General features: G+C 42.7%; 2 protein-coding genes across 5 annotated transcripts; one reads left to right on the top strand and one right to left on the bottom strand.

Annotated features, from left to right (window-relative positions):
- The first annotated feature begins 21,136 nt into the window (after positions 1 to 21,136).
- gdap1l1 (ganglioside induced differentiation associated protein 1-like 1) lies at positions 21,137 to 86,722 on the top strand. 4 transcript variants are annotated; one of them, XM_078236512.1, is made up of 7 exons: positions 21,137 to 21,334; positions 33,325 to 33,333; positions 37,090 to 37,282; positions 72,266 to 72,439; positions 78,860 to 78,954; positions 82,922 to 83,036; positions 86,379 to 86,722. In XM_078236512.1, the coding sequence occupies exons 1-7, from the start codon at positions 21,137 to 21,139 to the stop codon at positions 86,720 to 86,722; spliced, it is 1,128 nt and encodes a 375-aa protein (XP_078092638.1). The 4 variants fall into 4 exon arrangements, with proteins under 4 accessions (XP_078092638.1, XP_078092637.1, XP_078092639.1 ...); XM_078236511.1 differs by lacking the exon at positions 33,325 to 33,333; XM_078236513.1 differs by lacking the exons at positions 33,325 to 33,333; positions 72,266 to 72,439.
- Positions 86,723 to 100,042: 13,320 nt separating this feature from the next.
- On the bottom strand, positions 100,043 to 109,841 carry fitm2 (fat storage inducing transmembrane protein 2). The gene is made up of 2 exons (XM_078236510.1): positions 109,664 to 109,841; positions 100,043 to 102,892 (listed from the first exon to the last, which is right to left on the bottom strand). The coding sequence occupies exons 1-2, from the start codon at positions 109,834 to 109,836 to the stop codon at positions 102,283 to 102,285; spliced, it is 783 nt and encodes a 260-aa protein (XP_078092636.1). The 5' UTR covers positions 109,837 to 109,841; the 3' UTR covers positions 100,043 to 102,282.
- Positions 109,842 to 142,693: the final 32,852 nt, after the last annotated feature.

Below are 142,693 nucleotides of genomic sequence, written 5' to 3'. Positions count from 1 at the left end.
CTGTCAAACTGTGAACTAAGAGCCCCCACTGCTAAAACTCATCCAAGCATTTGACACAATAAAGTAATAACCCTTGGGGAAATGTCAACAAACATCTCTATTGAAAAAGCACAATCAGATGTTAATGATTTTTGTAACCTGCACCAGGTGACCTGTCAATCAAAGCAGTCCAGAAGAGACTTTTCTTAATGCTCATTGACAGCTGCAGCCTTTTTTTTAGAGTGGAGCATTCAAAAAACTTCAGACTATGACAGTCATACAGACATCACCCACCCTTCAAGAACATTTGTGTCTATTCCATTAATTCACCCCACTCTGTGGGTTAAGGTCCTTGCAACAGCCTAGATGGAGTCTGTTTGAACTCACCCCTTTTCCCTTCTGGCAAAAATTGGATCTGTCAGAAATAGGAGCGAAACTTCCACACCCAGGTCCCAACTGACATTTTTAATGGTCTCTGGAGACTTCTTGACTTTTATGCATCTCTCCTCCAGTTAACTGTCCCTAATGCACTGGGGACTGCTGCACTAGGAAAATTAGTCCCATTCATGTTTGAACATGTGTGCTATATTCATCATGAGTGATGAGTTTCCTATCCCTGAGTGATAGGAAACTCATGTGAGAGGGCCAAGTCTTGACAGTATTAGCAGATGAATGAGTTCTCAATGAAGATTTGAAATATTACAGTGCATTTATACTATTAAGCTGTCTTCTGTAAAGTTGATTTAAAAGGGCAGACTCACATGAGCCATTGAAAGCTAAGGTGATGCAGGGTGAATGCAGTGTCTTTATTAAATTGGAAACATAATGCAATGACTCAAAAAGATAACTTTAGAGATTTTGAACAGCAAAATAAACAAGAAATACTGCACCCACTGGTCTTGTGGCACGATGGATAGTGTCCCTGCCTCTGAGTCTGAAGCTCCAGGTTTAGGTCCCACGCCAGAACTTGATGGCCAAGGAAGGTGTGTTCATAATGTGGCCAAACAGGTTGGGTGTCAACCTGCAATCCTTCCAAATACGACAATGGCTAGACGTAAGAGTGAGAGTGACTCTTGGTCAGTCATACTTAATGTAGAGTGGCACCCCTCAGGCTATATGCCTCTGACAAAAGACTAGCACCCTGTCCCAGGATTAACTAGCTATGGAACAGACAAAAGTCTGCCTTAGTGTACCACAATGTGTAGGAAGAGAATTGGAATTGAAAGTTCACCTGTTGGGGTAAATTTTCATCTTTAACCTATCTGACCAATGTCAAAATGCATATTATGAATTCAAACACTTCGAATTAAAGAATGGTTACAGAAAGGAAACATGCCATTTTATCCATCCTGCCCATGGTGGCTGTCTGCAAGAGCTACTCAGCTAACCCCAGTCAAGCCCTTTCCTTGTAGCAACTTTCCTTTACTCTTCAGTTGCTTATCAAATCCTTTTGTGAAATCCTCAATTGCCTCAACCGCACTGTCAAGCAGTACATTCCATACCTAACCACTCACCGCATAAAAATATTTTTCCTCATGTCGCCATTGGTTCTTTTACCAACCACCTTGACTTGGTGTCCTCTGGTTTTCAACCATTCCAGCATTAGTCATAGTTTCACTCTGTCCACCCTGTCAAGACCTTTCATGATTTTGGACAGTTCTATTGAATATTTTCTGAACATTCTCTTCTTGTAAGAGAACAACCCTAGCTTCTCCAACCCATCCTCATAACTGAATTCCCTCGTCCCTGAAATCATTCTCATAAATCTTCTCTGCATCACCATAAAGACGTTACAATTTTCCAAAAGTGTGGTCCCAGAATTAGATACAGTATTCCAGCTGAGGCCAAACCAGGGTTTTATAAATTTGATTCACTTCTTTTCTTTGTACTCTCCACTTCTATTTATAAATTCCAGGATGCCATATGAAGTTTTAACGTGGCATGACCTTTCAACGATTTATGTACTAATGTGCCTAGGTTTCTCTGTCCCCTTTAAAATTGTACCCTTTATTTTCTATTGTCTCTCCTCATTCTTTCTACCAAATGCACCACTTCATACTTCTCTGCAATGAATTTAATCTACCATTAGTCCATCCATTTCACCAACCTATCTGTTATCTTGAAGCCTCACAGTTCACAATACTTCAAATCTGCAGGTTTTTAAATTGTACCCTGTACAACCAAGTCTATGATGTGGAGATGCTGGCATTGGATTGGGGTAAACACAGTAAGGAGTCTCACAACACCAGGTTAAAGTCCAACAGGTTTATTTGGTAGCACAAGCCACTAGCTTTCGGAGCACTGCCCCTTCATCAGGTGAGTGGGAGCTCTGTTCACAAACAGGGCATATAAAGACACAAACTCAATTTACAAAATAATGGTTGGAATGCGAGTCTTTACAGGTAATCAAGTCTTAAAGGTACAGACAATGTGAGTGGAGAGAGGGTTAAGCACAGGTTAAAGAGATGTGTATTGTCTCCAGCCAGGACAGTTAGTGGGATTTTGCAAGCCCAGGCAAGTCGTGGGGGTTACAGATAGTGTGACATGAACCCAAGATCCCGGTTGAGGCCGTCCTCATGTGTGCAGAACTTGGCTATCAGTCTCTGCTCAGCGACTCTGCTGAGATGATGGCATCCATGTTGATGACCTGGCATGTCTTGCAGAGGTTGCTGTGGCAGAGTTGTGTGGTGTCGTGGTCACTGTTCTCCTGAAGGCTGGGTAGTTTGCTGCGGACAATGGTCTGTTTGAGGTTGTGCAGTTATTTGAAGGCAAGAAGTGGGGGTGTGGGGATGGCCTTGGCGAGATGTTCGTCTTCATCAATGACATGTTGAAGGCTCCGGAGAAGATGTCGTAGCTTCTCCTCTCCGGGGAAGTACTGGACGACGAAGGGTACTCTGTCCGCCATGTCCCGTGTTTGTCTTCTGAGGAGGTCGGTGGGGTTCAACCAAGTCTAGGCAGTTTATATATGTAAAGGCAAGCAGTGATTCTGCACTGATTACATCTGCAAAGACAACAACTGTGTACCCGTGAAGCAGGAGGATATCACTAACAACAAGAGGGAGGCAGTGGCGCTGTGGTATTGTTGCTGAACTAGTAATCCAGAGACCCTGGGTAATGCTCTGGGGACCCAGAATCAAATCCCACAATGGCAGATGGTGAAATTTGAATTCAATACAAATCTGGAATTAAAATTCTAATTACACCATTGTTGATTGGTGTAAAAACCATCTGGCTCATTAATGTCCTTTAGGGAAGGAAATTTGCCATCCTGGTCTGGCCTACCTGTGACTCCAGACCCACAGCAATGTGGTTGACTCTTAAAGAGATGGGCAATAAATGCCCAGCCAGTGATGCCCACATCCCATGAATGGATATGAAAAAAACCTCTGAATTTCGGCATTTACCCATGCACATGTGGATGCCAGAAGTTGCTGCCAGTTTTACAGTCACCATGATTGAAAATTTCAGGCCAATGTTTTTCTGCCTTTTTCTGTAGAAGAATGGAAGACAGTCGAATTAGAACAACCATATTTTAAAACCAATATTTTTATCTGCGAGGTATCCATAACATCTATTCCCCTCCTCTGCTGGGAGCTCAGAGTAACAGTTTAACAACAGTTTAAGCAGAGTCAGCATGCAAAGTTCCTGTCCACATGAAACTTGGTTCTCAGTACCTCCTGCATAAAGACCCCTTTTAAAGAGCACCCAGCATTCTGTACAAGACAAAGGCAGCCTAGCCTCCCTGAATGATTCTTCTGCCAATACACCATGATGGGCCTCGTGACCTCCTTACTAGGACAAGTGGGCACTGTTTAAAAATAAAGGGTCTCCCATTTAAGAGGGAGATGAGAAGATTTTCTTTCTCTCAGAAAGTTGTGTATCTTTGGAACGCTGTTTCACAGAGAGAGATGGAGGCAGGTACAATGAATATTTTTAAAGCAGAGGTAGATAGATTTTTGACTAACAAGGGAGTTGAGGCCACAATCAGATCAGCTATGATCTTGTTGAAAGAGCAGACTCGAAGGGCCAAATGGCCCACTCCTACTGCTAATTCATACGTTTGTACGTAAGTTGCCTGGTGCTCCAAGTCTGTCCCTTAATTTAATTGAGTGAGGAATTGTGTTCACAACCAGGGCATATGCAGACACAAACTCAATTTACAAGATAATGGTTGGAAAGCGAGTCTTTACAGGTAATCAAGTCTTAAAGGTACAGACAATGTGAGTGGAGAGAGGGTCAAGCACAGGTTAAAGAGGTGTGTATTGTCTCCAGCCAGGATAGTTAGTGAGATTTTGCAAGCCCAGGCAAGTCGTGGGGGTTACAGATAGTGTGACATAAACCCAAGACCCCGGTTGAGACCGTCCCCATGTGTGCGGAACTTGGCTATCAGTTTCTGCTCAGCGATTCTGCATTGTTGTGTGTCATGAAGGCCACCTTGGAGAACGCTTACCCGAAGATTAGAGGCTTAATGCCTCTGAAAGCAGTCACGGGCATTCAGCCTCTGATCTTCGGGTAAGCGTTCTCCAAGGTGGCCTTCACGAAACACGACAATGCAGAATCGCTGAGCAGAAACTGATAGCCAAGTTTCGCACACATGAGGATGGCCTCAACTGGGATCTTGGGTTCATGTCACATTATCTGTAACCCCCATGACTTGCCTGGGCTTGCAAAATCCCACTAACTGTCCTGGCTGGAGACAATACACACCTCTTTAACCTGTGCTTAACCCTCTCTCCACTCACATTGTCTGTACCTTTAAGACTTGATTACCTGTAAAGACTCGCATTCCAACCATTATCTTGTAAATTGAGTTTGTGTCTGTTTCTGCCCTATTTGTGAACACAAGTCCTCACTCACCTGAAGAAGGAGCCTGAGACTCTGAAAGCTTGTGCTGCCAAATAAACCTGTTGGACTTTAGCCTGGTGTTGTGAGACTTCTTACTGTGCTTACCCCAGTCCAACACCAGCATCTCCACACCTTAATTTAATCACATCCCCAAGATCTAATTTGTTCCATAGTGAAGCTTCTGTGACTCCTCATGTATGATTGACAGGATTTTGGAACATTCAGGCAATAATAACATCTAGTAGAAGGTACGTACACACTGCAGCCATTGTACGTCAGTCATGGAAGGAGTGAATGTTTAAGGTGGTGGATGGAGTACTGACCAAGCGGCTGCTTTATCCTGGATTGTATTGAACTTCTAGAGGTGTTATTGGAGCTGCACTCTTCCAGTCTTTCCAGCAAATGGAGAGAATTCCATCATGCTTCTCACCTGTACCTTGTAGATGGTAGACAGATTTTGAGGAGTCAGCATGAGTTCATCACTGCAGAATTTCCAGCCACTGAGTTTCCCTTATGGTCACAATACTTACTGTGAAAAAGAAATCCAGGAAGACAGGAGTGGAACTAGCTGAGTTACCCTTGCAAAGAATCAGCACAGACATGATGGGCCTGGTGATCTCCTTCTGTGCTGTAGCCATTCTATGATTCTATGAATATCCTTTAAACTCAAGTAAAAGTTGACTTTCTAAAACCAGAATTTTAGCCTAAAAGAGGACAACTTTTACATAAGCAATATTTTCAAGGGGTTGAAATCTACCCTCTCCCATTATCATGTTATCGCAGAGTTGCCAGGTCAATTCCCGTCACCCCCTCCCCAAGACGTAGCGCAAAAGGAACCAAAAATTATTTTTAGTATCACATTTTTATTTATAAATATAAAAACGTTTAATGTGATTAATTTATGTACACCAAATTCATTAAAGTTATCAAATTCATTAAAAATAAAAGCCATTTGTCCTAATATATACAATTTCACTCACTTTCTTTCATGGTAGTTATCTTCACTAATCCTGTTTTCTCTCCAACTTTGCTCACCATTGGCTGGCTGACATATCAAAATGCATGCGTGTCTCATCCATTTTCCCACTATAGACCAATCTGTATCATTCTTTTGTCGATGGTTGATTATAAACTGCTAAAATGCAGTAAGTCCATCATCTAGTTCTGCTGGAAAATGCTGTGAAATTTTGGTTTTCTGTCACAATAAAAAAATGTTTCGCTTCATAAATCTGGTATACCATGCAAGGCTTGCTTTGAAATCTGCAATGTCCAATTTTCTTGCTTGATACAGAGCAAAGATTCCGATAGATCCGTGAGATAGATTTTTGAACAGTAAAGGAATTAAGGGTTATGGTGAGCTGAGTCCATGAAAAGATCAATCATGATCTTATTGAATGGCAGAGCAGGCTCGAGGGGCCAAATGGCCTACTCCTGCTCTGAGTTCTTATGTTCTTATGTTAAACTGAGTTCATTCTGGAGATTTTTACTGAGGAATTTTGCAACTTCTTATTCCAACTGTGACCACATGCTAAGCTTTCTGGTTGTTTGCACATTTATTCTGAGGTACTTGCCTAAGCTGTGTAGCGAGCTTCCTCCAGTCACTAATGCTCTTCTCCGATATCTCAAATTCTCTAGCTACAGCACAATTACTTCTCTGCTCTACAAACTCAATGGCTTTTAAGTTTGAACTGAACTGTATATGCGCCATTTCTTCATAATACCATATTGTCATATTAGAAGACGGGGTTGGGAGGAACACAGCAGGCACAAGTGAGGTGGTCTTCTCGACAACATGTGATGAGGTGAGTAGACACAAGGAGTTGGATGTTGCCCTTTGGTGATGTGCTATTCCATGATTCTATCAAAGAGTAGGTTTGCATCAGGGCAAGTTTGACTTCAGCGGTGAACAGGTGACAATTACAAAGAGTTTGGATTTTTTGACCAAAGGTCAGAAGTTGACTTGTACATGAGATCGACCATTACTCAAGTATATATGGTATTTAGAGTATGATTATCAGTTCAGGGCATCACATCGCTGGGATCCGATACAGACGATGTAGCACAAATTCGTCAGAATAATACCTGGTCTAAAAGGATGAAATTATGAGGACAGGTTGCATGGAGTAAGCTTGTATTCCTGAGAAGGGTGAGGGGTTAAGTGGTTCATTGAGATGTATAAGATGACCAAATGGGTTGACAAGGCAGATAAAACCAATCTGGAGCAAGGGGGTATATTCTTAATATTAGACCCAAGATGTTCAGGGTATCAGGAAGAAATTCCTCACCAAAAGTAATGGGAATCCGACACATTTCCCCAAAACATTGTTGAGGCGAGGTCAGTTCAAAATTCTAACACTGAAATCGATATGTTCTTGTTAGGCAAGATGTTATGACGCGGTAAGAAGGGGTGAACTGGCTTCCCTCAATTCAACCGCCTCAGTAGGTCACAACAAACATTTAAGTTTCTTTTTATGAGGATTTACCTTTTCCAAATCAGAATGTAATTAACTATTTAAGCTGTGAGCAATAAGGAGGCAATTACAAAGTCTTCTTCAGTCAAAGAAAAAACAGATTTATTAACCACTAAACCAGAGAACAATAAATGAAATGCGATGTCAAGCATTCAGCCCTCATGCAGTCAATCGGGTGCACACACACGCACATACACACATGCATGTACACACACACACGCACATACGCACATGCATGTACACGCACATACACACATGCATGTACACAGACACACAAACACACATCAGAAATAAAGTGGGTTAGAGTTCAATAAAAAGGTAAAAGGTTAACTATCTGTTGATTGTCTTTGAGAAGTAGATTGCCCAGCTGCCTAGTAGGCATTGCTCAGATGCCAGGATGGCACTGCCAGTCTGGCACTGCCCAAGGACCACCCCTGCCTTGTACTCGGCCTCCCCAGGGTGCCCCAATGGCCTCTGGCTCCACTGGTGAGGCCAACACAACTGTTCCCCGTTCATGGAGAGCAGGTGTTTTCCTCACCGGAGAGAACCTCTCCTGGCGAGCCCATAAAGGCAAGTGAGCCTGGATGACTGAGCGCCGGGCTCGTTAAACACACGGAAATTAACTTTTCCATAAATTTCAATAAATTAACCAGCCTCTCACCCATTTTAGGCGAGAGGCTGACCATGCCAGAAATCCAGGTGTCATAAAATCGCGACAGGCGCGAAAACCAGCACCATTCACGCTAGCCACTTTATGCCCAATTTTACGACATTTTCCTGCCACAAAACAGGAGTAAAGCAGCCGTACAATTCTGCTCAGAGAGTCTTCAGCTTGTTTCTTTTGCTGAAGACTTTCTTGACAATGCCTGTGTTATTTGCAATCTCTTCCTAGTGGCTGGCAGCTTTGCCCTGAAATACTTTACCCACTGTGTATATCCAAGAGATTTTGAGTGTGGCTGTCTGTGGTAGCCATTGTTTCAATATCTAACACTTGACTTAGATAGTTCTGAGTCTGGATGGGTCTTTGAATTATAGAAACACCTCCCTCTTCACACTTCTCTGAGGGTGATTTGTTTGTTTCTCACCTCAGAATATGCCCTTGCATTTTTAATCAGCTTTCTCTGTCTCAGTTGAAATTGCAAATTGAAAGTTAAAAATCAAATTTTCAAAAATAAAAAGCCTTATAACAAAGGATATGAAGGGATATGAAACCAAGGCGAGTTAATGCATTTATAATACAAATCTGGCATAATCTCATTGAATGACAGAATAGGCTTGAGAGGCTGAAAGGCTTTTTCCTGTTCTATGTTCTTATGCTCCTTAATTATAACTAGCCCATCCAGGAGATGTGAGCTGGTTACCAAGTTACCAGGTTCTTGGATTTCTGATTATTTCCCTAATACCTGCTACAAGCACCTGTTAGTACTGATCAATATATAATATTTGTACTGTCTGATCACAATAATCACACAGGTGAAAGCCAGTGCTAGCCAAACTATTATTGATTCCACATCTATCTGAGGAGGAGGGAGGCCAGACATCTGACATCACCTAAACCAGAGGTGCATTCTGGCTACAGAAGAAAGAGAACACTCAACTATAGCGAATGGCTGCAACAAGTGCTAAGAGAACACCAAGGGCCTGATTTTACCAAAACTTCACTCCCGCTTTCGGGCGCGGAATCGTGGTAAAGTTGGGCGTCGGGCCTTTAACGCGATCTGCACCTGAATCCGAGCAGATCACGCCTTTACCGACACCCGATTTCGGGCGCAGGTCCGGCCCATGCCCGAATCGGGCGGCCCAATGATTTAAATGCATTTGCATGCATTTAAATTGACTTAATGAACCGCGCGCCCAACTCTACCGCCAAATCCTACTTTACCGTCTTCTGGCCCGATCCGCGTCTGCGCTGTTATCGACCCGCAAAATAAAAGTCTGAAGTCGCCGCTGCAGCCTCCGAAGAGCGGGGTCAGAGACTGCAACGGCTCTCTGACCCAGGTCATCCTCTGGAGGGGGGGGGGGGCGGGGGGGAGGGTGGGAGGAGGAGGGGGGGCGGGACCCAGATCATCCTCTCGTCGGGGCAGGAGGAGGGTGGGAGGAGGAGAGGGGGTGTGACGTCTCATCCCCTGACGGGAGGGGGCTGGGGGGGCTGTGGGTGGGAGGGGAGGGGGTGTGACGTCTGATCCCCTGTGGGGGGGGGGGGGGGGGGGCGGAGAGGGGGTGTGACGTCTCATCCTCTGGTCGGGGAGGGTTCCGCTGCCTGTCTGTGGCCGATCCCTCCTGGCACCATCACTGGTACACTACCAGCCACAGATTACTCTTCCCTGCAGGTGCAAGAGAGCGGGAGAGATGGCTGTGGCTGGTAGTGTACCAGTGATGGTGCCAGGAGGGATCGGCCGCAGACAGACAGCGGAACCCCCCGACCAGAGGATGAAATGTCACACCCCCTCTCCTCAATTGTACAGCTTTCCAGTGAGCTTGCACACAGTGTTGCAGAGCATGGGGAGTCCAACTCTAACTTGCTTCAAGATTTCACATAAAGCATGGAGACCATTTTGTCCAATATCCACTGAATGTTTAGTTCCATTAATAGTCACAGTGGCACCCCTATCATGGAGCCTTTCCATGCTGCTTTCACAGTGGCTATGAGAGATCAAACTGTTCCCACCTTGGCTTTTAGAGAACCGTGGACAGGAACTTCCAGGGCATTATATCACTCCTACACTTTGTGGAGTGAAGTATGAATCAGAGTTCTTGTAGAATGGCCTTGGCTCCAAAGGAGATACACTTTCTACCATCCCTCAGAAAGACATCATGCCTGGCCTGTGAAACCTACTCTGCCACAACAAGACAGTGCAGTCTTCAAGCAAGCCCTCAAGGCCCAGAGCTGATTGAAGTTGTCCTTCATTTCCTCAATAAAAGCTCAGAAGTCTTTCGCCTCCCAAGCTACAGCCACTGAAAAGCACTTTGCAGGAGCACTAGGTTAGGAAGAAAAGAGAGATTGGTGCTAAATGTTTGCAGAAAAATGATTATTAATAAGTTAGAACATTTATTTGGGTGGCATGGTGCCACAGTGGTTAGCACTGCTGATTCACAGTGCCAGGGACCCAGGTTCGATTCCTGGCGTGGGTCACTGTCTGTGTGGAGTTTGCACGCTCTCCCAGTGTCTGCGTGGGTTTGTTCCAGGTACTGACGTGCTGGATAGGTGCATTGGCCATGCTAATTTCTCCCACAGTGTAGCCAAACAGGCGCCAGAGTATGGCAACTAGGGGATTTTCACAGTAACTTCAATTCAGTGTTAATGTAAGCTTACTTTGTGACACTAATAAATAAACTTAACTTAAATTTATTTGATAAATATGTTCAATGTTCTGGGCTTGATGTTGGTGTTATCTTTGTCGTGAAGTGAAATCAGGACACATAACTCTGCATTGAAGGAAGGCAGAGGGTAGTTGTAAGTTGGGCGGCACGGTAGCACAGTGGTTAGCACTGCTGCTTCACAGCTCCAGGGACCTGGGTTCGATTCCTGGCTTGGGTCACTGTCTGTGTGGAGTATGCACATTCTCCTCGTGTCTGCGTGGGTTTCCTCCGGGTGCTCCGGTTTCCTCCCACAGTCCAAAAATGTGTGGGTTAGGTTGATTGGCCATGCTAATATTGCCCTTTAGTGTCGTGAGATGCGTAGGTTAGAGGGATTAGCGGATAAATGTGTAGGGATATGGGGGCAGGGCCTGGGTGGGATTGTGGTTGGTGCAGACTCGATGGGCCAAATGGCCTCTTTCTGCACTGTAGGGTTTCTATGATTTCTATGAAAGTCCCTAAGGATTGTGTGACTGTTATTGAGTGATACATGGGATGGCTAGTTTGAGTGAAACATTCCTCGATGTGATAGTCTCACAGCTCTGGCAAGTAGAGTCAATAGTAATCAGCACTTCTCCACATCCTCCTCCTGTGCCACCTGCTATCCAAGTGACATTAAAGGATAATGGGCAGCACGGTGGCACAGTGGTTAGCACTGCTGCATCACAGCTCCAGGGACCTGGGTTCGATTCCCAGCTTGGGTGACTGTCCATGTGGAGTTTGCACGTTCTCCCGGTGTCTGCGTGGATTTCCTCCGGGTGCTCTGGTTTTCTCCAACAGCCCAAAGATGCGCAGGTTAGGTGCTTTGGCCATGCTAAATTGGTGTCCCGGGATACATAGGTTAGAGGGATTAGCGGGGTAAATATGTAGCATTAGGGGAGTAGGGCTTCGGTGGGATTGTTGGCCGTGCAGACTCAATGGGCCGAATGGCCTCCTTCTGCACTGTAGGGTTTTGATGATTTCTAATCCCTCATGATAGCACAGTTATGAAGCAGATGACAAATCTAGATACCCACTCAGGAATGTATTGCGAAGTTCATCTGAAATCGTTCAGGATGAAGAAGCAATGCTTGAGCATGCCAGTTATTTGCCTGACCATGTTTTTGGTGGCAGCATGGGTCTCATTGTAGGCCTGCTCTGCAGCTGTGTCCAGGTTTCTGACAAAGTCATGAACCATGCCTGGCACCAATAGCCCTTGTTATCCAGTAGCCAGCCTGTAACTTGCTGGCTTGGTTGGACTAAGCCAGTGTGAAGAACTGGCACAGGATGAATGAGTCAGGATACTGGCTGCAGACTTAGATGATGTATTTAACAACCGGTTGTAAACCCAAAGAGAAGCAGATGTAAATGATTGTCGTGGTAATCGCGACCTCCCTGATATGATGGTGTACTGTGAATTCTGATATGTTGCTCAGGTCATCTGCTGCAGCCTCAAGTCTGTGGCATAAAAGTTGAAAGCTATAGTGGCCTGAACAGCCACAGGTAGTGCTGTTCAGACACTGGTGTGAGGCTGAAGATGTGGCTGCAGCAGGTCATATAGTTCAAAGACACTGGTCTTGATGAAGCAAAGGCACTTTCCTAAGTAAAGCTAATGTAGAAGTACTCCTTGAATACCCCTATGCATATGTTCTCCTGTGCAGTGCCCTCCTCTTATTCCCCTTATTCCCCTTATCCCTGTTACTACATTTTGATGTCTCCTCTGCTGCTCTCCATTGCCCTACAGTCACAAAGCAGCCCTGTGAGACTACCCATGACTGCAACCAAACCATCTCTGAGGCTGCTAACAACAGTACACCAGCACAATCTTGCTTTGTTTAGACAAAGTGAATTTTCCAGAATGCTAAAAAAAACACCAAAGCACTGAAAAGTTAACCAGCAACCTGAAATAATAAATTAGTCTCTAACCTGTACCACATGATCCCTTTAAATAATGCAGGGGAGCATGGGGGGGCGGGGCGGGGGGGGCAGGGGGGACCTTTCTGTCAGTTGACACATCACATGTTGGAACAGGTCTTTCAAGAAGCACAAGACCCTAATTAAATAAATTATTCTGTTGTTCGCATAATTATAACACATGCTTGTGACACCACCATATCAACCCACACCAACATGGCAAGTTAAGTATTCTGAGTGATTATATCAGGATGTTTGCAGTGCTGTGCTGGCCAATTATAACATTGACTTTATTTCAAAAGTGGTTCGATATGCATTACCAATTAGTATTTCACAGAAAAACCAATATAAAATAATTCAGGGCAAAAGCCAGATAATTCAAAAGGAACTGATATACTTCACGAATACTTGGTCATATTATTTGATAGAAAGTCTATGTGCTACAGTCAGTTATTGGAGGGTTTCAATATCTAATATAGTTTCTAAATATGTTGTTTAACAAATAAAATGCATTGTCTGCCAAAATCACAGACTGGACAACAGCTTAGAAATGCTAGAAATATTTCCAAAAGCATCAATTGTCCAGCAAGTGTCCAGCAGCTGTGTCAAAAATTAATTTTCAACCTAAACCTGAAATGTGCTATAAACAAGCTCCAACAATCAATGTCCAAATAAAGACCATGACATCTTTACTGTTCCTTATTCCTGAATCATTGAGGAACAGCTCTCGATATCAGTGTGCAATGTAATTTAGGTCTGCAGTAAATGCAGGTTGCACATATTTTGGCAGACTTCTTTGTGCCATTGGACAATCATCATATATTTCATGTCATTGTGTAAACATCTTGATATTCAAGTTATGCCAACACATAGGGTACAATTTTGACTCATTGAAAATCCATTCACTTACGCAAAGTTAAAATCTAGCAGACATGAAGAATATTAATTTGGGTGCAATACCAGAAAACCTGCGGTGTCTGTGTACTCACAAATGTCAGTGACCTGGACATTGGATTATACTGTACCAGTTCTATAGGTTTAAAATGGGCACCTGGGAATACACTATGGAGCATGCCATGCAAATGCTTATTTTGCTCCAGAAATGCTTTGGCTGTATCAGATCAAGATGGTCAGTAGACATTTTCCTTTATTCGTTCATGGGAGCTGTGTGTCACTGGCTGGGCCAGCATTTATTACCTATCCCTAATTGCCATTGAACTGAATGGCTTCCTAGGCCATTTCAGAGGGAGTTTAAGAATCAACCACGTTGCCGCAGATCTGGAGTCATATGTAGGCTAGAGGAGGTAACAATGGCAGATCTCCTTCCCTAATGGACATTAATGAAGCAGATGGGTTTTTAGAACAATCAGCAATAGTTTCAATCAAATTGAATTCAAATTTCAACATCTGCCGTGGTGGGATTTGAACCCAGGTCCCCAGAACATTACATTGAGTCTCTGGATTACTAGTACAATGACAATACCACAACACCATTGCTTCTTCTAGGATGGCATATCCAGGGTGCATGTCTGAAATGGGCCCAGAGCAAATTCATTTTGTGAAACTGATCTTGCATTGTCTTTCCTCCAATCAGTTTTTTCAGATGCTCCGCAGTGTTAAAGGTACTGTTGAAGACTGCCACCCAAAATGTGAGTGTTTTACTTTAGTATGGAGCCTGGAGAAGCAGAGTCCTCTCCTGCCAGCTCGACATTAACTGTCGGCTGATGTTTTCCATCATTTGCCCCCCTCCTGACTTCCTGCTCTCCATCCCTACCCCAGACACTCATGAATCCCTCAGTTGGCTCAAGCCAGTTGATCTTCTGACTCACTCTCACAACTGATGAATTGCCTTTAGATCTGCCACAGATTCCTGCAACTCCCTGGTCTCTATTTAATCAGGCCACGGACCTGTTTGCAGTGTCCTGTTGCTGACATCATTAAAAGCGCACACTGAGATCATGTGGGTTGCTCTCCAAGTCTAGACATTTAAGCATCATCTGTTGAACAGAATTTGTAGAAGGTAAAGGTTTTGTTAGTTTCTGAGGAAGGATCTACATCTGGAATGAAGACAGATTTTTCCTCTATACTAATTTGAACAGCTTGTGTATTTCCAGTAGTTTCTGATTTCAGATTTCCAGTATTCACTGGACTTCTTTTTGAATTTTATCTCTAGTATTGATGTTAATGTAGAATGATATTCTGTAATTGATGTCCAATTAATTTTGGAATTAATGAAATGTATAATCATTCTTTTCTTTTGTAGGATTTTTTTTCCAGAGGCTAAGTATTGAGCCAAACTTTAGCTAATACAAAGTCTCACGACGACAGTATCCTGGTGAAATACGTTCTTTATTGACCAACGTACGCTGGGAGACAACTGTTGGGCAATCCAAAACTTCTCTGAAGTTACATCGCATTGGCAAAACAATTATACAATTTTCAAAAGTCATTTTACTCCCTACCTTCAGCTGGGCATGAACCAATCATCATTAGTACAGGTCAATCATTATTAGTAAATGTCATATACTGTGGCCAATTACATTTATTCTCTGACAGCATAGGAACAGCGTTACAAATGATTTCTGACTGCCTTTCCCATGGCCACCTGTTGATCGCTCCAGACCCTCTTATCTAGTTTAATGCTTTGTCTATTCATTAAGGTGTCTAGGATTACTAGCTTCGTCCTTGGCTGATGAATATTCTTATTCATGAGGACAGTCTAGAGCCCATGCTAATAAGAGTTATGCTTCTGTGAGTGCATTGTTATAAAGGATGTGGTTCACTTTACTTGACTACTTCCCATGATGCCTTAGAACTCTGTGCCATTGTACAATAACACACTGTCGGAAATACATGTTTAAATTCTCTAACTGTGGTCATATGTGTTCCTATGCAGAAAGTACCTCTGTAAAATATATGTATAAGACAGTCGGTGATTTTTATCCTAAGTTAATCCACTCTGTTTCAATAGTCTTTATTAGTGTTTTAGTCCCAGGGTATTTTGAATCCCTCTAACAGCCTTTGCAAATCTTACATGTGGCTATTAATTTTATATTGATAAAGTTAATATATGATCCATGCTGCCACTGTCCCTTTGATTCCAACTTTCCTGAAAAGTCTATTATGCGACATTTTATCAAACATCTTTTGGAAGTCCAATGGGCATCAACCCCATTGTCTTCATTAACCCTCTCTGTTATCTCATCAAAAACCTCAAGCAAATTAGTTCAGCACAATTTTCCATTAATAAATACATGCTGGCTTTCCTTAATTAACCAATATTTGTCCAAGTTACTGTTAATTTTGTTTATGATTATCATTTGTAAATGCTTTCCCACCACCAAGGTTAAACGGGCTGGTCTGTGGTTTACCCTTATGCCCTTTTTCAACAAGGGTGTAATGTTTGCTGTTTAATAGCCCTCTGGCACTACTGCCATAAATAAGGAGGATTGGAAAAATATGGCCAGTGTCTCCAGAATTTCCACCATTACTTCACTCAGTATCTTCAGATATGTCCAGGTGACCTATCTTAAGTGCAGTCAGTCATTCTAATGCCTTTTCTTTATCCATTTTTAGCCCATCCAGTATCTCAACCACTTCCTCATTCAACAAAACTTTGACAGTGAGCACATTCCTGGTTAAAAAAAAAACAAATGCAAAGAACTCACTTTGCATAAGGCGTAGGGCCTTAATCAGCTGCTTTTGGGCCTTAATCAGCCCCTCCCCATCTCGTACTACTTTTTATTGGTCATATGCTTTTAAATTGCTTTTCTTATCACATGTTTTCTTATATGCTTATAAATTAAAATATTCTCAACACAACTATTTTAGTCAAAACAAAAAGTGCTGGAAATACTCAGCATGTCTGGTAGCATCTGTGGACAGAGAAACAGTCATTGAGTATTTAACACAAAATGTGAAGTGCTTCTCTCTCCACAGATGCTGTCAAAGCTGCTGAGTATTTGCAAAGCTTTCTGATTTTATTTCAGGTTTCACGCTTTCACAGTATTTTGCTTTTACAATCATGTTAATGTTGGCATTAGGGTCTACTTAGATTATGAGAGGTGCCCTCTTATTTTTTCTTGGGATATTTTCTTGTGGAAACAGACACTATCAGCCGGTTAATACAGCTGTTAGAGTGATGAGGTTAATAGCATCTAACACATTTAACAACTCCTATAAATGTCTGAAAGTACAATTGATCATTAAGGATGCAAATGATTAACCAAAATGCAGTTTATATTAGAAATATAGGCTGGAATTCGCCCATCACACCTGCCACTGGAATTTTAGCGGGGCAGGTTGCAGACAATGTGAAACCCCATTGACAGTCGGGAGGCAATTTCTGGCTTTTAGCCCAGCATGGCCAGAGAATTCCGCCTATAGAAATTTTTTTTATAATCTGCAAACATACATTGCTGCACACGTACAGGTGATAAAACTAGAGGTTTAAGGAATTCCTACAGTTCAGAAGGTTAGCCCATCGTGTCTGCAGAGTAACTTACCCAGACTATCTCCCACACTATCCCTATAAAACTCCCACACATTTATCATAACTAATCCCCCCAATCTACACATTTTGGGACTCTAAGGGGCAATTTACCACAGCCAATCCACCTAACTTGCACATTTTTGGACTGTGGTAGGAAATCGAAGCGCCCAGAGGAAACCCACACACACATGGGGAGAATGTGCAAACTCCACACAGTCACCCAAGGCTGGAATTGAACCCGGGTCCTTGGAGGTGTGAGGCAGCAGTGCAAATCACTGTGCCACCATGCCATAAATTAATTTTCTGTAAATTTATACTGGATAACATGTTACATAATTCATCAGCTTCTTGTATCTTTTATTTTCAATGTTCTCTGATGAAGTTCATGATACATACTGGGCTATGGTTCCATGGGCATTGGTAATGTTCCAGTACTCCACCCAAGAAGCCAATCTTCATCGAGATGCCTACATAATGATTATAAATTAACTGATAATGACAGAATATCACAGTTATAAGGAAGGATCTAAAATGGTGTTCCCTACAATTGCACAGAAAACCGGTAGTAATTAAAGAAAAAAAGTCTCATATTTATGCATTATCTTTCACAATCTTAGGACATCTCCAAAGTGTTCTAATGCCAACTGTGTAGTTCTGAAGCGTTGTCACTGTTATTAAGTAGATTTCACATCTTGGAGTGAGTTTGGACCCAAAACCTTTGCAATATTAAGAACCAGAGATATTTCACACTGGAGTTTCAGAAGGTTTTTTTAACAACACCTGGTTCTAATTGATGGCCAGAGTTTACCAAGATTAAGTGGAGATTATATTCTCCAAACCAAAAATAACCTGAGATAGCATAAAAGGAGAACCAGCCTACTTAGTACTCTCTTGTCATTACTTAAGATCAGCGACAATAAAATTAGTTTACCAATGAATTAGCTAGGCTATTTGCAATCGGGTAACTAAAATATGCTTATTATATGTTCTTGATATTGAGGAAGCAGGGGGACTGCAGAAGGACTTGGACAGGTTAGATGAGTGGGCAAAGAAGTGGCAGATGGAATACAATGTGGAAAAGTGTGAGGTTATGCACTTTGGAAGGAGGAATGAAGGCATAGGCTATTTTGTAAATGAGGAAATGCTTAGGAAGTCAGAAACACAAAGGGACTTGGGAGTCCTTGTTCAAAATTGTCTTAAGGTTAACGTGCCAGTTCAGTCGGCAGTTAGGAAGGCAAATGCAATGTTAGCATTCATGTCGAGAGGGCTAGAATACAAGAGTAGGGATGTACTTCTGAGGCTGTATAAGGCTCTGGTCAGAAACCATTTGGAGTATTGTGAGCAGTTTTGGGCCCCGTATCTAAGAGAGGATGTGCTGGCCTTGGAAAGGGTCCAGAGGAGGTTCACAAGAATGATCCCTAGAATGAAGTGCTTGTCGTATGAGGAACGGTTGAGGACTCTGGGTCTGTACTCATTGGTGTTTAGAAGATTGAGGGGGGGTCGTATCGAAACTTACAGGATACTGCGAGGCCTGGATAGAGTGGACGTGGAGAGGATGTTTCCACTGGTAGGAAAAACTAGAACCAGAGGGCACAACCTCAGGCTAAAGGGACGATCCTTTAAAGCAGAGATGAGGAAGAATTTCTTCAGCCAGAGAGTGGTGAATCTGTGGAACTCTTTGCCGCAGAAGGCTGTGAAGGCCAGGTTATTGGGTATCTTTAAGACAGAGATAGATGGGTTCTTAATTAATAAGGGAATCAGGGGTTATGGGGAAAAGGCAGGAGAATGGGGATGAGAAAAATATCAACCATGATTGAATGGCAGATAGACTTGATGGGTCAAGTGGCCATATTCTGCTCCTATGTCTTATGGTCTTGATATATGCCTGTCTAAGAAGATTGATACCAATGAGTCACCTTCAATTCTTCACCCAAAGGGTTGTGAATCTATGGAATTCCCTACCCAGTGAAGCAGTTGAGGCTACCTCAATGAATGTTTTTAAGGCAAGGATAGATAAATTTTTGAACGGTAAAGGAATTAAGAGTTATGGTGAGTGGGCAGGTAAGTGGAGCTGAGTCCATGAAAAGATCAGCCATGATCTTATTAAATGGCGGAGCAGGCTCAAGGGCTAAGTGGCCTACTCCTGCTCCGAGTTCTTATGTTTATTACCTTGATTGATCAGACATTGAAATGAGTAGGGAAGAGGCTTTTACTTTGGAAAATTAAATGTTAGTTTTGTTTTTCACACCCAAACCTGATGAAAGGGGAAAAAGTATTCAGAGGTTACAACAAACTTGAATAAATCTGAAGGAGGCTTCAGAAGGTTAAAAAGTGCTAAAGGGGTAAGTCTCCGAGGGGATATTGAAATATAAGTTTGGCATTTAATTGATAGAAGCAGAAGTTCAAAGCATATCATTGGTTACATGAGAGATCTGTTTCTCTCAGAATTGAAATTAGAATTAATCATAATCCAAAAATAACATGAGACATGCAAGGATCTGTCAGCTGCCGCCAAATGTCTGCTTAATTTTTTCCTCTTTTAAAATCAATGTAAAAGAAAATGGGATGGGATGGACAGCTGATCCAATATCACCCATTTTATAAAACCAAAGTTGAAGGTTTCACCCAACATTTGCAAATTGAGAATTGCCACACTGATATCCCAAAAAGTAACTCCAGCATCCCAAAGGGAGGCAGGACAGCCAACTTTACCAAAGCTGACTCAGAAGGATAAAGTTATTAGAGATCAAGGAGTAATATTATTAAATCTACAAACTCATCAGCAACATACTGAATTTAGTTATAGACACACATGTAAAGACTTGTTTAATGCTACTTACAGTTTCCTTACACACTTGAGTCCAATATTGCCTACAACTGAAGTCCCTGCATACAGGTCAGGGATGGCTTCTTATCATTGGTCCATCAGTTATCACCTTTGATAGCAAAGATGAAGAATCAAACCAGGGACCTTCCTGGATGTGTTGCTAAATACAAGGCCAGACAGTAGATTAACTTGCTAAACCTTCCAGCTCATAGTCTTAGACCTTCTCTTAGCTTCAAAATATTTTCAGATCTGGTCGCAATTTCTAAAATTTGAAGCACACAGAATCGTTAGAACGGAGAAGGAGGCCATCATGTCTGCACCGACTCTCCTGATGAGCAACTCACCTCGTGTCTTCTTTCCATAACTCTGCACAATTTTCCTTTTATAGATAACAGTCCATTTCTCTTTTAAATGCTTCAGTTGAACCTACCTCCACTACGCCCTAAGGCAGAGCACTCCAGACCCCAACCCACTGCATGAAAATGTTTTTCCTCAAATTACTATTGTTTCTTTTACTGATTACTCTAAATCTGTGCCCTCTCATTCCTGATCATTTCAGCAGTGGGTTCAGTTTCTCCCTATCTACACTGCCCAGACCCCGCATGATTTTGAATACATCCATCAAATCCCCAAATGGATGTCCATGTGCCATGTTGATCAAGGTCAATATGCTGCATGCTGAAATAGCCCATCATCGGAGTCATCTTGGATCAATTGTTCTTTTCTACTCAATCAATGCATTACCTTATATAACAAAATAATGTATCGCCCCCAGGATATACATACCGATAATAAGACTATACATACTAGTTCAACCTATTGTTATAGAGGTCTATTATACCGTAGATGATATCTGACAGGGTGCTGCTATAGATTGAACCCCAGCAACCTGCATATATTTCAGAACAGTTTTCACCTGGTACAACGTCTCATCTGCAAGATATAATCACAAATGTACATGCAATTTAATTAAATCCTCACGACAATTGGATGTCCCAATCTATAATATATAATACGACCAGCCCATGACAGTAGAAGTGTATAAATGGTTACAAGTATTCATCACTCTCAAATATGCATTCTGAGAATACCTCGCAACCCCATCTACTATATATTTAAATATATATAAAATATATGCACATCTCATGTCTAATACATATTAAAATGATGTGACAGGCTGAAGGTTGCTGGGTCTCTTCCTGTTTCTGGTTTTGGTGCTGATGCTGAGGTTGATGCTTTCCCCCCTCGATTCTCGCCCTCTTTTCCTCTGTCATGGCGTCTCAGAATTCTCCTGCTTCCAACTGCAGCTGGTGGCCGATCTCAACAACAGAAAGCGATGGAAAAATCACCGAAGGCGACCAGGAAAGCACCCCAGCCGCAGAGCAGGCGGGATTTTTATCTGATAAAAACGAAAAAGACGGCGACAGCATCGTCTTGTACCACTGGACTCAGTCGTTCAGCTCTCAGAAGGTAAACACTGCAATTCGCCCTAGGTGACCACAATTACACAATAGGGGAACTGCAAGGACTCGCAGCACCTGTAAAAGGCGAGGTTTTGTTATTGCAATATAAACTTTAACAAAAATTGAAGGCTAGAATTTTACTAAGTAGTTTTGAATGTTTCAGCAATGTGCCTTTTTCTTAACAATCTCCAGATTTCGGTTGTGACTCTCATTGTCTCCTATTTGATGATTGATTAGGGAATGGTGTGAAATGTTTCTTTTTCCTTTTAATTCTCGACTACGAAACCAAAGGATGAATTTTACCTGAGGAATGTCATTTCATTGTGGAAGGAAATACCGCAGCAACGCCCACAATGTCTCAAAGAAAAACATGGAATAACGTGGAGAGCATGTTATCACACACAGTGTGTGTACTGCCACGGTGTTTCATAATGCAGACATCTGTTTATTAATTACTGAAATGATTTGTGTGTGGAGGGGTTGGATGACTGTGCAAGTCTAAACCAACGTACGGTTTAAAAGTGTCTGTTAAAATGCCACAAATGATGAGAAGACCCCCGTATATCTGCTTGCAATAAAAAGGCAGTATAAAGCAGGAAGTGTAAGCATCTCATTCGGTTTCGTTACGTGATATTAGATCCCATGGAGCAGGTTGATGCTGAATGTCCTTCTATTATTCGACATAAAGTGCAGGAATATCAAACCCCTGCCGTGTTCACATCTGCTGTTTATGAGCTGGCTGAGAGGTCTCTACTTCCTCTTGCCTTGTATTGGTTCGCTCAACACATTTAAATACGTCTCCTGTAGTATTTCGACGTGATATCATAATGTACTGGCTTTGGTACCCTTGACACTGTAATAAGTGTAGGGAACAAAAAACACCCGCCCATAAGAGCTAGAGAGATGCGGTTTAAAATATTCGAATCAAGAATAGTTTTTGATCAGTAGTCGTGTCATTAGGTTAAAGAGGGACTTTCGTTTTCTTTTGAACGCGGTATGAACAAATTGTTAGTAATGGAGTAGGAACGGCGGGCTGAATCTTCTCGTTCAGTTTCGCCAACCTAGTCAAGGTTCCAGCTACAACGTTGGTAACTCTCTTTGTCTCAAGTCATGTGGTATCTCAAAGAGCATGAGGTTGCAAGTAGGTAAACCCCTTTCTTAATCAAAATAACAGTATAAATTGGCCATCGTTCTTTTGAACATGATAACGACTTAATCCAATCTCATATTTACCTATTGAACGTCTTTCGGTTTATGAGGTCATCTGAACTCCTTAATCGGATTTCTGATTTGAAATTTACTGCAAAGTATTTTTGGCCACAGTGTTATCCGGCATATACATAAAAAAATCTCTTCTGATATATTGGAATTTGACGAAACTTGTAAAAAGAAAAGCCCTACCCTTAGTTTTTTAATAATTCCCGTCTGTTAAATGCTGCAGTTTCTAAGCTGTTAGAAACTCCAGATGCAATTTCTAATCAAGATGCTGTATCTTCTGGTTTTTAAAAAAATGCTTAAAACTACTACCATGTCAGACTATGGAGATTAGATTCATGGTAATATTACATCTTTATTGAATCCCTGATCCCTGGAGTGAAGAGCTTGTCCTATGAGGAACGGTTGAGGACTCTGTGTCTGTACTCGTTGGAGTTTAGAAGGATGAGGAGGGATCTTATTGAAACTTAAAGGATACTGCGAGGCCTGGATAGAGTGGATTTGGAGAGGATGTTTCCACCAGTAGGAAAAACTAGAACCAGAGGACACAACCTCAGGCTAAAGGGACGATCCTTTAAAACAGAGATGAGGAGGTATTTCTTCAGCCAGAGAGTGGTGAATCTGTGGAACTCTTTGCTGCAGAAGGCTGTGGAGGCCAGGTCATTGAGTGTCTTTAAGACAGAGATAGATTGGTTCTTGATTAATAAGGGGATCAGGAGTTATGGGGAAAAGGCAGGAGAATGGGGATGAGAAAAATATCAGCCATGATTGAATGGAGGAGCAGACTCAATGGGCCAAGTGGCCTAATTCTGCTCCTATGTCTTATGGTCTTATGGTCTTTATTGTGCAATAGCATTTCCTTATGTCACATCTGCATCTTCAGCAATATATCCTTCATCCTTGCAGTTACTTGATCCTTTTGCAAGACCTGAATTTTTAATAACTGAAACCAGTATTCACTTGCCCAAAACCTTTTTAAAATGCACATGTGTATAACACGAACACCCAATATTCTATGTGTAATTAAGGGTCAATCGCACACTAAGTGTATTTTTTTGCAAAACTGTTGAATAAAATAGATTTTTCAATATAGGATAGATTTTTTTAAACTTTTTAACTTTTCATGAGTTTGTTCATTTAAAAAATTACAATATAGACCTAAATATTTCCTACTTCTGATATTCTTTAGTTTAAACCATCAATGACCCACCAATGAACATTTCATCATAGAAGAATCATAGAAACCCTACAGTGCAGAAGGAGGCCATTCGGCCCATCGAGTCTGCACCGACCACAATCCCACCCAGGCCCTACCCCCACATATTTGACCCGCTAATCCCTCTAACCTACACATCCCAGGACTCTAAGGGGCAATTTTTTAACCTGGCCAATCAACCTAACCCGCACATCTTTGGACTGTGGGAGGAAACCGGAGCACCCGGAGGAAACCCACACAGACACGAGGAGAATGTGCAAACTCCACACAGACAGTGACCCGAGCCGGGAATCGAACCCGGGACCCTGGAGCTGTGAAGCAGCACTGCTAACCACTGTGCTACCGTGCCGCCATGACTGCGTGGGTTTCCTGGGTGCTCCAGTTTCCTCCCACAGTCCAAAGATGTGTGGGTTAGGTGAATTGGCCATGCTAAATTGCCCCTTAGCGCCAGGCGGACTAGCTAGAATAAATACATGGAATTATGGGGATAGGGCCTAGGTGGGATTGTGGTCGGTGCAGACTTGATGGATTGTGCAAACTCCACACAGACTGTGACCCAAGCCGGGAATCGAACCCAGGTCTCTGGCGCTGTGAGGCAGCAGTGCTTGCCACTGTGACACCTGTGCCGCCCGTAAGTTGAATAGTGAGATGGACATTGTAGGATTCTATGATTCTAGCTATAGCAAGCACATCACTGAAACACATTGCACCATACTCACTGATGCACTTTGCATTTTCTTACAAGACAGGCGGCCCCTAATAGACAGAAGCAGGAGTTCAATGGAGTGGGGCAGGCACAGCTGGATGTGCCTATCCAATAAAGAAGACAGTGCTGCCCATTATTGGAGTGGTGTCACTAAGGCCTAATTCTGCTTCACCCTCATCCCACAATCTATTATCATTTACTGCCTGCAAGTGATATAACTACGTATCTCTTGATTTCTGCAACCACCTTCCCTCCCAATGATCCATCCCTCCTTCTTTTTGCCACTGCAACCCTGCCATAATGCCTCATGCTATCAGACACACAAAAACTGCTGTCTGGTCAGACAGTGCTGCAGGAGGCTGAAGCCCTTGAGGAACAAGATAATGCTGAAGAAGAAACACTGTCACTTGATCTCACACTCACAGCCATTAGTTCTGATACTGGAATTGCACAAAACTTAGAGGATAGCTTAGACATAGGACCTGCTTGTGATGAGTTACTAGGCATGAGTGGGCTGTCGCCTGGCCAGAAGGAAATGATAGTGTAGGTGCCAACTCCGCGAGGACAAGGTCCCACACAATGAAATACTTGGTGCACTGGCAGACCTGCAAAAAAGCTTGATTTCACTGTCAAGGAGCGTGGAAGAGTCTGGTTCCAATTTGACATAAAATTTGCAAAGAACTTGCATCCCAAATATGCAGTGTGCACATAGTGGACAACGCCATGCAGGTACCTACTGCTCAGGCCATGATCCAGTCTCTGATGACTGATATCGCAGCTTCCATTGCTGTATAACCAGATGCTGCCTTATGTTTGAGAGTTTCAGCGGAAGTTCAGACTGTTGACATACAAGCCCAGCTTGGTGCCATGCAGGCTCTGTCTGCTTCAAACATGGCTGTGGATATTAGTTCGCAAAAGGTTACAGTGTCACAGCAGTCCAGCAACCCATCCTCCAGGAGGTTACTAAAATAACTGCAATACCAGTGGCAGTGACAGTGGAGCACGAATGTGCTGTCTTCACTCAGGAGGATAGCATTTGCGTTCCCACCATTGGTCTTGCTACTGCCTTTCAGCCAAGACTGCTGTTGTCCTTGCTGAGATAGTGCAATCTGAAGCCAGGCTTTCCATGGCCAGAGTTGCACAAGATCACCTTGCAAGGCCATCTGAAGTCTCCCGCACTGAATGTCGGCAGCTTTCCATCAGCCATGCTGAATGCAGTGGGTTAGCACTACATAGAAGCACCCGAGGACTGACAATGGCACCCGCACAATGGGCAACAAGGATTTGCATAGGGTGATTGGTTGAGTATTATATGGAATGTTGGAAAACATTGCTAGCTAGTAGTTGTTTTGTTTTATTTTAGAATTGTGAAAAAGAGTGTGTTGGTCCATAAGAGAGGAGCGGTAAGATGTGAGATGTGCTAGTTGCCTCCTCCCTTCTTCCTTTTCCTCCTGTGACTGCTCCTCTTCCTGAAGTACTCACCATAATCCCTCGTGGCAAAAAGGGCTGTGTCCTCATGATGACCAAATTGTAAAGAATGCAGCAGACTATCACAAGCTGGGATATCCAATGTGGCGAGTACTGGAGGGCATTTCACAAACTGTTGTGGCAGTGGAATCATTACTTCAGTATCCAAATTATCTGCTCAGTGGCATTCCTTGCGGCAGCATGGCTCTCATTGTATGAACGCTGACCATGTGCAGTTGAGTTACGGAAGAGAATCATGAGGTAGGCGTTGTTGCCTAGCAACCACCCTCTGGTCTGGCATGGTGGACTGATGCAGAATGAATGCATCGTGACTGATGTCAGGACAGCAAGTAGTCATAACATGAAATGCTGGGTGTGGTTATATGCCATATTGCATGAGTGGTAATCTTTGCGGATTTGGTACATCTCACCAATAAGATCTGGTGCCTGAAAAGTCATGCGCATGCTGTCAGAGGTGTTCTACACCATTAGAAAGCTTGCTATCCTGGCGAAGGCATATGTGCACTCCTGCTGTTCAGGTAGAAGCAATGATGTCCTCTCTCCTGGCATACAGAGCTTCCATCAATTCTCTGCAGCAGCAATGAATAGCATGTGGGGAGATGTTACCTATGTCAGCTGTTACAGCCTGGAAGGATCTGACAGTAAAGAATTTCAGGGCCCTGGTGACCTTCATCAGCATTCGCGAGGTCATCTCAGTCCTACTCAGAGGCCACAGGTCTGATGTGAAGAGACAACAGAGTTCTCTGGCCATCTCTTTTGTGAATCACAGATGCTGAACATACTGCTTCTAACTTAGGTAGAGGTAGAAGAATCGTCTCCAGATGTGCCTGTGTGGAAGAAGCCTCCTCCTGAGGCCCTTTTGCTATGAAACTGGCATCATAGTACCACAACCAGCAACGTTATGTAGCCAAATTCTGCACTCCACTGCAGGAATAGGAAAATGTCAAGAGAGCATAAAACTTATGCCTTTTGATATCAACCCCAGCCACTACTTAATCCTTTTCTCACTCCCTTCTCTTGCATGCATATAATGGCAGACAGTACTTTAGGGAAAAGCACTGTTGGCCCACAAATAATTTCAAAAATGTACTAGACCTGAATTTGGCTGCATTAAATTTACAATCATTTTATTAATAAATACCATACTATGATAGGTAAAATACTAAAGAGAATATATACTTTTTAAAGAAGGGGCGCAATTTTCTGCTCCCATTAGCCGCAGACATCACAGTGGCTGAGGCAGGAAATTTGGAGTAATGGGAAAAGTCAGTTTTCCACCTTCAGAAAATCAGTCTGGAATTCTCTTCTCTCAACTTTGGTGGCAGATTAAAGGTGGCATGACTTTCCCATTGATCCGTGTCCGGAACCACATTCACATTCATTTGCATCTCATAAAGGCTGATTAGAAGCCCAACTCGCTGGAATCAAATTAAGTGCCAAATTAAGTGTCCCGCCAGTAGATAATTACAATAGTCTGTTTCATCATTGTACGTGGTGTGCACCTGGTGAGCTTCACTTCATGAATGGCCTGTAGGAATGTAGATGCTGCTTTCGCCTACTTTTAAGGGGGTCACAATTCGAGCGTGTGTATCACAGGCAACTCCAAGGCTGGACAGGGGAGACAAGTTTATGAGGGAAGGCGGGGTGGGGTGGGGTGTGTGTGGGGTGGGGTGTGTGGAGCAGGACGGGGGGGTTATGTCCCAGGAAAATGGGGGTAAAGTAGATTGTAACTCTAACTTCAAATATAGACTACCCTAGATCAGGAGCACTCTCTCAATAATCACCTTCACCTGAGTTCAAGGCAGCAACTTCACACAGACACTTACTTCGGGTCTGAGAAAGTGAACCACATCTCCCCCAAGGAAGGTGATTATTAAGAAATATTACCTTTTCCCAGATAGCTTGTGAAATAATTTGTTGGCCAAGTTATAACTACTTGGAAATTATAAGGGTCCGGGAGTCTACTTTCAAAACTTTTATCTTCCCACTTTCAGAAAATACAAGGGAGGTGGGTTTGTATACTGCATGCAGAAGAGTACAAGAGACGTTATACTTTGCCGATTTATTTCGAAGTTTATTACAGAGCTATTTAACAGGCAACACATTTTAAAGCGGATAAGTACACTGCAACATTAATGACTATAAAAGCTAAAAAACATAGTCTTACTTCTACTACAAAATCCAATAAAGCTTTAAACAAATCCACAGCTAATATCAATTTAAGAATACCCATCTGTATTCAAAGTAATGTTTTACATGAAGCCCTGGGTGAATCGGTTGTCGGGCAGTTGGATACAAAAGTTGTCTGCTTTATGATATCTAACCCCTCAACAACTGGAGAAATATTGTGGAGGTTCTCTCAGTACCTTTCTACAATATTTCTGATTTTCTGAAAGGAAACTGAAATAGTTATACCCTTCTTAACCTGATTACATCATTCTTTAGAAGCAATGGGTGTTACCTCTTTGATTAACTCCTCCTCTTAGATGAGTCCTTATTATTCACTACGATTTAATTGTTAAAATGGTTTTATTACCCACGCTGTGAGCCTGATATCTGGTCATCATGTTCTTAAATATGTCCTTAATATCTTTCCTGTTTATCTCCAATTGTTTTTATTTTTTGGAGAAGTGATCTTCAACTTGTGCCTTATATTTGATTAATGTGATTTGGGGAATCAGGAGGTGAGTTACTCACTGCAGAATTTTCAGCCTCTGACCTGCTCTTGGAGCCACAGTTTTTATATGGCTGGTCCAGTTCAGTTTCGGTAACTTCCAGAATGTTGATAGTGGGGGATTCAGCGATGGTAATGCCACTGAATGTTAGTAAAAATAGTTACATTCTGTTTTCATTCATTTCAGTTTCTGGTCAATGGTGACCTCCAGGATGTGAGAATCCTGGGGAAGACCCATTGCTGGGTTGCTAAGTGCCTTGTTGGCATTTAATACTGTCGATCTTCCACAGTGGAGGTGGTGCAGGGCTCTCATTAGCTTTCCAACTGCAAGTGACATTCCTGCCACTGGAATTAAATTCCCCCCATAGTCACTATTGTAATGTTGGCAAAAACAACAGTGAGTTCACACATAGCAATATCCCAATAAAATTGAACATATATTTCATTTTGTGGTGATGTTTAAGAGTTAAATATTGACCAGCATACTGAGATAAATCCCCTGCTCTTCTTCAGATAATGACGGGGGATCTTTTAGGTCCAATTGAAAGAGTAAACAAGACTTCAGTTTGATGTCTTGCTAATAAACGGCACCTCCCAACCCTGTGTCACTCCCTCTTCTGATGTGTTGGCCTGGTTTGTTTGTTGAAGTCTCTCGCAGAAGCTTGATCCTATGACCTTCTGATTCACAGGGAAGAGTGTTATCACTGAGCCAACAATGGCGTAGCTTATAACATACACTGAAGCACTGAGAACCACCACACCTCCCTTCTCTGAATACTCTTAGTTCAAGTTTGATTGTGGTCTGAACCACCCCACCTCTATTTTCTATAGACAGTTAGTTCAGTTTAGGTGTGGTCTCACTACTACACTCAGAAGCTTTAACATGACTTGGGTAGATTTAAAGGCCAACTTTTTAATGGAGGCATAAGGTTGACTCACAAAACCAACCAGGATCTGACATGACATTATTCCTTGCACAGTAGGAGAGGAGAGAATGGGGGCAATTTTCATCCACTGTCCAGTTGTTTCTTGCCTAAAAGACAGCTGGCTAGCAGTTGAAACTCCGTTTGATCCTCATTCACCTGTTGTTGATTCAGGGGAGGACCTTAACCGCCCGTTGTTAAGAATTATAAGGTTGTTCCTCAGGCATTAAAAGCCCATCTGTAAATAAGCAAGCAACATATCTGTTTCAGATGTAGGGCTGTTTAAATATCTAAATTATAGCCTTACAATGATTGTAAAATCCTGTTTTCAATTTACAAGTTCAAATGGGAAGAGAGTGTGGCTTGCATAGTCTGTCGTTTGTGCTGTGCAATAAGTGGTTAAACAGACCATTGATGGCACACAAGATTAGGCCCAGGATTTTTTTGTGTGGGGGAGCGAGGAGAAATAGCCAGGTATACATTCTTGTACTATATTGGGAGAATGACCAACATAGATGCTTTATGATTTTCCTGAATTTTCATGGAAGCTGTCACAAAAAAACCCTCCTTTTCATGTGCTTTCTGAAACCACCTGTTGAGTATTTCACATTCAGTCTGCTGTCCAACAATTCCATGGGAAATAATAGCAATTTTGAGGGGAGGCTCAAAAAGAAACTTACCATAGTACGTGAATAATCTCTCCAAAAATTTATTCCAAAAACGTTTAATAAAAGTGCAATAAATACAGAAAGTTGTAAATAAAACTGGAATACTAAAATGGTATTGTAAATAATACAGTAACAAAGAAACATATACACAGAGCTTTCAACTATGACAGGAGTGTAAAAATCTATTGACATTTATGGAAAGGAATATCGAAATGAGTGGATTACAGGTGACAAATCCGATATTCTACATGCTGCATGCTCTGACTAAAATTGAAAGTTCCACCAATAAAGGCTGATTTCCTTAAGAGCGCCACTGCACATCAAACATCCGGTGTGCTCAGTTAATCAGCTTTAAAAGCAGAAAGGACAGTCCGATTGGGAAAAAATAACAACAAATTATGCCATCTACTCACCTAAATAGTTTTGGTTGAGCGCCTGAACTTGAGAATGGCATCAAATGTGCCCAACCAATCTAGGACATGAAAGAAAGCCAGGAAGACAAGATTTAGACACATGAGTTTAGGCTTGTTGTACCTATTTTGAAACTCTTGTGCACCCATTCTGTGCCAACGCAACTGAGGTTCAGAAAATCTGTAGTACACTCTCGAGGAGGTCTTGTGGTGCAGTGGTAGTGTCTTGATCTTTAAATCAGAAGCTCGGGATTCAACTCCCATTTCAGGACATAAGGGCCATGGAGGTTCAGAATGTGATTATCAACCTGTATATCGTTCCAGAATGTTTGATGACAGGTAGTGAGAGTTTCCTAGTCAGCATTACTTCAGTAGCAATGGCAAACTAGTGCAGCACTTTGTCAGCCATAATCGTGGACCAATACAATGGAAGTCCATAGTCAACAATATCCTCTTAGGGCATGGTACCTTCAAATCTGAGAATTTGCCTGGAAGGATGGCTACCCATAGTAGTGCGTTACTACACAAGTACTTCAAAAAGCACATGCACCTTACTGGTCATTGATGACTTACTATTCTTCAATGAGAGAATAGTCATACCAAGAAAATTTTCTTAAACTTTTTTTTTCCTCAAAATGGCGTTGGAGCGAGGCAACTTCTTGCAAGCTCTGCCCAGCATACCTTCTAATTCTATCTTTTACTCTCGTTCTATGTTTCTAAAACTTAATTTTAATTCTTTTAAACGCTCTAACAAATGGACCTACCTCGCACTGAGTTTATCTTTCTCTACAGCCTAGCTATGACTGTAACACTACATTCTACACTCTCTTTTCCTTCTCTATGAACGGTACGCTTTGTCTGTATAGCATGCAAGAAACAAGACTTTTCACTGTATACTAATACATGTGACAATATAAATCAAATCAAATATTATACTTTCTTTTTAATTTCTTGTTAAATTGCTTTTACACTGATTATAACTTGCTCTTCAGTCTTTTCTAAATCTCCCTGTGCTAATGTTCAGCTCTGCAGTTACTTCATGTTTATTAATGTCCTTTCATCTTGGCGTCTTAGGTTTAAATTCATCCTGGTCTGTTGAGAGGCAACTTCTGTCTTAGGGTCTTAAATTAGGTTAGTTTGAGACCAAAGCTTTTTGTAACCTGGCTTTAAATTGTCAGTTCCACTCAAGTTGGCAGTTAGGTGGCATGTGGGAAATTGAAATACCATACTGGTGTAGACAAAGATGCTTTTCTGAGGTTTGAACTCAGATATGTTGTCGGGATGATGTAGAGAGAGTTCTGGGTGAAAAGCACGAATGCTGGGGCGGCACTGTGGCACAGTGATTAGCCTCACAGCGGCTGGGACCCGGGTTCAATTCCCGGTTTAGGTCACTGTTTATGCAGAGTCTGCATGTTCTCCCTGTGTCTGCGTGGGTTTCCTCTGGGTGCTCTGGTTTCTTCCCACAGTCCGAAAGACATGCTGGTTAGGTGCATTGGCCATGCTAAATTCTCTCTCAGTGTGACCCAAACAGGCGATTAGGGGATTTTCACAGTGACTTCATTGCAGTGCTAATGTAAGCCTACTTGTGACACTAATAGATAAACTTTAAACCTGTTTTGAATGCAGAACGTGTCCACAATCTGACAATCACATGCATAGGAACAACTACGGAACAACTACGGTGTTCCGTAGTTGTCCTAGGCTCCTACTTGAAGCAAGTGTGGATCTAAATCCCTATTTAGGCCCCTTTACAAAATTAGACTGCATTTGGCCAAAGCATGCATTGCGCATGTCCTAGTTAGTCTCCTCAATCTTAGAAGTATCCAAAATAAGTCTTTAAAGGGATCATGGAAGAGCACTGCCAACAACATAAGTAACCTTATGGAATATAGAGCCATAAGAAGCTGGAATAACCAATACAATTTCATAAATCTTAAAAAAATATTAGTAGGATGTAGGAACATAGCGTCTACACTACTTAGATGATGAGGCATGGTCACAAATCTCTTTATTTACAGAGCACTGTGAAACAGCATATTTTTATTTAGGTTTTACTTTTACAGATTTGGAGTGTCTCAGAAATACCTCTCATATGAATTATGCTAATTAAAGACCTTCCTGTGGCGCACACACTAACAGGATAAAGAGGATAATTTGAAGATAACCCAACCGGAACCTTTTAGTTTAATTATTTAGATGCAAATATTGCTTCTTATCACCTTAAAGGATAATTGTCTCACATTAAAAGATGTTAGAAATGAGGAAGACAACTTAAAATGTGATTTCCTTTTCCCTGAGCTGCCACCGGAAGAAATTGTATTATTTATTTTACTGTGAAACATGATTAAGAATCTATTTCTGACATCGGTAATCATTTGTTTTAATCACTGATATGGTAATAAGCATTTAAGAGCAGAAGCTGTACCCACAGAAAGGCTGTGGGTCAAACCAAACCTTTCACGAACAGCTCGTCTTCTAAAACACCAGCAAAAAAAAGCACTTCTGAAGTGTAGTCACTGTTGAAATAGAAGGTAAGAAGTCTCACAACACCAGGTTAAAGTCCAACAGGTTTATTTAGTAGCAAAAGCCACTAGCTTTCGGAGTGCTGCTCCTTCATCAGGTGAGTGGGAGTTCTATTCACAAACAGGGCATATAAAGACACAAACTCAATTTACAAAATAATGGTTGGAATGTGAGTCTTTACAGGTAATCAAGTCTTAAAGGTAGAGACAATGTGAGTGGAGAGAGCGTTAAGCACAGGTTAACTAGTGGCTTTTGCTACCAAATAAACCTGTTGGACTTTAACCTGGTGTTGTGAGACTTCTTACTGTGTTTACCCCAGTCCAACGCCGGCATCTCCACATCATGACTGAAATAGGAGGAACAGGACAGCCAGTTTAGGCAGAGTAAGCTCCCACAAACAGCAATGTGATTCCACCCACATAATGTTTGCGTGTTATTGATTGAGAGGGAAATATTGGCCAGGACAATGGAGATAACTTCCCTGCTCTTCTTTCAAGGAGTGTTTTTTGTCCACCTCAAAGGATATCGGTTTAATATCTCATTTTCAGCACCTCCAACAGTCTAGCATTCCTTCAGTAATGAACTAGAATGTTGGCCTTGATTTCCTGCTCAGGTCCTGGAGTAAGACTTGAACCAAAAACCTTGTGACTCAGAAGCAAGCATGCTCCCAGCTGACACCGGGGGGGGGGGGGGGGGGGGGGGGGGGCGGGGGGGGGAATTTTCCTGTCCCGCCCACCACGGGAATCGTAGGGGGCAGGGGGCAGACCATGCAAAGGTCCATTTACCTCGGGTAAGATTTTCCAGTTTTGGGGCTGAAAAATCCTGCCCAATAAGTAGAAATGTTGAGGAAACGATGACCTTGGACCCAGAAGCAGTGCAATAAAGAAAATATGTAATTTCTTTCAAAAGACTGGGAAATGTGTAATTGTTTTTAAGAATATTTGAAAGGGATTTTTCAGAGTTTGCATCAATTGTAAAGAGATCAATTGTAACTTTTTTTTATTCTTTCATGGGATGCGGATATCGCTGGCTAGGCCAGCATTTGTTGCCCAACCCTAATTGCCCGTGAGAAGGTGGCGATGTGCTGCCTTCTTGGACCGCTGCAATCCATGCAGTGTAGGTACACCCACAGTACTGTTAGGGAGGGAATTCCCTGATTTTAAACCAGTGACAGTGAAGGAACTGTGATATAGTTCCAAGTCAGGTATTACGTGGCTTGGAAGGGAAATTACAAGTGCTAATATTCCCATGCATGTGCTGCCCTTGTCCATCTAGGTGGCAGAGGTCATGGGTTTGGAACGTAGTGTCGAAGGAGTCTTGGTGAGTTGCTGTAGTGCATCTTGTGAGTTCTACTGTGCATCAATGGTGAAGGGCGTAAATGTTGAAGGTGGTGGATGGGGTGCCAATCAAGCGGACTGCTTTATCCTGGATGGTGTCAAATTTCTTGAGTGTTTTTGGAGCTGCACTCATCCAAGCAAATAGTGGGGGATTCAGCGACGGTAATGCTATTGAATGTCAAAGGGAGATGGTTAGATTCTCTCTTGTTGGAGATGGCCATTGCCTGGCACTTGTGTGATGCAAATGTTACTTGCCACTTATCAACCTAAACCTAGATAATGCCCAGTTCTTACTGCATATGGACATGAACTGCTTCAGTATCTGAGGGGTTACAAATGGTGCTGAACATTGCACAAACATCAACGAGCACTCCCACTTCTGATCTTGTGATGAAGGGAAGGTCATTGATGAAGCAGCTGAAGACGGTTATGTCTTGGCCACTATCCTGAGGTAGCCTTGCAATGATGTGCTGGGCCTGAGATGATTGACATTCAACAACCACAACAATTTTCTCTCTTGCTTTGGATGAGCCCAAGCATTGGAGAGTTCCCCCTCCCTGTCTCCCCTCCCCACCTTACCCCCCCCACCTCCCCACATCCACCCCCCATCACCTCTCCATCTTCCCTCCTGCCTTCCATTGACGTCAGTTTTGCTAGGGCTCCTTGATGCAAATTTTATCTCGATGACAAGTCTAGAAACTGTCATCTCACCTCTTGCTTTCAGTTTGTTTGTTCATGTTTGGACCTGGGCTTTAATGAGATCAGCAACCTTGCTGTCTTGCAGAACCCAAACTAAGAGCAGGTTAGTGATGAATACGTGCCACTTGACAGCACTGTCGATGACATCTTCCATTACTTTACTGATAATCGAGAGTAGACTGATGGGACTGTAATTGGCCAGATTCTTGGATAATTAGAAATACAGGTCTATGTAACCTGGTGACCCTTGACATGGAAGCAGTATCAACAAGAAGGAAGTTAAGATGCAGCCATTGTGTGGCCAGAGACAAAGGGCAGAATTGTCCAGCTCTTCCCACCGGAGGGGATCTTCTGGTGCAACTGAAGTCAATCCCTGCAACAGGTTGTCCAGTGGCGGCATGGGTGAGGAATATAAATCGTCATTGACTTCAGCGGAATTAGAATATCCTGCCGGTAACCATTGGTTAGCTGCCTCTGTTGCAGCAGGGCTGGGGAGTCCACCCAAAGAAACTGCAGCAGGGGAATAACAGAGAAGGCATATTTACAAGGAACTGAATTGTTAATACTGTTAAAAGGGACAGAAAGATGAAGACAGGTTTAGAACAGAGACTGTGGCTTGGACAATTCCACTGCAATGCTTCTGATTTGAAGAGCTGACCAGACTGTTTCGCAAGGTTTATTAAAGGAGTCAGCTAAAGGAATCTCTGGGGAACCTGCTCCATGAAGACTGTCATAAACTTAGCTAAGGAGGTTCTGCAGGAGTGTGCCGGTTGGGTAACAACAGGCTGTGGGAAGCTCGGATGGAATATGAAATAAAAGTTACAGCAAGTGAAGGTCTGTTGGTAATTTCTTCATTTGGGGGCCATTTGATAAATGTGGTTATTTTTGATTTATTGTTCCCTCATGGGGATCATAATTGAAATAAAGTTGCAAAAATCTTCAGTCCTTGCAATCCTTTGAAAGCAGATAATGCAAACCATAGTACTTCCTCCAAACCCAAATAATTAGTTCAATATTGATTTACAGATTAGATATCACTGACAAGTCATGTGAAAAGTGTTTCTTCAAAAGGCACTCTTCAAATGCAAACAAGAAACGTATAACAACTTATAAATCAAAGAAAGTGTTTAATAAAGAAATTTTGTAACTCCAAATTGTGTGCAATTCTGGTCACCTCACTATAAGAAGGATGTGGAAGCACTGGAAAGAGTGCAGAGGAGATTTACCAGGATGCTGCCTGGTTTGGAGGGTTGGTCTTATGAGGAAAGGTTGAGGGAGCTAGGGTTGTTCTCTCTGGAGCGGAGGAGGCTGAGGGGAGACTTAATAGAGGTTTATAAAATGATGAAGGGGATAGATAGAGTGAACGTTCAAAGACTATATCCTCGGGTGGATGGAGCTATTACAAGGGGGCATAACTATAGGGTTCATGGTGGGAGATATAGGAAGGATATCGGAGGTAGGTTCTTTACGCAGAGAGTGGTTGGGGTGTGGAATGGACTGCCTGCAGTGATAGTAGAATCAGACACTTTAGGAACATTTAAGCGGTTATTGGATAGGCACATGGAGCACACCAGGATGATAGGGAGTGGGATAGCTTGATCTTGGTTTCAGATAAAGCTCGGCATAACATCGTGGGCCGAAGGGCATGTTCTGTGCTGTACTGTACTGTTCTATGTTCTAAATTTGGGGCCTCGGCTTGGACCAATCCAAGCTCCCCATAATTTCTAACAGGGTTCTTATTTATAGTGAGTCAACTGGTCAGCTGACCATCACATCATTCTATAATTGGTTCCATGGTTTACTGGGTCAGCTGACCCTTACAGCTTGTTACCATTGGTCACATTACATTTGATACAAAGTTGTCACCGGTTACTTTCTGACAAAACGTGCCTCTTTGTTTCAGGTTCGTCTACTAATTGCAGAAAAAGGTGTGCTGTGTGATGAACGAGATGTTAGTTTACCATTAACTGAACACAAAGAACCATGGTTCATGAGGCTGAACCTAGGTGAAGAAGTGCCAGTGCTGATCCATGGGGACAATATCATCAGTGATTACAATCAAATTATTGACTACCTAGAGAAGACCTTTGTGGGAGGTAAAGTTTTATTTTTATCAAGTGTTTACAGAGCAAAATATAACATTCGCCTTCTAAACATTGTTAATATAAAATGCATGTGGGGAATCACCTTTTGTTTTGACTTTTGTTTATCTCATTGTAAGAAGTCTCACAACACCAGGTTAAAGTCCAACAGGTTTATTTGGAATCATGAGCATTCGGAGCGCTGCTCCTTCCTCAGGTGAGTGGAGTCCACCTGAAGGAGCAGCGCTCCGAAAGCTTGTGACTCCAAATAAACCTGTTGGACTTTAACCTGGTGTTTTGAGACTTCTTACTGTCCCCACCCCAGTCCAACGCCGGCATCTCCACATCATGTTTATCTCACTGAGAGCAAGGAATGAGTTCATTTTTTTTCTTTATAGTTATATTTCTGATATCTCTCAAACTAATTATTAATTCCAGTCATGCTTGACTAGTTGTCCAACGAATTAAGAGAAGAATTGTTTTATTGTGTATGATCGAAAACCAACTAGAATCTGTGAATTAATGGAATTGAAATGGAATGGGCGGCACGGTAGCACAGTGGTTAGCACTGCTGCTTCACAGCTCCAGGGACCTGGATTCGATTCCCGGCTTGGGTCACTGTCTGTGTGGAGTTTGCACATTCTCCTCGTGTCTGCGTGGGTTTCCTCCAGGTGCTCCGGTTTCCTCCCACAGTCCAAAGATGTGCGGGTTAGGTTGATTGGCTATGCTAAAATTGCCCCTTAGTGTCTTGAGATGCATAGGTTAGAGGGATTAGTGGGTAAATATGTAGGGATATGGGGGTAGGGCCTGGGTGGGATTGTGGTCGGTGTAGACTCGATGGGCCGAATGGCCTCTTTCTACACTGTAGGGTTTCTATGATTTCTATGAAACAAGCACTAATTCCTTTTTTAGTCCATGTCCTATAACAATTCCACAAGAATTTCAGTGCCTCTGTGAAGGGAAAGTGGGTAAGCAGGAATGTACATAATATTATTCCTTTGAGTAAAGGTGGGATTTTCTGGCCCTTCCCACGGTGGCATCCTCCAGTCCTGCCAAATGTGACACCCCCACCCACGGCGGGTTCCCTGATGATAGGACAGGCGAGCCACACCAAACATCATGGACAAGGATGGGACCAGAAGATCATTCCAGCGGCCAATGGCGAGCCGTTGGAAAACATGCTGTTGGGGAGCCTGGAAATCCTGCCCAAAGTTTGTTGCTGGAAAGTAGGTGATGAGAATTTCCATACAGGGTTCAAGTATTTATGCAGCAACAACTTGTATTTGTCTAAGATGGAAACATTTAACCACAGTATTTTAAACAAATATAGCAATTTATAGTTAGACAGTGTCTTTCATATAGAAAACTGTTCTAAGTCACTTCACAAAGGATTAAGAAAATATGAATGGCATGCCAAAGGAGGTGACCAAAAGCTTGGTCGAAGAGCTGGGGATTAATGAGGATCTAAAAGGGAAAGTGGAAGGTGGAGCAATGGAAGTGTTTTGGAAAGAAACTCCCGAGCATGGAGATGGGTGTGTGTTATATCTGTCATATCCTAATAATAATGTCGTTGGAAATGGTTTCTTTAGGGTTTTTGTGTGATTTGCTACTCTTGGACCACTAAGTCAATCCTAAAAACAATCCTAAGCAAAATACTGCTGGATGTTGGAATCTGAAACAAGAACAGAGACACTGGAAAAACTCAGCAGGCCTGCGAGCATCTATCAGGAGGGAAACGCAGTTAACCGCCGAAGTTTTACCACCCCGCCCGCCACAGGAATTGGAGCAGGCAAGGGGCAAAACATGAAAATGTCTATTGATTTTGTGGTTTAGGGACAAGCGGGCCATAAAATCCTGCCCAACATTTCGAGTCCATAGACTGTTTGTCACAAGTGAAAGGAGGGAGAATATGAAGTAGCATATGGCCTGGTGTGAGAGGGGGAGGGAGTGTTTGCATTGAGGTAATATATCTGGAATATTTTTTCAATGGTGAAAGTGGGTTTAAGATGAAGAAAAATGTCACAATAAAGAACTCAACGTTGAGTCCCGAGGGCTGAGATGCTGCTTCTCCAGCTTGCGCCGAGCTTCACTGGAGCATTGCAGCAGGCAAAGGATGGACATGTGGGCGTGAGAGCAAGGTGCTGAGTTAAAATAGCCAGCAACAAGAAAGGTGGTGTCTGCTTGCGGACTGAGTGAAAGTGTTCTGCAAAACTGTCACCATGTCTGTGTTTAGTCTCACTTATGGAGAGGAGGCTGCATTGGAAGCAGTGAATATAATAAACCAAATTGAAGGAAGTTCAAGTGAAATGCTGTTTAACCTGAAAGGAGTATTTGGGGCTTTGAAATGGGAGGAGGTAAAGGAGCAGGTGTTGCACATTCTGCATTACAAGAGGAGGTGCCATCTGCAGGTGGTTGGGCATGATGGAGGAGTGGACCAGGGGGTGTCATGAAGGGAGTGGTCCCTGCAAAATGCCGAGGGATGGGTGAGGGGAAGATGTGTTTCGCAGTAGCATCGTGCTGAAGTAGGTGGAAATGGCAGAGGATGATCCTTTGAATGTGGAAGCTAGTGGGATAAAAAGTGAGGACAAGAGGGTGAGGGCAGACACGTGGGAAATGGGTCGAACCAGTTAAGTGCTCTGTCAGCCGCAAAAAATTGATAAATTTTCCGGATCCAGATAAGAGCACGAAATGGCACCAATACAATCATCGATGTAATGGAAAAGAATTGCAGGAGCGGGCCTGAATAGGACTGGAAGAAGGAGTGTTCCACATAACCCACAAAAAGATAGGCATAACTGGGGCCAATGCAGGTACCTATAGCCACACCTTTTATGGGTTTTGCATCTAGTGCCAAATGGTTTGCGATCTTTCCGGTCCCTTTCTGTTGGCACAAACCGGATCTCAACTAGAAAGGGCACGAGGCTGATTAGCATAAGATTGACTTGATTTAAATCTCATGAGTGAGTTTGGCAAGCGATCATCCCCCCTCCTGGAATGTTCCCGTCCCCCCTTGATGGAAGTCACATGGCACAAATCACGACTCGTCCCTTCAATTGTGGTCCAGGTGTCATGGATTGCGAGGGTGAGCGAGGAGGTGAGTTCCACCTGGCACTAACCTCCAGGGTGCAAAAGAGCAAGTCAGCTGCTGCCATGGTGCGGATTGGAGTGGGGGACCTTTAAGGGTGTAGGGACTTGAGGGGAGCTTGGTGGGGCTGGAGGTCTGCAGGTCGGGGCCCACCACGGAGTTGGTACTCATGTGGCCGGTATTCTCACCGGCAGTAGAGACGCCCTTGATGCCAATTGCAAAGCCCACTAATGTCGCACTGGTTACACTGCTCTCTGTCTGTTTGAAAGGCTCTATAGTTTATTTTTGTCATTCCATCCCAGGCCCCAACTAACAGTTACAAGCACCAGGTCTGGCAGCTGTTGCCTCAATCAAGGGAACTTGTCAGCACCGCTCTTCACACTGCATAAACTCTGAAGTGGTTCCTACAATAAGCACTGTAATGTCTAACCACATGGAAATTAGGAAAGTTCTTTGTTCATTCTGAACTGAATGACATCCCTGGAGGATAGTTTGCACCAGATGTCCCGGTAGGCGCACCCAGAAAATACACTGCAAGCGTTCCTCAATGAGGACCTTCTCACAGCCACCTTGATTGTCTACATGAGCGTCACAGCTCTCAGTCCAATCTGCGACATGCTTCTGCCAATGGCAGGGGTGCAGGAGTCCGTACCTGTGTGGGAGGGGGAAACGTGCCAGCATAAAGGGCTGGCTGTATGTGACTCAGAGAGAGAAGGCAGAACAGACATTCTGAGGGTGGGGGAGGGGGCTAACATCTGACTCGCAATCAGGCTACATCTCACAGTTCATGCACTGACTGCGCAGGTGCATTGAGTACAAAATAGCATGACAACTTCATCCGGCGGCACTCGGATATCCCCAGGGTCTTTGAGGACCACCACAAGCTGCCGGGATAGTTCGTGGGGGACAAGAGCTACCCACTGAGGTCATGGCTGATGACGCTGGTGGGAAGGCCTGAGACCAATGCGGAGACCCATTACGATGAGGCCCGCGCTGCCACTCGATCTGTCATTGAACGGTGCATTGACATGCTCAGTTCTGCTACCTGGACTACTCTGGCAGTGCTCTTCAGTACAACCCCCAGAGAGTCTCCTGCATTGTGGTGATCTTTTGTGCCCTCCACAACCATGCTGAGCAGCAGGGTGACATTCTGGTGCAGGAGGACCAGAGGTATGCCTCTGAGGAGGAGGCAGACCAGCTGGGAGCAGAGGAAGAGCCCGAGGAGAATCCAAGGGATGGAGGGCAGGCGGTGGCAAGGATCTAGCATGCCAAAGGAGGCCCTCATAGCTGCCAGATGCTTCTATTAGGAGGCGTGCTGTCCGGCTCGCCACCCGAAGAAAACCTGCATTCCACCCACCCCACCCATTCCAAGAAGTCTGTCCACCCTTACAGAAATGTTGTTCACACCTCCAAGGACAGCACTTCCCCCTTCCCACCTCCAAGGGTCTCATCGACATCAGGCCAGGATGATGGGCCTGGGCAGGCTGTTCCAGCAAGTGACTTGTCTAGGAGGGAGGGAGATGACGACTCACTGTAAGGCAAGCTCAAATGCTGCTCTGGCGCTGGTCCAGATACAGAGCTCCATTTCTGAGGGCTCTCACACCATGGGGTGGATGCAGTTGGGTCTCCAGAACTGGCAGCACAAAGTGACACAGAGGCTTCTGGAGCCCATGATGTGAGAGCCCTCAGCAATGGACCTCTGTATTTGGACCAAGCCCTGGCTCCTGCCTGTCTTCTGACTGCACATAGACTTCAGGGCTCATGTCTGAATGAGAGTCGGGGCCCCAGCCAACATTCAGGTGCAGTGATGTAGCTGTGCCACTCCCTTCAGGAAAAGTGGTGGGGAGGGGGTGGTGGAATTCAGAATGGCTGGAGACTGCCAGAGTATCCTGAGTGGAGAGCCTCGGGATGGGTTCCAGTGCATCCTCCTCCCTCAGGGTCTTCATGGGCACCTGGGACACTCCATGGGATGGAAGGACAGCTGCAGTGAGCTCCAGAAGCCTCTGTGTCACCTGGTGCTGCCAGTTCTGGAGGCACAACTGTATCCACCCACTGGTGTGAGAACCCTCAGCAATGGACCAAGCCCTGGAAGCCCTCGGTGACAGGGCCATGCTCTCAAAGCCGACAGCCTCCCTGTCTGGTGCATGTTCCCAAGGCCCTCAGTCATGGTCCTCAGAGACTTGGCCATGCATTGGGCCCTGCCGCCCATGGCTACAAATTCCAGCCCCAGACTTTCCACTACTTGCAGTTTTAGCCTGAGTGCCACGCAACACTGGCACTATCTCCTGCGCCTGAAGGCTGTGGGACTCCTCCAAGCGGCCTTGCAGTTGCTGGAATGTTGTTGACACCCTCTCCTGCAGTTCCTGGCTCTGCTTCTGCATCTTGGGTAGCTTTGAGAGAACATTTTTCAGCATCTGGCTGTTTCCTGAGATGATGTGGAGATGCCGGCGTTGGACTGGGGTAAACACAGTAAGAAGTCTAACAACACCAGGTTAAAGTCCAACAGGTTTATTTGGTAGCAAAAGCCACTAGCTTTCGGAACAGGCTGTTCCTTCGTCAGGTGGGTGGGAGTTCTGATCACAAACAGGGCACAAAGACACAAACTCAATTTACATGAATAATGATTGGAATGTGAGTCTTTACAGCTAATCAAGTCTTAAAGGTACAGACAATGTGAGTGGAGAGAGTATTAAGCACAGGTTAAAGAGATGTGTATTGTCTCCAGACAGGACAACTAGTGAGATTTTGCACATCCAAGCAAGTTGTGGGGGTTACAGATAGTGTGACATGAACCCAAGATCCCGGTTGAGGCTGTCCTCATGTGTGCGGAACCTGGCTATCAGTCTCTGCTCAGCGACTCTGCGCTGTCACGCTGCAGGAAAGGGTGTCCCGAGGCATGGTACATTGGGGAAACCATGCAGACGCTACGACAATGGATGAATGAACACCGCTCGACAATCACCAGGCAAGACTGTTCTCTTCCTGTTGGGGAGCACTTCAGTGGTCATGGGCATTCAGCCTCTGATCTCTGGGTAAGCGTTTTCCAAGGCGGCCTTCATAACACACGACAGCGCAGAGTCGCTGAGCAGAGACTGATAGCCAGGTTCCGCACACATGAGGACAGCCTCAACCGGGATATTGGGTTCATGTCACACTATCTGTAACCCCCATAACTTGCCTGGATGTGCAAAATCTCACTAGCTGTCCTGTCTGGAGACAATACACATCTCTTTAACCTGTGCTTAATGCTCCCTCCACTCACATTGTCTGTATCTTTAAGACTTGATCAGCTGTAATGACTCACATTTCAATCATTATTCATGTAAATTGAGTTTGTGTCTTTGTGCCCTGTTTGTGATCAGAACTCCCACCCACCTGACGAAGGAACAGCCTGTTCTGAAAGCCAGTGGATTTTGCTACCAAATAAACCTGTTGGACTTTAACATGGTGTTGTTAGACTTCTTACTGTGTTTCCTGAGATCCAGCAGACCTCCGCCTGCTCGATGCTTTGGACCTTCCAGTCCCTGCCTGATGACCCTGAAGCCTATCAGCTAATTCCTCCCATGGTCTCTGAATTGGTGGATGGGTGCAGGTGATGCCTGTGACGGTGTGGGGGTCACGGAGGGAGAATGGGGAGTTGGGGGGGTGCGCTGACTCCTAGGCTGGTCTCATCAGGTGTTGATCCTGCAACACAATAAACATGGTTCAGCACAAAGGAGGGCAAGTGTCTGGGCAGCTTGGAACTCACCTGAGACAGGTCATACTGAAGAAGGTTCTGTGGATCCTTATTTCTGTGGCACAGGCTGACCTTGCAGGCACATAGAGCTCTCTCGTGTGGCTCACCCGAGATCTCTATCGCTCTCTCCTCTCTGAAGGGACACAACTCAGGAAATCCTCCGCCAGTCTTCTCTCTCTCCCTTTTATTATGGGCTATCTCCTCCTGCGGGAATGAAAGGGGGTGATTGAAAGCCTGATGGCTGGCTGGCCGGGCTGGTGTAGCAGGTGGCATATGTCGGCACCGTGCCTCGACAGGAAAGCGATGTGAAGCGGAGTGCCAGAGAGATTTGAGGAAGATGCTGGGGGTTCGGGTGCTGGAAGACTGCGGGGGTCAGGGAGTGGATAGATGTGGACATTCCAGGTGTGACAGTAGGGACTGATGCCAGGATGTGACAGCTCGAATTAGGTCATTCATTTTCTTTCGGCATTAGACGGCAGTCCTCAGTGCAAGACTTGTGGGCACAAACTGCTACAGTCACCGCATCCCAGGTCACATTCAAACCCCTGTTCCTGAGTCATCTGTCTAGTGCACTTCTACAAAAGTTAAAGTTAAAGTTTATTTATTAGTCATAAGTAGGCTTACATTAACACCGTAATGAAGTTACTGTGAAAATCCCCTAATCGCCTGTTTGGGTATACTGAGGGAGAATTTAGCATGGCCAATCCACCTAACCAGCACATTTTTCGGATCGTGGGAGGAAACCGGAACACCCGGAGGAAACCCACAACTTGAACAAGTGTTCAACCAAAAGAATTGTTTGCAGTTCACGTGTTTAGCTTGTTGAAGGAGAACCGTTGTTGTGAGCCTAGTAAAGTAAGAAGCCTTTTTCTACTCTTAAATTGTAGCCACAATTAGACTATGGGGTCAAATAGCTTAAGTCAGGTATCTGCATTATTGCAGGATTCCCCTGAATAGATGAATGTTCAGCCAGTCACAAAGCTTATGGATTCTGTGGTTTTTGTTTTGGAGGTCAAATTTCTTTACAGATGGCCTTGGAGTTTTTGGATTCAAACTGGGAGGCTCTTTTATGATGTAATGCATCTAGGTCCTTAAGGGCAAAGATGACACAGTCATTTTCTGCGGCTGTTGTCTCCTTTAGTGTTCTCTGCAGAATGCCCAGTTCTTTTTGGTTCTTCAGATAAAAAGCTCATTATTTCCAGCTGGTTTTGTGAACATGGCCAATACAGGAATTGTCCATCCAAAATGGCATAGCTGAAAGCCATTGCTATAAAATGGAGATAATGGATGAATTCTTAACACTTGCACAGGATGAATAGCTTTCCGCCCAACTCTTATTGTCAGGGCTCCCACTCAAGTCCTGACTTGTATCTTAGGTGAATCCCCAAACAATAGCATGTGTGAATTCCACGGAATGTATCATATTCAAAAAGAGATGGGAGACAAAAAACAGGTCGCTGTAGGCCGTTAGCTTTACTTCTGTCATTGGGAAAATGTTAGTGTCCATTGTAAAAGATGTAATATCGGAGCATTTAGAAATGCATCATATAATCAAGCCGAGTCAGCATGGCTTCACAAAGGGGAAATCATGCCTGACAAATTTATTAGATTTATTTGAGGAGTAAAGAGTAGGATAGATAAAGGGAACCATTAGATGTAATATATTGGATTTCCAACGAGCATTCAATAACGTACTACACAAAAGGTTACTCCATAACTTAAGAGCCCATGGTGTTGGGGGGGGGGGGGGGGAAGGTGGGGGGGGGGGGGGGAAGGTGGGGGGGGGTGGTAATACATTAGCATGGATAGAGGATTGGCTAACTGATAGAAGACAGAGTTGTGATGAGAGGGACATTTTCAGGATGGCAACCTGTAACTAATGGGATACCACAGGGATCAGTGCTGGGGCCACAATTATTTATAATATCTATTAGTGACTTGGACGAAGGAGATGAATGTACTATTGTCAAGTTTGCAGTGACACAAAAATAGGTGGGGAAGCAAGTGGTGAGGATGACACAGAGGCTGGAATTTTATCACCCTGTCCGCAATGGGAATCGGAGCGGGTGGTGGGGGGCAGACCACGGAAAGATCCGTTGACTTTACGGTTTCAAGATGAACAAGGCTGTAAATTCCCACCCAAAGAGTCTACAGAGGGACATAGAGAGGTAAGTGAGTGGACTAAAACTTAGCAGATTGAATATAATATAAAAAAATGTGAAGTTATGCACTTTGTTAGGAAGAATAAAGGAGTGGAATATTATTTAAATGGAAAAAGACTACAGAGAACTGCAACAAAGAGGGATTTGTTGGTCCTTGTGCATAAATCTCAAAAAGCAAGCACGCACGTTTAGCAGGTAATTGGAAAGGGAAATGGAATCTTGGCCCGTATTTCAAAGGGAATGGAGTATAAAAATAGAGAAGTCTTGCTAAAGCTATACAAGTACTCGTTGGACCATAACTGGAATACTGTGAACAGTTTTGGTCCTCTTATCTGAGGAAAGGCATACTGGCATTGGAGACAGTCCATAGAGGACAAACTAGGTTGATCCCGAGTACGGAGGGATTTTCTTACGAGTAGAGGGTTGAGCCTGTACACAATGGAGTTTCGAAGAATGAGGTGAGACTTTGTTGGGACATATAAGATTCTCAAGGGGCTTGACAGGATAGATGCAGAGGTTGTTACCCCTTGTGGGGGAGTCTAGGACCAGAGGGCATAATCTCAGAGTAAGGAGTCGTCTGTTTAAGATAGAGATTAGGAGGAATTTCTTCTCAGAGGGTAGTGAATCTGGAAATCTTTACCGCAGAGGTCGTAGGGGCTGGTTCATTAATTATGTTCAAGGTTGAGATGGACAGATTTTCACTCAGTAAAGGAATCACCGGTTATGGGGATAAGGCAGGAAAGTGAAGTTGAGGATTACATTAGAACAGTCATGATCTCTTGAATGGCAAGCAGACTCGATGGTCCAAATTGCCTACTTCTGCTCCTATACAAAGAACAGTACAGCAAAGGAACAGGCCCTTTGGCCCACCAAGACTGTACCAGCACAGATACCTCTCTAATGTAATATTTTCTTGCCTCTATGTGGTACATATCCCTCTATACCTGCCTATGCATTATCTATCCAGGTGCCTCTTAAACGTTGTTATAGAATCTACTTCCACCATCTCCTCCGGCAGAGTGCTCCAGGCATTCAGCACCCTCTGTGTGAAAAACTTGCCCCTTGCATCTCTTTTAAACTTTCCCCCTCTCACTTTCAACCTATGCCCCAGAGTAATTGACCCTTCAACCCTGGGAAAAAGACTTTGACTATCCACTCTATCCATTCCTGTCATAATCTTGTAAACCTCTATCAGGTCCCCCTTCATCCTCCGACACTCCAATGAAAAAAATCCAAGTTTGTTCAACCTTTCTGCATAGTCCATATCCTCCAACCAAACAACATTCTGGTACATCTCCTCTGCACCCTTTCCAATGCATCAACATCCTTCCGGTTGTGTGGCGAAAATTGTGTACACAATACTCCAAATGTGGCCTCACCAAAGTCTTATACAGCTGCAACATGAATTTCCAATTCCTATACTCAACGTCCCAATCAATGAAGGCCAGCATGCCATCCGCCTTCTTGACCACCTTGTCCACCTGAGTTGCCACCGTCAGGAAACTGTGGGTCTGCACATCTAGATCCCTTGGTAAGCTAATATTTCTAAGGGCTCTACCATTTACTGTATACTTTCCTTCTGCAGTAGACATTCCAAATCGCATCACCTCACATTTGTCTGGGTTAAATTCCATCTGCCATCTTTCGTCCCAGGTCTCTAGCCGATTTATATCCTACTGTACTCTCTGACAATCCCCCTCACTATCTGCTACTCCCAAAATTTTTGTATCATTTTCAAATTACTAATCAGACTAGCTACATTTTCCTCCAAATCATTTATATATATTACAAACAGCAGAGGCCCTAGCACTGATCCTTGTGGAACACCGCTTGTCACAGACTTCCAGTTAAAAAAGTACCCTTCCACAGCTACTCTCTGCTTTCTATGCCCAGGCCAGTTTTGTACCTATCTTACCAGCTCACCTCAGATCCCATATGACTTCACCTTCAGCATCAGCCTGACATGAGGAACCTTATCGAAGGCTTTACTAAAGTCCATGTATACAACATCCACTGCCCTGCCCTGCTCAATTTTTCTTGTCACTTCCACAAAGAACTTAAACAAGTTTGTGAGACATGACCTCCCCTTCACAAAACCATACTGCCTATTGCTAATAAGCCTATTCTCTTCCAGATGTGAGTACATCCTGCCCTAAGAGTCTTCTCCAATAATTTTCCCACCACTGATGTGAGGCTCACAGGCCTGTAATTTCTCCAGATTGTCTCTTCTGCCTTTCTTAAACAGCTGAACAATGTTAGCTACTTTCCAATCCTCTGGTACCTTGCCCGTAGCTAAAGACGACACAAAGATTTTGGCCAAGGCCTCAGCAATTTCTTCCCTCACTTCTTTCAGTATTCTGGGATAGACCCTAAGAGGGCCTGTGGACTTGTCATAGAATCCTACAGTGCAGAAGGAGGCCATTTGGCCCATCGAGCCTGCACCGACCACTATCCCACCCAGGCCCTAACCCTATAACCCCATGCATTTACCCTAGCTAGTCCCCCTGACACTAAGGGGCAATTTAGCATGGCCAATCCACCTAACCCGCACATCTTTGGACTGTGGGAGGAAACCGGAGCACCCGGAGGAAACTCATGCAGACACGAAGAGAATGTGCAAACTCCACACAGTCAGTGACCCAAGTCTGGAATCGAACCCGGGTCCCTGACGCTGTGAGGCAGCAGTGCTAACTACTGTGCCACCATGTCCACTTAATGTTTTTCAAAACCTCCAATACCTCCTCCCTTTTTATCTCAACATGTCCTAGAATGTCAACATCCTCCTTTCTACACTCACCATCCACCACACCCTTCTCCTTTGTGAATACTGATGCAAAGTACTCATCAAGGACCTCATCCACGTCATCTGGCTCCACACAGAAATTTCCTCCACTGTCCTTGAGTGGACCTACCCTTTCCTTAGCTACCCTCTTCCTCCTTATATATGCATAAAAAGCACTGGGATTCTCCTTAACTCTGCCAAAGATATTTCATGGCCCTTTATGCCCCCCAAAGCCACTGTTTAAGCTCTTTCCTGCTATCTTTGTATTCCTTAAGAGCCTTATCCGTTTTCAATTTCCTGAAATTTATATATGCCTCCTTTTTCACTAAGCTCACAGTCTCTCTTGTCATCCAGGGTTCCCGAATCTTGACACCTTTATCCTTCATTTTTACAGGGACATACTTGTCCTGAATTGTTAACAACTGACTTTTAAAAGACTCCCACATATCGGATGTGGATTTACCCTCAAACAGCTGCCCCCAGTCTACATTCCCTAGCTCCTGCCTAGTACTGTCGTAGTTAGCCTTCCCCCAGTTTAGCACTTTCACTCTGGGACTACTTCTATCCAGTTGGACTGTCCCGGATTACCCACATGTCACAGGTGGAGCATAGGGCTGCTGTGACTGACACTACCCTCTGTTAATTAATTAAAATTTGCATTTAATTTGCGTGGACCCTCTTTTGTTTAAGTAATAACTAAATTAATTTGGTTGGTCAACGAAGTTAATGACTCTGTCTTATGATCTTATTCACTTGATCCTTGGCAGCCATCAGAGTCGCCTTATGAATGTTCATTTGTTAAAAATAAAAGACAGTGGAAGCTTCCATATGAGCAGAGTCTCTTTAAAGTTATAAATAGGGCATGCCTTCAGCTGGGTACAACAGGCTTTTTAAGGTCAAAGTGGAATTTAATATTTTGTTGAACCACCAATACAATTACATCAAATTTGGAAACTGTTAAAGCTTCAGATTCTAAATGCGATGATTTTTAGGAGCTCTTCCTGTTATACAAACTGTCCCCATTATGACCTTTAAATGGCTTGTGGAGTGAAATCCTGCCCTTCTCCCTCCCCTCAAATGGGTGATCTCACTGACATCTTACATTAGGGAATACAGAGATACAGAGTAGAAAGAACTGAACCACCTTTGAAACCGCAGCACTTGCACAGTTCAATTTTTCACCATTTTTGGAATGTGAATCAGGGCCATTGGCAGACTTGACTTCCTGAAAATCATTACTGAAGGATTTCTTTCACTGCCATCCTTGAGTCCTGAAAAATAGAAATCAATAGTTAGGGAAGATGACTCTAACATAAGCACTAAATGCCATCTGATACACAGATGGTAGCACAGAATAAATAAATAATTTGTTTAGATAAGAACACAATTCTTTGATCAAAATTACTCACTCTGATGTCAAATTTTTTTTAACCATTCAGTTCCAAACTGGTGATTGAATGGCTATAGCATTTAAGATCCATTCATCCCAACATAATAGAGGATAATTTCAAAATCAAACACCCAAAGGAAAAATAACTTCCAGTTAAATTGCTATCATCTCCCGAGATATTGGGCCTGATTTTACCATTTTGAGTCTAAGGGCCCGATTTTACCAAACCTTCGCACCCATTTTTGGGCGCGAAATCGCGGTAAAATTGGGCGCCGGGCCTATACCGCAATCTGCACACGAATCCGAGCAGATCGCGCCTTTACCGACAACCGATGCGGGCGCAGGTCCGGCCCGCACCCGAATTGGGCGGCCTGACGATTTAAATGCATTTGCATACGTTTAAATCGACTTAATGAACCGCGCGCCCAACCCTCCCGCCAAATCCCCTTTACCGCCTTCTGGCCCGTTCCGCATCCGTGCTGTAAGCAACCTGCAAAATAAAAGTCTGAAGTCATCGCTGCAGCTTCAGAAGAGTTGGGTCAGAGCCTGCAACGGTTCTCTCACCCAGGTCATCCTCTGGTTGGGTGGGGGGGACCCAGATCGTCCTCTGGTCGGGGGGGGGGGGGGGGGGAGGGGTCTGCTGCCAGTCTGCGGCCGATCGATGGGGAGGGAGGGGGCAGGGACGCCCGGATTCGGCACTTAGACTCAAAATGGTAAAATCAGGCCCTAAGTGCCGAATCTGGTCGTCAAATAGATCCGAGCCTGGAATCCTCTTTCCAGCGCGCACATATGCGTTTTGCCGGCTCCAGTCCGATCCGCGCGGTGGGCGGGGCTTAGCGCTGGCTGACCTATCGGAGCTCTGAACTGTGCATGCGCAGTTTGAAAAAAATCTGACAGAGCGCGCCTGGGCGCGAAAGAAAAAAAAAGCAGAAAGCGGAGAGAGCGGCTCTCTGACGGTCATCCTCTGGCTGGGGGGGGGTGCAGGACCCAGATCATCCTCTGGTCAGGGGCGGGGGGGGAGTCCGCCGCCACTCTGCGGGCGATCCCTCCTCCCCACCGGGGAACAAATCCCTCCTGCCGGAGTGGACGTGCGGCCATGCCATCCCACAAAACCTTGAGGATGAAGCAATTCCTCGCTAAGAAGATGAAGCAGAACCGGCCGATTCCACAGTGGATCCGCATGAAAACCGGCTACAAGATCAGTACAAGTCCAAGAGGAGACACTGGAGAAGGACCAAGCTGGGCCTGTAAAGGGATACACCATCACTGGTACACTACCAGCCACAGATTACTCTTCCCTGCAGGTGCAAGAGAGCGGGAGAGATGGCTGTGGCTGGTAGTGTACCAGTGATGGTGTATCCCTTTACAGGACTCTGCTCCAACTCTAATCCCAGACCACCAGTAATAACGGGCACTCAGTTCAGTTGCACAGCCCTGATCCTGGACCTGACCCCATGACCCACTTATCAGTGGGCACTATGCTGATAACAATTGCCCGATCTTGCACCTCTCTTTACTGGTTGGTCCAATATCCGGATCACCACAGATCTCACCAGTCAGTCAGATTGCATCTACCCTGCTCCGTGGCACATCCAAACATACCCTATAGCCTTCATTTTAAATCTGAAGTAGCTATTGATTCCCTTACTGGAAATCAAAAGTTGAATTGTAAACAAAGGTGGCTAAATCGATAAAACTGCATTAAATATTACCCTTAGCATACGCATGTTAAATATACACCAAATATAATATACACTAAATGTACACCTTCCAGACCCCTGATCACTGCCATTTGGAAGGACAAGGGCAGCAGAGGGATTATCACCAGCTTTCTTGCATTTCTAGTAGTTAAATGTCCAGCCGGAAATCTCTGGTTGTTCACACCAGCGGGATTCTCCGGTCCCACCGGCAGCGCACCCCCGCTGACGTAGGGTGTTGTCAATGGGAATTCCCATTGACAGCAGAGGGACCAAAAAATCCTGCCGCTAGCAAACAATGTGCCACCTTCCGCCAGCGGGAAACACACAGCTGGGAGGCTGGGGAATCTCGCCCGAGATGTCTGTTACTTATCTTGGTGCAACATTTTGATTTTAAACAGTGTCTGGTGGAAAAGCAATTGTTTTAAAACAATTGTGTACATGAAGGTGAGTAATGTAAATATCAGGCACTCTTGAGAAGAAATATAACATGGCTCGTGGGTCTCTTTATTCTGCCTGATAACATTACGTAAGAAACTCAGTAGTGCTCTGTGCAGCTTGCATTTTTCCATGTCCTGCACTGGCTGTCCTCATTTCCTTTCCAGGTACACTCATATTTATGTGTTGACTTTAGGAGCGAGTGATAGGATAACCAACCTCCTCACAGCTGTCCCCCATTTCCAGTGATGCCATTCTACATCAGGTAGAGGAAAAAACAGAGTTCTCAGGTCTGAGCAAGTCAGCAGCAGCTTATATCCACAAGGAAGTGGGCCTTTACTGTGGTTACAAGAAGGCAAGTCATCAAGATTATGTAACCAACTGTAGCTGACTGCAACAGAATCATGCATCTGCCAACAGTCGCAATCTGCAAAATGTAACATCGCCTTCTGCTGAATGCAATCTGTGGGCAGTTGTGTGCTGTAGGCACATGAGAGCAATGGGCATGTGCCCACTAGGTGATAAGCCAAGTCTGGGCAAAACATTTCATGTAGAACCCTCCCTGCTATGCATTCCACTGTATCAGTCCATATTCTGACTGAATCCAAACCCTTGTCCCAGTATAAATAAATATTTGAAAAATATGAAACTGCACTTCATCAAAGCGCTCCTGACTGCCAGTTTGATGATTGCAATTGTTTTAATTTGGAGACAAGTGTCTCCTAGCAGCCTCTATGAATTTATACAGCTAAATCCGGCTCCCAGCCCAGTGCCAAACTCTAAATAAACCTGAACAACAAGTCTACCGATGGGATAAGGGAACTCAAGTTAGTGTATAGATGGGAACCGGGATGAAATCTGAACTAAAGCAGCACCAATATTTAATTGGCTTTAAAATCTATTTTTTGTGTCAAATGATTTCTGGATCAAATTTTCATCAGTCACATTATATTATAATTTGAAGAATGTTTGATGGTATAATCATGCTAACAGCTATGAAAAATGATTTTTTTCTTCAGTTTGTCCAGTTTGATTGGAAAATAGCTGCCAGGAAAATGGTAATCCTGTCTTAGTTTTAGAATAGGAGGGCTGCATATCCAGCCACTCAATGGAGACCTGATGATCACAAATTATACATATATATATATAATATGGGGACCCGGGTTCGAATCCTGTTACGGCAGATGGTGGAATTTGAATTCGATAAAAATTATCTGGAATTAAGAATCTACTGATGACCATGAAACCATTGTCGATTGTTGAAAAAACCCATCTGGTTCACGAATGTCACGAATGTCCTTTAGGGAAGGAAATCTGCTGTCCTTACCTGGTCTGGCCTACATGTAACTCCAGAGCCACAGCCATGTGGTTGACTCTCAAATGCCCTCCAAGGATAATTAAGGATGGGCAGTAAATGCTGGCCAGCCAGCGACACCCAAGTCCCACAAATGAATAAAACAAAAAAATATATACTTATATATATATTATATATATATAATATATATTTGTGTGTGTGTGGTGGCTCATTAACTGATAAAAAAGAAAAATCCAGTTTCTGGTTTTCACGTATTGATTTGCAATATTAATAGGAGTTATCAGTGGCTCAAAAATAAAAAGATTTCTTTTACCACCATGTCCCTCATTCATGAATAATATTTACTTTTTAACATCTATTTATAGTAGCTACTTGAGTACCAAGTGACACATTTAGACTATTAGGAGAATAAACAATTTCCCAATTAAACATACATTTACAGAAGAAAGGTTTAGTGGCAGTTTTTATTCCATGTTTCGTGAAAATGACAATATTCTGACTGGCTCAGGTTGTAGATTTCCCAGTCATGAGAATCACTCTGGAGCAATCATAGAAATCATAGAAGCCCCACAGTACAGAAAGAGGCCATTCGGCCCATCGAGTCTGCACCGACCACAATCCCACCCAGGCCCTACCCCCATATCCCTACATATTTTACCCACTAATCCCTCTAACCTACGCATCTCAGGACACTAAGGGACAATTTTAGCATGGCCAATCAACCTAACCCGCATCTCTTTGGACTGTGGAAGGAAACCGGAGCACCCGGAGGAAACCCACGCAGACACGAGGAGAATGCGCAAACTCCACACAGACAGTGAATGGAAATCCATTGTTCCAGAATGTCTCCCACTTCAGTTTGAGGATGCAGCCCTTACATTTTCGCATGCAATCGTTCCAAGATAAATGAAGGGATCAGAAGACGAGAACAAGGAGACCTTTGTTGAAGATGTTTATGCTGTCAAGAGAATTGATGTTTTTATTAATCCTTTGACAAAATTTTGTTTAGCCAGTTCTCTTCCTCTGTAGGATGGGGCAGTACTTTTGAGCAAACAATACTTTCCAGGACATTTTTTCCTTTCATCATCTGCTTCCTAGTGTTAATTTATCAAGAAAAAAATAATATTTTGTTCATTTTTAAATTCCAAAGCATTCACACTAACTGGAACACTACCCAAACTAATCTCCTGTTTTAAATAGCAGATTGTGCAGTAAACTAGATTAATCACATCTCACCATTGGGATCTGTGATTGATTTCAGTTCAAAGGGATGAGTTGAAAATGTGTTATGTACAATTCTTGTGAAAGACCTGGGGTGGTTTCAATAAAAGGACATAACTTCACAGTACAAAATAATCCAATATATTTCAGATGAGTACTAAAACCACAGTCTTACTCAGTAAGACCACATGGAAACTTTCACACAGGGTGAGTAGAGCTGAACTTGAAATTGAAACATGCATTGGAACAAAAGCATAGAGAAAAGGAGCAGGAGTATGCCATTCAGTTCTTCAAGCCTACTGTGCCCTTAATTATGATCCTAGCTGATCATTGTGACTCAATAGTCTGATCCTGCCTTCCCCTCATATCCTTTGATCACCTTTGCCCTCAAAACTATATTTAACTCCTTAGAAACATACAGGGGGCAGCGATCTTACCAAAAAAATTCTAAGTGCCAAATGAGCATGAAAATGGGAGAGAATCACACTCTTTTATTGGGTGAATTAGAAAGCGAATCTTCCCTCACTTTGAAAAAAAAATGAAGCAGGATCTGTTCCCGGCCAGCAGGGGGAGGTGGTCGGGGCCTAAATTTGCCGAAAGCTGGCAGATGGCAGCAGAGCACGCCATTGCGATGGGAAGATCCCTTGCAATAGCACAGAACAGAGGGATCTGTCAGGCACCTTCTCCCCAGCTACAGCTGACTTGCACGGCCCGATCACCCCCCTCCTCCTCCCCCTCCCAAACTAACGGAGGGCTCCGCGGCCAACCCCTTCCCCATCCCCCGCATGAACTGATCGCCAAAGGGGCAGACCTCCCCCCACCCCCCCTGCAACCTCCCAAGGTGGCCTCAATGGCCTCTGGTCTGATCGGCGAGGCCATCATGACAGGTTCGTGTTGATGGGGGCCATACATGATCCTCATCAGTGAGGACCTTCACTGGTGAGGCAGATATGTGGTGCCAGTAAGATTACAAGACGTGAGAAACCGAGCGTGAGCCTGAATTTTCAGCTCTCTCAGGATCTTACTGGCTCACTCCGCCCATCCATCAGTGAGGCAAAATGGTAAGATCGCACCACCCCACCCCCAATTCTTTGGCTTCAGCTGCTTTCTGAGGTAGCAAATTCCACTGGCTCACAGACATCAGAGGTAAATCAAAAGTTTGGTGACATCTTAATTCAGCCTGTGAAGCAGTGGCGTTCTGTTCACATGGCTCAGTGTCTGAGGGATTGTGTGGAAACGTGACTGCATGTAGTAAACCAAGGGAGAGGAATACTGAAAGGAGATTAAACTCCTGGATGTGGATTCTTGGTGAAGGTCTGAGATAAAGCATTGTATGGGAGAAGATTCCAAAGTGTCTTTCTTGAGAGCAAAGTTTGGAAACCCTTCTGTGAAAGTCAGACTTCCAGTGAGACCAGTTGGCTCACAGTGTAACAATAATCTGGGTAACTTAATGGGAAATCCACTGAATTTGTTATGGCTGGCATATGTCACTTGGTTTCAGAGTGTGGTCTGTATGACCACATTTCACCCAGTGCTTTATATGAACTGTCTATTTACTGAGTTTAACTATATCTTGTAATGTGCGTTATACTTAAAAATCTGTATATATCTGTAAAGTTAAAGCTGGGTGAAGGAGTAGCATATTATAGTTAATCTTTTCTTGTTTCATGTGTTATTAAAAATTAATTGGCAGTCCTGTGACTCTCTTTATCCATGTCTCTGAACAAAAAATAAAAGTTATGATGACCTGACTGCCCTATAGTAGCATCAGCTGGGATCGTAACAGTATTGTGGTCAGGTTGTAAACCTGACATTGACTTTGAATAAGGCTTGACCTCGACCACACACAGGCTTATTATTGGGCAGAACTATTAGTGGATTAGATGATCCATTTTACCTTGAATTAAAACTGACCATTTAAAACATAACCATCTTATAAAGCCTCACACTTGTAACACCATCAATATAACAGAGAACTATTTTCAACACTCAGACTAAGGCCTGGTTTCTGAACTTCAAAGATAACATATCCACAATTGTGTTGTTCTTACAAGTTCAATAAAAGAAGCACATGCAGATTTATTTTGTAAAAATCAGCAAATTCAACAAATTTCCCAAGTTGAATGGCCTTTGATGCGTATGTGCCAATGGTCTACCCTACTAAATTGCATTGAAGGTGTTATGGACATGGATAAGAGAGAACGGACGTGCAATTCTCTTCCTTTACTGTTCTAGTCAGTGTGTTTTTGAAAAGGAAGATGTATTAATTTATTTAATGAATTAAAGGAAGCTGTGTTAACCCCTGAGTCTGTGGTCACTTTGAATAACCAGCTTTTATGGGTTTAAATAAATGAGATTGTTTATTTACACGTTCACTCCAAACATCTAACGCTATGTGACACAAATGGTATTCACACACACCCACATCTACACATTTGTACACACCCAAGAAAAATACAGTTAAAAGAAATAGTACACTTTACAAGTCATTATTCTTTTGTTTACATGTTTGCCTCATCTTAAAAAAAAAAGCTTGCATTTCCAGCCTGGTGAAGAAGACATTTTCCCTCTGGAAGGGTAAACAAGGTAGATTCAAGAGCCGGAGTTGTATAATCAGGATTAGTGCAAGATTTCCTTAAAGGGATGAATTTTCAGGAGGTCACAAAGTTAGTTACTTGTGATCTTCTTACCAGGCAGTCAGATTTCGGTACTGGTGGATTTGAAAAACAAAAACAAGGAATATGTTATGATGTTGCAGTCGTCAGTTTTAAGGTGTCGCTGCTGATTCTTACCGAGTGGTTTTCAGACTGACTGGTTTCTCCATGGATCTTGAGGTAGTACGATTTGTCATCTGAGGACAATTTCAGTCACATGACCAAGTGATCAAAACTTCTATTGTCCATCCAGAATGATTTGAAGTTCAAAGTCATTGCCACACAATGGGACATGGATGGTGATCCTGCACACCTAATTTTGATTCATTGGTTTTTGCAGCTCTCTTTTATTAAGTATCAGGCTTGGGGCCAGTGATCTAGGAGTGCATAGCTTTTGAGTTTTGGGTTAGATAAGAGATATGAATTTTCAAATGGTTTTGTATTGGTATCTTTATTCAAGGGAGGCACTCCATTCATGGTCCTTCAGTTAAGAACTCTCTGGTGACTTGAGATAGCTCTAAGTCTATTCAGAACATTCAACATTCACCTGAGAGTTGGCAGTAATCTTAGCAGCCTTATAATGCCCATTTTAAAAAGAAAGTGGAGTTCAAGAAAATCCGATACTGAAAACAGTTCAAAGTTATGAATACAACTGTACATGACAAAAGATTGACAAAACTTTTCAGAAACCGAAAGGATAATAGTATTAATCAGGTTTGCTATCTCTCAGTCTAACAAAAAGTAATGAGTTTCTAGTGATAACAATATTAATATATGATGCAGAAAATTGGGAATCAATGAAGACTGAAGAGAAAGAAATGGGTTCATTTGGCAAGGAATGTCACTATAGGATACCTAATAAAATAACAAGAACAGGGATTAACATAACACAGAGAGAATATAAACGTAGAAATTACTGTTTGGATGATGGCTCATGATCACATTCATACTGCATTCCTCTATTTCAATGAAGGTTTCAACCCATTTCAAAATCATGAATTAATACATTTCTGCTAAAATTGGCACTGAAGTGCAATAAGCATTTGTGCATTATTATGATGAGCAGTGATTTTATTTGGACAGAGAGTTCCAGATCCCCACCCCACTCTCTGGAAGAAACAATTTCCCTTTGAATCCTTTCTATACCTTCTAACTCTTCCACTAAATCTATGCTCTTGGTTAAGGACCCCTCAACCAAGGAGAACAGGGTGTTCCTCACCACTCTATCTAGACACCTACTAATCATCACTCTATCTCGACACCTACTAATTTTATACACTTTAATTAGATCTTCCCTCAATAATAATTTATGATGCAGATACAGCCTTCTCTGTTCCAAAGAAAGAATTACTTTTCACAAGATGGCAACATCCTTTAGTGACTTTTGAGTGAACTTCTGTTCAAGAATTTAAACATGAATTTGAAGTTGCCAGAAGGTGAGATTGGACCTGAAGCACATTCTTTGTTTTCGCTATTGTGCCACTAGTGTTTTATATTGGTCAGATTCTCAATTTCTAGCCTTATAATCATAGAAATCCTATAGTGCAGAAGGAGGCCACTAACCACAATCCCACCCAGGCCCTATTCTCGTAACCCCACATATTTACCCTGCTAATCCCCCTAACACTAGGGTCAATTTAGCATGGCCAATCAACCTAATCTGCACATCTTTGGACTGTGGGAGGAAGCCCATGCAGACACGGGGAGAACGTGCAAACTCCACACAGACAGTGACCCGAGGCCAGAATTGAACCCGGGTCCCTAGTGCTGTGAGGCAGCAGTGCTAACCATTGTACCACCGTGCCGCCGGCATGCTGCCGGCATATAATGCTTGCATTTAGTTCCATTTTATATGTTATTATTCCATTTATACAACTTGTTTTAAAACTTCATTTCTCATTTTATATTTTGGTTCAGCATTTTCCTGTTGCATTTTCTGAAAATTTCCTGTCAATCTGTTTAGTTTTGTTTTGTGATTTGCTGCTGTTGTGAATGATGTCAATAGTTATTCAGCAACCAAATCTATTCAATTCTTCTCAGATTGTGCATTATTTTCAAAGTGGAGTTTTCCAACAAAATCAGATGAGTGAATTGAATCATTCGGTTTCTATCAATATTATAGCCTGTGCGATGGTTACATTTACAATGTATCCAATGTTTTATTTTATGAATAATAAAGAACAGTGGGTGGGTGACAAGTTGTGATAATACCATAAGTGTTATGAGAAAGGTTCAAGCAGTTCAGAGTTATTAGACCCCAGAAATTAACCTCTGCTACAGTTATAGTTTTCTTTTTTTTTGTTATTTGTGGATGTGCAATATCAATAATATGTATGTTATGTTATTTTCTTGAAATTTACAGCTTGTTAGTCAATGCTAAGTGTGGGTCCATTTCATGATGTGACTAAATATATATTGCTGCAACATTAGCACATGAAAGGGAAGGCACACTTCTACGAGAAAGAAATTATTTGACACTACCCTACCATGTAATTGTTTCGAACATAAGGAGCAGGAGTAGGGCTTACGGTAGTTCAAGCCTGCTGCACCATCGAGTAAGATCATGATTGCTCTTCAACCTCAACTACAATTTCCTGCCAGATCCTCATATCACTTGATTCAGTTAAAGTACAAAAATCTGTCAATGTCAGATGAGCTCTCTAGAGTAGAGAAATTCAAAGCCCTCTGAATGAAGACATTTCTCCTTATCCCAATCCTGTCTGGCCAACCTCTCCTGATTGTGTCCTCTATTTCTAGACTCTCTGGCAAGAAAAAATAGACTCTCAGCATTTACTCTGTCAAGCTCTCTCAGAATTGTCTGTTTTAAGGAGATCACCTCTAATTCTTCTAATAGAAGGGACCTATTCAATCTCTCCTCATAGGAGAACTCTCTCATCCCAGAAATCAATCTAATAAACCCTCATTTCATCCCAAAGCAAATAGGCATGCAGACCAAAACTGCACACAGTACTCTGTCATCTCAGTAAAACCCTGTACAATTGAAGCAAGACTTCCCTCTTACAATAAAAGCTAACATACCATTTGTCTGAATGTTAACCCTGAATTTTGTGTCAAGGACACCCAAATTCCTTCAAACAAGTTTCTCACCATTTAAAAATACCTGTTTTGATTGTCTTCCTATTGAAGTGAATAACATCACATTTCCCCCTCATTATACTCCATTTGCCACTTTCTTGCTCAAACTATTCATATCTCTTTGCAGACACTCTCGCATAACACATTATTCCACCTAACTTTGTATCATCAGCAAACCTGCATTTTGAACCCACAATTGGTCTCTTCATGTAAGTCATTAACATAAATGGTAAATAGCTGAGGCCCCAGCCTTTAGCCTTGTGAAACACCACAACAGTCTGCCAACCTGCAAATGCCATTTATCCCTACTCTGTTTTCTACTCTTTAACCAATCCTCTATTATATTGTCCTCATCCCATGAACCCTTATCTTGTATAACAATCTTTAATGTGGCCTTTTATCAAACGTCTTTTGAAAATTCAAATATACTACATCTACAGGTTCCCCTTTATTTGGGGTGGCACGGTGGCATAGTGGTTAGCACTGCTGCCTCACAGCGCCAGGGACCCGGGTTCAGTGCCAGCCTCGGGTCACTGTCTGTGTGGAGTTTGCACGTTCTCCCCGTGTCGGCATGGGTTTCCTCCGGGCGCACCAGTTTCCTCCCACAGTCCAAAGATGTGCGAGTCAGGTTGATTGGCCATGCTAAATTGTCCCTTAGTGTCAGGGGGATTAGCAGGGTAATATGTGGGATCAAGGGGATAGGGCCTAGGTGGGATTATTGTCGGTGCAGGCTCGATGGGCCGAATGGCCTCCTTCTGCACTGTAGGGATTCTATGATTCTCTGTTGCTGATTATGTACTTAAAATCTCTTTCGAGATTTGTCAAAAAGAGAGTAAAGAAAGAAAGATTTGCATTTATATAATGCTTTTCAAGACCACAAGTCATCTTAAAATGCTTTACAGCTCATGAAGTACCTATGAAGTGTAGTCACTATTGTAATGTAGGAAATGCAGCAGTCAATTTGTGCACAGCCAACTCCCAAAAATAGATAATGATCAGATCATCTGTTTTTGGTGAAGTATAAATATGGTATAAATATTGGCCAGGCTAACTCTCTTGCTCTTGTTAATACCATACCACGGATCCTGTACATTCACCTAATCAGGCAGATGGGGCCTCAGTTTAAAATCTCATCCAAAAGGTGACACTGTCAACAGTAAATGCTCCCTCAGTACTACTTTGCTTGTCAGCTTTGATTTTTGTAATTAGAACTTTGGAGTGGGACTTGAACTCAGAATGCTGTGACCGAAGGGACGAGAGTGCTACAAACTGAGCCATGGCTGACATGATTCCCTTTCATAAAACCCACGTTGACTCTGCTTAAACATATTAGGATTACCAATTCGTGAACAGTGGATTCCAGCATTTCCCCAACCAGCCCTGTCAGGCAAACAAACTTGCACTCTCGCACCCTACTTTTTGAATAGTGATCTTACATTTTCTATCATTCAATCCACTGGCAGTAGTCCAAAATCAGGGGAAATTTGGAAGTTTGCAGCCAGTACATTCACTATTTCTGAAGCCATCTTTTTTTAGAACCCAAAGACGAAGGTCATCAAGGTCAGGAGATTTGTTGGCTTTTAGTCCCATCAATTCCTTCAGTTCTTTCTTCTCAAAACTAATTAATTTAAATTCTGTACTCTCAGTCTCTTGGTTCCCCATTATTTCTGGCATGTTTTTTTCTGTTTTCCGTGTGAACCCAGAGATTAAAGCCCAGATTTTCCCTCCTGGGTCGAGGAGCAGAGAAGGGAGGATTCCTGGCTCTGTGAACCTGACCTTTAGAAATGGCTGCCTGGATTTTGGATTTTCGGTCTGCATTGGTGGGCTGGATTAGAAGTTGGGGCAGGCGACCCTGAAGAAGTGAGCAGGCTGCCAGGTGCAGAGGCACGCTGGGCAGAAGGCTTGCCTAGTGACACATACTGTGTCCAATAATTTTTTTAAAATAATAAAACATAAAACATTCCTTCAGCCCTCAACCCCTCCCCCCCAACACACACACACACACACACATGCCAGCCCATGCCACCTCATGCCCCATCCACCTCTCATTGTCCTCATGCTAAAATATGCTCCCACACCAACCCCCATAGACCCCCATGCTAACCGATAAACCTCCACCCACTCCCTATGATCCTTTATTGCCCATCTCCTACCACACACCCCCTGGCTCTTTATAGCCCCATGCCAACCCATGTCCTCTCCACTTTTACCCTTATACCTAGTAGCCATCATCGGCAGACATCAGGACCCATGCAGCGATTATATAAAATAAAGTTCTGATAAAATGTTCTAAGTGTCTATTGCAGACATCACTAAACTGAAAATACATACATTTCATAAAACCTATTTACAACATTTACATTCCTTCAACTGTGTAAAGCTTTATAACAACTGTTATGATCCAGTTAGGGACCAGTAACTATAACTATTTGTTTAAAGTAGAAACAGTCTTAAATCCCAGTTATCCACAAGAAAAATAAAGCCACAAAATTTGACAATTTTAATCAAACGAAGAAAACCTTACTATACAAAATCAGAAAAGTAAAACAATCTACAGTATCTACCCATGCTCTAACATTCAGAATTAACACAAGGTAAATAAGAATTAACAGGAAAATTGAGATTGTACACACCATACTGCACATGAAATGGCTGATGCGATGAATACAGATTCCATAGATTTCTTAGCAATCCGCCCAGACATCAATAACCACTGCCATTCCTAATTTCTTGTTGAATCTCTGATTCTCTTATAGGGGTTTCAACTCTTCACTTTTGAAGATCTAGCCTCTGAATTCTCTCAAAGGCCACTCCGGTTTGGACTACCTCAACGACTGCTCACTTCCAATCTCTTCTCCTGAGATTGTGTTCCACAAGATTCACAGAGCTGAACTCCTGCTTCTAATTACTGGCACAATTTCAGCTCTTTTGCAGACTTCTAACCACACTAAACTGGCACCGCCCGTGGGTTTCTCTTAACTTCAGTCTACCAGGCCTTTTTTTGAGACCTAACCCTCTCTAACACAGAAGCAGTGACCTTCCACCACCTTCTCAGCTCCCCATGGCTTCTCAGAGCCATAATTTCCTGAAGCATACTAATAGATCCTGGGGTTTCTCTGTGAGCTGCAAACAATGTGAGATCCAAACTGCAACCAATACCCCCTACAAGCAAATGCAGAGATAAATTGAAACTTATAACCTTCTTAAGATCCGCCCATTTCCATAATGACATAGCCTGGCAGAGTTCAAGGAATGCTTTTAAACTAATTTACTTCTAACTCCCAAAACTAACATCTCCCTGGACCACTCTGCTTTACAAGATGTTTAGATACCACCTTCCCAGTTCTCCAACTAAGTAAGCCCATTTGCTATTCTGGCTCTTACCATTCTAGCTGTTACCTTCGTAAGACAACATAGCCCCAACATTTGAAGTGCAATGGACTCCAAATTGCTTTAGTTGCATTTATTCCATTTTCTATGCTTAAACTTTAACCTTCCCAGAAATAGGGGCGGCACGGTAGCACAGTGGTTAGCACTGCTGCTTCACAGCTCCAGGGACCTGGGTTCGATTCCCAGCTTAGGTCACTGTCTGTGTGGAGTTTGCACATTCTCCCCGTGTCTGTGTGGGTTTCCTCTGGGTGCTCCGGTTTCCTCCCACATTCCAAAGATGTGTGGGTTAGGTTGATTGGCCATGCTTAAATTCCCCTTAGTGTCCTGAGATGTGCAGGTTAGAGGGATAAGGGGGTAGGGCCTGGATGGGATTGTGGTCAGTGCAGACTCGATGGGCCAAATGGCCTCTTTCTGTACTGTAGGGTTTCTATGAAATAAACATTGCCTGTAGAATTTTAAATTGAAACATGAACTAGATATTCAACACACAACAAGCATTTCATTCAAGTGCAAAATCCCTCATACATCAAGCATTGGAATTCATTCTCCCATCTCAAAAAGTCTGTAACCACTGTATCTGTCATTTCAATGGCAAAATGGCAGGCATAATAGATGGTTGTGAAATCAGACATGCAGCACTCATCCAGTAATGGAAGCTCTTATGCTTATGTCATCAGACAGAGTGAAAAAGGAATCAACCATTTGTTTACACTCCAGGCATTTACTCAAAGATTTAAAGGGCAGAGGTTTTAAATGCCTTAATAGTTCGGCTGCTTCATTTGACAGGTCCTATTGTTAGCTCCCTTTGACGTTTTTCCTACGGAGTTTTTATTTCCAATAGAAAGTATCTTTTTGAAAATTATGAAATATTTAAGTGCCTGCTATTGCTTATATATTATATCTTTCAATCTAATTTCCAAATATACCTCAGCCAACCCATTCTTCATCTGTGTAATTTCTCTTGATTAACATTTTAATACTCCAGGTTTAGACGAATAGTCATCATTTTGGAACTCGAATGAAGATCGATCATATAATGATCTATTTTTCCTAGAGGATTCCTTACTATGAGATGACTAAAATAGTTTCCTTCCTGGCTGGTTCTATGATGTATTATTCTTGGAAATGATCTCAATTGCATTCCATGAACGTGTCCTTCAAACTATTTTTGCCAAATTGATTTGTCCAATCTACATGAAGATTGAAGGCCACCACAATTATTGCATTGGTTTTGTTACAAGTTCCTCTAGTTTCACGATTAAAACTCTGTCTAACAACACAACTAGTATTAGGGAACCTAGAAACTACTCCAATCTATTTTTTCAGCCCCTTGGTTATTTCTTAGCTCCACCTATACTAATTCTACTTCATAATTTGAAATTACTAAATCCTACTCTTCACTGCATTTTATTGTAATCTGTTTAACATAGACACTAGAAGCAAGTGTAGACCATTCGACCCTTCAAGCCTGCTCTGCCATTCATTATGATCATGGCGGACCATCAAATTCAATACCCTGATCCCGCCTTCCTCCCCCCATGTCCCTTGATCCCTTTAGCCCCAAGAGCTACATCTAGTTTCTTATTGAAATCACATAACGTTTTGGCCTCAACTACTTTCTGTGGTGGTGAATTCCACACATTAACTACTCTCTAAGTGAAGAAGTTTCTCCTCACCTCAGTCCTAAAAGGTTTACCCCTTATCCTCAAACAATAACCCCTGGTTCTGGACTCCCCCACCATCGGGAACATTCTTTCTGAATCTACCCTGTCTAATCCTGTTAGAATTTTATAAGTTTCGATGAGATCCCCTCTCACTCTTCTAAACTCCAATGAACATAATCTTAACTGACTTAATCTCTCCTCATATAACAGACCTGCCATCCCAGGAATCAGCCTGGTAAACCTGGTAAAAGTTTAGTAAGATTTTTGCCCAAATAATTTGTTCTTTTAGAGACCGTCTTATTCTCAAAACTTTGTTGTGTTCTGATTAAACTTGATTACATAAAATTATTGGTGATCACACCATCCAGAGAACCCATACTTAATATGACCTGCTTAAACTGCAATAAAAGCAATTATGTCCAAGAATAACTCAATGGCCTTAACTTAACATGGAATGGTGCTGTTGTGAGGCCATGAATCCTGGAATATTGGGTATCTTGAATGCCCTACATAATAAGCAGGGAGAATTGAAGAGGGATCCCTATCTACAGACAGCTTATGGACAGGCTAGAGACTCTTTGGGCAGGAATCCTGCTTCACAGTGTCAAAGAGAAAGGGTAGGGTGTGGAGTGAGAGAGATCATGGAGTCACAGGAGTATCCAGATCACATGGGATGGGGGAAGGGTGGGGAGTATTGTCTAGAGCCCGAATTCCATGGGGAAATCTGGATTGAGGGGTGGCAATAGCCGATGTCTGATAGTGGTGCTTAGGATCTAATAGTGGCCAGAGGAGAGAAATTCGTGGATATTTGGGGTGGGTGCAGACACATCTTAGTCAGGGGATGAAGGACATGATGTTGTGGATAGAGGTCTGAAGAGGTGTCATTGGATGGTGGTCTGGTGGGAGTCAGGATGTGTGGCCAGTTGATATTCACTGAGTGGGATTGAATGGTGGAACAAGCAGGGTTTGGGAGTGATTGAATGCTGGTCATGGGGGGGGCGGTGGTTGAATAGTATTCTGGGGTGGGGGTTGCTGGTTGGATGGATGTCCGAGGGAGGTTGGCGTTGGTCCACAGAGGGATTAGATGGTGGTCCAGAGGTGGAGGCTGTTATCAGATGGTAGTTAGGGGTGGGTTTGGTGGAGATTAGAGAGCTGGTGGATTTGGTAGCAGTCCAATGGTGATTGGGGGGAAAATTTGGTGGTTGGGATGGATGGAACAGACAATTCAGTGAGGAGAAATGTTTACTGGATAGGTTACTGAGCCTGATGGAGACATTCCAACTCCCCCTGAAACACTGTAAAGATACTTACCTCATGGATTCAGTCCCTCTTGTCTCCTTCTCAGGAAACCCAGTTGCTTGGGGTTAAAAATAAGATGACTACCAAAATGAAAGCATGTAGCCTCAATAGAATATTTAAATAATCAGCATGATTTGTTACCGCCCCATATATGACTCAATTAAAACCAGAAGTGGGTAGAAAGGCAAGTTAGAGGAAAGATCATAGACATGAAACGATAACTCTGATTCTTCTTCCACAGATATTTCCAGTTCTACTGAGTATTTCCAATGTTTTCTGTCTTTATTTTAGATTTACTGCACCTGCACTACTTTGCTTTTTACTCTCTCCCTTCTCTTAAATCTAATGTATAATTACAAATATAATACATATCTATTGATTGTATTTTATTGATCAGTGCATTACCTGAGAAAATTACCTTAGAAAAGGTAAGAAAAAGTTTTATTTAGATATAGGTAAATATAGACCAAAGAAATTTTTCTTCCAATTAATAATATTCAGCATATTTATCCAACAGTCATAATAAACAGGTCAACATATAGAATCATGGAATCGTAGAATGGTTACAGCTCAGAAGGCTTGTTGTTTCTGCACTGGCTCACTAAAGGAGCAATGTGCATAATGCCACTCTGCTGTCTTTTATCTGTAGCCATGCAATGATTATTCCTTTTTGGATAATGATCTAATTGCCTTCTGAAAGTCTAAATTGACCCTGCGTCCACCATACTGTCAAGTAGTGCATTCCAGATCAAAACCACTCATTGAATGAAAGAGATCTTCCTTATGCTGCCATTGCTTCTTTTCCCAACTACTCTCTGGCTTTTGCTCCTTCCATCAATGGGAACAATTTCTTCCCATCTATTCTGTCCTGGTAATTTTTAATACCGCTATCAAATCTCCTCTTAACCTTCTCTTCTCCAAGGAGAACAGTCCCAATTCCTCCAATCTTTCTATAGAATTAAAGTTCCTCATCCCTGGAATTTCATGAATGCACCCTTGAATGCCTTCGCAACTTCTATTAAAGTCTGATGCCCAGAACTGGAAATAATACTCCAGTTGAGGCCAAACTAGTGTTTTAACATAACATTCTTGCCTTTGTACTCTATGCCCTGATTGATAAAGCCCAGGATGCCATATGTTTTATTAACATATTTATTAATATTTATTAACGCCGGCATCTCCACAATATGTTTTATTAACCACTCTCTCACTTTTCCCGCTACCATCAATAATTTATGCACATATACACCAAGACAGCTCTGTTCCTGCATCCCCTTTAGAATTGTACCTTTTTTGTTATATCTTCTGCATTCTTCCTGTCAAAAATATTTCACACTTTTATGCATTATGTTTCATCTGCCAGTTGCCTGCCCTTTCCAACAACCTATGTTCTTTTGAAGCTCTATACTATCCTCCTCGTGGTTTACAATTCTGCAAGTTTTGAAATCATGTACCTTGCAACCCAAGGTCATATATATATGTATTATTTATATACAGCCAATTTCCTACCATTTTGCTACTGTCCCTTCCATTCCATGAGCTCTAACTTTGCTCAAAAGTCTCTTAAGCGGCACTTTATCAAATACTTTTGGAAGTTCATGTCCGCCACAGCAGCAAGATTAGTCTCCTCAACCTTCCCTGTTACCTCATCAAAAACTGAAGCAAGTTAGTTAAACATAATTTTCCCTTAACAAATATAGTGGAATATAGTGTTCAATTCTGGTCGCCACACTACCAGAAGGATGTGGAGGCTTTGGAGAGGGTATAGAAAAGATTTATTAGGATGTTGCCTGGTATGGAGGGCATTAGCTATGAGGAGAGGTTGGAAAAACTTGATTTGTTCTCACTGGAACGACAGAGGTTGAGGGGCAACCTGATAGATGTCTACAAGATTATGAGAGGCATGGACAGAGTGGATAGTCAGAAGCTTTTTCTCAGGGTGGAAGAGTCAATTACTAGGGGGCACAGGTTTAAGGTGTGAGGGGCAAAGTTTAAAGGAGATGTACGAGGCAGATTTTTTACACAGAGAGTAGTGGGTACCTGGAACGCATTGCCGGGGAAGGTAGTGGAAGTGGATACGGTAGTGACTTTTAAGGGGCGTCTTGACAAATACATGAATAGGACGGGAATAGAGGGATATGGTCCCCAAAAGGGTAGGGGGTTTTAGTTAAGTCGGGCAGCATGGTCGGTGCAGGCTTGGAGGGCTGAAGGGCCTGTAATTTTCTTTGTTCTTTGTTCAAATCTATGCTGGCTTTCCTTAATTAACCTGCATTTTCCTAACTCCCCTGACTTAATCTTGTTTCAAATTATCAATTCTAGAAGCTTTCCCAACACCGAGGGTAAACTGACTGACCTGTAGTTACTGGGCTTTTCTTTACATCCTTCTTTGCATCAGGCTGTAATATCTCCAGTCCTCTGGCACCAACTTTCAGTAAGAAGTTTGACAACACCAGGTTAAAGTCCAACAGGTTTATTTGGTAGCAAAAGCCACACAAGCTTTCGGAGCTGCAAGCTCCTTCTTCAGGTGAGTGGGAATTCTGTTCACAAACAGAGCATATAAAGACACAAACTCAATTTACATGAATAATGGTTGGAATGCGAATACTTACAACTAATCAAGTCTTTAAGAAACAAAATAATGTGAGTGGAGAGAGTATCAAGACAGGCTAAAAAGATGTGTATTGTCTCCAGACAAGACAGCCAGTGAAACTCTGTGGGGGTTACAAATAGTGTGCCATGAACCCAATATCCCGGTTGAGGCCGTCCTCGTGTGTGCGGAACTTGGCTATCAGTTTCTGCTCAGCGACTCTGCGCCGTCGTGTGTCGTGAAGGCCGCCTTGGAGAACGCTTACCCGAATATCAGAGGCCGAATGCCCGTGACCGCTGAAGTGCTCCCCAACAGGAAGAGAACAGTCTTGCCTGGTGATTGTCGAGCGGTGTTCATTCACCCGTTGTCGCAGCGTCTGCATAGTTTCCCCAATGTACCATGCCTCGGGCGGCCTTCGCGACACACGACGGCACAGAGTCGCTGAGCAGAAACTGATAGCCAAGTTCCGCACACACGAGGACGGCCTCAACCGGGATATTGGGTTCATGGCACACTATTTGTAACCCCCACAGAGTTTCACTGGCTGTCTTGTCTGGAGACAATACACATCTTTTTAGCCTGTCTTGATGCTCTCTCCACTCACATTGTTTTGTTTCTTAAAGACTTGATTAGTTGTAAGTATTCGCATTCCAACCATTATTCATGTAAATTGAGTTTGTGTCTCTATATGCTCTGTTTGTGAACAAAATTCCCACTCACCTGAAGAAGGGGCTTGCAGCTCCGAAAGCTTGTGTGGCTTTTGCTACCAAATAAACCTGTTGGACTTTAACCTGGTGTTGTTAAACTTCTTACTGTGTTTACCCCAGTCCAACGCCGGCATCTCCACATCATGACTACCAACTTTCAGTCTCAGGAAGGAAAATAATGGCCAATGCCTCTGCAATTTCCACTCTCACTTCCCTCAGTATTGTTGCATGCCTGAAATCCAGTTCTGGTGCTTCTCAACTCTAAATACAAACAGCCTATCAATACCTCCTACTTCTCAAGTATCTGAATCACCTCCTCTTTCACCATGATCTGGGAAGCATCTTCTCCATTGGTAAAGGCAAATGCAAAGTATATACTTAATATCTCAGCTGTGCTCCCTGCTTACATGTGTAAATCGCTTTTTTGGTCCCCAGTGGACCACACTCCTCTTACCACCCTCTTACTATTTATATGCCTAAATATGACTGTTGGATCCCTTTTATGTTAGCTGTCTGTCTCTTCTCATACTTCCTCTTGACTTCTCTCATTTGTTTTTTAAAATATATTTGGATGTCTGCTACGATTCTCAGCAACTTTTGCAGATACACCATAGAAAGCATCCTTTCTGGTTGTATCACAGCTTGGTATGGTTCCTGCACTGTCCAAGACCACAAAAAACTAGAAAGGGTTATGAACGAATCCCAGTCCATCACGCAAACCAGCCTCCCATCCATTGATTCTGTTTACATTTCCTGCTGCCTCGAAAAAGCAGCCAGCATTATCAAGGACCCCACGCACTCCAGACATACTCTTTTCCACCTTCTTCCGTCGGGAAAATGATACAAAAGTCTGAGGTCACGTACCAACCGACTCAAGAACAGCTTCTTCCCTGCCTCCATCAGACTTTTGAATGGACCAACCTCATATTAAGTTGATCTTTCTCCACACCCTGACTATGACTCTAACACTACATTCTGCACCCTCTCCTCTATAAATGGTATGCTTTGTCTGTATAGCATGCAAAAAAAAATAACTTTCACTGTATACTAATACATGTGACAGTAATACAACAAATCAAATCTCTAAATCTTCCATATTCAGCCTAATTCTCAATTGTATTATCCACCTAGTATCTGTCATGACCAACACTTTTCCACTTATTTTAATCTCTATCTCTTTCATCATCCAAGGATCTCTGGATTTGTTTGCCGTACCTTTCCTCTTCATGGGAATATACTTTGACTATACTCGAACTCCCTCTTCTTTAAAGCCAGTCCATTGTTTAGTTACAGTTTTGCTTTGATTTCAGTTTATCCAGGCCAGATCCATTCTTATTCCATTGAAATTGGCTTTCTTAAAGTAAAGTAAAGTTTATTTATTAGTCACAAGTAGGCTTACATTAACACTTTAATTAAGTTACTGTGAATATCCCCTAGTCGCCATACTCTGGTTCCACTTTGTTCTAATTTAATTGGGAAATAGTGAGACATTGAATTTTATCACTTTCCTGAGTAGGTGTTTATTACATGAAATCTTTACAGCTGTAATTTATGGGGATTAGTTTTCTTCGGCTAGGCTGAATATAGCCAGAAGATTGTTGTTCTGTATGGGTGCATTGTCAAATTGCTATTAAATTGCTTTACACTAATTAAGTTTTTAAGTGGTCATGTTGTAATTATAAAATTGCATTATTTAATAATTATATAATCTTGGATGAATTAAAGAAGCCAGATCTTCTTTGGCAAAGTCTGATAAATTATTATTTCTTCACCAGAAAACTTCCCAAGACTAATTCCAGAAGCTGAGAGCCTTACTTATTCCAAAATGCAGCATTTTAAAGACTTGTTGGACTCACTCCCCATGGATGCCTACACTCATGGCTGCATTCTACATCCAGAATTGACCACAGAATCCATGATCCCAAAGTATGCCACAGCTGAAATCCGCAGTAAGTACAAAGAATAATACACTTGAGAATGGGATTTAGCATTGCAAATTCTGGGTATGGTAACCTGGTGAAAAAAAACCATCATAAAAAGACTTGCATTCTCGCATAGCACCTCATCATGTCCCCATGATGTCCCAGAATGCCAATGAATTACACTGAAATTTTATTAACAGTTTTTAAGGCGAACAAAATCACGTAGAAAGAGTCTGGTGCTTTAATTAACAGTTTTCACATGTAGGATCTGACATGTTTGTTAAGTTTAGCATTGTCAAATCAAAGGAAGCCACAACAAAAATCAGACTTGTGAAACTTCAAAGAAATAATGAAATACCAAGGAGCGATTCTCCCAAAAAAATTTGAAGTGTCGAATTTTCGTAAAAACTGGAGTAAATCACCTTTTTCTCTTTCAGCTGGAGTTTCAAAATGGACCTCCCACACTCTGTGCATTGCTGAGTGCACTAATGTAAATCCCGTTCAAATTCAGTTGGCGAGGCCTATTCCTGCCCAACAGGCCAGCAGCATAGCACTGAGTGGGCCACTGTGCATGCGCCAGTCTGTCAGCGCGAGATCGGCGCATGTGCAGTGGCCCTGCACTGCCGGCCTCCCGATCGCTAGCCAGCTCTGTCATCCCCTGTATCACTGGCCTTCCATCCCCCCATGCTCGGGCCAGCCTTGTTCCCCCGGCCCCCTGCAGCCCAATCTCCTGATCCGCCCCTCCCTGACCACTTCCCTCGCAGCCCCAATCCACCCCCTCACCCCAATGGCCAGCCCCGATCGCAGGTCCCCTGCCCACTGTCGCTCAGCCCAAATGCAGAGTGGCAGCGGGACCTCCCCACCAATCGCTCCCCCAAAGGCCCCGCCCTTCTTAAGGCCCTGCCCCCTTGGCACTGCCCAATGCCCCCTTGGCACTGCCCAATGCTCCCTGGGCTTTGACACTTTGCCCCTTGGGTGGTGCCGGGGAGTGGTGGGGGGGTGGTGCAGGGCTTTAATCCCTCATTCCAGAATTGTCAAATTATACCGGCTTGAAAGGATGTTGAAGGTGGATTTCAAGACATTTTGATTTGTCAGCTTATGTTATTAGTTATGTATGAATAATATTCATGCCGAATGAGCTGATGATCAGAGAGAGTAGATCAAAATGTCCTGAAGTTAACTTTCAACAAAACCTAAAGACAGGTATACTCACAAATTACAATGATGGCACTTGTATCTAAATAAAAACTGATGTGCACAAATGGACACCAATTCTTAATAACTGTGAGGAGAAGTTGTCAGACTTCTGCATGCTATTCACAAATTGAAGACAAAGCATTTTGACAAAGACAAAACAAAGTCACTAGATAGCATTTCTTCCTTGAAACAGAACATTGCCAAGCTTTGAACTATGGAATTGCTAACATTTAATATTCCATCACAAAATTTTAATTAGTGGAGTAGACCTTTATTTTTAACAAAGCAACAAGAAACACAAATGAGGAGATTGTTTCTTGTCCTCGTAAGATCCTGTCATCCTGGAAGGTGCAAATTACTCATTCCTTTCCCTGCCCTATGATTTGATTACAATTTATTTCATGGTCACAATTGTTAATTTCTCAGCCTCTAGTTTTATCCCTCTGTATGCCCCTTGCAACTTTTAAGTCCGTCAGACTAACTATTAAAGGATGGGGAGTCCTCACTCGATTTCATTACTTTATAATTTTCATTGAGTTTACACCCCTTAGTCTCACTGGAGAAGTGAACATCTAGGTCCCACAGAGAAACTTTGAGCCTTCTCTATCCCAAGCCTTCTGTCCCCAGACCATAAAGGCATACCGACACCCCACAACCCCCAACAGTTCTTGAGTGTCCCCAGCCAAATTATTCAGCACATATTAAAATCATGCCTGCCAACTTTCAGATGAGGCATTAAGCCAAGTGCCTGCTGAAGTGGCACTATTTAAAGGCGAGCAGGGCATTGTGTCATGTGTTTGAACCAACATTCATCCCTGAAATCAACATTGCCATGAACAGATTAACTGATCACAATCTCATTGCTTTCTCTGGATCTTTGCTGTGTGAAAATTGGCTGCCTCACATCCATAAAACAATGATTACTCTTCAAAAATAATTAATTAGCTGCAAAGTGCTAGGGGATGCAAGTTTTCTGTTTTGAATGGCTCACACACATAACTAACTCTGAATAGCATACATCACAGAATTGTTATGGTGCAGGAGGAGGCAATTTGGCCCATCATTGTCTGCACCGGCTCTCCAAACAAGCATCATGACTTAATGCCATCCCTTTGCCTTTGCCCTGTACCCCTTCACATTGTTCCAATTACATACATATCTGAAAGTCATTATTGGACATCAGTTGCATTGACTGCTCAAATATGAAAGCCAAGCCTATCACACGACGAGAATAATTATGCCAACAGACTCATATATAAACACTGACCCTTATCTTAAAATTAGAGATATTTACAGCAGTGAAAGAGGCCATTCAGCTGGCAAGGAGACATCTAGCTTAATGCCACTTACTGGCACCTACCAGAAATTAAGTGCATAGAAACATAGAAGATAGGAAGAGGCCATCTGGCCCTTCGAGCCTGCTCCGCCATTCATTACGATCATGGCTGATCATCCAACTCAATAGCCTAATCTTGCTTTTTTCCCCATAACCTTTGATCCCATTCGCCCTAAGTGCTATATCCAGCCGCCTCTTGAATACATTCAATGTTTTGGCATCAACTACTTCCTGTGGTAATATCCAAATACTTTTAAAATGTCCTGAGGGTTTCTGCCACTACAACCTTTCAGGCAGTGAATTCTAGAACTTAGAGCAGCAGTTTATCCCCAGGAATCTATGCGACAGCTCTGAAATTCATTTCCCAACCCCGTACTCTACCAAATTCTTTGATCAAGCTTTTTTTGGGTGTACGTTTGTGTTTGATTAGGTTGCCTGAGACAATTTATCCAAGTTGTTGTTGTTATTATCGGACAAATAAAGTTATGCAGCTGAAGCTTGCAATTTTTCATTACACAATCACTGAGATGAGTTGCCAAGTAGGAGCAGTGAAGTTTGCTCCCAATGAAGTGATTTGTGAGAGGATCAAATGAAGAAGATTGAGGGAAAGATTGAGGGAAAGAGGATGAATCCACGAGTAAAAAACAATATTTAGTTCTCCATTTTGTGTACTTCTCCATTTTGTGTAGCACGCAAAAACATAAGCTGTTGAAAATGCTTCTGTTTACAATTCTCATCATCCTGCGTGACAGGATTGGTTATAAATGCAGAGCACTTTAATAAATCATGCATTGGCAGTGCTTGGCATTCAATCTTTGCATGTAGCTAATGGAATCTATATGCTTTTGACTCTATGTTGTGTGTCAGTTTGAAAATTAACACTTACCCTTGTGTCTTCGTTGGTAACTGACAATGCTTCAGTTGAAATGAGGCCACACAGAACAGCCAACTCACAGGGTTCAATTCCTCATCCATACCAAGTTAGTTACTCTCAATAGGGTCAAAAGAATGAATACAATTGACCTCAGCACCTTGGGCAAAGGAAGGGAAGAATCAGGCAAGGTTCCTGCTTCTGGTCACCATCTAGCAACCACCACAATGTGAACAGATCACAGCAAAACATTTTTGTACTTGCTTGTGGTGCTACCTCTTCCATAATTGAGCACTCTACCCTTATTTGTTACCTGGGCTCAAACATGAGAATGGTTAGCAAGCGGCCCAATACAGCCCAACATAAGCCAGCTTATTCAGCTGACAAGGGCTAACAAAAAGCTGCAAGAAACCACGCTATAAAACTGTTTACAAAATGCATTGTTTTTTGAGGCTCCATGATGATTTGCGCTGGTCATCAGTATTGACTCCAAATGTATTTTTCTTTCCTGTAAATGGTCTCTGGGAAGAATTAAACATCTAGTCTGCTTGCCCGAATTAAAAGTTCATGCTTCTGACCACTGAGACTTTGCACCGCCAATGGAGCCTTGGAAAATTGGTTCTCTAACGGCAACTCAGTAATCATAGATTGAAAGGCTGACTTTAAAATTGCCACTTATAAAAGTAGAAAAAGTATAAAAGTAGAAAAATCTCTTCTGTTACAAATCTTTGCCTTGTTAACCACATCTGAACTGTGATTAGGGAAACAAAGGAGAAGAATGTGTGGAAAATCTCAAAGTTGCATATCCTTAATAGAGATTCATCGAATCCCTACAGTGTGGAGGGAGACCATTCAGCCCATTGAGTCTGCAGTGACCACAATCCCACCCAGGCCCTATCCCCATAACCCCATGCATTTACCTTAGCTAGCCCCCCGGCACTAAGGGGCAATTTAATAAGGCCAATCCACCTAACCCGCACATCTTTGGACTATGGGAGGAAACAGAAGGAAACCGGAGCACCCAGAGGAAACCCATGCAGACATGGGGAGAACGTGCAAACTCCACACAGTGACCCAAGCCAGGATTCGAACCCAGGTCCTTGGTGCTGTGAGGCAGCAGTGCTAACCACTGTGCCATCGTGCCGCCTGATTAATCCAGATTAATCCAAATTGGCACAATTGCTGCCTCCAATGTTCTACAAAGCATATAGAATATATATATATATACACATATATATAAAATATGATATATGGTCTCTTCCTGCTAGACACAGTAGATAATAGGTTTAACTTGCTATTTGTGAAGCATATTAAGTACCAAACATTTTTCGTGATTCCTTTAAATAGAGAAGTGAATTCGTGTTTCCATATAATTGCTTAAAATACCTGCATAAATCTCATTTGATTTAATAAAATTTGATTTAGTCGTGACCTCACACCTACAGAAAGAGCCATTTCTGCAGTACAAGTTGTCTGCAGTTCAGCACACAGAAGGCAGAACTAATTGGCAACATTCAGATTTGTCAAGTAGAGATTAGGAGAAAGGTCTCCTCTGAAATACCAAGAAAGGACTAGCTAGGCCAATTCATGTCAGTACCAAGTTACATGGGAACGTTTGTTGTGAGGAAGATGCAAAGCACCTTCAGCGGGGTTTGGACAGACTTAGTGAATGGACATTGCAGATGGAATATAATGTTGAATAATGTGAGGTTATCCACGTTGTTGGAACAAATGTGCAGAGCATTTCATAAATGGTGAGAGATTAGAAAGTACAGATGTCGAAAGTGACCTGGGTGTGCTCAACAATAATACACTGAAAGTTAACATGCAAGTGCAGGAAGCAATTAAGGCGGCCAATGCTGTGTTAGCTTTTACTGTAAGAGGATTTGAGTACAGGAGTAACAAAGTCTTGCTTCAATTGTATAGAACCTTGGGTGAGCCGTACCTGGCGTGCTGTGTGCAGTTTTGGTCCCTTACCTGAGGAAAGATATTATTGCCATAGAGAGAGTGCAAACAAAGGTTCACCGGGCTTGATCCTGAGATGGCAGGACTGTCCTTGGAAGAGAGATTGGGCAAATTGGGCCTGTATTCTTTAGTGCTTCAAAGAATGAGAAGTGATCTTATACTTCAAGGGAGAAACAGGGTAAATGCAGTAAGTTGTTTCTGCTGCTTGGGGACTCTAGAACCAAGGGACACAATTTCAAAATAAAGGGGTAGCCACTTAGGACTGAGATGTTAGCAAGGAAGACTTTGCAGCGTTGACACATCTGGGTTTGTTCATGTTGTTTCCAAGGTTAATGCAGGCCATTCCTCCAGTTTATTTTTTCTTTTAGGATTCAGAGTAACTTGTTCGGACATTTCATAAGGCATTTAAGAGTCAACCACATTGCTGTGGGTCTGGAGTCACATCAGTTAAGGACAGCAGATCCTTAAAAGGCATTAGTGAACCATATGGGTTTTTACGACAATTGGCAATGGTTTCATGGTCAACATTATTGAGACTAGTTTTCAATTCTAGATTTATGAATTGAATTTAAATTCCATCGGCTGCCGTGGTGGGATTTGAACCCATGTTCCCAAAGCATTAACCTGTGCCTCTGGATTACTAGTCCAGTGACATTAACTCCATACCACTGCCCCGCCTACCCAAGGGGGAACAATTCACACAGACTAATACATATTTTATTGGAACATTACATAGTCAAATAAACTCAATTTGAGTGATTTTTACTGTCACCAATTTTGCTTTCAAAATAATTGCTAGAAACTCTTATTTAAAAGCGCAGCACTTAATATGATGAAAGGAAATGACACCAATTCAAAGACTTAAGATTAGATAGTACAATTTCCATGGTACAGTTAGGATTACAAACCTTAGCAGAACCTTTGTGATAAAATAGCAATTCAAAATCTTTTACAAGTCCAAAAATTGTACCAAAAGAGGGAATGATTTCTGATGCTTCTGTGTACCATTTATTATTTACTGTATTGTACAAGACATAATAGATATGAAATCATATTTCTTTGTTTTTCCTTCTGACAGGACATTTAGTAAACACTGCTGCAGAACTTCTGAAACTTGACCAAGAACAACCTCAACTCACAGAGCCATATCTTTCCAAACAAAAAAAACTAATGGTAATACAATTTCAGTTTCCTTTCAATTTGATTCTAGAAATGAGACTTGTCAAGTTTCACTACAAATTAAAGTATATTTGCAGGAAATTTGCTCTTAGACCCAAATTGGCATATGGTCCTATTTAAGCTCTAAGCTACATGATGATAAAATTCTATTCCCGAAAGTGATTAAGGATTCCTGTCTGAGGTGTTCCTGCCTTCTTGTGCCTTTCCTGGAGGTGGATTCACCACTGCAATAGCAACCTGCCCGACAATCCACTTGAGTCATTAAATGAGCCAGTTAGCACAAATTGTACCAGGGCAATGCAACCTTCCAAGTCTCACACAGGACCCAGTATCAGCAATATGGCAACTCAGAGAAGATGACTGCACAGCTGGAAGTCAGAGGTGAAATTGATTTGAAGAATTTTAAGTGCACATCTGCAAAGATAGCAAGGATGTTGTCCACCCAGGTCAGAGGCTTGCCATGTGGCTTTGAAAAAGGGTCATCTGGACTCAAAACATCAGCTCTTTTCTCTCCTTTCAGATGCTGCCAGACCTGCTGAGATTTTCCAGAATTTTCTCTTTTTGTTGCCATGTGGCTGGTTCTGCTGGGGATTGATGTCTCCAACAGTGTTGGGACTGATGCAGTCGTTCTCCTGTGGTAAAGACCACGCTTCCATTGAGTTCCTGCCATTCCTGCTGCTTGGGCCACAGCAGTGCTCTCATTGGTGAGACAGTGAAGGCTGCCGACCATCCTAGTAATGGTCCAAGATGTATCAAACTCCAGCCTCTGGAACCCTCCCCATCATCCCTAAGGCAAACTGGAAGATGGCTGCTAGAATCAGAATCTAGCTAGGTCCAGGATCTGGAAATGGTCCCAAAATGCAAAAATTTTCCAGACAGAAAATTACCTCAACTTTACCCAAGAACTTAAAATATATTATAGTGAATATCAAATTCTTAAATATCTGTCAGAAAGAAACGATTCATAACAACACATTGTTAGAACTATGAAAACAAGAAAGAGTTGGAAACAGATCAACACAGTTCTGGTGTGATGTCAGGTACAATTATTGGCTGATTGAATCAAACAATGGCTGAGATTCTCCCAGCCCGCTGTACTGCTCAAGTAGCGCACTGGACTGGGAGACATCAGCGGGAGGCCTTTAGTGGGACTAGCGATTGGCGTCCGGCCAATCACGAATCTCCAAGGCTTTTTTTTTCAGCGCAATCAGCCCCGTATCATATGATTAATGGGCCCAGGAAAACATTGGAAGGCCAGCGATGGGGGGGTGCCAGCACCCATGCGCCAATCTCCCCACTGACAGATCGGCAGATGTACAGCACTATGCCCACTCAGCACTATGTTGCTGACCTCTCCAGCAGGATGAGGCCCCCCCCGCCCCCCCCATCCCCCCCCACTTACCAGCGTGAATCCCTCTGAGGCACTCTGAGATGCAGAGAGTGTCGGAGATTCATTCAGGTAAGTACACCCAAAAAATGGGCGGGAAATTCTCCCATTTTCCCACTCGTTGGGCACTTAGTTTATTTTGGGAGAATCTCGGCCCATATGTCCCTTTGGCTCTTTGTAATAGGCAAAATATAAACTGTACTCAACCAGCCTTTACTTGCAAAACCCCCCAAAAATGTCGACTATTATATACGATCTGAGATTGGCCAGAACTTACTCAATGATCCTGAGTGTGCTAATAGCTACACTAACAATAATTTTAAGAGTAGTTGAGTTGTATCATGGTACATATATGTTTTCTAGAAACAACATGCATTAATACACAAGGATATGTTCCCTGCAAACATAAGGAATATATTCGAGCCTTGTGCCTTTTTTTCAATTACCCAGAGGCATAAGGAACCTATAGTTCCTTCTTACTTTCTCCATGACAATACCCCAGCCAGAGTCGACTTGCCAGCCAATCAGCACCCTTTTTCTGCTGTATTATAAATTGTGTGATCATTTGAAATTTGGTATTCTTGTGTTTGTGCTCATGTATGCAAGTCAAAAAGCTTTGGCAACATGTTTTTCTTTTCAGCAACACTTTAGTTGTGACTCAACCAGAATTTTATACAAGCTCAGCTAACTCCCCTTTTATATTCAATACCTCTGATTTCACAGTATTTAGGTCTATTAACATCTCCTCACAGAATGAAGCAGGCCATGTCAACTTACAGAAGGACCTAGGCAATACCTTGTCTTGGGCTGAATGTGGAGGTAACATTCACAACACACAATTGCCACCATTACAAAGACTAGAAAGCCCAGCCGTCAACATTCACAATGACAACAACAACAGCAGCAACAACTTGTATTTTACATAACACCTTTAACATCGCAAGAATGGTGATACCATCACTAAACCTCCCACCATCAACATCTTGGGGGTCACCATCATCCATGAACATTATTGGACATAGCTACAAGAGCAGGGCAGACATTAGATACTTTGCACCAATTGGCTTAGCTCCAGATCCTTCAAAGCCTCACCATCATCTACAAGGCTCAGAAAGGAGTGCAAGGAAATGCTCTCCAATTGCCTGGATGAGAGAAGCCTTAAAAACAGTCAAGACATTTTCCAGGACACAATTGTTAGATTAGCATCTCAGACACTGGATTCAATAACCTCCTGCATTGCTGGCATACTGTACTTGTTGTATGCCAAGTACAGAATTACTTGCAGTAATTCATTAAAGTTGCCATGACAGCATCTCTCCGCAGCAGAATCTCTGAGACTGAGAAGGATAAAGGCAGAAATGCCATGATTAAGCATCGCCTTCAAGGTCTCCTCTAAGTCTTGACATATACATATATCACCATTCCTCATTGCTACTGGGTCAATACCCTGGAATTTCTCATTTAGCTTTGCAGGAGTGCACTCATCACAAGGATTGCAATGGTTCTAGGTGAAGACCTCCCACCACTTTTTTCAGGACAGTTAAGGGATAGCAGCAAATACAACCATTCTAACATTGTCTACAGTGTGAACATTCAAAGAGCAAAAGCTGCATATTTTGTTTGAAATACTTTGAAAGGAAGCCTGCACAGATTACAAATGATTACGGTCTGATCTCACTTTGCCAAGTCATCGCCCAAGAATTTTCCACTGTTTATTTCATATATTTAGGAAACTGCCTTGTGCTGCAGGGCATGCTTAACAAATGTTCGCTTTTCAATCCAAGTATCACATTGTCCATATACATCCAGGCTGTTGGAAAATGTTTCCCTCAGATAGAAGATGCAATTTATTTTACTATGAACTTGAACATAAACTACTTTGTATTTGAGCTGTCATCATAAATCTTGTAAAAGGCAAGTCTGTTTCATCTGTATAGAAATTCAAGGTTATTTTACAACAATCCAGTTTTCATTTTAATTTAATGAAATCACCAGGTAGTGTCATACTAATTGTGCTCTTCCCATAGTTGTTGTATCAGCGTGAGCAGTGCCAAACTACATTTCGAAATTTTTGACCTTAAAACTTGCAAATAAAAATACTCAGATGTTTCACGACATTGATATATTCCAAATAATAAAGTCACCATAGTCCCAGGTATATGGGCTGCTCTCCCCATTGAGGGGAAGACCTGACTAGTGGATATTTAACCTGAGGATCATCACACAAGGGACAAGGTTGAGAAGGCGGGCCTTCATGAATAACCTCAGCTGGTACGGAAATCGAACACACGCTATTGGCATCGCTTTGCATCACCAACCAAATAATAGAAAATAACTGATTTACCATCGGCAATCTCTAATGTTAAAACTGTCACACTGAAGCCAACAAGTAGAGTCCCTTGCTTATATGTATGGGCAGAGTGATGCTTGTCCCGATTCAACAACCCTCTCAGCTAGCAGGCTAATTCCATTCTGCATGCACCCACCGCTGGCCACAATGAGAGTGATGAATAGTTCTGTCATGACTAAATAAGACTGAATCACACTAACATCCTTTTTTCTAATTCTTCCTAGGCGAAGATACTGGATCATGATGATGTGAACAACTTGAAGAAAATTCTTAGTGAGCTAGGGAAAGTTTTAGATCAGGTGGAAGCAGAGCTTGAACAGCGAAAGCACGAACTGGCAGGTATGGAGTCCTTAAAATGTTTGCTGTGATACAGTAATACATGTCTGTGTAACTAACTCACATTAGGTATTTTTCACATCTTACTCTGACAGTTAAGAGATGTGAGCGAAACAAATCAGGATTATTCAGTTATTGGTCCGTGACATTAAATTACAAGATTTCCCTTAGACTGGGTGCCAATTCAGCGTTCTTATGCAGGAAGCAGCAGCAACAGTTTGCATTATACTTTTAATGTGGGAAAAACATCCCAGGCCACTTTACAGAGATATGGGTAGATTGTTGCTAAGCTAAAGGTGGATATTTTGGAAGGAGTGAACAAAAACTTGGTGAAAGAAATGGATTTTATGAGAGTTTAAAGGAGACGAGGGAGACTGTGAGGCAATGATTTAGGAATAGAATTCATGAGCTTGGGGACTGGGTGATTGAAAGCATGGAAATCAATGATAGGGTTACATAGTGAAGAGAATACACAAGGAATCCAATCCAAAGGGCCAGTGCCTGTGGATTGGGTGGGGGGAGGAGGAGGTTACAAAGGTGAAGACAATTCAACAAAGGGCTAACATTTTTTAAACTTTTAGGCATTTTGGGACTGGGAGTCAATTTCGATGAGCATTGATCAAGCTTCTGGTTCAATTTGAGACAGTGGTCATGGTGACAAAAGGTGTTTGTGGCGAGAGGCTGTGTAAGGCAGAAACAAAGTGCAGCATTCTCTGATCTCACTTGCTTCACCCCCTTCTGCTAGCAAGAATAGAGAATTTGTCACTCAGCCAAAACTGCATTCACTGCAGCGAGACCAGAGAATCCCAGCCGCGGGTGAGATCAGAGGATTCAGCAAATGGCTTTGCACTTCCAAAAGTTTAGCCGTTGAAAATTACAACTCTTATGGCAGTAAAATTTGGGCAAGCAATCCGAGAGAAATTAGGCAGCAGAGGGGTGAGGAAGATTGAATTGAGGTAGTTATCATGTGGAAATTGACACCAAATCCCTAGTTCATGATATCAAGATGCAGCAAAAACATGACAAAGAGGGTGCAGGGATGGATGTAATATGCCCCTTGGGATTGAAGATGCAGAACTGGTTGAGAGGGGCCATTGCTAAAGATACTGCAGACATGATTGGATCTATAAAAGTTGAACCAATTAACAGCAGGCTTACCAAGCCGAGCAATGGAAAATTGGCACCGGAGAAGGATGATATGGTCAATTCTTTGAAGGTTGCAGTTGGATTGCCAAGGACAAGGGAGGATAATGCACAACAACTAGTGAAAACGACTACAATTGAAACTAATGCTGCTATTCCAATGCTTTGGGAAATGGAAAAAAGTCCTCAAGAGATGTAGGTCGCCTCCGCATGACATCTGATCCAAGTCAGATACATATCTTTACATTTGATAAACTGGGCAAAGGAATAGAAAAGTAACCTCTTCCTAGCACTTCAATTATCATGTGAGTTTGATAAATAAAATATAAACTGTATTTTGATTTAGCAACTATACTGTGATACAGCAATCTTACTATAATGCTGCTTATTATAACTTATATGAGCCTTTTGCACTGAAATAGAACATAACATATCCACACCTTGACAAATAAATGACTATTTGTCAAGGTGAGAATATGTTAAGAAAGTCTACGATTGATCATCTTCTTCTCAATCCTTAGTTCTAGAAGCCATATTAGTGCTTTGAGATGGTTACTTTCACATCCACCTGTCATTCATTTTAATTTAATCAACTGCATCGTTTACTGAAGTGTGTCATTTTTTAAAGATATGTGTGGGATTGACACCAAATCTGCTGAGAATGTATCATTATTATTTCGGCTCATCAGTAAAAATGCATTTTGTGCCTTTTCAATATTGCAGTAGTGATGGTAAAAACGTCAACCATCATTACCCCTTCAAAACTGACAGCAATATCTGGAGTCCACTCATGCGCATGTTAAACACAGAATTTCAGAAGTTGTTATGAGGGATCCTATGCTTCTTCAGAGGATGTACTGTTGAGGTGCATTCAGAATGCATTATCAGAAATCATTCAACTGACAAGAATGTCCACTGTTACATTATTAATCTTACTGCAGAAATCCTTGAAAAATTTAAATCTCATTGAATGAGGTGAAACCGGCTTTTTAGAAGAACAATACAGCATACAGCATACAAAGTTCAGAATTACTGCTGAACACTTTCACTGACCCTGAAAGAATAATCTTGTATTTGTTGAATGTCAACTTTCTCCACTGTGATAAAAAATCTGCATTTTTAAAAAATAATAGTTTATGATGATTTTGTTGAAGATTAACCCAAATAATGCACAGAGTACTCAAATCTTTTTTAAAGCTTTTATTACCTGCTAGCAAGAAGAACAGACATAGTGAATTTCACTATGGTGTTCTGTCGATTCACACAGATACTTAACAGTTATAGTTAATTATAGCAAATAAGAAACAAGCAACTTTCTAATCCTTTATTTGCATACATAGTCCACCAATCACAGCATAGCTTTTTGCCCTTTCTTATCCAATAGAAAACCATCTCCTTCAATAGTGTAATATGTCAACATATCTTATTTTTTGGTATTTGTCATGGTAACTTTGTCTTTGTTTTTATCCTGCGTCCTAGCCCTAGAATGCAGTGTTTATAAAACTGACGCAAGGTTAGATTAGTCTCTTATCCTGAGTATGCAAGCGCTAGCCTCACTGAAGGTCTTGCTTGCTAATAAGCATTTTCCATTACTTGACAGAGTTGTTTGTCATAACTTAGTTTCCACAATTGTTGCAACTTAATTTTTCCCTTCCAGGATCTGCAGTTTTTAACTGTTTTTAACTATAGTTTTACAAGTTCCAGCAACTCCATGGTATTTTATTTGAAGTGAGCATCTTTAATCTTGCAGAACAAAGTAAATTAAATATTTAGCCACTAGCTGGAATTACAACTTAATTTCCAGAATTTTGCTTCTACTTTAATCCCATATCTACATCCCAATCAATCATTTCACTATCTGCAAAATTTAAAATTAAAAGTGAAGGGATTCAGAGATTTTTACTTCCTGGTTTGCTGTCCATGAGAATGCTTCAATGCATGCTGCCTACCCCACTTGATGGCATCTCTGCTGTTGGGCACCCCCGACCTGACGCTAGATTCAAACTGATGTCGGGAAAGGGGGAATCCATGCCACAGAAATCACGTCACTTTTGTGGGCTGTTTTTTCGAGGTCAACAGCAAATGTCACTGACCTCAAAATCTAACTTAATAACTTCTATATTGTTTTCATAAAATGAGAAGCATTTTGAAATTTTCAACACCAAATCTCATGCAAGGAATTTGCATCTCTTTGTTTTCTAGGTCAGAAGTGTGAAGCGTGGCTGTGCGGGTCAGTTTTTACCTTAGCTGATATCTCCCTTGGAGCAACATTACATCGCCTCAAGTTCTTGGGGCTCGCTAAAAAGTACTGGGGAAATGCAGATCGACCCAATTTAAAAGCATATTTTGAAAGAGTGCAGAAACGTACGGCATTTCGGAAAGTTTTAGGAGACATACATACCACACTGCTGTCCGCTGTCTTGCCTAATGCATTCCGCCTTGTGAAAAGAAAACCACCTTCTTTCTTTGGCGCCTCATTTTTAATGGGAACCCTAGGCGGAATGGGATATTTTGCTTACTGGTATCTGAAGAAAAAATATATGTAAAGGAGTAAATGTAATTCTGTGGTCTGTGTAATGTGTGATATTATGGAATGTTTAAAAAAAATGTGACTAATTTCAGTAGGTGAACTCTTGTAGTACTGTTAACATTCCATGCCATAGAATGGTATATTATACAGCACATGTACTTTACCTGCTGTTTCTTTTTTAATGCATAGGTTTAGATTTCCCATGCAAACTTCAGGCCAGAACTTTATTAAGCAGCATAAATGCCACCAAATAGTCAAGTTAGAAGTGAATCAACTGACAGTTAGGAAACTGCATTGTATATTACATTTTAAAAGCTAGTAATCCAACAAAACCCTGCCCTGTTCATAGAATTTAGAAACAAACGGGTTCTGGCGAGTTGGACTAAAGCTCATTTCCATTAGACATATCACTAACTTCCATCCAGTCACTCTGCTCCAGTCATTTTATGATCTGATTTATACAAAGCCAATCTGGAAGCATCCTACAACCATTTTCTTTTTCGCTTTGCTGATTTAAATTATGACTCTGCTTCGAGGACTGTTCGTGGATCATTTTACGTCATACTTTAGGCCAATGCATTTTATTAAACCGTTGAATGAATTGCGAATGCATTTCATACTTGAAAAGGATGAAGTTAACATTCACAATTGAGTAAATAATTAAAGTGCACTTACTTGACTTACAAATGCAGTTTTAATTTGCAAACATGTCAATAGACTCCATTTAGCATTTTTTTAGATGATTCTCTAGTTTAGAAGGAGGCTACACAATCTACTCCCGGATCTCTCCCAATCTCTATTCAACAATTTAAGAGATAAGCAATAATCATTGTGGTGAACTTCACAGGTTTCTTTTCTCTGTGGAGCAGTATACCCTATATTCCAGCTAAATCCATGAGTTAACCATCTTGAGAATTATATGCATTGGTTTATTTTTCATTGCTCACTTCTTAGTGCCACAATGTGCTGTTTATTCAAGCCACTTTCCACATATACCTTTTTCTTCTTCCAGACGTCCCCTATTTTTTAACCGCTTCACTCCTCTTCTTCTGAAGGCAGCTACTCATGTTGAGGTACGGTTCCACATGTGTCACTGTCCCTCCGTCTCCTCACCCAATGGCTATTCTTGATCTGCAAGTTAAATAGAAAGTGCTGCCAGGGCATTCAGCATTGGTCCGCCACATCCAAGTCTGAGTTTACATTCATCTGATTCACACACAAAAAAATCTATTATGAGCAGAAACCCTGATTGAACAGTCCAACATGGTACCTGCTCACTGCCCAAAATAAAATTAGTTGTAAGCATTGTTTAAACCTGCTTACGGCAGGTTTCTGATCTGCATCCCAGATTACACAATGCATTTACTTAATGAGCCATTGTGGGAGCTTAAGTCAAATGTCTCTTTTTAGCAATTTGCTTTTAAGTTAAAACAAACAGAATTGTATTGCCCATTCCTGCCAACTTGATATAAAATACATGATATGGTGACTGCACTTAATAAGGTATCTGAATGTCAAAGTCTAATTAATGCAATATCTGTATTTTTAATACAAAAATACATTTAATTAGCATATAAAACACAAAGAAGCATCTCCTGGTTCCATCTTCATTATAGTGTTTTAAGTACATACAAACATAATGAACAATATGCAAAACTACATGTCAGCATGTCAATGAAGTTGAAACAAGCCCCAAGCAACTAACACAAAGCTGGTTAATGATAATCGACATTTTAAAAATATTTGTATCATTACTTAAGCACCATACCTGCCCAGATTTAGATACAGCATGTGTTAAATGGGAAACTTCATAAAGCAGCAATGGGACCACAACTAGAGAATTTTTCCAGCTTTGTTCATTTTTTTAATGTTGAAACTGTTCCACTTATGTCCGAGATTTGTTGGTTCAATTAGAAATGTTATCATCCTATGAAATAGTTTCACGCTAAACAGCTCAGCATTCTCACAAAAGGAAAATGGCACATTCCTGAAATTTCTCAATGAGACAAGAAGATAGCGGCTCATGGCATAAAATTATAATTTTTTAGTTAAACCTCATCAGTATTGTAACACTTTAGATGTTCCCTCTACAACTGTATAATTGTGGAAACAAGTTAGCATCAACAATTACATTTGCAATAGCTGTATTTGTTCTCACTTAGACCACTGCTGGTCACATCACAGAGACTAACAAATCATCACGAGGTGAATTGTCATTAGGTATTAGGAAGGATCAATGATTGTTCTGAATTACTCTGCCAAGATGGTTACATATAGTAATTGGATGGTTAAGTCCTGATTAGAATCACTGCATACCCAACACTGATCAATTCTTCAGATTTCAAATTATCACTTGAAAACATTATGTTGCGGTTCCCTTAGTCAGAAATCAAGATAAGAAATCTTAGTGGAAGTACAGTCCTTACCTTCTACAATGCAAAATTCTGTACGGTTTTAGAAAATTGAACAATTTAAGTACTCTCAATGTGTTCTAAATTTGAAGAAGATTTCAAAAAACTTGCTTTGCATAATAAGCCACAGTATCTTCAAAATTTGACTTCAATATTACTATACAATGCAGGAGGAAGGATCTTGTCTTCAATGTTTACATCAGGAATCTAGCCTTCCTGACCACACAGCAGCCTTAAAACATACACCATCAACATGGATATCACATTTCTTAAATACCTACCTGACTGTAAATTTCATTAAAAAAAGTCAAAATGTAATGAGTCATCAATGTTTCAATTTACTGGTAATGATATGAATAGACAGATTACTAGTTCCAATTTCTCTATGAAACAAAGCAGCAATGATCAAATAATGTCATTGTGGACACAACATGATGATACTCAAATCAATTACATAGTCAACAGATCTTCCATAAACACGCAAAATTTTGTTTTTTGTAAAAATCTTTTTTTGGATGGCGAGATAGCAGACCAGTTTCAAAGCTTTGCCCTCAAAGAAGTGTGTCCCTTTTAAAAACAAAATCCAAAACAAAGAATGGGTTGAAGAGTAAAGACTTATGCCTCAGGAAAGTGTGATTTTGAAATTTTGAAATTTTTTGAAATTGACGCTTGAAATTTCAGAAATGTATTTCAAAACTTGCTGCAAACTCAAAATGAAGGGCATACAGAGCAAAGTATCATATAGTAATATACGCTAATTAAATCTACATTTTAAGCATGCTTGTGTTTTGTGGAACGACTGCGTTGACAATGGGTTTGACAAATTCTCTGCTTGTCAACTCCATCTGCCAAAAATCATCTTTAACGTCATAAAAGTAATCGAATACAAAACAGTTTTTAATATAGTTCTTAGCTTAAAATAATCCAGAGTAACAGAATTACACATTTCATTCAATCTACCATTAGTGTGTAACACAAGAATCATTTTCATAAACTCTGCAGTTGATGGTCAGTGTAAATATGAGAAAAAAAACGTGGAAACATCAAAAGAAAACTGCTGATTTACAATGGACATAATTTTGTGGGACTATCAGACTGGAATTTGTTACTTTAACTTATGGAAATTGCATCTGTGTTCATAGCGGAATTTATACATAGGAAATCTGGCCTATGGTCATTTATTGATGGACTTTCTTTGTGTAATTATCAAAAAGAAACTGCAATACAACAAACTAGCACTTATGATTGTTTTGAGAACCCCGTGTCCATTTTCAATTCCCCAGCGCAGGTCAGCGGATGTGAAAAACAGCTATCAAAATACCTGCCAAATATCCAAGATGAGAAGAGCCATCCACAAATAATCCAGGATTGCGTTCACGTCTAATTGCCTGACCACGGAATCAGAGCTTCACCTAAATCTTAAACAATAAATGATTTGGTGATCGATATCCAGTTTGACTAATTGCTGAAAATTTCACTGAATGTACTGTACTACTGATGATATTCACCTTGCAAACATACTTCATTTCTGTTCAGATACTGAATTGTAAATGATTTATAATAATATACAATGTACGGCAATACTGATATTATGGTTTTACTTTTTTGTGATGACACGCTAAATAAATGAATGGTCACCTTATTTTGGTAACTTCTAGGCAACAACATTTATTAGCTTCCTACAGACCTTTTAGTGTCTTGCAGTTAGTCAACGAATAGTGATACAAGTGTTGTCTTTTTTATTTGTCTTCCACCAACACTGATGCCTTATATTATATTATTCACTTAAGATAAAACATTTGATCAGTAAGGCCTTAAATCAATGTTTTACCCAATTCTTAGTTCCTTTCCACACAAAATAATGACAAATGTATCTTCTCGTACAGACTAATTTGGTAAAGGAGTGAGGGGCAAAATGTTACATAAAATTAACTGATTAAAAACTTGTATATTGTTACTGTGAATCCTTAATGTTAAAATAAACCCATACTAGCTCATTTTGCAGGGACAGTCTCTGACGAGGTACAATGTTCCCAGAACAGCTCCCAATCACAAAACCCAGCCCAAATACCCTAGCTGCCATTTTATTTGAATAAATGTTCTATATCTTAATTGCAGCTTGTGTAAATCTGCATCTGCACTTCGAGACAGACCGATCTGCAGGGCCCACTGCCAGTTGACAAATTCTCTGCTCCTTTGCTGCCAATGGGCAAGGAAAGGGTGAATTGTCATTTTGTTGAATTGTTTTGGCTGATTAGTTTCAGCCTGGACCAGTGAGAGGACAGAGCGGGGAGGATACAGTGACTGCTGGCCAAAGGAGCGGTTGTGTTTGAGCGGAAGGTGTGATGCCCCAGTATTGGCAGTGTGAACCGGAATCTGGACACAACATTGAGGGTGCAATAATGCACAGAATGGAAGGGTTTTATGTCTGCCTTTGTAACCCTGCAGACTGGGCCCGGTACCTCAGTCTCACTCAATCCTATGATAGAGTGTCAGATTGAGGTTAAACATTGCTGTGTGTGTGTGTGTGTATATGTAGATATTGTGCTTCCACACTATGGGCAGAATTTTACTGGCACGTTCGCCCAAGATCCAGCTCGCGCACAACGGAGAATGCCGTTCTCCGAGCCTCGCCCTCCCCCGGAATCGGGGTGGGCATGCCGGTAAAATTCGGGCCTATGTGTCTCCAGATTTAGTTTAGAAAATATATTCACCCGAGTGTTTGCTTGCAGGATAACTGCCAACCCATGGTAATTATATGCACATGTCAAACGATATGATTGTTTAGAAACTACTATTTATATGTTGTCACAAAAATCTACAATGTGCATCCTAAGCCTCGACCAATTTTGCTCCATACAAACACTATAGAGTGCATTCTGGGTGACAAATGCATTAAGCTAGTTTGTTAACAAGCTACACAGAATAATATATATTCATGTTTAGAAAAATAAATCACATAAATCAATATAAAGAAGACAAGTTAGTCATTTTATGTTAGTTCACTTCAAAATGGGGTTGGGGAAATAAGACCTACAAATTTTTCACTGTGATACCAGATACACTCTTCTGGGTTAAATATAATCATTTTAAAACTTTCAAAGCAATCCCTTATATTTCCTCCAGCCATACGTATTTATCATTGTATTAGCCAGTTAGATGTTACAATTCTTAAATAACCAAAAATGTACCTCAACACTGTTATAAATCTTTGAAAATGTAATACAATTGCAAAGCTAATGAGACTATAACAAGCACTGTTTTAACAAAATAGATATGTATGAACAAAATAAATTCCATTCAAAGCGGATTTCTTCTCCGTTAATAGATGTAGGACCACTTGACTGCGTTAAGCTCCACTCCTTTCTGCTTGATCCCTCACTCCTGCCCTGAATTCACATCATTTTGCAACTGCTCCCTCATCTCTTCCACCAGGCTAACCTTCTACATGATACCCTTTTCCTTGTTGCTATACTTGCTAATACTATGAAGAGCTTCCCTTCATCCATCAGTGCTCTCCACATCTTTTCAATACTATCCTCATCCCTCGCCTCTAAATGATCCTTCATGTTATCCCTGAGAGGGTGAATAAATGCACTCAGCATTTAATTTTGTTTAAGAACAAAGTTTGGGTTTGAACTTCATTGCAGAACTGGCTCGAGTACCATTGCATACGATTGTTGGGATTGGATTTTTTTAAAATCATCTTCCTAGACGAGGAATCTCAAGAATATATTGTAAATTAATTTTGTATTATAAATGCAGACGTGAGGAGTAAGTCGAGTTTGATCCTTGCAAGGGCGTAATGCTATCATTGGCAGAGCTAGGTTTGGGCAATCGGGAAAGGTTGGATGGGATAGGGTTGAGCTTGTTATTTGGTTGACTTGACAGCAAGGGGAACAAGTTTGGATCTGGGGCTTTCCAGTCAGTATAGTCCAAAGGAAACCTCAGGCTTGAGATCAGAGGGGTGACAGAGTCCCTGGAAGAAAAGCACTGGTGGATCTCCAAAGCTATGCTGGCCAACCTCAAAGTGATTGGAGAGGCTCTTGCCATATCCCTCAACCACCACCATCACCAATCCCCTACTGACTCTGTCAATACTTCTTGTGGAAATTCAAGCTAACACTAAGCTTGTAAGTTGGACATAGAAGAATAGCAATGCAGGGAACACTAATGACGTATATAGTTGTAATATGTCAGCCATAATAGGTTTTCAGTGTCCAGTGCTTTCACTAATTTTCAGAAAATTGAGTCTCTGGAGTTGATGGCTTGCGTGCTCAATTTACATTCATGTTGCACCTTTTACTAATAAAATGCACCAAGGAGCATTATCAAATAAAATTAGATCCCAAAGCACATAAATCAATATTGGGGTGGGCGATCAAAAGCTTGGTCAAAGACTTAAGTTGTTAGAAGCCTCTTAAAGGAGGAAAAAAAGATGAGAGTAGGAGAGGTTGGATAGGAAATTTCACAGCTTAGGCCCGAGAAACCTGAAGGCATAGTGCCCAATCGTAAGGCAAAGAATTGACACGCAAAGGCCAGAATTGGAGGAACACAGAGATCTGGGCATACTGTAAGATTAGGGGAGGTTAGAGAAGAGATGAGTGAAGCCATGGCTGATTTGTAAACAAGAGAGAGAGAATTTTAAAATTGAGACATTGGGAATGAAGGTCAGTGCATGCAGGGGTGAATGAGACTTGTGGCCGCAATTTGATCATAGCCTACAACAAGAGGGATCAAAGGTTTCTGAATTACTCTCTCCAAAATATGGTCATCTAAGAAACAACACTAGACGGTCAAGATACTGTAGTATAGAAAGAATTGTTGACCACCTGCAAGGACAGCAGGGAGCAACAGGATTGAGCGGATTGTAGTGAATCCTTGAGCTACAGGAATTGTCCAAAAGATGCATTATATTAGACAGCTGTGAGCATGACAGTGACACAGAAGAGGATGATCTTTAGCAACATTGTGGTACTATTAAACAAGCAGCTGACCAGGAGGGAGGAAGGCAGGTAGACTCTTGTAGAATATTCTATAGTCGGGAAAAAATTAACCTTTTTTTGTAGTTGCGACTGAGACCCACATGACATGTTACTTCCCTTGTGTTATGCTGAAGGGAGGGAAAGCTGGGCCAGGTTATAATCAATGATTCAGATAGATGCACAGTTGAAATCTTTGGTGGAGTTTAAGGATTAAAGTAACAGATTGAAAAGCCAAACCTCCAAATTGCTTCCTTTGCCAAGCACAGCTAAGGAGAAACAGTTAGGAAGGTCAACACCTGGTTGTAGGGCTGCTGTAGGTAGACAGGGTTCACATGTTTTGCAACATTGGAGTAATCTCTGGAACAAGATTAAAGAAAAACCCATCTTTGGGGTAGAAACATCATTAATACACTTCCTGAGAGGGGAAATGGACCAGGGGTTGGTGAATGCAATTTAACTAAATGTGAAATAGGGATGGGAAAAGGCAATGTTTGAGGATATGGAAGGAGAGTATGAATAACTAAGCTTTTAGAGGATGAAGACTGATAAAAATGGGAAAGAAATATGTCAGGAGGTGGTGAAAGAGGAAAATACCATTGTGAAAAGGGCAAGCGATATTTAAAAAAATTAAAAAATTAAATGAAAAGAAAAATAATGGGTGGCGATTTTCCAGCCCGGTGCAGATCACGCTGATCCCGGAAAATAGCACGTGGGCCGAAAGTTGAATTTCGCACCCAGCGTCAAATGGTTTGCAATTGTCTTGGTCACTTTCTACTGGTGCAAACTGGATCATGCACAGAAAAGGCATGAGGCCAATTAGCATATTTGAATATGCCTAGCCCATTCATCGCCAGATTCTCCCAGCTCCTGGACCCTCCTACCTTTGGGTGCGGCGCAAGACTTGAGAATCGCTACTGGTCTCCCCTAGCGGAGACCAGGTGTGATGGCTATGCTGGGGGTGCTCAGAGACATTGAAGCCCCAGGTGGTTAGAGACATGGCTGGGCAGTGCCCACTTGGAGCTGCCCACTTCAGTGCCAATCTTGCACTGTGGCAGTGCCAGTGGGGCATTGTCAGCATGCTGGGACAGTGTGAAGGGGGTGAGGCCTGAACTATGATGGGGGGGGAGGTGGATGGTATTTAGGGGTTCATGAAGAGAGGTTAATGTTAAGGGGCCATGGGAAAGCAGTTTGGCTAGGGGTTAATGTGAGGGGGGCATGTAGCTGGTGAACGTGGTTTTTACTTCATAAATCCTAATGCATGCAAACACTTGTTTATATTTGATTCTGTGTTCGCACCTATTTCACAGTAAAGGGGCATCAACATTATGAGAATGCTTAGGCCTCCCCAATACCATTGGGAGGTCACTAGGTGTTTTGCCACTCAAAACGTTTGAGAGATCCTGTCCTTGGGAGTTACAAGGTAGAATTCATCAAGATAGTCATTGAATTTAAACAACGCTTGGCCAAATATGGATTAATTAAGGAAAGCCAGCATGGATTTGTTAAAGGCAAATCATATTTAATTAATTTGGTTGAGATTTTTGATGAAGTAACAGAAGTAATGCAGTTGATATTCTGTACATAGTCTTTGAAAGGGAGAATGATGGAATGCCACATGGTAGACTTGTCAGCAGAGCTGAAGTCCACGAAATGAAAGGGAAAGTGTCAGCACGGATAAGAGGTTTGGTGACTGACAGGAAACATGGAACAGAGAAACCTGGGGGTAAATGTGCACAATATCATTGAAGGTGGCAGAGCAAGCAGGTTGAGAGAGTGTGGTTAAAAAGCATTGGGATTGTGGGCTATATAGGTAGAGGTGCTAAAGCAAGGAAGTCATGATGAATCTTTGTGAAACACCAGTGTACCCTTAACTGGAATATTGGATCCAATTCTGCACACCACACTGAGGAAGTCTGTTAAGGATTTAGAAAGGTTGGAAAAAAGATTTACGGGAAGAGTTCTGAGGTTTAGGAACTTCAGTTAAGCAAATAAATTGGAGAAGTTGAAGTTAGTCTACTTAAAGAGAATGTTGAAAGGCAATTTGATAGTGGTATTCAAAATCGTGATGTGCCTAGACAGTGTTGATAGAGAAAAACTATTCCTATTGCAGATGGGTCAAGAATCAAAGGGTACTGGTTTATGTGATTGGCAAAAGTGCTGAAGGCAACATGAGGAATAGCTTTATTAAACAGGAAGTGATTAGGATCCGGAAGGCACGACCTGAAAGATTGATAGAGACAGATCTAATTGTGGATTTCAAAAGAAAGTTGGATCAGCACCTGAAGAGAAAAACAATTGCAGGGGAGAGGATTGGGGTGCGGAATTAGCTACAATGCACTTGCAGAGTGCCAGCACAGAATCAATGGGTCAAATGACCTCCTTCTGTGCAGTAACCTATGATTCTATAATTCTCTGTTCATTACAAGGATTAAACTGTGAGAATGAGATTGGGATGAGGTTCTGAAAATAGTAGAGGGAAAAACATGCACGGAAACACAATTTTTGTTTTGATTTATTATTGTTGCATGTATTAGTATACAGTGAAAATTATTGTTTCTTATAAGTAGAAAGGTTGAAATTAAACTTAAACTGGAGGCATATATAAGAATTAGTGCATTACCTGCCTGCACTGGTTCCATAGGAAGTAGGTAGGTTTGGTTTTCTCTTGTTGGAGTTGGTCATAGTCTGGTATTTGTGTGCCGCTAATATTACTTGCCACTTATCATCACCTCCTGACATATTTCTTTCCCATTTTTATCAGTCTTCATGCTCTAAAAGCTTAGTTATTCATGCTCTCCTTCCCCATCCTAAAACATAGCCTTCGCCCATCCCTGTTCCACATTTAGTCATGTCATCCAGATCTTGCTGCATATGGATTCAATGTTTTAGTAGATGAAGAGTTGTGCATGGTACTGATCCTTGTGCAATCATCAGCAAACATCCCTACGTCTGATCTTATGATGGAGGGAAGGTCATTAATGAAGCTGAAGATACTTGGGCCGAGAACACTACCCTGAGGGACTCCAGAGTCCAAAGACATCGCTGGAGATTGGCCTCCAACAGCCGTAAACGCAGTATTTATTCTGCACTTGCCTGGATGACCACAGCTCCAACAACACTCAGGTGGCTCAACACCATCCAGGGCTGGGTTAAGTCAGGTCAAAGGGAATGGGAGGCTTATGCGTCAACATCTTGAGCGTACAGTCACTTTAGGGACTCAGATGAAGACTTCAATAGCACCACATTTAGGCACACATTGATAATGGTGTATACCAAGATGCTTGGTGCATTGGCAGGCCTGTCAGTGCCTCCAGCGAACATCAAGATGTCCTTAAGAGTTTGGCTCCAATATGGCAGAAGACAGCCTACAGTCCACCCTTTTGTACCGTTGAAGGGCTGGCACTAGCAGTCCTGACGTTGGTCTGGTGACTGCTATCCGAGTTTCCACTGCGGCACAGCCATAGATCATTCAACATCTCACTGCAGTCATGAGATCTAATCTTGCAGCCAGGCAGACTAACAATGATGGCATCGTTGCTACAGATCTCATTGTTCAAAGGAGCTTTAAGGGTCTCTCAGCAGTCCAGCAAGAGTACGAGGAATACGGAGGTACCACCCTCTCACGATAGGCAGTGGCTGCATGGAACCTGAGCCTACTGTCTTCTCACATAATGAAAGCACTTGTCCTCCTACCACAGCAACTCTACCAATGTCCTTGTTATTCCCAGTCAGCCCAAACTGCTGCCACCTGCTAGATTATGCAGTTATAAAGCTGGACCCTCAAAGCCTGGAGTATATTGCTAGGCCAATCAGCAATCCTAACCCCCCGGGGTGACAGTCAGCAGCCTTCCACCAACCATGCTGCAGCTACTGGGAATCACAAAACAGGTACTTAGGAAATGCACACAAGTTCATTTGTGCTGGTACAACTGGATGTTATGTTGATTGGTGGTTTTTATTGTTGAATGGTTATCAAGAAGGCATTGACTGATTTGGATGGATGCGACAATGAGTTCATGTTGGTTTGGAGTTGTCCTAGTGGAAGCAGAGCCTCATAATCCCCTCTCTTGCCTCCTCCTCATCCTTCCATTGGCCTTCAGGTCTCTGGTGAATGATGAGCTTGAGGACTCAGCAGACGACCACAACCTTTGACACCCAATCTGAAATGTATTGCATAGCTCTGCCCAATATAGTCAATGCAGTGGAACGGTAGTTTGAGGAGGCTGATTGCCACATAGACTGATAGCAAAAAGTAATGATCAGCCATGTGTAGATGGGGTCACCCTTGCCTCCCAGCCACTGGCTCCTGTGGGAGGTCCAAATGACACAAAATGGGTACAGCTGACTGGAGGATAAATATATCGTGGCTGGTGCCAGAATAGCAGAAATTCAGTCAGATGATGGTTTTGTCATGGCCTCATACCAAATGCACTCGCCTCCTTGATAACTTATTTAAGCAAGAATGCTTTGAAATGATTGGAGTAGAGATAATAGACACAATTGACTGTATAGCCTCCTTCTATCAGCTCCATTTTTTCCTTCTTCCTCCCCAAATACCGTATCCATGAGAATGTAAATTTTGATGCATGCCTGTCGAGCGTTTAGGGATATCTGAATCTAGGATATCAATTTTTAAAATACTCAATTACAAAACTGAACATTGAGTATTTATGATCAGCTTAACCTTAGAATCATCTACACTGCTTTGAGTAATAGTTACTAGTCAAGACATATAGTGAACATTTGCCTTTTCACCTAGCATTGAAGACAGTTAACTGTCACTTTTCACATAAAATTGGGTTTGAAGTTAAACGGTGTCTGACATCAATTTTTAGATCCTGACATTTTAGATCACGCACGGACTGATGAAAAGTGGAAATTGTGAAATGTGCTGGAATTACTGAATTATGTATCAATGAGATTAGAAAATTAGCACATTATACTAGACTCTGAACATGATGCATTAATAAATCATGTATTAGCTCCAAAACAGTTAGGAAAACTGGAGAAGCCAAAGAAGAATAAGATAAAGGAGAATTTGTGGCAAGTACTAACTTCCACAATTCCCACATCAGTTAAGGAGTTAAGGACCCTGAATAGAGCCCATGGCCAACTCACGCATGGACTAGTATATTAACAATAGCAATTATAAGTGGAGGTAGGAAGGTCACATATCTCTGGTTTAGATGCGTGAATACAATGTGATGGGTGCGAAGAAACAAAAATACATAAAACACCCATCATACGGATTGGATGTTAGGTAAATTCGATTAAGTCTTCCATTTCTCATAGCTATAAAGCCGATACTAGCATACCCTTCTTGATACTAGCCTCAAATGTTTTACAGGACACAAGTGTTGCTGTTTAAGACAGCGTTTATTGTCCATCCCTAATTGCCCTTGAACGGAGTGGCTTGCTAGGTCATTTTGGAGGCAAAGAGTCAACCACATTACTGTGGGTCTGGAGTCGCATGGAGGCCAATTCAATTCCACCATTTGCAATGGTGGGATTCGAACCCTGGTCCCCAGAGCATTACACCATGTGTCTCTCGCTAACTAGTCTAGTGTCAATACCATTATGCCACCATCTGTTTTATCGCAAACAATCTTCAACATTCTTACAAATGTCAGTTATATATACCTTTAATGTAGCAAAACCTCCCATGACATGGTTCACAGAAGCTTAAGATGACACTGACACCAAACCAAAGGAGATGTTTGAATGGGTGACCAAAAGCTTGGTCAATGAGATAGATTTTAAGGAGGGTCTTAAAGGAGCATAAATGACAAGGTTTGGGGCGCTAACAGCAAAATTTAACAATGGTGAAAGGAGTAGCTAGAGCAGGAAGAACCAGAATTCCTGGCGGGTTGTAGAGCTGGAGGAAATTAAAGGGCAAGTAATCAACTATTCATGTAATTGAAGAGTCAGAACTCTTTAATTAAAAATATTTAACATTTTAATAGAAAAATAATTGGCTGCTAAATTGTGAACATGCATAATTAAAATTGTGTTACAATTTCATGCTCTTTTCCTTCATAGTGTTGCAAACTACAAACCAATTAGATCAAAGACTTTCTCTAGATTCTGGGAGAAAAACTTAAACAGGACAGTGTTACGTTACATTTCAAAGTCAATTCCACTTGCATTAAACCGTTGCAAGTTTTTAAAATATACAACGACAAATTCCCAAACTATTATGTACATCTGCTGTGCACAATCCAATTAATTAAATTTATTTTCTTAAATAGATTATACGTTTCATTATTTACAGATGAAACATTTCAAGACATTTCAAGTATTCAGTAGTAATCTTCCTTAATTCTACACACCAATTGGTGAAAAGCACCAACTTTTAAAAAAAAAACTTTCATTGCATTTAAAACATGGAACAAAATGTGAATCAGATAACTACTATTTTAATACACATTCTTCCTATGTGAATAAAACTGACAAAAATAGGTCAACAGAAACAGATTTGTAAACATTGGTTTAAATGTTATAGAATTACCGTATTATGTTATTACAACACCAGAGCTCTTGAGCTTTTCCTAGTCCACAGTGCTGAGAATAACATGCAACCAATTCTTAAAAATACAATTCATACACAGAATGAGACAGATACAGTCCTGTACCAGCAATTTTCTCCCTCTATCACAAAGAAATCTTCAGCTGCGGCACACCACACATCATGTTTTGGTTCTAACCATACATTATAAATTTCAACACTTCCAACTTCTTAAACCCACCTAGCAATATAAATATTAGTACACAAACAACTTGTCAGTGGTGTTCTCCACAAGCACTTAGGAGTATGACAACTACCATGCTTTGAAGGTAAAATATCTGCAGCAATATTGGCACCAAGTATTTTAGACAAGTCACAAAGTTAACAGCTTAAGTGACACCCGAGCTGGAGAAAGTAAGTAACTCCAGTCTACTCTTGGGAAGTAAACATAATAGCTGCAAACAACAAATATTACTCAAATTGGATTATACTATTTCATAATTTACTACAGGTTTATAAATAAGCAGCTTTCAATACTGAAAATACAGTGACATTTTAACTGCTTGGCAAAAAGCTTCATTGAATTATTAGCATGTTGGATCAATTTGCTTGACATCGAAGTTTGAAATTAAGGCTGACAATTAGCTGCTAGCTAAATGAGAGCATTACACTTTTGTTGAAAGTTAAATTTAACAGACCTATGTGCCAAGGCATGATAAGTGTTGTCTACATCAATATAAATCCTAATCTGAATACTTGAATATTTCGAATTACTATTATATGTTCATAGCATTTGCAACCAAAAAGCTAGTTTCTCTATTTTTATCTCCTAACTTCCACCACTAGATATTTCTTCCCTATACATGTACATTTTTTTAATGCCCAAAAAGCATTGAAGTACAAATTTAATGGAATTACTGAGTGTAGCCATTACTTGCATAGAATTGTTTTGCTTTTAACCATCACAGGACCGAGCAAAGTGTTGAAATAAAGGACGAACAAACTTTCGCACATTGTACATGCAGAGATAATAATGAACTATTAATAGAGATTTGAGAAAAATATAAATGGAGACAAATGGATAAAATAACAACCACCCTGATTATTATTTGATGCTAATAACAAAATTGTGGAAGTGAAAGTATAAAAAATTGCTGATATTTGAAACTTTATGGGCAATAGCATAACACAAGAAGCATAATAATGGTCAGCATCTTCCAAAATAGAGATCTGAATGGCATCAATTGTTATCCCACAATTGCACTTGGGCTGCTGCATGGCTACATGTGCAAAAATAATGTAAGCTGCAAATATTATTTTTCCTCCTTTAAAATACTGCTGCTCCCAGCAATAAAAATTCAAACTGATTTAGCTTGGACACAGAAATTGAAAGTTAATCTTCCGCAACTAGACTTTAAAATCCACCCCCCCAGCATGGCACGCCAAAACAACAAACTGAAGAAAAGCAAAGTACCTTCTAAGTTAAGTTTATTATCAGTACACTCTGATTATATTAAATCAGACTTCATCACTGGTGTTGAATATCTGTTCTTGCCTCTGCCGTAAATCTCACCAAATGATCCAGGTTGATGTTTGGAGAATACTGACCATCTGGATAAATGTATTGTCAAAGTACAGCCTTATGTGGACATGATGTATACAGTCAATATTAAGTCTAGTCTTCACTCTCCTTTTTCCTACCAATTTCAGGTGGCAGTCCAGGAGAAAAAGGCTTCTTAAACCAAAACCCGTATGTTCCGTACCAGGCAGAAATTCCCAAAGCAGTTCCAATTATTTTATGAGGCATTTCATGAAAATACACTGCAGTACAAAAAAACATCCAAACCCACAGCAGAAGCAAGGCATTTAAAGCAATATACAGTGACTTAATGAGTGTAACGGCAGCATTTCTTGGCTTCTGCTCCACCTTGTGAAGTTCATTCATGACTGCTATTTCTTCTGTTATTATCAGCACACAGTATGACAGTAAGAAGGAGTGTCCAGAGATGTCGAAGCCAAGCCACAAATGCCCATGTTTCTTGCAAGCGTATAGGTTTTCAAATGTGTGGAGAACAGTCATATTTTGAGGTTCGTAGCACTCCCCCGTCAAATTTTCAATAACATGAAAGAAGCTTGTGCTAAAGAACCAAATGGCAGTTCCTACCACACATGAAGTTATGCGACGTACTGCAAACAGAACATCCCTCTGAACAAAGTAGTTTGAGATTAAAACAAAAGGAAGCAGCAGGCCTAACGTCCAACCCCATGAAAATTTGACAAAGTACCTACAAAACAAAAATGTAAATGTTAATGCCAAGATAGTTCCTGAGCAATTGCTCACGTTTTCAATTTAGGGGTTAGTGCAGCAGGAAGTAACTAATTGCTTATGAATCCTTATTGTACGCCACTTAATATATAGTTCCATTAATTATAACTGAAAACTGTTAATGACATTTTTCAGTTTCTAATCAGAGTATTTCTCACAAGCCAGATTATTTTAGGATCTCTGAAATAACACAAATGTTCCCCTCTAGTTGTTTTGTTATTAACAGTTCTCTCTAAAAGATTATAGGGAAGGTTAGTGAATTGAAGATGGAAGGTGAAGGCCTAGTGGTATTAATCCAGAAACTCAGCTAACGTTCTGGGGACCCGGGTTCAAATCCTGTCTTGGCAGACGGTGGAATCTGAATTCAATAAAAAAAAATCTGGAATTAAGAATCTACTGATGACCATGAAACCATTGTCAGAAAAACCCGTAGGTTCACTAGTGTCCTTTAGGGATACAAATCTGCCATCCTTACCTGGTCTGGCCTACATGCGACTCCAGAGTCACCCCTGAGCAATGTGGTTGACTCTCAACTGCCCTCGGGCAATTAGAATGGGCAATAAATGCTGGCCAGCCAGCTACTCCCATATCCCATGAATGAATACAAAAAATACAAAAGTCAAACAACGCCTTCCAAGTGATCAAGAATAGGCTCATGGGGCCAGAAGGGTCATCTAAACTCAAGTCAGACCCACTGAGCTTTTCTAGCATTTTATATTTTTGTGTATGTTTTCTTAACTTTCCGACAGGTGCTAACCGAATTCCTACAGTGCAGAAGGATGCCATGCAACCCATCAAGACTGTACGACCACAATCCCACCCAGGCCCCATTCCCGTAACTCTACACATTTATCCTGCTAGTCCCCCTGATACTAAGGGGCAATTTATCATGGCCAATCAACCTAACCTGCACGTCTTTGGATTGAGAGGGGAAACCAGAGCACCCAGAGGAAACCCACGCAGACATGGGGAGAATGTGCAAACTCCACACAGTGACCCGACGCTGGAATCGAACCTGGGACCCTGGCGCTGTGAGGCAGCAGTGCTAAGCACTGTGCCACCCATAGTTTAGTTCCGTACAACAACTTCTCAATGCTAACCGGATAAGTGTGTGGTGATCCATTTTGGCAGATCCAATGGGATGAAGCAGCAGTATAATATGAAGGGTACCATTCTTAGCAGTGTAGAGGATCAGAAGGACCTTGGGGTCCGGGTCCATAGGACTCTTAAATCGGCCTCGCAGGTGGAGGATGCGGTCAAGAAGGCGTACGGCGTACTGGCCTTCATTAATCGAGGGATTGAGTTTAGGAGTCGGGAGATAATGCTGCAGCTTTATAGGACCCTGGTTAGACCCCACTTGGAGTACTGCGCGCAGTTCTGGTCACCTCATTACAGGAAAGATGTTGAAGCCATTGAAAGGGTGCAGAGGAGATTTACAAGGATGTTGCCTGGATTGGGGGGCATGCCTTATGAGGATAGGTTGAGGGAGCTTGGTCTCTTCTCCCTGGAGAGACGAAGGATGAGAGGTGACCTGATAGAGGTTTACAAGATGTTGAGAGGTCTGGATAGGGTAGACTCTCAGAGGCTATTTCCAAGGGCTGAAATGGTTGCTACGAGAGGACACAGGTTTAAGGTGCTGGGGGGTAGGTACAGAGGAGATGTCAGGGGTAAGTTTTTCACTCAGAGGGTGGTGGGTGAGTGGAATCGGCTGACGTCGGTGGTGGTGGAGGCAAACTCGTTGGGGTCTTTTAAGAGACTTCTGGATGAGTACATGGGATTTAATGGGATTGAGGGCTATAGATAGGCCTAGAGGTGGGGATGTGATCGGCGCAACTTGTGGGCCGAAGGGCCTGTTTGTGCTGTGGCTTTCTATGTTCTATGTTCTATTGCGAAATAAAATATTAAAGCTTCAATATGAACAACAGCAAGTGTCTGCTGTCCATCTCAGTGTAACTAATGTCTCTGTGCTGAAGTGCAATATTCCTAATTCTGTTTGGTGAAGATGTGAAATAAAAGCTGACACTGGTGCAAACAAAATGGTGAGGAAGCTTGGTTTTAATAAACATCTTAAAAAGGATGAGGGGAATATGGTTTAGGAAGAAAATTCCAGTATAGACAGCTAAAGAAATAGCCATCAATGGTGACATAAAGGGCAATAGACAGCAGTAATAGGGGCTTAGGCCTGCTTCTGTTCCTTATGGTTTAATCGGTAAGGGGCGCAGAGGCATTGAGGGCGGTGGAGTTGTAGGAGAGAAGAGAGATCGAGACAGGCAACTTCTACAATAATCAAAACACAAGGATGAGAATTTTGAAATCAAGGTGTTGGGAAAACAAAAGCCAATGCAGGTCAACAAGGCCATGAGTAACCTGGCTGACTAGTACTTGGTCAAGGTAACATTTGCAGAATTTTGAATGAACCGACTTTCATGTGGGAGATGTGATACTAACAGTGGCAACATTGAGTTAAAGAACTTTGGAGGTGATAAAAACATTGATATCGGTGTCAGCAGCAGATGGGATGATACAAAGTCAGAAATGGGCAATGTTGTGTAGTTATGTGATCTTTGTTACGATGAGGGTGTGGGATGAGAGATTCAGCTCAGTCAATTAGCAGTCTGAAATTGTGAACAGTTCCATTCAGCCTGAAAAATGGTTGAGAAGTGGGATGAAATTAGTGGCAAAAGGGCTTATGCAGATACATTTAGCAAGCGACCAGCACATAGTCCTCATGCAGACAAGTACCAACCCCTCATTGAGGATGCTGTACATTGCGTTGTTTGACATCACCACTGTTCTAAATGGAATCAATTCAGACCAGATCTAGCAGCTTGAATCCATTCGGCACTGCAGGCTATCAGCAGCAATACAATGTTTTCAACCACAATCTGTAACCTTATGGCTTGGCATATTCCTCACTCTACCATTACTGACAAGCCAGGGGATCATGATGTGGAGATACCGGCGTTGGACTGGGGTAGTCACAGTCAGAAGTCTCACAACACCAGGTTAAAGTCCGACAGGTTTATTTGGTAGCACGAGTTTTTGGAGCGCTGCCCCTTCATCAGGTGAGTCACCTGATGAAGAGGCAGTGCTCCGAAAGCTCGTGCTACCAAATAAACCTGTTGGACATAAGCCAGGGGATCAACACTGGTTGAATGAGTGCAGGAGAGCATGCCAGGAGCAGCACCAAGCATAACTATACTGAGGTGTTAACCTAGTGAAAATACATCACAGGGCTACAGTCATGATAAATAGTTGAAGCAGCAGGTGATAGATTCCACAACCAAAAGATCAGATTTAAGCTCTGCATTTATGCTACATCCAGCCACGAATGGCAGTGGCCAATTAAACAGCTAAAAGGAGGAGGAGAAGGCTTCAGAAACATCTGCATCCTCAATGACAGGGGTCCAGCATAGCAGTGCAATTATAAGCTGAAACATTTGGATCTTCAGCCAGAAGTACCAAGTGAATGATCCATCTCAGCCTCCTCCTGTGTTTCTCAGCATCACAAGTACCATGCTTCAGCCAATTCGATTCACTCCACGTGATATTAAGAAACAGGTAAAGAAACATGATACTGCCCTGACAACCTCCCAGCTGTAGTACTAAAAACTTGTGCTCCAGAACTAGTCGTACCCCTAGCCAAGTTGTTCCAATACAGCAACAACACTGGCATCTAGGCTTCAATGTGGAAAATTTCCCACATACACTTTGTTCACAAACCCAAGACAAATCCAATCTGGTCCCATCAGTCTATTCTTGATCACCAGGAAGGTGTTGTTGACAGTACTATCAAGTGATATATGCACAGATATAAGCTGCTCACTAACACCCAGTTTGGATTCTCCCAAGGGCACTCCGCTCCCAACTTCAAAAAAGCCTTAGTTCAAACACGGACGAAAGAGATTAATCCAAGACAGGAGGTGAGTGACTGTTCTTAACATCACGGCAGCATTTGACCGAGTTGGCATCGTGAAATTTAAGTCAATGGGAATCAGGGGGAAAACCCAGCAATGTTGGAGCCCAGCACAATGCAAAATGATTGTGATTATTGGACGCCAAACATCTCAGCCCCAGGATATTACTGCAGATGTTCCTCAGGGTGGTGTCCTTGATGCAACCATCCTTCAACTGCTTAATCAATGACCTTCCCTCCAACAATATGTTAAAAGTGCAGATGTTTACTGATGACTGTACAATGTACAGGACCATTCATGAATCCTCAGATAATGAGGATGTCCATGTACAAAAGACCTGGGCAACATTCAGGCTTGGGATGATAGATGGCAAGTAACCTTTGCGCCACACAAGTGCTACACCATAACCATCACCAACACAACAGAATCCAACTATTTCCCTTTGACAAAGTAACTGAATCCTCCACCATCAACTTGCTGGAGATTACCACTGACCTGAAACTGAACTGGACTAGGCATATAAATGTTGTGGTTACAAAAGCTGGTCAGTGACTGAAAATTATGGATCACCTGACTACGATCTACAAGGCACAAGTCAGGAGTGTGATGGAATAGTCTACACTTTCTGGACGTGTGCAGCTCCAACAACACAAATATATTATCCAGGCCAAAGCCATCCGCTTGGCTGGTACCCCACCAATCACCTTAAAGATTAATTCCGGCCACCACTGATGCACAGTAGAAGCAGGGTATACCATCTACAAGATGCACTGCAGCAACTCACTATGCTTCCTTCAACAGCACCTTCCAAACTCACAACCTCTACCATTGAGGACAAGGACCTCAGATGCATGGAACTACCACGCAAACTCCTCTCTAAGCCAAACAACACGCTGACTTGGATTGCATAGTAATTCCTTCACTGTTGCTGAATAAAAAATCTGGAACTCCTTTCCTAACAGTACTGTAGGTTTACCTACACCAGATGAACTGCAGTAGTTCAAGAAGGCAGCTCACTGCCATGGCCATTAGAGATGGGCAACAAATATTTTCCTTGCCAGCAATGCTCACACCCATTAAAATAAAATGCAGCACTTCATACAACAAGATAATCTTTCCACAGGCAATGAGGACTCTAATAATAAAACCTTCAGCTAAGTGTCATACACAGTGAGGGTATGACCTATTCATAACTTTAAACATGGACAACTGTCAGTATATAATTTTCTGGAATGTTTTATTTAAAAATAACCACTATCAAGACTGCCAAGATGGCTGGCTATCTCAAGACTCCAGTAAGTCCCCTATTGAATGACCATAGGCAGGGTTCCTCTTTGAATGGGCATACCAAGATGACACCCATCAATGGAGTGTGCAATTGCTATTGTTTCTGGAGTAACCAGAAACTCTCCATCCTCCTGCCCCCCCCCCACCACAAACTCCCTGGCTATGAGATGGAAAATCATAAAGGGAGCTGTTGAGAAGACAGTTCATTACAAATAGGGGTGAACAGGCCAGTCTTCCTATCCATTCCCCATTGTATAGCAATGGTTTCTGGCTTTAAACCATTCTGGGTGGAAAAACTATTTGAGCATCCGATCTACACTGTCTACAGATAAATCTATCATCCCAAGAGAAACTGATCAATCTGCAGAGAACACAGCAAGAAATAGCAGCTGCAGAAAGATAGGAACATACACATCTTTAAAAACCTGGAGATGGCTACATTTTAGGTGTCAATGCACATAACCAGCACATCTTCCGGACTTGTGGGAGGAAACCAGAGCACCCAGAGAAATCCCATGCAGACATGGGCAGAATGTTTGAAATGTATTAGTGTCACAAGTAGGCTTACATCAACACTGCAATGAAGTTACTGTGAAAATCCCCTACGCGCCACACTCCAGCACCTGTTCAGGCACACTGAGGGAGAATTTAGAATGGCCAATGCACCTAACCAGCACGTCTTTTGGACTGTGGGAGGAAACCGGAGCAGCCAGAGAAAACGTGCACTCTACAGACAGTGACCCAAGCCAGGAATCAAACCCAGGTCTCTGGCACTGTGAAGCAGCAGCGCTACCCACTATGCCATCCTAATAAACTATTCTCAAAATGTTACTTCGTTTACAACTTGTAATGCATCTCTTTACCTACAACTTTTCTTGAGCGTGTATGTGCTGAGTAATTAATGTAGCATGACACTTGCTAGGTAAATGCAAGAATAATTATTGATTCTTTTTAAACCCACAACAGCTTGCTACTGATCATACAAAACTGCCCAAACGCTTAAGAGGTTGAGAAACACACATCCATACCTTTCCAAAAAACATACCAATTACAGACAGTAAGGGAAGGGAATTCAGTTCCAGGCACTCGGTTCTCTCATCCCTGTCTATAACATAACATTTGAAACAGCAGTGTCTCAAAGATCATGCTGCATTCCCCTTCTGCTTATTTGAAATTTACAAGTATTATCCACAAAGGAGATACAGCAAAGATTAATTTCAAGAGCAATTTGTGTACTTGGTGCACTTTGCTCCACAATAACTCAACAGGAATGTGCCTGAAATGAGTTTGTGCAAATGATTCCTTTCAACTTCAACCAGCATGATGAATAACTCAAAGGTGTTTGACAGCCTGAACTCCCCTCCATTGGTGTCAATCTGAATCATTTCCCTATTTGGACAGCATTTACCACCGTGAACTGTGCTGACGGCCGGGGTGCGGCTGCAACCTCCGCTCCTGGAGCTTTAGCGGGCGGGAGGCAATACTCTGGGTCCAGGCCCCGGGGCCTAGCGCCCTTCGATACTCACACATTGAGGGCATTGCGCCGGTTGGCGAAGTAGGAGTCGGCCAGGGGCAGTCTGGCTTTGAGCAGCGAGCCGCCCAAGGTGATGAGAACGAGCAGCAGCGCCAGGTACCGGCGGGCCCAGTGCCGGTGCACAGAGCTCAGCAGCTGCACACAGCCATCGACTGCCATCTTCATCCGGCACCCAGAAACCCCCACAGCACATTGGCCAAATGCCCGCCCGCCCCCTCATCCCATTGGTCATGCCTAGCCCCGCCCCCGCATCCCATTGGTTAGAATACCAAGCCCGCCCCTCATCCCATTGGTCAAACTTAGCCCCGCCCCTCATCCCATTGGTTAGAATACCCAGCCCCCCTCACCCCATTGGGCATACTTAGCCCCTCCCCCTCATCCCAACCGGCTCCGCCTCCTCACCTTATTGGTCAGGCCTAGCCCCTCCCCCTCCTCCCATTGGCTAGGCTACCCCCACCTCCTCACCCCATTGGTTAGAATACCCAGCCCTCCCCTCAACCCATTGGTCATGCCTAGCCCCGCCCTCTCATCCCATCGGTTAGAATACCCAGCCCCCCTCACCCCATTGGTCATACTTAGCCCCACCCCCTCAACCCATTGGTTAGACAACCGGCTCAGCCTCCTCACCCTATTGATCATGCCTAGCCCCTTCCCCTCATCCCATTGGGTAGGCTACCCGCCCCGCCCCCCCTCATCCCATTGGTTAGAATACCCGTCCCCTCCATTCATTGGTCAAAATACCTTGCCTCGGTCCCCCCCTCACCCCATTGGTGGAAATCGATGACCCTGCCCCTCATCCTATTGATGGCAAATAACCACATGGCTTCTCGGCCTTTTGGCTAAGATCAAGTGTAGTATGGTCGGCAGCCCATGGTCGGCCACACTTGGTCGAGGTCATTAGGTTACACTGAAGCTTCATATGTTTCATATGAAGCAATTTTTAAAAGCGGCATCTCGGCCTTTTGGCTAAGATGCAAATGAGCTCAAGTCTTGGAGGAGGAACCTCCCCCTTCTCCAATCAGCTTGGCTCATGTAGATCAGGCCCAGGACAGAGTGGTTTGGTCGCTCGCTCTGTCTTGTCAGCCTGGATCGGAAATGTCTCAACTTGTTGAGACTCTGAATTGGATTTGATTTGATTGAATTGGAAAAGTATATTAAAAAAATAACCACATGGCCGTCCCCTCACCCCATTGGTGGAAAATACCCATTTCCCCTCACCTCCGTTGGTTGGAAATTTCCAGCTGTGCCCCTTCACCAAGAGGTAGGAGCAGATGAAGGCCATTTAGCCCATTGAGTCTGCTCCACCACTCAATGAGATCATGACTGATGTGATAATCCTCAATGCTGCTTTCCCGCCTTATCCCCATAACCCTTGATTCTCTTACTAATTAATAATCTATCTCAGCCTTGAACACACTGAATGACCCAGCCTCTATGTAAAGAATTCTACAGATTCACTACTCTCTGAGGGAAGAAAATTTTCCTTATTTCTGTCTTAAATGAGATCATGCCTTCTGGTCCCGGACTCTCCCACAAGGGAAACTAGCTCTCAGCATCCATTCTGTCAAGCTCCCTGAGAATCTGATATGTCTCAATAAGGTCGCCTCTCGTTCTTCTAAACCCCAAATGCCCAACCTACTTAATCTCTCCTCATAAGAAAATTCCTCCATACCGGGGATAAACCTAGTGGACCTTCTCTGGACTGCCTCCAATGCTGGTACATATTTCCTTAGATACGGGGACCAGAACTGTGCGCAGTATTCCAGTCTAACTAGTACCATGGACAGCTTTAGCAAGACTTCCCTATTTTGTACTCCATTTCCTCTGAAATAAAGATCAACATTTCATTTGATTCCCTATTACCTGTTGAACTTGCATGCTAGCTTTTTTTTTGAGTTATGCACGAGGACACCCAAAATCCCTATGCTTTCTTCAGTCTTTCTCCATTTAAATAACATTCAGCTCCTTTATTCTTCCTACCAAAGCGCATAACTTCACATTTTCCTTTATTGTATTCCATCTGTTAAGGTTTTGCCCACTCACTTAATTTCATTTGATTTGATTTATTATTGTCACATGTATTAGTACACATGAAAAGTATTGTTTCTTGCGCACTATGCAGACAAAGCATACTGTTCATAGAGAAGGAAAGGAGAGAGTGCAGAATGTAATGTTACAGTCATAGCTAGGGTGTAGAGAAAGTCAACTTAATGCGAGGTAGGTCCATTCAAAAGTCTGATGGCAGCAGGGAAGAAGCTGTTCTTGAGTCGGTTAGTACATGTCCTCAGACTTTTATATCTTTTTCCCGACAGAAGATGATGGAAGAGAGTATGTCCAGGATGCATGTGGTCTTTAATTATGCTGGATGGGAGGCTGGCTTGAGTGATGGAGAAGGCTTCATTCACGACCCTTTGTAGTTTCTTGCGGGCTTGAATAGAGCAGGAGCCATGACAAGCAGCGATACACCAGAAAGAATGTTTTTTATGGTGCATCGGTAAAAGTTGGTGAGAGTCATAGTGGACATACCAAATTTCATTAGGCTTCTGAGAAAGTAAAGGTGTTGGTGGGCTTTCTTAACAATAGTGTCGGCATGGGAGGAGCAGGACAAGTTGTTGGTGATCTGGACACCTAAAACCTTGAAGCACCCAACCATTTCTCACTTAACCTGCCTATATCCCTCTAGCCATTGTGTCATTCCAATCACTTGCCCCCCACCCCCCCCCCGCCACCCAAACTATTTTTGTGCCACCTACAAACTTGACAATAGCACGTTCACTTCTCTTGTCTAAGTCATTAATATATATTGTAAATAATTGTGGCCCAAGCACTGATCCCGGTGGCATTCTACTAGTTGCAGGCTGCCATTTTGAAAATGCCCCTCTTATCTCAACTTTCTGTCTTCTATTAGTTAGTCAGCCATCTATGTTGATAAACTATTCCCCCCCCCCCCCCCCCCCCCCCCGTGCCCTCCCAAACACCATTGGCTCTCATCTTAAATTTGCCTTTTGTGTGGTTCCTTATGGAATGATTTTTGGAAATTCAAGTATATTACAGCTATTGGTTCCCCACTATCTATCCCGCTCATTACCACCTCAAAGTATTCTAATAAATTGGTCAGGTATGATTTCCTCTTCATGAAGCCCTGCAGACTCTGGTAAATTTTATTATATACTTTAAATGCTCTGCTATTACACCATTTATAATGGATTCTAACAATTTCCTAAATACGGATATTAAATTAATTGGCCTACAGTTTCCTGTTTTTTTCTCCTTCCTTTCTTTAATAAGGGTGCTACATTGACAGTTTTCCAATCCTCTGCCACTTTTCCAGAATTTAAGAATTATTGCAAGAAGCCAGTGCATCCTTTATCTCAGTCGCTATTTAATATCCTGAGATGCAACCCACCAGGCCCAAAGGACTTATCGGCCTTTAGCCCCATTAATTTCCCTAGTATTTTTTCTCTACTGATAGTTATTGTTTTTATTTCTACCACCCACCTTTTGCCTCTTGATTATTTAGTATTTTTGGAATGTTATTAGTGTCTTCCACTATGAAGACTGACGCAAATTATTTATTTAACTTCTCTGCCACTTCCTGGTTCCCCATTATTATTTCCCCAGTCTCACTCTCTAAGGGGCCTGTTAACCTGGCCTCTCTCTTCCTTCCTATATATTTAAAGAACACTTACTGTCCATCTTTATATTACTTGCTTTTTTACCCTCATAGTTACCCTCATCTTCTTTTTCTTTATAATTTTTTGGTCATCTTTTGTTGGTTTTTGAAACTTTCCCAATCTTCTTGTTTAACACTAATTCTTGCCACATTGTATGTTTTTTTCTTTCAGTTTAATACCAGCCTTAATATACTTGGTTAACCATCGTTGATTTATTCCCTTCCTTGAATCCTTCTTCCTTGCTGGGATATATCTTTGTTGTGTTTCATGAACTATTTTCATAAATGTCTGACATTGCTGATCATCCATCTTTCCTGCTAATATCTCATTTCCCAGTCCACTCCACCCTGTCCTCATTCCTTTGTAATTACCCTTATTTAAGTTTAGCACAGTTGTTTCCTACCCAAGTTTCTCACTCGCAAACTAAATGTTCAATTCTACCATGTTATGGTTTCCTGGTAATCTTAAACTCTGAGATTGTTTATTAAACCTGCCTCATTACACAATCAGATCCAAGGCAGCCTGATCGCTGGTTGGATCCACAACGTATTATTCTAGGAAGATGTCCCAAATACCCTCTATGAATTCTTCCTCATGGCTACCTTTGTCAATTTGATTTTCCCAATCCACACAAAGATTAAGATCACCCATGGTTAATGTAATGTTTTTCTACATGCCCTCAATATATCCGGATTTATTCCCCATCCTACGGTCGAGCTACTGTTAGGAGGCCTATAGACCACTCCCATCAGTGTCTTCTTCCCCCTGTTATTTCTTACCTCCACCCATATGAATTCTTCATCTTCTGATCTAAGATCATTTTTTGCTGTTGTACATATTCCATTTCATGCTAACAAAGCTACGCCATCTGCCTGTCCTTACGAAAAGTCATGAGAAAAAAAAAATGCCGGCGTTGGACTGGGGTAAACACAGTAAGAAGTCTCACAACACCAGGTTAAAGTCCAACAGGTTTATTTGGTAGCAAAAGCCACTAGCTTTCAGAGAGCTGCTCCTTCATCAGGTAAGTGGGAGTTCTGTTCACAAACAGGGCATATAAAGACACAAACTCAATTTACAAAATAATGGTTGGAATGCAAGTCTTTACAGGTAATCAAGTCTTAAAGGTACAGACAATGTGAGTGGAGAGAGGGTTAAGCACAGGTTAAAGAGATGTGTATTGACTCCAGCCGGGACAGTTAGTGAGATTTTGCAAGCCCAGGCAAGTCATGGAGGTTACAGATAGTGTGACATGAACCCAAGATCCCGGTTGAGGCCGTCCTCATGTGTGCGGAACTTGGCTATCAGTCTCTGCTCAGTGACTCTGCGTTGTCGTGTGTCATGAAGGCCACCTTGAAGAACGCTTACCCGAAGATCAGAGGCCGAATGCCCGTAACCACTGAAGTGTTCCCCAACAGGAAGAGAACACTCTTGCCTGGTGATTGTCGAGCAGTGTTCATTCATCCGTTGTTGTAGCGTCAGCATAGTTTCCCCAATGTACCATGGCTCGGGACATCCTTTCCTGCAGCGAATCAGATAGACAACGTTGGCCGAGTTGCAAGAGTATGTACCGCGTACCTGGTGGATGGTGTTCTCACATGAGATGATGGCATCCTTGTCGATGAACCGGCACGTTCCGCACAGATGAGGATGGCCTCAACCAGATCGGCTGACGAAGGAGCAGCACTCCGAAAACCAGTGGCTTTTGCTACCAAATAAACCTGTTGGACTTTAACCTGGTGTTGTGAGACCTCTTACTGTGCTCACAAAAAGTCACATACCCCTGAATATCTTGTTCCCAGCATTGATTTCCTTGTAACCACGTTTCTGTAATGGCTATAAGATCATTCCCATGAACCTCAATTTGTGCTATTCATTTATTTTGTGCTGACTATAGCTTGCATTTAAGAAATGACCTGGCTCTGCTCTCTCTCAAAATTTTGTGGAAAATGCCCAGTTCTGTCCCCTTACCCCATTAGTGGAAAATACCTAGCCCCACCCACTCAATCCCATTGGTGGAAAACACCTGGAACTGCACCCTCGCTCCATTGGTGGAACGTACATGTACCCAGCCCAGCCATCTCACTCCATTGGTGGAAAGTACTGAGCTCCACCCACTCACCCCATTGGCATAAAATAACCTATCTCGCCTTCTCACCCCATTGTGGAAAATACCCAATCCTGCCCTGGCACCTTATTGATAGAAAATACCCTGCCTAGCCCTATCATTCCATTGGTGGAACATACCCGGCCCTTCCCTTCACCCCATTGGTGGAAAATACCCTGCCCCTCAACCCAAAGGTGTAAAATGTCAGGCCCCACCTCCACTTAGGTCCCAAACTCTAGAATACGTCTATACACCTCTTCACTATTCTACCTCACATTCCTCCTTTAACCCACTCCTCAAAACCTGCCTCTCATCTGACCTAATTACTCCTGACTGACCTGGTGTGATACTTGGTTTTATAGTGCTCTTGTGTAGCGCTTTGGGATTTTCATTCTGTTAAATGCGGTCTATGAATATAAGTTGTTGCTGTTGTGGTTGCACATGAGCCGAGGCAGGGGTGGACTTGGCTGATGTTACAGAGTTGGAAATAGACAGTCAGTGATAACCGGAGGATGTAGGAACAAATTATATGACTCAAAGGTTGCAAGCAGCCTGATTCAGCTGTTAGTTATGACTCTTCGAATAAAGTTCGGATAAGTGAAAATATATTTTAATTGCCTGCTGGAAAGAAGAGCAGCAAAAGTGTATTTTTAAATAAATGTCTCAGCCGAAGGGGAAAAAGAAAGCTGTCCAAATAATAATGAAGACAGTCAAACAATGCACTGAATAAAATCACAAAGGGTTTGGTAGACATGGGATACAATAAGATGCTCTCTTATAGTTTCTCTACATTTGGCCTGGAGGATCGGGCTTTGATAGCCACCCTGCTACCCACCATCCACTGTCTGGGTACACATCAGTTTTTGAATTGCGTGGTAAGTAACTGTGGACCAGTATAAATATTTTTTGCCATAATTTTTCCCATTTAAAAAAAATTTGCATTTCTGTAACAACTTTCAATGTTTATTTATTAGTGTCACAAGTAGGCTTACATTAACACTGCAGTGAAGTTACTGTGAAAATCCCCTAGTTGCCACACATCAGGGCCTGTTCGGGCACACTGAGGGAGAATTTAGCATGGCCAATGCACTTAACCAGCACATCTTTCAGACTGTGGGAGGAAACCAGAACACCTGGAGGAAACCCACACAGACATGGGGAGAAAGTGCAGACTCCGCACAGACGGTGACCCAAGCCAGGAATCGAACCCGGGTCCCTGGCAGCATGAGGCAGCAGTGCTAACCACCATGCCACCGTGCCACCCTTCATGACAATAGGACATTCTAAAGCACTGTATAGCCAATTAAGTACTTGTAAAATGTCGTCACTGTTGTCATATGTGGTAGCCAATTTGCACACTATAAGCCCCCTCAAATAACCATTCAACAAATAGCAGGTACTCTGTTTTTATGGTGCTGAGTGTCAGATTAATATTGAACAGGTTATCAGAGATAACTCCTTACCTTCCCTCCATCATAGTGAAGAGCACTTGAGAGGGCAGACAGTGTCTCATGTGGTTTAATGTCTCCTACAAAAGATAGTTGATGACATATACACATCTGTACATCTGTTGCAAATTCATGAGTTCATCTTAATGTGAAAGATGTCAGGTTTATGAATGTATAGGTGATGTGATTCCAGGGATATCATCACGCTTACGCGAATCACAGGCACAGAATCACACAGTGCGGAAGTGGCCCTCAGCCCATCGAGTCTGCACCAACACATGATAAACACCTGACCTACCAACCTAATCCTATTTATCAGCACTTGGCCCATAAAGCCTTGAATGTTATGAAGTGCCAAGTACTCATCCAGGTACTTTTTGAAGGATGTGAGGCAATCTTCTGAATTGCAACAATGATTAACCTTTATGTGCAAGTTCATGTGTAAAGCATCTCAATTGAGGAGAACCTGACTGTAGGGTTGATGCTAAAGGATAATTACATTGTTAATAACTGATGCATTCTGATGATAGGTATCCAGCTGAAATGATAACCTCTGCTTCCTCATAGCAGATGCTGAAAAACCTGCTGTTTATCATAGATTCATAGAATTCCTACAGTGCAGAAGAGACTATTCGGCCCATCAAGTCTGCACTGACTCTCTGATGAGTATTTTATCCAAGCCCTCTTCCCCACCCTATCCCAGTAACCCCATACATTTACCATGACTAATCCATCTAGCCTTCACATAATTCTGACATATTTCCAACTTTTCTGATTTTAGTCCTGGCAATATTTGTTTATTTATTACCAAACATTATGCTATCTTTTGTACAGGAACCTGCATTCTGAAGCTATGTGTCATGATTCCAATTACTATTTTTTTAGCATATCTCTGCACCAACACTCTTTTTTACCCATTGGGGTGGGTGGGGGGAAGTGCTGGGAGGATTTTTGAGCTGATTCTCAGCCCGTTGAACCATGTTGAATGTCCCTTCTATGGCCAATAGTCCTGACATTGGACTTGAACCTGGAGCTTCTGATCCAGCAGTAGGGATGCCACCACTGTGCCACAAGACCTCCTTACTCACTTCTAAATATAAGAAGACAGATTGGGCAACTAACCATTGGTTTGACATGAGTAATAAGAAAGATGCTTGAAGGAAGAAATGATTGAAAATGCAATATATAAATGTTTAGAAACAGAGAGAGATGATGGATTACCCAACATAGTACCATAAAAAAGGTTATGACTCACAAATATATGATTATGTTTTTTGAAGAAGTCATAATGATGATGGATGAGGAAAATCCAGTAAGGATTATCTACCTAGACTTCCAAAATGCTTCCAATAAGGTACGTCACAATTAGTTTCACTGCAGGATCAAATCTTCTGGTATTGGAGGCAATAGATTGGGGTGGATTGAGAAGTGGCAAAAAGAACATAGGCTAAAAGAAGTTACAGATGGATTTTTAGCTGTTTGGAGACTAAGGATCACTGCTAGGAAGGTTATTCTTTACTATTGCCATTGATGATACAGATGTTGGGAGCATAATCTTCCTGTGCAGATTATTCTAAGATCTGTGCAGATATTAAGAATGTAGACAATGCTAAACAGCTTCAGACAGATCTTAGCATGTTGGGAGATTGGGATTGACGTAGGCTCCAGGGACTGTATGCAATTTAGGGGTAGCATGGTGGTACAGTAGTTAGCACTGCTGCCTCACAGTGCCAAGAACATTGTTTCAATTCCAGACTTGGGTGACTGTGTGGAGTTTGCACGCTCTCCCTGTGTCTGTGTGGGTTTCCTCTGGGTTCTCCATTTTCCTCCCATAGTCCAAAGATGTGCAGGTTAGGTAGATTAGCCGTGCTATAAAAAAGGGACTCGAGATTGTTTTGGCAGGTAAGGCGAAGGAGAATCCAAAGAGCTTCTACAAATACATAAAGGCCAAAAGAGTAACTAGGGAGAGAGTAGGGCCTCTTAAGGATCAACAAGGTCATCTATGTGAGGATCCATACAAGATGGGTGAGATCCTAAATGAATATTTCTCATCAGTATTCACTGTTGAGAAAAGCATGGATGTTAGGGAACTTGGGGAAATAAATAGTGATATCTTGAGGAGTATACATATAACAGAGAAGGAGGTGCTGGAAGTCTTAAAGCGCATCAAGGTAGATAAATCCCCAGGACCTGATGAAGTGTATCCCAGGACATTGTGGGAGGCTAGGGAGGAAATTGTGGGTCCCCCAGCAGAGATATTTGAATCATCGATAGTCACAGGTGAAATGCTTGAAGATTGGAGGGGGATAAATGTTGTGCCTTCATTTAAAAAGGGCTACAGGGAAAAGCCTGGGAACTACAGGCTGGTGAGCCTCACATCTGTAATGGGTAAGTTGTTAGAAGGTATTTTGAGAGACAGGATCTACAGGAATTTAGAGAGGCAAGGACTGTTTAGGGGCAGTCAGCATTGCTTTTTGAGCGGAAAATCATGTCTGACAAATTTAATTGAGTTTTTTGAAGGGGTAACCAAGAAGGTAGATGAGGACAGTGCATTTTATGTTGTCTACATGGACTTTAACAAGGCCTATGACAAGGTACCCCATGGAAGATTGTTGCATAAGGTTAAATATCCTGGGATCCAGGGTGAGGTAGCTAAATGGATACAAAATTGGCTTGTTGACAGAAGCCAGAGGGTGTTGTAGAGGGTTGTTTTTCAGACTGGAGGCCTGTGACCAGTGGTGTGCCTCAGGGATCGGTGCTGGGTCTACTGTTGTTTGTCATTTATATTAATGATTTGGATGAGAATATAGGAGGCATGGTTAGTAAGTTTACAAATGACACCAAGATTGGTGGCATAGTGGACAGTGAAGAAAGTTACCGAGGATTGCAACGGGATCTTGATGAATTGGGCCAGTGGGCTGACGAATGGCAGATGGAGTTTAATTTAGATAAATGCGAGGTGGTGCATTTTGGTAGATTGAACCAGGTAGATTGAACCAGATGTTGATTTGTCCTCAAGCATCTGCCCCCAATCTACATTCTTCAGTTCCTGCCTAATATTGTTGTAATTAGCCTTCCCCCAATTTAGCACCTTAACTTGAGGACTACACTTATCTTTATCCATCAGTACCTTAAAGCTTACTGAATTGACTTGAATTCACTCGAATTAGCATCAACTGGCCACAGGCAGGACCTCCGCCCTTCATCTGGGAGGAAGTCCTGATTGGAGAGCTGCCGTTCTATCAGACTGGCCAGCGGCTCTCTGGTGCCAGAAGCTGCAGTGGACAGGACTGGTAGATTAGCCGTGCTAATCTACCCTACTGTGCAGAAGGAGGCCATTTGGCCCATCAAATCGGCACTGCCTCTTTGAAAGAGCATCTTACCCAGGCCCATCCTCTTTGCCCCATCCCTGCAACCCTGCACAGTTAATGGCAGGGTGTTGGGGAGAGTTATAGAACAAAGAGATCTAGGGATACATGCTCAGAGCTCATTGAAAGTGGGGTCACAGGTGGACAGAGTGGTGAAGAAGGCATTTGGTATGCTTAGTTTCATTGGTCAGAACATTAAGTACAGGAGTTGGGATGTCTTGTTCAAGTTGTACAAGACATTGGTAAGGCCACACTTGGAATACTGTGTACAGTTCTGGTCACCCAATTATAGAAAGGATATTATTAAATTGGAAAGAATACAGAATAGGTTTACTAGGATGATACCGGGACTCGATGGTTTGAGTTATAAGGACAAGCTGGATAGACTGGGACTTTTTTCTCTGGAGTGTAGGAGGCTTAGGGGTGAACTTATAGAGGTCTATAAAATAGTGAGGGGCATAGATCAGCTAGTCAATATCTTTTCCCAAAGGTAGGGGAGTCTAAAACTAGAGGGCATAGGTTTAAGGTGAGAGGGAGAAATACAAAAGGTTCCAGAGGGGCAATTCTTTCACACAGAGGGTGGTGAGTGTCTGGAACAAGCTGCCAGAGGTAGTAGTAGTAGAGGTGGGTACAATTTTGTCTTTTAAAAAGCATTTAGACAGTTGCATGGGTAAGATGGGTATAGAGGGATATGGGCCAAATGCGGGCAAGTGGGACTAGCTTAGGGGTTTAAAAGAAAAGGGTGGCATGGACAAGTTGGGCCGAACAGCCTGTTTCCATGCTGTAAACCTCTATGACTCTATGACTCACTTAGTATCCACCGATCCCTGACTCGCTTAGTATCCAAAGTTCTGTAGGTTAGATGGATTGGCGATTATAAATGTGCAGGGTTGCAGGGATGGGGCAAAGAGGATGGGCCTGGGTAAGATGCTCTTTCAAAGAGGCGGTGCCGATTTGATGGGCCAAATGGCCTCCTTCTGCACAGTAGGGATCCCATGGTTAATCCCAGTCCTGTCCACTGCAGCTTCTGGCACCAGAGAGCCGCTGGCCAGTCTGATAGAACGGCAGCTCTCCAATCAGGACTTCCTCCCAGGTGAAGGGCGGAGGTCCTGCCTGTGGCCAGTTGATGCTATTTCGAGTGAATTCAAGTCAATTCAGTAAGCTTTAAGGTACTGATGGATAAAGATAAGTGTAGTCCTCAAGTTAAGGTGCTAAATTGGGGGAAGGCTAATTACAACAATATTAGGCAGGAACTGAAGAATGTAGATTGGGGGCAGATGTTTGAGGGCAAATCAACATCTGGCATGTGGGAGGCTTTCAAGTGTAAGTTGATAGGGATTCAGAACCGGCACATTCCTGTAAGGATGAAGGATAAGTATGGCAAGTTTTGGGAACCTTGGATAACGAGAGATATTGTGAGCCTAGCCAAGGAGAAAAAGGAAGCATTTATCAAAGCTAGGAGGCTGGGAACACACGAAGCAAGTGTGGAATACAAGGAAAGTAGAAAGAAGCTTAAGCAAGGAGTAAGAAGTGCTAAAAAGCATTGGCCAGCAGGATAAAGGAAAATCCCAAGGCTTTTTATACATATATAAAGAGCAAGAGGGTAGCCAGGGATAGGGTTGGCCCACTCGAGGACAAGGGAGGGAATCTACGCACGGAGCCAGAGGAAATGGGCGAGGTATTAAATGAGTACTTTGCGTCAGTATTCACCAAAGAGAAGGACTTGGTGGATGATGAGTCTGGGAAAGGACGTATAGATAGTTTGAGTCATGTTGAGATCAAAAAGGAGGAGGTATTGGGGTTCTTGAGAAACATTAAGGTAGACAAGTCCCCAGGGCCTGATGGGATATACCCCAGAATACTGAGAGAGGCAAGGGAGGAAATTGCTGGGGCCTTGAGAGAAATCTTTGTATCCTCACTGGCTAAAGGGGAGGTCCCAGAGGATTGGAGAATAGCCAATGTTGTTCCTTTGTTTAAGAAGGGTAGCAAGAATACTCCAGGTAATTACAGGCCGGTGAGCCTTACTTCAGTGGTAGGGAAATTATTGGAGAGGATTTTTCGAGACAGGATTTTGTGGAGGGGAGGTCATGTCTCACGAACCTGATTGAGTTTTTCAAGGAAGTGACGAAGATGATTGATGAGGGTAGGGCAGTGGATGTTGTCTACATGGACTTCAGTAAGGCCTTTGACAAGGTCCCTCATGGCAGACTGGTGCAGAAGGTGAAGTTGCATGGGATCAGAGGTGAGCTGGCAAGGTGGCTACAAAACTGGCTCGGTCAAAGAAGACAGAGGGTCGCAGTGGAAGGGTGTGTTTCTGAATGGAGGGCTGTGACAAGTGATGTTCCTCAGGGATCAGTGATGGGATCTTTGCTGTTTGTAATATATATATAAATGATTTGGAGGAAAATGTAACTGGGTTGATTAGTAAGTTTGCGGACGACACAAAGGTTGGTGGATTTGCAGATATCGATGAGGGACCATCAGAGGATACAGCAGGATATAGACCAGTTGGAGACTTGGGCGGAGAGATGGCAGATGGAATTTAATCCAGACAAATGTGAGGTAATGCATTTTGGAAGGTCTAATACAGATAGGAAATATACAGCAAATGGCAGAACCCTTAAGAGTATTGATAGGCAGAGGGATCTGGGTGTACAGGTTTACAGATCACTGAAAGTGGCAATGCAGGTGGAGAAGGTAGTCAAGAAGGCATACGGCATGCTTGCCTTCATTGGCCGGGGCATTGAGTTTAAAAATTGGCAAGTCATGTTGCAGCTTTATAGAACCTTAGTTAGACCGCACTTGGAATAAAGTGTTCAATTCTGGTCGCCACATTATCAGAAGGATATGGAGGCTTTGGAGAGGGTACAGAAAAGATTTACCAGGATGTTGCCTGGTATGGAGGGAATTAACTATGAGGAGAGGTTGGAGAAACTTGGTTTGTTCTCACTTGAGCGACGGAGGTTGAGGGGAGACCTGATCAAGCCTACAAGATTACGAGAGGCATGGACAGAGTGGATAGTCAGAAGCTTTTTCCCAGGGTGGAAGAGTCAATTACTAGGGGGCATAGGTTTAAGGTGCGAGGGGCAAGGTTTAGAGGAGATGTACGAGGCAGATTTTTTTACACAGAGAGTAGTGGGTGCCTGGAACTCGTTGCCAGGGGAGGTAGTGGAAGCGGATACGGTAGTGACTTTTAAGGGGCGTCTTGACAAGTACATGAATAGGATGGGAACAGAGGGATATGGTCCCAGAAGGGTAGGGGGGTTTTAGTTAAGTCGGGCAGCATGGTCGGTGTAGGCTTGGAGGGCCGAAGGGCCTGTTCCTGTGCTGTAGTTTTTTTTGTTCTTTGTTCTTTGTGGGCTGACCTGCTGAGTGCTTCAAGTGCTATCTTCTTTTGTGGTGGGAGGGGAAGCCCCACCACCCGAAAAATCCTGGCCCTTGTTTTCGCCTCTCTCAGGAGATCACATGGATTTGAGTGGAGTGGAGAATGTATAATCTTTCACCGTTGGATATAATAGGTTGGATGATGAAACAATCATATGTTGTTTGTATGTCGTATAAAAATATCATTTAAGCTTCACGTCCAGTTCATGCATGGAGGAACCGGGGCTAAATTACAAGGTGGCACAGTGGGTAGCACTGCTGCCTCACAGCGCCAGGGAACCCGAGTTCGATTCCCAGCTCGGGTCACCATTTGTGCGGAGTCTGCATATTCTCCCCGTGTCTGCGTGGGTTTCCTTTGCCTGCTCTGCTTTCCTTCCCCAGTCCGAAAAACGTGCTGGTTAGGTGCATTGGCCACATTAAATTCTCCCTCAGTGTAGCCGAACAGGCACCGGAGTGTGGCGACTAGGGGATTTTCACAGTAACTTCATTGCTAATGTTAATGTTAGCCTACTAGCAACATTAATAAATAAACTTAAACTTAGAATATGCTGAACTGAAACAGGCCATTCACCCATCCTTATGCATCTCCTCCCATCCCATCTGCTGCATCTGAGCCTTTCAGCAGATCTTTAAATGAACCAAGATGCAAAAGAAAATATCCAAAGTATGCTTTAGGTTATATGTGAATACAAAAATGCATATTGTACAATGCTAACATATCAGTATACACAATCAAATATAATTTAGAACTTATTAAATGTTGCTCCAAAACAATCAGAACAGCAACTGCCAGCATCAGACACACTGCTCAAATTAACAAGATCTCCACCAAGGCCTGAGGAGGGTGCCCCCTCTGCACCACTAGCTGCATCAAAGCTGAAGCTGTTGGGAACACTCAGCAAGTTAATCAGCATCTGTGAAGTGAACATGTCAGGTAGTAGTTACAGACCCTTCCTATAACTCCCATTTCCTCTTTGATGAGAGATGGTGATTGAGAGGAGGGGCAGTTTGGTGTTTGGAATGTGGACCCACCTCCACAGCATTTGTTAACAAGTAGCCTGTACCTTAAGCATTGATTTTCTCTTTTTGTTTAATTAGGTTGCTGTGTTTCTTAGAAATCTTAGAAACCCTACAGCACAGAAAGAGGCCATTTGGCCCATCGAGTCTGCACCGACCACAATCCCACCCAGGCCCTACCCCCATATCTTACCCACTAATCCCTCTAACCTATGCATCCCACGACACTAAGGGCAATTTTAGCATGGCCAATCAACTTAACCCGCACATCTTTGGACTGTGGGAGGAAACCGGAGCACCCGGAGGAAACCCACGCAGACACGAGGGGAATGTGCAAACTCCACACAGACAGTGACCCAAGCCGGGAATCGAACCCTGGTCCCTGGAGCTGTGAAGCAGCAGTGCTAACCACTGTGCTACCGTGTTGCCGGAGCTTAATTTGCATTTCTAGTTTCTGGCTATTTCACTTGCCTTATTCTCCACATTGCAGCTATTCACATTCTCTGAGCCTTATAAATGAATGTAATTTTTTTCATTACAGCTTCTTTTGACTCAGTTAATATGATCCAATAAATCTTGTTGCACTTGGGCATTTTGCAGTTATTCTATTTATTTCTCATGAGTTTTTGTTACTTTCTCTTCCCTTTGTTTTGTTCTTTTTCAGTGTTGTTTATCTAGTGATATCCACCAGTTCCAATGAAAGGGCTACACCTGGACCATTAATGTGTCAGTGCTCTCCACAGATATGGGCTGACCTGCTGAGTGCTTCAAGTGCTATCTTCTTTTGTTCCTGGTATCCAGCAGCTGCAGTTCTTTGGCTTTCTCCCCACCACTAAGTACATGTCCGTTGCCTAGCAACTTACAGACAATGTCTCGCCATCAACACAATTCATTTTTAGAAACCGCGATTTACTCGGAGCAGGAATGTTCTTTTGGGTCATGAGGTCATTTATAAACACTGAGTAATATTTATGAAGGGATTTTTCCCTCACTACTTTACACCCAGGAGTTGTTAATGCGTTCCATCATTACCCTGAAAGAAAAACTCACCAACAAATTGTACTTCATTTTTAAATAAATAATGTAGTAACCCTGAGGTGTGAGGAGAGTCTGCAAGTCTTCAGCCCATCATAATTGATAATGCTAGAAAGTCAAAGGCTGGAACTTTACCGCCCCGCCCGCCACAGGAATTGGAATGGATGAGGGGCGGAACATGAGAGGTCCATTGTTCTCGGGCAGGATTTTATGGTTTTGGGGCAAGCAAGGCCATAAAATCCCACCCAAAATTGATGATCGCTAAAATAATGAATTACCCAGCAGATAAATTGAAGTGATTTTGATGAAGTAATTCGGTAAAACCCTATAGAAAGATTAAAGAAAAGAAGTCACAAAACATCAGAGCAATGATTGAATGCTTGTGATTGAAATTTGACTACAGTTCAAGCCATTTCAAAATATTCTGTGATTACAGTATCCTGACAACTGACAACATAATCATCTAAAAATAATTATTTCATGCAGATTTTTTTTATTGAGACATTTGACACAGCGAGTGATCACTTGCCCAACAATCATACAAGACTAGACACCGAGAGACCTGGTTTATCAACCTCCGAATCCATTCACTTAAGTCTGTTCACTCTCACTAAAAGCAGCATCCTCTTGCATAGCATCATAAATACACAATATCAACAACATCAGTCAGCAATCTGGACATCAGGATTTACCTAGCAACAGTGACAATGGACGCAAATCTCATAATCTAATGGCAGTTTCAACAGCGAATGCCGGCTCTGAAAGTAATTTACAGCTTTATAGTTGGCTCTCGGTGCTCATGTGGGATTCTCACATGCGGTGAGATGAATGCAAGCTTCTGAAACAGAGTATCCAATTGATTTTGTCCTTAGATACTGGAACCTCACACTAGCCTCACAATTCTATTTGGCAATGGCCAGGATTTTCCAGTTCTCCCGCGGCCTATTTTCCAATGGTGGAGGCAGCTTGCGATTGGCTGCCGGCGGGATCTCCAGTCCTGCCGAAGTCAATGACCATTGCTCACCAGCCACCCTGCTCATAGAACCCACCACAGATGGGTTGGCGGGACCAGAAGAGCCCGCTAGTGGGAAGGGCTGGGAAATCCTGCCCAATGACTTGGTTCAGTCAAAGTAACACACATAAGGAACATCAGTCTTCCATCCTTTTGTTGTTTCTGTAGAGTACAGGTAGAGGGACTGAATCATCAAAACAGCAAGGAGATGAACTTGGACTTTCCAATTACAAGTAGATTTTTTTGTTTCCCAATCATGCTAGCATGAATAATGACAGTCATTTGCTACTTACTTCTTATTCCCACCTGATGAAGTACATTTTTTATTCATTCTGTTTTGTTCCAGTATAATCTGATTATTAATTTTTATATTTTAAAACTAACCCTGAAAAGGCTACTCAAGAATCACCAAACTTCTATTGTGAAGTGAAGCACACCCCGTCTCCAGGGGGAACAAAAGGAACCATCCAGACTGGTGTTGATTCAATGCCTTTTCCTGAAAATAGTTCAAAAAGATAATTTCAAATTGCATGTGTCAATCAATACACATGGACTAGCTGTCACAAACTCCCAAGATGTGAATACCGCAGCACAGGATATATAATTGACCACCCACCTTATTTAGAAAAACACTTTGTGCTTGAGAAGTATTGTATGATGAGATAGTCGTGCCTTCTGTTTGGTTTTAAAACTGCCCTAATCTGCTCTGCACAGACAGAGTTCCTTCAGAAAGCCATTGAACCAGCTGCCAGTCATCTAAGCAGCCAAGATAATAAACAGCTATACCTTGAAAGTGCAAGAACTCCCCCAAGCCTGTTGTAACTTTGAGTTCACCTGAGGACCAACCTCCTGGACTTTTGACTACAGGAGACCACACAGCTTACTCAGGATCTTGTTCTTTACAAGACCTTCACTGCAGCTAAAGCATCTGGGGATTAAATAACTTCACAGCTTGGCATTTCCACACCCTTCAAGAGCATTTTTGTCTATTCAAAAAAAATCATAACTTCTACACTGCAGGTTAAGGCCCTTGCTACAGTGTAAATGTTATAGGTTTGAATTTTGCGCTGAGTTCAAATTGTCCCACTGAGTTCCGGTTTTACCTCATTTGTGATTCACGCCCCACATGGGGAGGGAATGGCACAGTGGTATTGTCACTGGAGTGGTATTCCAAAGACCCAGGGTAAATCTCTGGGGACCTGGGTTTGATTTCTACCATGGCAGATGGTGAAATTTGTATTCAATAAAAAATATGGAATTCAAAGTTTAATGATGACCATGTAACCATTGTCAATTGTTGTAAAAACCCATCTGGTTCACCAACGTCCTTTAGGGAAGGAAATCTGCCATCCTTACCAGCTTTGGTCTACATGTGTTTCCAGATCCACAACAATGGGGATGACTCTTAAAATGCCCTCTGAAATGGCCGAGCCAGCAACTCTGTTCAAGGGCAATTAAGGATGGACAATAAATGCTGGCCCAGCCAGAGATGCCCACATCCCAAGAATGAATTTAAAGAATAGCATTTAACACTACTGGTAAAAATGGAATCTTAGGAAATGGATGTGGGAATTCTAGATTCAGGTCCAACTGCCATTTTGGGAGGAACATGGTGTGTCTATTGTTAGGGGCCAGATTATGTACTCAAAGGTATATTATGAAGTTAGCTGAGACCCCAATTATTTTTGATTTTGGCATTAGTGTGAGCATAAGGTGTTTCACTCCAGGTATGATTCTATTGACCCACGAGGAAACCTTGATTAAAACAAACTTTACTTAACAACAGTTAAAGTTCAGCAAAAAGAGTTAGCATTACTTTTAGCAATTGAAATACTTAAACATGACAGGGTATAATTTTTAACTGCTAGGTCCTCTCTATTAGTTTTAATTTAAGCAATATCTCCGTAGATATAAACCTCCTCAAAAACAGCTAGCAAGACATACAGGCTTGAGTTACCAGTCCTCTAGCCTTTTAACCCATCTGTACGAAGACTTGTCTTCTGACTCTCAGACAACAGCCTCCAGAAAAAGACCTGAAAGAGAGAGGGAGAAAACACCCCTTGCCTTTTCCTGATGTCTGGAGAGAGATACCACTTTTTAGGAGAACCCGGACTTCAATTTCCAGAAAGAAAGAGAAAAGAATGAGCTACTGCTTTGATCAAACTCAAAAAGCAACTGCCTGCTTTTCTTCTCTCTAAGCCTAGCTCCACCCATTCACATGATTTTCTTCTTGTCAATCAAATTAATTAAACCCTACTCTGAAACCCAAGGGGACAATCCTAAGAATAACAAAAATGCATTAAGATTAAAACAAACACTCCAATAATTAGAAGCAATTATCCTTCTGTGTGCTCAGCATGTGGAATGCCAGTTGTAGACATTTTGGAATAATTTAAACAGGGCAATCTTATAAACACAACCTTCAGCAGAAACATGATTTGAATATATTTCTTATAAGCACAGCATCGTCACATCATGAGTCATGAAAATTCAGGTTTACGTCTGAGTCAGAAAGAGAGACTTGGAAAGGAAGACCAAACACAATTGCTGCTTTGCCCAGCAGGGGAAAAGGCTGTGTTTGTGTTAACCACCAAGCAGAATGCTGGTGAGAAGAGATTCACTAAAGGGTGCTTTGATGCTGGAAGTCATTTTGATTATACTCAGTAGATTGAGTGAAGGGGCTTTTGAAAGGACACTGGAAACTCGCACTGGCATGACAGGGAGAAGATAAACTGTTGGACAGCTGGGAGGACTTTGGAACTTTAACTATAAGGCTACATACTCGCTGAAAGTGTGGAGTAATATATAAACATGGCTTTGGGTTTTCAGTTGTGTTATAATTAGTCATGTAGCAAGTGCCTTTTCTTAGTATAGTGTATTATTGCTTACTACGTAATGTGTAGTTAATGTTGATTTTGTTTGTTTATTCAGTAAAAGTCTTAAAACATGAAAACATTGCCATGCAATTATTTCCACCAGTTCCTGGAAAATTTATATCTATTTTTAAGAGTTATTAATCTCTAAAGGGAATCATAAAGGCTTCCAGAAATTTTATCAACAGTTGATGACACTTTCGGTTAGAATGCCATATGTTTCTATGTTCTATGTTTCCCTTCTCCGGCGTTGGATTTGTTTGATGGTTGTCGAATTTGTTCGACAAAACAGAAATAGAGATCGTTTCTATATCCTTTGGTGAATTCATTTGCCTTTTCATGTAAGGCAAGGTTGGTTAGTCCAGGGAAGTTAATTAAGCAGGCTTGCTGGAGCATGTTGAATTTGAATTAAGCAGCAGTTTCTTCTGGTTAAGACGTATTTAGGTTGGGAAGTTGAATTAATGTGAATTAAGAATTCTAAAATAGTTTAAGTTTTTTAAAGTTTATTTATTAGTATCACAAGTAAGCTTACATTAACACTGCAATGAAGCTACTGTGAAAATCCCCAAGTCGCCACACTCCGGCACCTGTTCAGGAGAATTTAGTATGGCCAATGCACCTAACCGGCACATCTTTCAGACTGTGGGAGGAAACCAGAACACTCAGAGGAAACCCATGCAGGCACAGGGAGAACATGCAGACTCTGCACAGACAGTGACTCAAACCAGGAATCAAACCCGGGTCCCTGGCGCTGTGACACAGCAGTGCTAACCAATGTGTCACAGTGCCGCCCCTCATTTGAATGCAATAGAGTTTGAAGTTTTACTTTCTCCATTATGTCAATTTAAATTGCCGGATTATTCAAATTAAGCAACTACTATAACATCCTAACCTATGATGGTCTTGATTGTGCCAGTTTTTTTTGTGTAGTCTATCCTATCGGCCAACAGATGACACTGCAAAATATTACATCAACTAACTGCAGTGACGATTACTGACATATGATTTGAGAGGAGGTTAGCATTGTTTAAACCACATAAAATTGATCTGCATAATTCATGCATTTTCTCTAACCTGATATTTTTTAATCTATTGAATTTACATCTTCTTATCATACTCTTCCCTTGTGACAGGAAAAGATCTATGTCTGGTGAATACAGCGTATAGTCAGGGATTGAATCAGTTGGTTTTGTTTCAGCTTATTGCCAAATTGGTTTTGACCATTCCACCAGGAGACAAATTGAAACAGAATTACAAACCATAATCAATTGTATAGGTGAAGAAATAACTCATAGTAATCATAGAATCCGACAGTGCAGAAAGCCGATCAAGTCTGCACCAACCACAATCCCACCCGGCCCTATCCCCATAACCCCATGCATTTACCCTAGCTGTTCCCCTGTCACCATAGGGCAATTTAGCATGGCCAATCCACCAAACCCACACATCTTTAGACTGTGGGAGGAAACCGGAGCACCTGGAGGAATCACACACAGACATGGGGAGAATGTGCAAACTCCACGCAGACAGTGACCCAAGCCAGGAATAAAACCCAGGTCCCTGGCACTGTGAGGCAGCAGTGCTAACCACTGCGCCACCGTGCCACCCAACTCAAACCCCTGTTGCTTCAGTAAACATGAACGTGCCTGTTTTGGACCGGCTGAGGTTGTGGATTTTTTTTCAAAAGGGTCAGAATTAGAACTGAGTTGATTGAACTTGACTATTGACAAAATATATTTAGAGTGACATTAACCGATATTTCGCTGCATTGACATACTTGTCTTTTATTGTTGTTTTTCGCCACCTATTTCTGTAGCCTCCTTTTGTCCTATGTTCACTTGAGAACTTTCTATTCTTTTGTTTCAGTCCTCTTATGCAAATCTCCATTCCCTTGCCCCACACTGGCCACAGGACCTTTAATCCTTTTGTGGTGAACCATAGATGGTTACCACTATGGGTACTGAACCATAGATGGTTAGCACTATGGGTACTTGTACATATGTTACTGTTGTTACTGTTGGGGTTAGGGTTGGGGTGTTCTACCTGTTGGTATTGTTCTGTGGCACACTCCGGTTGGCTCCGCCTACCTGTAGGAGTATAAAGGTCACTGCACTGCCGAGTGACCCTTTAGTCTGGGATTGTATTGTTATGCAGTATGCTCCATTCTTGTTACTAATAAAAGCCTTTATTTCCCGGGTACGATCCAGCCTCCCGAGTGATTTAATCACGCATCAATTTTATTAGTAACAAATTTTGGTTGAAACAAAAACCATGGAGCAAATGTTAAAACCCGATCGGCTTACCTTAGATCCGTGTGCAGCTGGAGCATCGAACACTTTCGACCATTGGTTGAAGTGTTTCCAAGATTATATCGACGCCTCAACAGCCATTCAAAACGACACCGATAGATTGCGGGTCCTCCACGCAAGGGTAAGCGACACTGTGTATGCAACAATCCGCGATGCCCAAGACTACAAAGGGGCCATCAAACTACTTAAGAAACTGTACAACAAACCGCCAAACGAGATTCATGCTCGACACCTACTAGCCACTCGACGGCGGCAGCCTGGCGAAACGACGGGACAGTACCTGCGCGAACTTCAGCAGCTAGCCAGAGCCTGCAATTGCAAGCCGGTGTCAGCGACCCAGTATACTAACGATTTGATCCGAGATGCGTTCGTGGCGGGAATCGGCTCATCCTATATTCGCCTGCGGCTGCGAGAGCAAGGTAACTTAGATCTAGCTAAGACGGTGGAATTGGCTGATGCGATGGAAACGGCCTCCAGAAATCTTGAAACTTACCCCACCGATGATGTGGGAACATCGTGGCAAGTACAGCCACCGACTCAACTCTACCCAGTGGCTCCTAGGAACTGCGCGATCGTGCTTTCAACCTCGGACCTGACGGCGGCGGCGGCTCCAGGAGGCCCATGGTGCTATTTCTGTGGATTGGCAAAGCACCCTCGTCAGCGATGTCCGGCCAGAACGGTATTTTGCTCCACGTGTGGGAAGAAAGGGCATTATGCTAAAGTGTGCCGAGCTAAACCACCCTCGAAGCCAAGCAGTGCGGTGTGTGACTCTCCAGGATCTGTCTCCTTGTCTCTGGCTTCGTCGAGGTCTTCCACCACATGCAATTCACGAGCGCCGCCATTCCTGAGGACGACGACGCAAGACACGTGCGACCTGAGTGCCGCCACTTTCAACGCCATCGACCACGTGCGATCCATGGGCGCAGCCATTTTGGTCGGCACCGACCGCAGACGACCAGCAGGGGTCATCATCATCAACCATCTCAGCTGCCTGCAGTTGCACTCAAGATTCAACGGTGGCGTCAATCATCCTGGACCAGGCCAAGCCTCACAGACTCGACAAGTCCATGATGGGCATAGAGGTAAACGGACGCCTAATACATTGTCTGTTTGACAGCGGGAGCACGGAGAGTTTCATTCATCCTGACACCGTGAAACGGTGCGGTCTCCGAGTACAGACTGTCAGACAGACAATTTTTATGGCGTCGAGGTCCTGATCTGTTACCATTCTTGGGAGCTGCGTGGTAAATCTAACGGTGCGGGGCACAGTTGATGAGAACTTCAGGCTTCTCGTGTTACCGCACCTTTGCGCTCCGATACTCCTGGGACTAGACTTTATGGTCCATCTGAGGAGTGTGATCCTGCAGTACGATGGGCCACTCCCTCCACTTTCAGTGGGAGTACAGCAGCCTCCAAATTGCCCAGCGCGCTCCACGTGCAGTCTCTCGCCATCTTTATTTGAGAATCTTGTGCCAGGCTGCAAGCCCATCGCAACTAAGAGCAGGCGTTACAGCGCTGAGGATCGGATCTTTATTCGATCTGAGGTTCAGATACTCCTCAGGGAAGGGATCATTCAACCTAGCACTAGCCCATGGAGAACACAAGTTGTGGTGGTTAAAACTGGAGACAAGCCCTGGATGGTCATAGACTATAGTCAGACCATCAATAGGTACATGCAGCTGGACGCGTACCCTCTCCCGCGCATATCTGACATGGTCAACCAGATTGCGCAGTACCGGGTGTTCTCCACCATCGACTTGAAGTCAGCCTATCACCAGCTCCCCATTCGCCCAGAGGACCGAAAATATCCGGCCTTTGAGGCGGATGGTCATTTCTACCACTTCTTAAGGGTCCCCTTTGGCGTCACGAATGGGGTCTCGGTCTTCCAGCGTGCAATGGACCGAATGGTGGACCAAAATGGGCTACGGGCTACCTTCCTGTACCTGGACAACGTCACTATCTGCGGCCATGACCAGCAGGACCACGATGCCAATCTCCTAAAGTTTTTACGCACTGCGTCTCGCCTGAATCTGACCTATAACAGGGAGAAGTGTGTATTCAGCAAGCGCCGCCTAGCAATTCTCGGATACGTGGTGGAAAACGGGGTCCTTGGCCCTGATCCAGACCATATGCGCCCCCTCCTTGAACTTCCCCTACCCACTAGCATCAAAGCACTGAGAAGATGCTTAGGCTTCTTTTCGTATTACGCACAGTGGGTTCCCAATTATGCAGACAAAGCCCGTCCGCTCATAAAGTCTACCTCTTTTCCCCTGGCAGCAGAGGCTCGCTTAGCCTTTGAAGGGATAAAAGCTGACATCGCGAAAGCCACGATGCACGCTGTCGATGAGTCCATCCCCTTCCAGGTGGAGAGTGATGCATCTGATTTCGCCCTGGCCGCCACACTTAACCAGGCAGGCAGGCCCGTCGTCTTTTTCTCTCGCACCCTCCAAGGCCCTGAAATTCGGCACTCCGCTGTGGAAAAAGAGGCTCAGGTCATTGTGGAGGCCGTCTGGCATTGGCGCCATTACTTGGCTGGAAAACGATTCACCCTGCTCACGGACCAGCGGTCCGTGGCGTCCATGTTCAACAACACGTTAAGGGGTAAGATCAAAAATGATAAAATCTTGAGATGGAGAATCGAACTCTCCACCTACAACTATGATATCATGTACCGTCCGGGGAAGCTCAATGAGCCCTCAGATGCCCTGTCGCGTGGAACATGTGCCAGTGTGCAGGAGGACCGGCTACAGGCCCTCCACAATGATCTCTGCCATCCGGGGACCTTCCATTTTGTAAAGGCCCGGAATCTACCCTACTCCGTAGAGGATGTTAGGTCGATAACTCGAAGCTGCCAGGTATGTGCTGAATGCAAGCCGCACTTCTACCGACCTGACAGGGCACACCTCATTAAAGCCACTCGCCCTTTTGAAAGACTGAGTGTTGATTTCAAGGGCCCCCTTCCTTCGACAGATCGGAATGTGTACTTCCTCAACGTGGTTGACGAGTACTCCCGATTCCCTTTTGCCATTCCCTGTTCAGACATGACCGCTGCCACGGTTATCAAAGCATTGCGGGATCTTTTCACCCTGTTTGGTTACCCCAGTTATATCCACAGTGATAGGGGTTCGTCGTTTATGAGTGACGACTTGAGGCAATACCTGCTCTCAAAAGGGATTGCCTCAAGTAGGACTACGAGTTACAACCCCAGAGGTAACGGGCAGGTCGAAAGAGAAAACGTTACAGTCTGGAAGGCTGTCTTACTGGCGTTGAGGTCTTAGGGTCTTCCAGTCTCCCGTTGGCAAGAGGTACTTTCTGATGCGCTCCATTCAATCCGGTCCCTCCTGTGTACGGCAACCAACGCTACCCCACATGAGCGGATGTTTACCTTCCCTAGGAAGTCTTCCTCTGGGACCTCACTGCCATCTTGGTTGACGTACTCAGGACCTGTCCTCCTGCGGCGGCATGTTAGGACCCGCAAGTCCGACCCTTTGGTTGAACAGGTCCATCTCCTCCACGCCAACCCTCAATATGCCTATGTAGCATATCCTGAAGGGCGAGAGGACACGGTCTCTATTCGAGATCTGGCGCCTGCAGGGGACCTGGAAACCCCTGTTGCTCCCGCACCCCTGGTTAGGGACCCCTTGCCCTTTATCTCCCCTCCTGACACGGCGCGGGCAGTATCGGGACCACCACTTAATCCTCTTACTCCCGTGTACAGCTTGCCTGAGTCCAGGAGATTGTCGCCACCTCGGGGCGTTCCTGAGTCCAGGAGATTGACGCCACCTCGTGGTCCACCCGGTTGTGAGGAACTGGAGGAGTCACTGGACACCGCCTTGGAGAGAGGGTCATCACGGTCACCAGAACCGGCGCTACCGTCAGTGTTGAGGAGGTCGCAGAGACGGTGCGGCCCTCCGATACGACTGAACTTGTGAATATATGGACAGTTTGTACTGTTTTTTTTTTGCCCCACCGGCCTTTGTTTTAAAGGAGGGGTGAATGTGGTGAACCATAGATGGTTACCACTATGGGTACTGAACCATAGATGGTTAGCACTATGGGTACTTGTACATGTGTTACTGTTGTTACTGTTGGGGTTAGGGTTGGGGTGTTCTACCTGTTGGTATTGTTCTGTGGTACACTCCGGTTGGCTCCGCCAACCTGTAGGAGTATAAAGGTCACTGCACTGCCGAGTGACCCTTAGTCTGGGATTGTATTGTTATGCAGTATGCTCCATTCTTGTTACTAATAAAAGCCTTTATTTCCCGGGTACAATCCAGCCTCCCGAGTGATTTAATCGCGCATCACCTTTGTCTCTGAATCTCTGTAATTTCCTCCCTAAACCCCTTGACCTCAACACTTTTATTCCTCCTTCAAAAACATCCTCAAAATCAATCTCTTCAACTATATTTTTGGCTACACTTCCTGATCTAATTTTTCCTGGCTCAGCATCAATTTCCCATTATTCTATCTATAGTGTCCAAAACATTAGAGGCACAGTGAATTCTATTCTTGCTTTCTGTCGCATAGTTGATTATGAAGTACTGAGTCTCAAAGCATCTACTTTTGCTAAGGAGGACAAAATCTCTGAATCAATAATTATGAGGCCATCTGTGCTTCTTTTCAATGTATGCTTAGTACTAGAATCATAGAAAGAATCATAGAAACCCTACAGTACAGAAAGAGGTCTTGAAAATGCCCCCCACCATTTGGAATAATCTGAACAGACTAGAGAATACACTGGTACATAATAGACATCATCACAGCACCAGATCTGATGTGACCACAGTGGGTGGCACGGTGGCACAATGGTTAGCACTGCTGCCTCACAGCGCCAAGGACCTGGGTTCGATTCCAGCCTTGGGTCACTGTCTGTGCAGAGTTTTCACATTCTCCCCATGTCTGCGTTGGTTTCCTCTGGGTGCTTTGGTTTCTTCTCACAGTCCAAAGATGTGCAGGTTAGGTTAAATTGCTCCTCAGTGTCCCAAGATGTGTAGGTCAGGGAGAGTAGCGGGCTAAATACATGGGGTTACGGGGATAAGGTGGGATACTCTTGGTGACAGCAGACTCGATAGGCCAATTGGCTTTTTTCTGCACTGTAGGGATTCTACTATGATCATGCTAAACACAATTATGTATTGCTCTCAGAGAAACCGTCTTCCTACTCCAGGATCATCTTGGAAAACAAAGGTGGCCTGCGGCTCCTTCTTCCTGCCTCTTCAAACCATTTTCCTCTTCCGCTAGCCTCAGTTGCAAAACCAATTGTGAAGAGCTCATAGATGTTTCATCATCTCTGAGACTGAGAGCATTCTTGCAGCTCCTTCAGCTGTTCTGGCCCGCTTTGTCACCTCTACTGCTCCTCATCACCCCAAATCTCCCGTCCACCTGACAATCTACATTGGCTGCCATTTCCAAATGATTTAAAACAAATTCAACCAGCTTGGTTAGACATGACCTACATTTCACACATCCATACGGACTTGGTTGATCAGCTGACACTTTCTTTTTTTTAAATACTTTTCCAATTCAATCAAATCAAATCCAATTCAGAGTCTCAACAAGTTGAGACATTTCAGATCCAGGCTGACAAGACAGGGCGAGCGACCAAACCACCCTGTCCTGGGCCTGATCTACATGAGCCAAGCTGATTGGAGAAGGGGGAGGTTCCTCCTCCAAGACTTGAGCTCATTTGCATCTTAGCCAAAAGGCCGAGATGCCGCTTTTAAAAATTGCTTCATATGAAACATATGAAACTTCAGTGTAACCTAATGACCTCGACCAAGTGCGGCCGACCATGGGCCGCCGACCATACTACACTTGATCTTAGCCAAAAGGCTGACACTTTCTTTAAGAGCTCAGTAACTCTGCTTTCCTGAAATTGAAGTTAAGCTGAGAACGTAGTTTCCTTTAGAGCAGTGAAGGCTAAAGGAAGACATGATTGAGGTGTATAAGATAATGAGGGGTATGGACAGGAATGGGAAACAGCTGTTCCCCTTGGTTGAGGGGTCAATCATGAGGGGATATAGTTTTAGGGTGAGGGGCAGGAGATTCAGAGGGGATTTGAGAAAAAACGTTTTCACTCAAAGGGTGGTGGGAATCTGGAACACACTGCCTGGGAAGGTAGTGGAGGCTGGAAACCTTACAACATTTATAAAGTATTTGGATGTGCATTTGAAATATCATAACATTCAAGAGCAGGAAAATGGGATGAGCACGCCTAAAGTGGTATATATGGTCAGTGGAAACTCGATGGGTTGTAAGGCCTTTTCTGCACCTTATAACTCAATGGGCTGGATTTTATGACCTTGCTCGGGCGAGATCGTAAAATCCCACCTGAGGCCAATGGGGATTTCCGTTCTGTGAGCCTCACCTGCCCCGGAATTGGGGCAGGCGGGGTGGTGAAATCCCGGCCTATGAATATAACTCAATGACTAACTCTGAGTTAGTTGGTTTCTTCCTTCCTTCTTTCATTAAAAATGGATAGGTAAATTCCAATTTTCCAATCCAAAGGCACCATTCCTGAATCTGGGCCACCATCTGGTTTCAAGCCTTCAGTGTTTCTGCTCCATTGCAAGAACTGCAGCATGTTCACAAATGTGAATGTGCTGTAAAACATCCCGCTCTACTGCTGTCATCAGTTTTACATCCAACTGACGGGCCATACGAGAGCTCAGTTTAACATCTCATGCAAAGATGCTCACTGAACGGTGTTCCCTGAAGTTTCCCTTGTCATCAGTCTCATTGCAAATGTCACTGGTGTTTCAGGACATCACAGAGATTCATTTTATTATACAGAGTAAGGTGGATAGAAGTGATACCAGCTAAATATTGAGATCTTGATTAAAGGATCATTTGACTCATTTTGGCGCTTACTCTGCCGCTGTTAATTTACTGGAACATTCAGGGGGAATTGACACAAATGGAAACAGGATCTCAATGACCCATTTCTCCTGAGAGAGCAATTGAATAATGGTAATGTGAAACGATTCAGACTTCACTCAAATCTCAGGGTTTCTGTAATAACTCAGGAAGCCAGCTGGAAAGGAATAATGTTTTATTCAAAAGATAGAGGCTGAGGGGACAACCTGATAGAAGTCTACAAAATTATGAGAGGCATAGATAGGGTGGATGGTCAGAGGCTTTTTCCCAGAGTGGAAGGGTCGACTGCAAGAGGGCATAGGATCAAGGTGAGAGGTGGTAAGTTTAGGGGAGATGTGCGAGGAAAGTTTTTCACACAGGGGATAGGGGGTGCCTGGAATGCACTGCCAGTGGAGGTGGTGGAAGCAGGCATGTTAGCAATGTTCAAGTTGTGTCTTGATAGACACAACTTACGGCAGGCGAACGGAGGGATAGAAACCATACTGGCCGAATATGGTAGGCCGAAGGGCCTGCTCCTGTGCTGTATTGTTCTTTGTTCTAAGCCATAATCCTGTGGTGCGTTATACATGAGTCCCATCCAGGATGATAGAACACTGGATCCGCTCAGGAATCCACCTTATCAAGGGCTCGGGAGATGAATTCCACCTGGGTTACCACGGGAACTCATATTCCACGAGTTCCCCAGGGAGGTCAACTTAGGATTCCCCACGTAAATCCTGAGAGTTATCACAGTTTCATTTTAGGTGTCAGATTTTGCTCCATCTTGGCACTCTCAGCTCTGCCAGAGAACATTGAGGATTTAAGCCCCACTCCAAAGCACATAATCTAGGCAGACACTTGAGCGCAGCACTGAATTATAACCACATTGTGAGAGACGTTGTCCTTTGTATGAGATGTTTATCTGAGTACTGTCAACTGAGTATTGAGTGAAGGAATGGTGCTTGCTGTTCACTTCACCCACAATGGTTCACCGAGTTTTCATGGGCATTTGAGCGGCGATTTTCACTAACCCAGCACAGTGTCCTCCTTAAGACACATGTGACATGTATGAGCAAAGCAAGAAACAGTGACACTTTCAATCCTATCAGAGTGAAGATTCCTCGCAGAGGTAGAGTTTAAACCAGGAAATGTGAAATCAATTTAAATTTTAGTTTTTATAAAATAAATCTCCAGCACTTATTCACTTCTGAAGGAATGGAGGTCCATATTTGTACAATTAAATTTTGGGGGCTGGAAATGTTGTTTGGCAGCGGTTACCACTTACCACACTGTTACAAATTCAGTATTACCTGAATGCACCAGCCCTAACTGTTTGTGGTGTCTTTACTGGGGAATCAGTAGACAAGTATGGCAAATTCACACCATTGCATTGATTTCAATGCCAAGCTCGTTGGCAAGATCTATTACAGCACTCCCTGTGGAGGACTGAGGTATTTCTGACAGCAGCTTTTGGATTCCGGCATTTAATCTGTGTGCCAGGAGTGCTGTCAGTATTACTCCACAACAATGCTAAGTGCTATTAGCCTCACTATTACTAATTACACAAAATCCGAGCCATTATCCGGTTGTTTATCTCGTGCCTGTGGTGCAGTTTTGTCATGCAAACATGAATTGGCTGCTCTGTTTTCCCACATTATAATAGTGACTACACTTCAGTAGCTCTGAAGTGCAGTGGGATGTTCCCACTCATGAAACATAATAATTAAATTATAGTTTGTTCCTTCTTTTCTGTTGGAGAGTCATGACAGGGCGCTCCATGCCTCAAGTACACTGCTATCTCTGAGGTATCCGCACCAGTCACACCATTCTAAGAAATGTTCAATGCTAAAAAATAGACTGAATAGTACTGTCATTGCCATGCACTTTAATCCGAAAGTTTTTCCTCATTCTCCTCTGTAAAAGTTTTAAGTTACCAATTTTTACAGATGTACCACAAAAAGCATCCTTTCCAGATGCATCACAGCTTGGTATGGCTCCTGCTCTGACCGAGATCACAAAAAATTACAAAGTGTTGTGAACATAGCCCAGTCCAACACGACAACCAGCCTTCCACTCATTGATGTCTACACTTCCCGCTGCCAGCATAATCATATTCTCTTCCACCTTCTTCCGTCAGGAAAAAGATACAAAAGTCTAAGATCACGTACCAACCTATTCAAGAACGGCTCCTTCCCTGCTGCCATCAGACTTTTGAATGGACCTACCTTATGCAAAATTGAACTTTCTCTACACCCTACCTATGACTGGAACACTACATTCTGCACCTTCTCCTTTCCTTCTCCACTATGTATTCTATGAACACTATGCTTTGTCTGTATAGCACACACAAAAAAATACTTTTAGCTGTATCCCAATGTATGTGACAATAATAAATCAAATCAAATCAATAATAGGACAAAATGCTTTGATTGTATGTTGCTAATTGTGTAACTCCAAGTAATACTGCAGCAATAAAATGCAAAAGAATGCTGACAATAGCTTATAATATTAGACAATGAATTCCAAAATATTTATTTTCTGAAAGGTGATGTCCAAATACTTCTTACCTGGAAAATGTATTGCACACTGTTTCTCTGGAAATATAATTTGCCAAGTTAATCTTTGTTTCTTTTGCCAAAGAAACTTTGATTACTATGCATCCAGCTGAGAGGCAGCACAAGGGTTCTGTGCTACTGACTATAAAATCTGTGCAGATGTGTCCAGTACAATGCGCTGTAATGTGGAAGAAAGGTGGAGTTCACAAAGGGCAAAACCTGGCTGCCAGAAGTAGCTTCTTGCTAAATACACAAATCTTTGAGACAAAGCCCACTTGGCCTCACACCATTGTGGTTAAAACTTCAAATAGGCTTCTGGTAATGTTTATTTTATTTTCTCTGAAGCAAAACTGTTAGTTTAATTTCTTGCTAACAGTGTCACAGCAGAGACTGCAGTATTGCAAGGGGTTTCTGTCTGCCAGGCCAGAGTGTCTAGACTTCAAAAAGTCATAGAATCAAGGCCTGTTTATACTAGAATAACTGTCTGAAGAGCATCCTTCTGGTTTTGTTTTTGGCAAAGACATTTATAGTCAATATGTTTCCATCCTATAGATACCTTTGAGTTAGAGAAATATTCACAATCAATAGCTCACACTAATCAAAATGTAGGTGTAGATTGGGTCTTGTCCCTGTCTATTCTGCTCAGGGATTGTTCCTTGCTCCCATTTTGCACTGGTAGCCAGTTAATTCTTTTCCCAAGATGGCGCTGGAGCAAGGTAACTTCTTGCAAGCTGTGCCCAGCATACCTTCTAATTCTATCTTTTACTCTCGTTCTATGCTTCTAAAACTTCATTCTAACTTTTTAAAATTTGCTCACCATCCTTTAATTCTCTTACAGATTTGGCAATCCTTAGGACCCTGGAGACAAACAGCTTAAAAAGATACAAAAATCTGAGGACATGTACCAACCAACTCAAGCCCTGCAGCCATCAGACTTTTGAATGGACCTACCTCGCTTTAAGTTGATCTTTCTCTACACTTTGGCTATGGCTGTAACACTACATTCTGCACTTTCTCCTTTCCTCCTCTATGAACGCTATTTTTTGTCTGTATAGTGCACAAGAAACAATGCTTTTCACTGTATACCAATACATGTGACAATAATCAAATCAAAATTTCTGCCCCCATGTATTTTCTAATTCATTAACAGGCGCAATCGTTATTAATTTTGTGTTCTGCTCCCCTGAAGTTGAAGGTTTAATTGAATACTGTGCAATGTGACCCAGGCACTCTCAAATGCCTCAGTTCCTTGACCATTCTCCCTTAACAGCTGCAAACATACACTTGCCAGTCATGGACATTGGGCACAATCAGGAATGGCCCCAGTTAAGTTTACCTCTCCCAGTCCAACAGCACTGAGACAATTTCTGTATTATTCCATGTGACTG

The sequence above is a fragment of the Mustelus asterias genome, chromosome 20, assembly GCF_964213995.1.
Source record: "Mustelus asterias chromosome 20, sMusAst1.hap1.1, whole genome shotgun sequence".
NCBI classification, from domain to species: Eukaryota; Metazoa; Chordata; class Chondrichthyes; order Carcharhiniformes; family Triakidae; genus Mustelus; species Mustelus asterias.
Note: the sequence above shows the minus strand (reverse complement) of the source record. Positions and strands in the feature narration are given on the sequence as shown.

What these genes read in the sequence shown, in the direction of transcription:
- fitm2 (XM_078236510.1), bottom strand. Translation starts at nt 109,836, where the DNA reads ATGAAGATGGCAGTCGATGGCTGTGTGCAGCTGCTGAGCTCTGTGCAC. An exon ending in CGGCGCAATGCCCTCAATGT is followed by an intron (nt 102,893 to 109,663) that starts GTGAGTATCGAA and finishes TTTGTTTTGTAG; the next exon opens with GTACTTTGTCAAATTTTCAT.
- gdap1l1 (XM_078236512.1), top strand. Translation starts at nt 21,137, where the DNA reads ATGGCGTCTCAGAATTCTCCTGCTTCCAACTGCAGCTGGTGGCCGATC. An exon ending in TGCCACAGCTGAAATCCGCA is followed by an intron (nt 72,440 to 78,859) that starts GTAAGTACAAAG and finishes TCCTTCTGACAG; the next exon opens with GACATTTAGTAAACACTGCT. An exon ending in GCGAAAGCACGAACTGGCAG is followed by an intron (nt 83,037 to 86,378) that starts GTATGGAGTCCT and finishes TTTGTTTTCTAG; the next exon opens with GTCAGAAGTGTGAAGCGTGG.